This window comes from Oryx dammah, unplaced genomic scaffold (assembly GCF_014754425.2).
Source record: "Oryx dammah isolate SB20612 unplaced genomic scaffold, SCBI_Odam_1.1 HiC_scaffold_11056, whole genome shotgun sequence".
Lineage (NCBI taxonomy): Eukaryota > Metazoa > Chordata > Mammalia > Artiodactyla > Bovidae > Oryx > Oryx dammah.
The window spans coordinates 705-117,232 of NW_024080450.1; the positions used below are offsets into that span (position 1 = coordinate 705).

The 116,528-nt window shown below is 37.3% G+C and overlaps 1 protein-coding gene across 2 annotated transcripts; it reads left to right on the forward strand.

Annotated features, from left to right (window-relative positions):
- The first annotated feature begins 5,589 nt into the window (after positions 1-5,589).
- Positions 5,590-66,419, forward strand: LOC120860295 (G kinase-anchoring protein 1-like). 2 transcript variants are annotated; one of them, XM_040236069.1, is made up of 9 exons: positions 5,590-5,692; positions 9,468-9,591; positions 12,455-12,477; positions 43,671-43,823; positions 56,335-56,436; positions 60,149-60,212; positions 63,142-63,212; positions 63,716-63,793; positions 66,098-66,419. In XM_040236069.1, the coding sequence occupies exons 1-9, from the start codon at positions 5,627-5,629 to the stop codon at positions 66,143-66,145; spliced, it is 729 nt and encodes a 242-aa protein (XP_040092003.1). In that variant the 5' UTR covers positions 5,590-5,626; the 3' UTR covers positions 66,146-66,419. The 2 variants fall into 2 exon arrangements, with proteins under 2 accessions (XP_040092003.1, XP_040092004.1); XM_040236070.1 differs by lacking the exon at positions 43,671-43,823.
- Positions 66,420-116,528: the final 50,109 nt, after the last annotated feature.

Here is a 116,528-nt window from a genome sequence, read left to right on the forward strand (position 1 = left end):
TCCTTTTTAGCTGCTTATATGATACCACTTTTGTCTTGACACATAACAGATTTATATTCTGTATACACTGTATTAGAATCCTGTTCATTTTTTAAATTAATGCTGTTTTTATAAGTTGTATTATTTACTACTTTCATTGCTACTTTTAATCCTTCCATGAATCAGTGAACTATTTTTATTACTTTGATATATAATTAAAGCACTCGACTTAGTAAATGTAAACAGCACTCAGAAGATATGAAGGTGTGTTAGCTGACTTGAATGGAACATGATCGTTAGTATGAACACATAGTTTTTGCAGAATATTGACAACTTTTAAAATCATAACGTTCAATAAGATTATTTGAAGTTTTCTGGGAAATCTGCTTTCTACACTTTGAAAATCATTGAGTTAGAGGAGCAGAGGGCACTACTGCTACTGTGGCTAAACACTTGGTTGCAAGTATTAAATGTTCTCAGAATTATGTCCTGTGTTCTGCAGTAACCCTGTTCCCATGATGCCTATGAGAATTGGAAATTAACTCTTCATTTGGGATTTGTTTTGCTTGGATTTAAAGTGGGTAAAATATTTATGGTACTTTGATTTGCAAATTTTTAAAAATGTAGTCCTAAAATATTTACTGTCCTCATTTTTCATCAGTTTTTCATACTCTTTAACTGATCATAAACCCTTGAGCCTATAGGTTTTTAAATACAAAAAAAAAAATGTTTTACTACTGGATAGGGATAGGAGGCATGAAGGAAGCCAAGAGGAAGGGAGTCTGAAGTACTCCATCTTGGACACATGTAAGTATCTTCTCCAATCCTGTGGGCATTTTAGGGTCATTTCCTCTTTTTCTTCCTTTCATCCTCTTCCCATGGGTACAAAGAAAATGATGAGCAGCTCTCAACTTGCAAACTTACATATAAGGTACTTTTTAAGAATCATGGTTTTATTTGCATTTTCTTATCCAGTATCTGTCTTTCAGGCCCAAACTTTTTTCCCCTCTCAGTTCTACCTCTACATGTACTGATAATTAATTACATTGAAAACTACATTTTTAGCAGTCTTACGATTAATTCTCTGATTTAGACAGCTTGGAATTTGGAATCATGTTTTCTTTCTTTTTCCTGATATTGTAGCTTTGTGCTACCTTTCTTCCTGTTATCAATCCTTGTTCTAAAACTTGGTCACTCTTTGCTGAGAAATGGTGTTCTTTGTTTCCTGCATTGCTATGGTCAGGTCCAGGTTTCCGAATGCTGGGACTGCAGTAGTTTAGCCAGACCCGTTGATTCTAAGTTCTCATTCTCCTAATATTCCAGTTTATTTCTTTAAAATCACTTCTATCAGTGTTCCTCTTTCATCTATCCTGAATCCCTAGTTTTTAGGGAGTGTCTGGAACCCAATTTTACCTACCTAAGCAATCTTATTTTCTACTGTTCTCCAGCATAGAGAAGAGGAATTCTAATTTACGGTGTGCAACTCTTGTGCAAGGTAGGCACTGTACTAGGTACTTTATGTATATTATAGCTTTAAATTTTTTAAAATACTCTGCAAGGTAGGTATTTCAGTTTTCTTTTTATGTCTAAATAAACTTGAGATTCCTGAGAAGGCAATGTCAGCCCTCTCCAGTACTCTTGCTTGGAAAATCCCATGGATGGAGGAGCCTGGTAGGCTGCAGTCCATGGGGTCGCTAGGAGTCCGACACAACTGAGCGACTTCACTTTCACTTTTCACTTTCATGCGTTGGAGAAGGAAATGGCCACCCATTCCAGTGTTCTTGCCTGGAGAGTCCCAGGAACGAGGGAGCCTGGTGGGCTGCCATTTATGGGGTCGCACAGAGTCAGACACGACTGAAGTGACTTAGCAGCAGCAGCGGCAGCAGCAGCAAACTTGAAATTGACAGAAGAACGTAACTTGCCCCATGTCACAACTAGCATGGGTAGAAGAGAAATTTAAATCATCCACCTATGTGATCTCTCAAAGCCTGTGTTTTTTCACATTCCTCTTGTATTTCATAGAATTCATCTTTTATCATGTATCCCATGATGTGTCTGTTCTTAATATCATACTTTTGTTCACATGACTCTTTCCTCCTAAAATACTTTCATTCCTTTTCTACCTGTCCAAATGATATCTATCCTTTAAGGACCAACTTAGTAGTTTCTCTTGTGTATGCTTCTTTGTTCTTGTTTACCTTTTTTCCTTCAACTTTTGTAGAACTTTTAATATCTTATTCTGTTCTCTGTTTGTCATATGTGTAAGTTTTCTGTTCCCAACTGGGGTAGAAATGCTTTGAGGGCAAAAGCCAGATTTATGTTTCTTTAAGGCCTACAGGCAAAGCATATAGAAGGTTCTCTATGAATCCTTATAAACTGATTGATCATATAGTGACATTTTATAAGTGTTTTGTAGTTTTCATAAAGCTAAGCTGAAATTTAAATCATTTTATCCTAATTGTATTTCCTTGTATACTAGTTTTTGTTAATAATTAAAAGGTAAATGTAAGCTCTAAACTGTTATATTTAGAATCAAATGTTGGGGAGAGCCATATTTTTTACTTTTAAAAGTTCCATTTCATTCATTTTTATCATGCTCTTAGAATCAGCTACCTATATACTTAAGTTATATGAGATAATATGAAAAAGAATAATGACGTCTTGCAAGACTCCCACCTTCATCACCTCTTCTCTTGCCCAGGGATTTATTTTTGGAATATTAGTCAGAATATGTGACATATTGGAAATAATCTTAAATGCCTTTTCTGTAAATTTTAAATGTCATTAATACAGATTAATAGCATGGTGGTAAATTGAAACAACTTTGCTCAGAATAAATTTAAGTAGTTTTGTTACTTTTTCTATGGAGTTACTTTTGCTATGCTCTAATTATATTGAAATATTTTGTACTCTGTTTGCTTTGTGTTTTGGTGGAAAGATTGATATAAATTTCCTTTTTTTGTGTGATACTAACATGAATCCATGTCATTAACATGGAAGTAAGATTGCTAGGAGAAAAATCAACAACTTGAGATATGCAGATGATACCGCTCTAATGGCAGAAAGTGAAGAGGAACTAAATAGCCTCTTGATGAAGGTGAAAGAGGAGAGTGAAAAATCTGGCTTGAAACTCAACATTCAAAAAACTAAGATCATAGCATCCAGTCCCATCACTTCATGACAAATAGAAGGGGGAAAAATGGAAACGGTGACAGGTTTTATTTTCTTGAGGTCCAAAATCACTGCTGATGGTGACTGCAGCCATGAAATGAAATGATACTTGCTCCTTGGAAGAAAAGCTATGACAAACCTAGACAGCATATTAAAAAGCAGAGACATCACTTTGCCGACAAAGGTCTGCATAATCAAAGCTATGGTTTTTCCAGTAGTCACGTAAGGGTGTGAGAGTTGGATCACAAAGAAGGCTGAGTGCCTAAGATTTGATGCTTTCGAACTGTAGTGCTGTAGAAGACTCTTTTGAGAATCCCTTGGACAGCACAGAGTTCAAACCGGTCCATCTTAAAGGTAATCAACCTTGAATATTCACTGAAGGACTGATACTGAAGCTGATGAAACTCCAATAATTTGGCCACTGATGTGAAGAGCCAACTGCATTGGAAAAGACCCTGATGCTGGGAAAGACTGAAGGCAGAAGAGGGCAACAGAATGAAATAGTTGGATGGCATCACCGACTCAATGAATATGAGTTTGAACAAACTCTGGGAAATGGTGAAGAACAGGGAAGCCTGGCATCCTGCAGTTCATGGGGTCACAATGAGTTGGACATGGCTTAGTGACTGGACAACTACAGCAACAATATGAATCCAATTTCTTTTTACCTTTTAACTGTATATTCCTTAAATACACATTTATATAGTAAAGTATAAAAAGTTAACCTTTAAGAAAGATTACTTTTTCCTGATCATTATTCATTTGGATTGAAGTAATTGAAGTAATTCAGTTCTTTCAGTTATTCCTTAGAAAAGTATGTACAGTTCACTTGGGAATTAACGAGAATTTCTGTATGCCCTTATTTATTATTTTAATTCTAATTGTATTTTCTCTGAGTTAGATCAAGTTTTTGTGATAAACCTAGTTTTCCCTCTCTTTTTGTTGTCTTAGTATAGGGTTGGATGAGATACTTTTAAAGGGATAACATTGATTAGAAATAAATGATTTATCAGGTCCTGATGTCCAGTGTTAAATTTTTCTAATTTTCAAAGTATCCCTTTGAAACAGATTACTCCTTTTAGGAACTGATTTCTGTTTTAGTTCAGTTTTTTAAAATTGTTAAGCAGCAGAAACAATTCTGAGTAACTTTGGCAAAAAATAATTTGGTAAGTGATACTAATTAACAGATTTGAATTAAAAACTAAACAATGAGACCTTGGGAAAGAGGAAAACTAAGAAATTCTGGGGAGCTCTTAGGCATGAACTAGTAGAGCTAGTATACTCACTTTTAGAGGCTATAATCCGCTGATTGAACCCTACTTACTTTGTGTTTGTTCTCAAAATTTAATTCCCAAGAGAACAAGAAATAGCTTCGTCCTTTGCTCCCATCCTGTTGGTGGTTGCAATGGCAGCTGGGGTGTTTGTGGGTATGCTAGCGAGTGGTATAAAGAATCAGGTGGTGACTGTCTTGCCAGAATCCTAGGACACTGGATTGAAGTGTTATTCAAAGGAATGAAGGAAGGTATTGTGGACAGATTAGAAGCAGTGCCCACTGAAGTTCTGTTTTTATTATATGGTATGAATAAGTTGACACATACATGTAAACAAATCCAGGATAGTTTACTGTTGTCCTATTGTAGCTATCCTATATTGAGCTGCATACCTTACTTCCAAAGGTAGACAAGCCAAAGTCTCATTGAGCTACGGTACCAGTTCTGTTGGGCAGTTAGGAAAAGTAAGTCTTGAAGAATAATTTGATTGGAGGTGGCAGGAGCTGGATTGTTAGAGGTTAAGGTGAGACTGAGTGGTGAGAGAGAGGAACCAAAAGATACAGATCACAAAGAGTCATTTTACTATAGTAGTATTAGATGACTTTAAAGGTAGACCAGTCATACAAAAGGAATAAAAAGAAAACAGTAAAAAGATGCACTGGAAATTTTCTGTAACATCAGGCATATGCCAAAACAATTGGTCACCTTATTTAAGGTTCTGTACCTGCACATTAGTCTGTCTTAAGGATATGGTATGTTTTATAATGCTTATTGAGTTTTTAGTATTCTTATTTGTTTTTAGTAACATTATATTTTCTGTCTCCAAAACTAGATACCATCTCTGACATCTGTTATAGTGTCAATTTCTTTGTAGGATTTTTTTTTTATTAGAGTAAAAAGATTGAGTTACACAACAGATAATTGGCAGTGAGGAAGTAAAAATATCAAAATTGTAAGTTTTTGCTTTGGTATCATCTATAAAACATGCAGTTCTCTACTTTGGTATGGATAGATAACTTTAGAGAACCCAGCTGTTTTTTATGGAGTTCTCTACTTTGGTATGGATAGATAACTTTGAAGAACCCAACTGTTTTTTAAAGTATTTGTTTTCTTATTCTGTATATATTATCATCATTATTTCACTGGTGTCAAATAATGCTATATCTGTTTATTGTGAAACTTTTTACTTTTAGCTGACATCTGAAATGTTTGAAGCAGATCTTGAGAAGGCATTGTTGCTGAGTAAATTAGAATATGAAGAACACAAAAAGGTATTTACACATTTATTGATTTAGATATTTTACGTCGTCAAAAGTTTGAACCAGCCTTCCTGAATTTTGCATAAAAGTTCTCCTTTAAAGTCTGTTGTAAAAATCCATCCTTGTATCAAAGTATTAACAAAGTTTTTATGAGATTCTCCTCAAGTTTTGAGATATACCACAAACATGTGGTGTCTGGTGATTTGGAATGTTTAGTTAAGAAATTTCTCCACCCACAATGAAAGGGAGAGAGGAAATGAATAGCAGATGATTTATTTTAACTTATTTTAAATGAACATAGAAAATAGTTAAGATTTAAAAATTTGAGTAGCTCTGTATACAGGGGCATCCATTAAAAGACCCTCTACTGAAGGTACACTGTAGTTAAAGTAAGTGAGAGGATGTTTCTGATAATCTGACCTTGTGAATTTAGCATTTATCACTAAGCTTTAATATTGGGCTATGTGTTGAAATGCATTATATAGCTTGTAACTGTAGGGATATTTAAGCAAAAAGTAGCATTTGTTTCTATTTTCTGTATTTAAATTGAGCATTTATATTATCTCCATATTGTGTAACATTTTAGTCTTTTGCATACGTTGGTAATTTTTTTTTGGTCTGTAAAATTTATTCAACTTGTGGTTACTTAGTGGTTGATCATAAATGGCCTTTGGGCTTAAGGGCCTTTAGACTATATCACTGTACACTAACTCCTTCACTCAACATGAAGGGTGTTAGAGGAGTGAACATTTACAGTAGATGATTTTGCTATTTATTTGTAGCTCAAGGGAAGAGGATGAAAGTTGCCATTAGACTGGACTTGCTACACTGTATATGTTAGTTTCATTTTTCATGTCCCTATTTGTATTATCTGGAATAATCAAGAATAACTGTAATCCTTACTGTTATTTGTTCATTTAGACACAAACCTGGCAAATACAAAAGTGGATTCAGCTAGCTTTACTATGATTTAATCATTTAAATGAACTTTCAGATTACACTGGAAAAATCCTCCTGACTTGCTTGGTTCGAAGATAAAATTTATCAAGTAGAATATTATCTTACAGTGATGATTTGTTGTTAAATATATATCTACACTCTAAAGCTAAAAGGATTAGCCATACCTTTAGAGGAGGAATAGAGTAGATGGTATTGGTAAAATATGCTCCCAGCCAGTTTTTTTGAGGCAGTCATAGGCCTGGTGCCTAAAAGCTCATGTTTTATCAGACTATAATGATTCTCAGAGAATGGTCAGACTCCTTTTCTATGTGATGGCTGCTGCTGCTGCTCCTTAGTTGCTTCAGTTGTGTCCAGCTCTGTGCTGCCCTATGGACTACAGCCTGTGGACAGGCTTCTCTGTCCATGCGATTCTCTAGGGAAAAAATACTGGAGTGGGTTGCCATACCTTCCTCCAGGGGATCTTCCTGACCCAGGGATCAAACCCAGGTCCCCTGCATTGCTGGCACAGTCTTTACTGCTGAGCCACGAGGGAAGCCCCATGCAATGGCTACTGCTGCTGCTGCTGCTCAGTCGCTTCAGTCGTGTCCGACTCTGTGCGATCCCATAGACGGCAGCCCACCTAGTTTGATGTAATTACACTGATGTAGATATTAAGTCAGTATTCCAATAAAATAACTATGATTATTTTAGCCTAAAGGTTTTCATAATAGCTAAAGTGTGGGATGGCATTTTTGATCCTGTCATTCACTCTCCAAATATTTTTTTGAATAGTCAAAAATTGCTAGGCATGCAGTACAAAAATAGAGACATGGTCCAAGCTATTGAATTTAGTAGAAGGAGTGAAGTGAGAGACATACATATAATTGTAGTGTATAGTATTGAGAGATTTTATGTTTTCATTGCAGTGGGAATTCAGTAAGATAGAACTTTCTGTGCTTTTGATGGGGGTGGATTTTAGGAAAGGATTCTTTTTTGTTTGATAAATCTGAAGTGTTACAGTATGTAAATATAAGATGTATAGTGTGTTAGTTTGATATATTTGTATATTGTAGTATGATTGCCAGTGAAGTGATATTTATCATATGATAGTGTTGCAATATATAGTATTACTGATTTTTATTCATTATACTGTGCATTGGATCTCTGTGGTTTATTTATTACTCATTATAAGTTTGTATACTTAAACACCATTGGTCTCATCTTACCATCCCCTGGTAACTACTTTTACTCTTTTTTAATAGGTTTGACTTTATTTTTTTTAAAAAGATTCCTCATATAAGTGATATCATTCAGTACTTCTCTTTCTCTAACTTATTTCACTGAGCATAATGTTATTAAGGTCTATCCATATTGTGACAGGATATCTTAGGATGGCAGGATATCTTAGGAAAAGGTTCTTAAAGAGGAGTCTTGAAGTATTAAAAGTTCATCAGTAGGCAAGAGAAAGGCATTCTCAAGGAAGTAGAGGTGAGTATATATCTTGTATGTATACATGTGAAAGAGTAGCATTTTGAAAAACTGTAATTTAGTACCTAGAGTTGCTGGAGATACTGCCTCCAGAATAGAGTATAAACATTGTGTGCAGACGTAGGAGATTGTCTTTTATACATTTGTTGGGAGAGAGCTGTTGAATATTTTTAACTTTTAGATTTCAGGTTTTCATTTTAGAAACTCATGCTATAACAGTGTAGAAGATGAGTGGTGGGGCTAAAACTAGAGAGTATTGTAATGTCAAGTTAAAGAAGGCAAGGGAAATACAAAGTATGAAGTCCACGGGGTTGCAACGAGTCAGACACGACTGAGTGACTGAACTGAACTGAACTTCCCTGCTGGGGATGAATAAAAGAGGATAGATTTAAGAGCTCTTTAGGAGATAAACTCAACAAGACCTAGTAACTAATGTGCACATAAAATATAAAGGAAGAATAGGCAAGGATCACTGAGGTTTCTAGCCTAGACAGTGTAATGATGGTGACATTAAATAAAGTACTCACTAGGAGTTCAACATGCTTAGTTTGCAGATGTTTATTGAACATTCCATGTGAGTTGTCTGTACATACACAAGTCATCAGAATTTTAAATTTTGAGTTTGAAGAACAACAGGTATAAAGGATATGAAGATAGATTAAGCATGGAATAATGGTGAACAGCAGCTGCATTTTAAAGAACATAGTTGGGAAAAGAGAAACCAGTGAAGGAGAAATAAGCATAGTCAGAAGTATATTGAGGAAACCAAGAGATGCTTAAAAAAAAAAGTCTTTGGATTTGGCTTTGAAAAAGAAAACTGAAAGTGTGAGTTGGTCAGTTGTGTCTGACTCTGCCACCCCATGGACTGTAGCCTCTGTCCATAGAATTCTCCAGGCAAGAATACTGGAGTGGATTGCCATTCCCTTCTCCAGGGAATCTTCCCAACCCAGAGATCGAACCTGAGTCTCCCGCATTGCAGGCAGATTCTTTACCATCTGAGCCACCCGGAGGCTGACTTTAATTTTAGTGTCAGAGACTAGCAGAAGCCAGATTTCAGTTTGTTTGAGAAAGGAAATTGACCCTAGATTATTGTGTTAACTTTGGTCCTGCAATGAAGAAGAGGATGAGCAACTCAAGAGTTATAGATCAAGGTATAGCTTTTAATTTTTATTTTATTGTTTAATAGGCAAAAGATTAAGTATATCCATAAACAGGTAACTTTTTATACAGTTTGGCTAGTCTCTGTTTTGATTTTTTATTTGCCTCTTTAAAAATATAACTTTAATAAACATATTGCATATTGGTGAATTGATTTTACTGGTGTAAACCAAGCTTAATTATTGTTGGTAATTTTTTTTAGGAATATGAAAATGCTGAAAATGCATCAACTCAGTCAAAGATTATGAATAAAAAAGACAAAAGAAAGACTCATCAGGGAAAAGACAAACCTCTCACAATATCACTAAAAGAGTTTCAATCTGAAGGTAATATATGTACAAAATCTATTAAGCCAGAGAAACTATTCTGAGTCTTTGTATACTTAAGTTTAAGTACCTTTCTAATTTTTAAATTAAGATTGTTTCATTAATATGTTACTTAGAATGTAAAACATGTAAACCTGCTTGGAAATAAACTATTTGGGGGTTAAAGTGATTTAAAGACAGTCATTAAAACCTCATAAAATTTCAGTAAGAATTTATCTTTCTGTATTTCTGAATTTGCCCCTTTTCTAAAATTCACTGAAAATAAAAATTGATATTTGTAGTTTTGAGTCATCTTGAAACATATTATTGTCCTTACACATAAAGTAATTTGACTGACACTAGACTAGAAATAGGAGGCTTCCCAGGAGGTGCAGTGGAAAAGAATCTGCCTGCCAGTGCAGGAGACATAGAAGACATGGGTTCGATCCCTGGGTTGGAAAGATCCCCTGGAGAAGGAAATGGTAACCCACTCCTGTAATCTTGCCTAGAGAATCACATGGTCAGAAGAGCCTGGTAAAATACAGTCCATGGGGTTGCAAAACAGTTAGACACGACTTAACAACTAAATAACAACAAGCCATGCTTACACCAATCAAAACAGTTGCTGAACAGATAAACAGCAAGGTCCAACTGTATTGCAGGGAATTATATTCAAAGGAAAATAAGAGTAGTTGCTGACCAAATGAACAGCTGTTTGTTTATTGATCTTGAAGTCAGTTTGACTCTTATGAATTTAAACTTAATACACTGGTCATCCCTTGGACTATAGCCCACCAGGCTCCTCTGTCCATGGAATTCTGCAGGCAGGGAATACTGGAGTGGGTTGCTCTTCCCTTCTCCAGTGGATCTTCCCAACCTGGAGATCGAACCCAGATCTCCTGCATTAGAGGCAGATTCTTTACCATCTAAGCCACCAGGGAAACCGTCAGTGAGGATTAGTAAGACCATAACAGTAATATATATTAAAAAAAAAACTTCACTGTTTTTAGAAACAAGCCTGTCTGTGAGTTCAGTTCAGTCGCTCGGTTGTGTCCAACTCTTTGCGACCACATGAACTGCAGCACGCCAGGCCTCCCTGTGCATCACCAACTCCTGAGTACACCCAAACCCATGTCCATCAAGTCGGTGATGCCATCCAGCCATCTGATCCTTTGTCATCCCCTCCTCCTCCTGCACTCAATCTTTCCCAGCATCAGGGTCTTTTCAAATGAGTCAGCTCTTCGCATCAGGTGGCCAAAGTATTAGAGTTTCAGCTTCATCAGTCCCTCCAGTGAACACCCAGGAGTGATATCCTTTAGGTTGGACTGGTTGGATTTCCTTGTAGTCTGTGAAGTTAGGAATAAATTTAGAGGATTTCGTTGTTTACATTTAAGGATGAGGAAAGTTTTTCCTGTAGCTGACTTTTCCAATTAAGTCACTTTGTTTTGGGGTTAAAAGAACAGATACATGTTAAATTTCCAATTTTAGTAAGAATGATTTTATGTAAGAGTTATGTCATTATAAACTAGGCAAAGATATGAAAAGAATGTTTTTAAAAACTTTATTTATCATATGTTTAAATACTATGTAAATTTATTAGATGAGTTAAGAATGACATTAGTATGATATTGTTAAAGGCTGGCTGCATAACTATTTCAAAACATGATAAACACTATCATGGTTCTTCCCTGGGTTTCTGGCTTCACGTTGAATACTAAGTAGAACATGCAAGAAGAATGACTGAGTAGCCTATCAGGATTTGGTAGTTTGACCTGAAACACGATTTTGACATTTACTGGGTTTATGGACTCTATTCTGATCGGTGGATGCTTTAGAGAACTGGACCCAGCTTTTAGATTTGCAAATAGATTTTTCATAAGAAACTATGCTGTTAAATTATTTTTAGTCTTTGAGAATGGAAAGTTTCTACTGTGCCTGAGAAGCATTGTTAAATATTAGATACCTTGATCATCTCCAATTTAAATAAGAACACTTGCTACCTATTAGTTTCAACCTTTTGTCTATGTGGATTCCCTGTGTCTTCCTTGTAATCATTTCCCAGAAATACCATGTTGTTACTAAGTCAACGGTTTGTTTAATTCTGATATAGTTGTGTCAACATAAATATACATTAATTTTTAGGATTTTTTTCACAGTATTATTACTATAATATGTGTTTTAAATTTTTATTTTATTTTTTATTTTTTTGGTTTAAAAATTTTAAAAAAACCTAGCTAATAGTTTTACAGGACACAAATTACTGTTCTACCTTTTATCCCACAAAGGCAGTGGTCTGTACAATCTTTACCCTGTGATTTGATTTTAGACATGTTTACCTCTCTTCAAGTGCCCCCCCCCAAAAAATAGTTATGTGAAACAACAAATCTAAAATATATGAAATTCAAATGTTTAGAATTTAATAATACCCCTTGGTATGGGAGGCATTTAGTGGGATATGAATCCTTAAGCTGAGCAAATTAGTAATTATATGGTAAATTTTAACATCTTATCCCTAGAAAAGTAAATCTGATGTGAGTCCCAGACAACCCCCAAATGACTTCTGTAACTCTTATTGTTGTTGTTCAATCGCTAAGTTATATCGAACTCTTTTGCGACTCCATGGACTGTAGCCCACCAGGCTTCTCTGTCCATGGAATTTCCCAGGCAAGAATATTGGAGTGAGTTGCCATCTCCTTCTCAAGGGGATCTTCTTGATTCAGGGATGTAGGTGGATTCTTTACTGCTGAGCCACCAGGGAAGCCTGGTGTAACTCTTATAATTTTGAAATTCTTTTCAATAACTTAAATATTTTGTACATATTGAAATATTTTATATGTTAATGTCCTTCAGTGAAGTCTCACTTTTTTTGTTTGTTTGTTTACAGATCACATTAGTAAAAAGACTGAGGTAAGTATTATTGTAACCATCTTTAACATTTGTTGGTTTTAAGAGTAGTACTTTAGTGTTTATAAGTTTTTTTTGAGATATAGCCATTTAAAGGATAGCCCACGTTTGTCATGAATAATTAAACTCAATCCTTTGTCTTGCAATTAAAATGATATAAAGTACAGTACAGTAGAATAAAAGTACTATTTGCATGAAATACAGTATCATTTGACTTTAGCATCCTAGTTGTGTGTCTAAAGGTTACCACATGTAAGTTTAAAATTTTAGGGAAAAGTGGTTAATACTTGAAAACGTTATTAAAAAAAAATCCTGAAACCATGACTCAGAATATTTTGGAGTTATAGAAATTGTGAGGTAAGCTGTGATTTTATTGTTTATACCTATGGATAAGATTAACCTCGTCATATATTTCTCTTATCATTTGCCATTAGAGGGTAGTGCAACCTACACATACTTTTCTAGTGTTATTGGTTACTTTTTTCTGTTAAGACTAATACAGTCTCTATAAACCTTTTAGCATTGGCAGGTACTTCTATAAAATACCTTCTAATATTGAGGAAGGTACTAATAAAATGTTAAGAGTTCTTTGGCTTCTTTAGGTAATAATCTAAGGTTTCATTATTTTTGTGTCATGTATGTTTTCTTGTTAGTAATTCTGTTAATTGATTTTTTTAATAGTCAGATGTTCCTTGATTTCACTGTAGAATACATACATAGTTTTGATTATTTTTGTTGTTTCAGATGTTTTCTTGACAGGTCAGGGAAATGAAATCCTTTCTAAGAAAACCACATCTATATAACTCTGTAACTATATTAGTAATATAATCCTCAGCTGTGTACTCAAACACAAAACTCATTTATTGTTAAAACAGATGATTGAAATTCTTTTAAAGTTATTTACAAGCCACTGTCACTGTTTTTAGATTAAAATTAAATGACTGCAAATATAGACTGAATATTATATATTAGAAGATCCTCTGAAGAAGGGAATGGCTACCCACTCCAGAATTCTTGCTTGGAGAATTCCATGAACAGTGGGCTACAGTCCATGGGATCGCAAAGGGTCGGACACGACTGAGTGACTAACACACACACACACACATTAATTATGTGTTTGAAAGTGGAAGATGTGTGTACTTTTGGAGTGATTTTATTTTTTTTTTAATCCATTGATTTATTGGGAGGGTAGTTTTATGCAAATGATAAAACAGATACATGTATTCTTCAGATAGTACTGGCAACTGTTAGTGGAGGGAAAGATAATTTTCATGAGCTATTTATGCTTGCTTTTTTTCTTCACTGACATGAAAGGAAAAAACAAAGCAGACTGACAGGATCTATTTAATATATTTAACCCAAGTTGCATTTAAACAAACATGAGACATAACATATGTTTTGTGTTTCATTATAGTTCTAGGCCTGTATTTATCTATTTTGAAATAATTTGATATGTAATAAAATTCACTGTGAGTAATCTTGATGATTAAGATGTTATAAATATTTGTAAATGCAGTCTAATTATAATTTATTTCCTACATAAATATTTTAAGAAATTGGTCACAAAAATATGTATCACATTATTCTATGATATGTATTGAAAATATACCAAAGTTATGTTCTGCTACTGTTGAATGTATTACTGATTTTCTGGGGATTTGGATACTTAAACTGAAGGAATTGAAGAAAATAGGGAAATTGAAGAAATTAGGGAAATTCTTAAATTGAAGAAAGTAGGGAAAACCACTAGAACATTCAGGTATGACCCAAATCAAATCCATTATGATTATACAGTGAAAGTGACAAATAGATTCAAGAGATTAGATTTCATAGAGTGCCTGAAGAACTATGGATGGAGGTTGGTGACATTGAACAGGAGGCAGTGAGCAAGACCATTCCTAAGAAAAAGAAATGCAAAAAGGCAAAATGTTGTCTGACGAGGCCTTTCAAATAGCTGAGAAAAGAAGAGAAGCTAAAGGCAAAGGAGAAAAGGAAAGATATTCCCATTTGAATGTACAGTTCCAAAGAAGAGCAAGGAGAGATAAGAAAGCCTTCCTCGGTGATCAATGCAAAGAAATAGAGGACAGCAATAGAATGGGAAAGACTAGAGATCTCTGCAAGAAAATTACAGATACCAAGGGAACATTTCATGCAATGATGGGCACAATAAAGGACAGAAATGGCATGGACCTAACAGAAACAAGATATTAAGAAGAGGTAGCAAGAATACATAGAAGAACTATACAAAAAAGATCTTCATGACCCAGATAACCACGATGGTGTAATCACTCACCTAGAGCCAGACATTCTGGAATGCAAAGTCAAGTGGGCCTTAGGAAGCATCACCATGAACAAAGCTAGTGGAGGTGATGGAATTCCGGCTGAACTATCTCAAATCCTAAAAGATGATGCTGTGAAAGTGCTGCATTCAATATGCCAGCAAATTTGGGAAACTCAGCAGAGGCCACAGGACCACAGGAAAAGGTCAGTGTTCATTCCAGTCCCAAAGAAAGGCAGTGCCAAAGAATGTTCAAACTACTGCACAATTGCCCTCATCTCACACGCTAGTAAAGTAATGCTCAAAATTCTCCAAGCCAGGCTTCAACAGTATGTGAACCAAGAACTTCCAGATGTTCAAGCTGGATTTAGAAAAAGCAGAGGAACCAGAGATCAAATTGCCAACATCCATTGGATCATAGAAAATGCAGGAGTATTACAGGAAAACATCTGCTTTTGCTTAACTCTCTCCACTTCCCTTGAGTGTGGGATGTATTTAATAACTTGCTTCCGAAGGTAGACTGTAGAAAGGGAGGGAAAGTAACTACACTGGAGAAACCTGGCAAACATAGCCTTGCCAGGTGATAAATGTTAATATTAGTGTTAAATCATGTTGGTAGTATGTATCCTTGATGTGATGAGAACGGCCTAATCCTCTGTGGTTTTTTCCCCTAAAACACATGTCTAGTTTTGAGAAAAACATCAAACAAATGCATATCCAGGACCATTCTACATAATAACTACCATTCTACATAATTACATTGTAACATTGTACATACTGTACATGTAATACATACATTGTACCTGTATGACTTGAAAATATAAAGGTCATCAAAAACGAAGTCTGAGAAAATGTCATGGCTCAGAGAAGGCTACGGAGACAGGATAACTAAATGTAATATATCCTGGATGGGATCTTGGAACAGAAAAAGAACATTAGAGAAAACTAGTTCTAGGAAAATCCAGATAAAGTGTGAAGTCTAATTATAGTAATACGCCAGTAATGGTTCCTTAGTTGTAACAAGTGTACCACAATTATGTAAGAAGTTATCAACAAGGGACACTGGGTGAGAGATATGTATGGAAATTCTCTATTATCTGAAACTTTACTGTAAATCTAAGACTTTTCCACATTTAAAAGTTTATTTTAAAAATTGATCAGTGGTTTCAAGTGTTGTGAGCCATTATAAAGTTAGGGTTAAGGCTAGTAGCTATTAATAATTATTTCCTTGATTCATTATTTCTTTAGAGCTGTTATTTAACTTTTAACTTCAGGAATACCTGCATATAATAATAATTGAATGGTAGAATTTATAAAATCAGTGGTATCTCAACTATTGTCATTCTCTTACTACATATTAAAATCCTCCTCATGTTTCAAGATTGACTCCGTGTCAAGCTGTACAAGTGTATGTGCTATACTTTCTCATACTACCTTGCCTCCCATGTATTCTTTCCTTCCATCTTTCTCAGTGGTGTCTTGTCCATGAATAGTTGTTAGTTCTTATAAGAGTGTGAAATCAGGAACAACGTATGTCACCATCTTGGTGATGTCACACGCCTCCATTTTTCTTTATTTGGCTAACTATGCTTTAGAACTTGGCCAAAGAGTCACTTTTTTTCCTGGAAAAGTTACCTCATCGTGGTCTTATTTAGATGCCCAAACATCCTGTGTATGCTTGATAGCACTCAACATCCTGTTTTATCACTGTTTTGCTTCTTGAATAAATTTGATTTTTTTGAAATCTGGGACCATATCTTACTGCTTTAATTTCTCTGGTAGTCCTAACTCTTTTCATAGTGTGTATGTGTGTTTGTGCACATGTGCGCATGCATGCACTAACTCCTTTCACACTGTGTGTGTTTTCACACGCACACATGCACTAACTTCTTTCATATGGTGTGTGTGTTCACATGCGTGCATGCACTAATTCCTTTCATACTGTGTGTGTGCGCATGCACTCCTTTCATTGTGTGTGTGTGTGCATGCACGTGTGCACTAACTCCTTTCATACTGTGTGTATGTGTGTCTGCTTGCCTGCACGTGCATATGCTCAGTTGTGTCTTGACTCTTTGTGACCCCATGGACGCATGAATGTTATTTGATGAATGAATGTTCTGCCTTCTTACTAAAACTTTCTCTAGCCTTTTTGGACTGCTTCTCCTTGTATTTTTATCACACTGTAACAGAGAAACATGTTTTAATTGCTCTGCCAGTTCAAGCACATTGTTAGGGTCTTCATGGAGCTCAATATTAAGAAGAATTCTGAGACTGCATCCTTGCTCAGCAAGAAAAAGTGCCACTATCAGTTAATTATGTTTGCCATTAATAAAAGAGGGAGAAGTGGCTTCATGCTTTATAGTTATTTTTCATCTCTGACATGTTCAGAACAGTGCTTAGTTACTACATTTATTATTATATTGTGTGATAGTTTTTATCTTTCTCAGTAAATTGTGAGTTCCAGAAGAGTAGCTAATATGTGGCGTAGTGCTAATTGCATAGTAAAGGTTTAACAAATAATTATTTCAAGTCAGATTCAAAACTTGAGTCTGTCAGGGTCTATTCTAGGGGAGAGAAGATAGGCTTATCCCATATATAATGAAATTTTTAATATTATGCTTAAAGAAAGAACACCATTATTTAGATTTCTTCTTGGAATAAATTTGGAGCACTCAAGTGCGGAAAAGAGAAATAACATACAGATGGAGCATTTTGAGGTTTGCATGTTACTGTATATTAAGGTATCTTAAAACTTTACAGCTAGGAGGTTGTTCTTCTAAAATGTGGCTTAGAGCCCTTAGAAATATGAATCAAATTGTCAACAAGTGCATTTGTATTTCTCAGTTTATAAATGATACATTCTTTAGATAGAAAACAGGTACTCAGTGGGAAACTAGATTTGTTTTTAATTGAAGTATAATTTTCACACAGTAAAATGCACCAGTCTTAAGTATGCAGCTTTGACACATATGTAAAGTTATATGACCTACATTTCTATCAACATAAAGAACATTTTCATTACATCAAAAAATTCCCTTCTGTACCGTCCCTGTTATTCCTCGTGCCCTATCCTGCTTCCTACAGGCAGCCACTTTTGTGGTTTTTACTGTCATAGATTAGTCTTGACTCTTTATTTAAAATAGAGCATACGGTATGTTATTCTGGGGTCTCAGCAGAATGTTTGAGGATTCATCCATGTTGTTGTGTATTACTAGTTCTTCTTTCCATTGTTAAATTATGTTCTGTGGTGTAAACATGACACAGTGAGCTTATTCATTCCCCTGTTGGTGAACATTTGGTTTGTTTCCGTTTTTTGACAGTTATGAATGAGGCTGCTATGATATTTTAAAGAACAGCTTTATCAAGGTTTAATTTACAGGTACTATAAACATCCATTTTAAATGTACCTTTTTTTTTTTTTAAGTGTACTGTTCAGGTAATTTAATGTGACTATTTACAGAGTCCTACAGTCATTACCATGATCTAATTTTGGTAAACTACTGAAGAGTTTTCCAAAGTGGCTGTGCCATTTTATACTTGTGGAAGTATAGGTAGAAATTTGTGAAATAAGGAAAGTTATTGTTGCATTCCCTGCAGGAAGGCTAAGAAAAGGTTTTTTTTAATGATGCTAACTAACTTTAGTACTTGGACTCTGTTTAGTTCAATTCAGTCACTCAGTGTGTCCGACTCTTCTCGACCGCATGGACATTAGAACACCAGGCTTCCGTGTTCATCACCAACTCCTGGAGCTTACGCAAACTCAAGTCTGTCATTCAAGTCTGTGATGCCATCCAACCATTACATCCTCTGTCGTCCACTTCTCCTCCGTCCAGCAATCTTTCCCAGCATTAGGGGCTTTTCCAGTGAGTCAGTTCTTCTTGTCAGATGGCAAAAGTGTTGGAGTTTCAGTGTCAGCATCAGTCCTTCCAGTGAATATCAGGACTGATTCCCTTTAGCATGGGCTGGTTGGATCTCTTTGCTGTCCAAGAGACTCTCAAGAGTCTTCTTCCAACACCACAGTTCAAAAGCATCAATTCTTCAGTGCTCAGTTTTCTTTATGGTCCAACTCTCATATGACTACTGGAAAAACCATAGTTTTGACTAGATAGACTTTTGTTGGCAAAGTAATGTCTCTGTTTTTTAATATGCTGTCTAGGTTGGTCATAGCCTTTCTTCCAAGGAGCAGGCATCTTTTAATTTCCTGGCTGCAGTCACCATCTGCAGTGATTTTGGAGCCCCCAAAAATAAAATCTGTCACTGTTTCCACTGTTTCCCCATCTATTTGCCATGAAGTGATGGGACCAGATGCCATGATCTTCGTTTTCTGAATGTTGAGTTTTAAGCCAACTTTTTCACTCTCCTCTTTGACTTTCATCAAGGGGCTCTTTAGTTCTTCTTCACTTTCTGCCATAAGGGTGGTGTCATCTGCATATCTGAGGTTCTTGATATTCCTCCCGGCAATCTTGATTTCAGCTTGTGCTTCTTCCAGCCCAGCGTTTCTCATGATGTACTCTGCATAGAAGTTAAATAAGCAGGGTGACCATATACAGCCTTGACATACTCCTTTCCTATTTGGAACCAGTCTGTTGTTCCATGTCCAGTTCTAACTGTTGCTTCCTGACCTACATACAGATTTCTCAGGAGGACGGTCAGGTTGTCTCATGTTCCCATCTCTTTCAGAATTTTCCACAGTTTGTTATGATCCACACAGTCAAAGGCTTTGGTGTAATCAATAAAGCAGAAGTAGGTGTTTTTCTGGAACTCTCTTGCTTTTTCAGTGATCCATCAGATGTTGGCAATTTGATCCCTGGTTCCTCTGCCTTTTCTAAATCCAGCTTGAACATCTGGAATTGGTTCACATACCGTTGAAGCCTGGCTTGGAGAATTTTGAGCATTACTTTGCTAGTGTGTGAGATGAGGGCAATTGTGCAGTAGTTTGAACGTCCTTTGTCATTGCCTTTCTTTGGGATTGGAATGAACACTGACCTTTTCCAATCCCGTAGCCACTGCTGAGTTTCCCAAATTTGCTGGCATATTGAATGCAGCACTTTCACAGCATCATCGTTTAGGATTTGAAAAAGCTCAGGTGGATTTCCATCACCTCCACTAGCTTTGTTCATTGTGATGCTTCTTCCTAAGGCCCACTTGATTTTGCATTCCAGAATGTCTGGCTCTAGGTGAGTGATTACACCATTGTGGTTATCTGGGTCATGAAGATCTTTTTTGTATAGTTCTGTGTATTCTTGCGACCTCTTCTTAATATCTTCTGTTTCTGTTAGGTCCATGCCATTTCTGTCCTTTATTGTGCCCATCATTGCATGAAATGTTCCCTTGGTATCTGTAATTTTCTTGAAGAGATCTCTAGTCTTTCCCATTCTATTGTTGTCCTCTGTTTCTTTGCATTGATCACTGAGGAAGGCTTTCTTATCTCTCCTTGCTCTTCTTTGGAACTGTACATTCAAATGGGAATATCTTTCCTTTTCTTCTTGCCTTTAACTTCTTTTCTCAGCTATTTGAAAGGCCTCGTCAGACAACATTTTGCCTTTTTGCATTTCTTTTTCTTAGGGATGGTCTTGCTCACTGCCTCTTGTATTACTGCCTCTTGATCACTGCCATTAGTACAATGCACTCTTGAACTAAACTTTAAATGAAGAAACATTTTCAATTTTTATTTGTATTCCTCTATGCCAACAACATCAGGAAGTGTAATTAAAAGCAAAATGCTTTTTAAAATAATAAGTTGTAATAATTCTTATAAATCTAATAAATGATGTATAATACCCATATTGGGAAAATTATAGGAGACACTGTGTTCATGGATTGGCTTACTTACTATAAAGGGGTCACTTTTCCTCAAATTAATGTATAAAATCAATGTAATCTCAAAATCACAGCTTAGTTAAACTAAAAATGAAATCACTTCTAAAATTAATGTGCAAGTGCAAAGACCCAAAAATAGCCAAAATGCTCTTGAGGAAGAAAAAGGCAGATTTGAAAAATCAGATATTCAAGATTTTTTTAAAAACTAATACAGTAAGGATTTGACATAGTAAAGTAAGTAAGTAAAGTCACTCTGTCGTGTCTGACTCTTTGTGACCCCATGGACTGTAGCCTACCAGACTCTGAGGAGCCTCCTAGTCCATGGAATTTTCCAGGCAAGAGTACTGGAGTGGGTTGCCATTTCCTTCTCCAGGGGATCTTCCCAACCCAGGGATCAAACCCAGGTCTCTTGCACTGCAGGCAGACTCTTTACCATCTGAGCCACCAAGGAAGCCTGGATTTGGCATAGTGATAGACAAGTAGACCTTTAGAACAAAATGGCCCATAAACAGAACAGCCATGTATGTGCCTTGATTGTAGCAAAGTGATGTGAATATTACTGGAAAAAGGATTTACTTTTTAGAATAAGTGGGGGTTTGGAGACCAACCGAATATATGGGGGAAAATAGATGGGATTATTACTTCACATCAGTTCAGTTCAGTTGCTCAGTCCCGTTGGACTTTTTGCAACCCCATGGACTGTAGCACGCCAGGCTTCCCTGTCCATCATCAATGCTCAGAGTATACTCAAACTCATGTCCATTGAGTTGGTGATGCCATCCAACCATCTCATCCTCTGTCGTCCCCTTCTCCGCCTGCCTTCAGTCTTTCCCAGCATCAGGCTCTTTTCAAATGAGTCAGTTTTTCGCATTAGGTGGCCAAAGTATTGGAGTTTCAGCTTCAGCATCAGTCCTTCCAATGAATATTCAGGACTGATTTCCTTTAGGATAGACTGATTGGATCTCCTTGCAGTCCAAGGGACTCTCAAGGCTTCTCCAACACCACAATTCAAAAGCATCAATTCTTCAGCGTTCAGCTTTCTTTATAGTCCAGTTCTCACATCCATACATGAGTACTTGAAAAACCATAGCTCTTTTGGCTTAAAACTCAGCATTACTTCACATCATACACAAAAATTCATCCACAGTGGATCAGAGGCCTAAAAGTCAAAGGCAATGTTCCAAATAATTCAGGTGCAAATGCAGGAATATGTTCATTATTTTAGGGTAAGGAAAACACAAAACCTACTAACTGTAAACGTGTACATTGAATCAAGGACTTTTTCCCATTGAAGTATATTAGAAAAATGAAATAATGGTCTTCAGAGTAGGAAAATATATTTTCCAAAGAACTCAATTGAAGAATGGATGGAAAAACAAGTACTCATGAAAGAGCATATTTACGTGTGCTTAAAACATACAAAAAGATGTCCAGCCTCTTTCCTAATCAGGGACATACAAATTAAAACCACAGTGAGAATAGTATTTACCTTCTGTGTTGGCAGAAATCAGAATCTGATGATTTGAAGTGTTGCTGAGGATGTAGACTATGAACGTGTGTGCTAAGTCATTTCAGTCATGTCTGACTCTGCCACCATATGGACTGGAACCCTCCAGGCTCTTCTGTCCATGGGATTTTCTAAGCAAGAATACTGGAGTGGGTAGCCATGTCCTCCTCCAGAGGATCTTTGTGACCTAGGAATTGAACCCGTGTCTCTTGGCAGGCAGGTTCTTTACCACTGGTGCCACTTGGGAAGCCCCCAAGAATAAGGAATAGTACACTGCCTATGAAGAGGTAATTTGTTACAAACAGTTTGGTCCGACATAGTATTGGAAATCCTGATCAGGATTTAATTAGTCAAGAAGAAATAAAAGGCATCCAAATTGGAAAGGAATTAGTAAAACTATCACTGTTTACAGATTACTCTATTTGCATTTGACCCTTGACTAGTGCAGGGGTCAGGGGTGCCAACCCTCCATATAGTCAAAAATCCATGTGTAATTTATAGTTGGCTATCTGTATAGCCAGTTCCTCTGTATTAGAGGTTCCTCTGTGTTTGAAGTTTTGCATTCACAGATTCAGCCAACCATAGCTAGTGCAGTACTATAGTATCTACTATTAAAAAAATCTGTATATAAGTGGACCCACGTGGTTCAGACTCTTGATTGTTCAAAGGTCAGTTCTAACATAGAAAACTATAAAGACTTACCAAAAAACTATTATTATAACTAATAAGTGAACTTTGCAGGGTACAAAACTAGTATACAGAAATCTCTCTCATTTCTGTGTACTAATAGTGAACTATCAGAAAGAACAATTAGGAAAACAGTCCCATTTGCAATTGTATCAGAAAAATAAAATACCTAGAAATAAATTTAACCAAGGAGGTGAACACTGAAAACTGGTGTACACTGAAAACTACAGGAATATCCTAGGAGATATTTCAGATACCCTAGGTTCAGTTCTAGACCACCACAATAAAGCAAATACAGCAGTAGAATGAGTCACACAAATTTTTAGTTTCCCAGTGCATATGTTATGTTTACAATATACTGTAGTCTATTAAGTGTACAATAGCATTACATCCTTTAAATTGTTCATATAGTAGTAAAAATACTTAATTGATAGAAAATGCTAATATGACAACATAGGATTGCTGTAAATCTTCAGTTTGTAAAAATACTCAGTAACTGTGAAGCACAGTAAAGCAGAGCATAATAAATCAGGGTATACCTGTATTCTCATCCACTGGTCCATTTATTCCTGTGCTAATACTGCAGTGTGGTCATCACATCATAATGTCTTATATATGAAAGAGTGAGGGGCAGTTGTTAGTCATATTAAGAAAATCAAATTGGATCTCTACCTTCCATCATACATTAAAATCTATTCCACATAGATTAAATAGTTATATATGAAAGAAATTATACCACCCTTAGAACTATAAAATACAGGAGAATATATTTCTCACGAGGGATAGGGAAAAACTTATCAAAAACACTATAAAATGAAAGGTTGATAAATTGGATGCTGCTCAAAACAAGTAACCTGTTTTCCACAGAAATACTAAACTGAATTTTAAAAGACAAGGTACAAATTGAGAGAAGCTATTTTCAATACATAGAACTGATAGACAATTAGTGTCCACATACATAAAAAAGTATCACATGGTTAAAAAAAGAGATTGTCTTATTTTTTTACTGGCTCATAGGATAATAAGTTTTAAAAATAGATAAGAGACATCAAACATTTTACAAAACAGGGAAATATTAATAGCAAAAAACATGAAAAAATGTCCAACCTTGCCTCTGTTGGGAGAAATGCAAATGATGACCACACTGAGAACTTTCTTTCCCCACTCAATACATAGGCAAAAATTATGAAGTTTGGAAATACCAAGATTCAGAGGTTATAAGTCAAAGGAGTTATGGATTGGTTTACATTGGTGGAAATGTAAATTAGTACAAATATTTTGCATAAGTTTGTTGTTCTTGGAAATACATTATAACCCAGGAGTCAATAAACTTCTGTAAAGGAATAGGCAGCAGATATTTTAGGGACATATCAAAATCTCTTTCACAAGTACTGAACTGTGCCACTATAATATAAAAACAGCCATAGGCAATACATAAATGAGCATGGATGTGTTCCAATAAAATTTTATTTACAGAAAACTGCAATAGGCCCCTTTTGGGCTATAGTTTGCTGATCCCTGATAAGACCTGTCAGATGTATATGCCTAGAGAAACTTCCCCATGTATCCTGTAAACTGTGTGCTTAAATGTTTATAAATGTGTAACAGCCCAGCCAAAAATGGAAAAATCTAAGTGTAAATCTTCAGTGGAATGGGTAAATTTTAATTATAATCACACAATGGTTTATGCAGTAGTGAAAATTAGTGTATAAATCCAGGCAACAAAATAGATGAATCCAAAAGAGAATGTTAAATGAAAAAATCTTAGAACCACATCAAAGTGATACCAATTTTTTAAAACGTAAAATCAAGCAAAACTGAATACTCTTGCCAAAAATGTTTAAGCTACATATAGATCAGGTCTTAAGGTCTTTCGGGCTTCCCTGATAGCTCAGTTGGTAAAGAATCCGCCTGCAATGCTGGAGACCCTGATTTGATTCCTGTGTTGGGAAGATCCGCTGGAGAAGGACTTTCATGGAAGGACAATCCATGGACTGTATAGTTTATGGGGTCGCAAAGAGTCGGACATGACTGAGCAGCTTTCACTAAGGTCTGACTTCCATTTTAAGGGATAAATAGGGATTAGAAGCACAAGTTAAATTATACCTAATGGAATCAATGAGGCAAATCTAGAAGATGGACACTTTGTAGGACAGTTGGCCTGGTCTCTTCAGCAAAGTGTTATGGAGAAGGAAAAGTGGAGTGTGGGGAGGGGATGTTCTGGATTAAAGGAGGTGTGAGAAATGATCAGTAAAAGACAGTTTTGTACAATTGAAGAAATTTAAATATGAGTAGGTATTATAATGTTTTATTAGGTGTGATGATGTTATAGTTAAATTATAAATTTTTTTTTTTGTAGCTTACTCCATGTGAAGTTTGAGATGAAATGTCATGTTAATACTATAAAATAGCTAAGTGAAAAAGGGGATGGGATAAATTGTTAAGAAATTATAATGATTGTTAAAGTAGTTGTAGAGTATACAGGTGAAATTTTTCATAATAAAAAGTAAAACAAGCAAAATGAAAATATATTGTTTTCTGATGCATCTATAAAATAGTAAAAGATGAAAATGATAAACACTAAATTTGTTACTCTTGTGGAGGGCACATAATATAGTTTTTAAGTAAATTAGTGGAATCATGGGTGTCCTTTTTAAAAAAAGCTTTATTCAGTTATAATTTACATAGTGTAACATTCACCTATTGTAAGGATATAATCCGATAATTTATAATAAATTTAAAGAACTATGCAACCATAACCATAGTTTAAGACATTTCTGTCATCCCCCAAAGTTCCCTTATATCCATTTATAGTCAATCTCAACTCCATCTTCAGCCCCTGGCAAATTCTGATCTGCTTTGTGTTCCTAGAGATTTGCATTTTCTGGTAATCGAATGTGAATGGCTTCCCAGGTGGTGCTAGTTAAATAATCTGCCAGCCAATGCAGGAGACACAAGAGATGTGGGTTTGATGCCTGGGTTGGAAGATCCCCTGGAGAAGGAAGTGGCAGCCCATTCCAGTATTCTTGCCTGGGAAATCCCATGGACAGAGGAGCCTGCTACAGTCCCTGGGGTTGCAAAAAGAGTCAGACACAACTGAGTGCATGCATGCGTGTGCGCACCACACACGCACACACACACGCACACACACACACACAATGTGAATGGACTCATGTATTCTTTTACATTCGACTTCTTTCACTTAGCATAATGTTTATTTTGTTTGTTTGCTAGGCTGTGCCACATGGGATCTTAATTCCCCAATTAGGGATTCATCTCACATCCTCTGTATTGGAAACCTAAAGTCTTAAAACACTGAACTGCCAGGGAAGTCCCTAGCATAATGTTTTTGAGGTTTTTCTATGTTGTTCAGTTCAGTCGCTCCGTCGTGTCTGACTCTTTGCGACCCCATGAATCGCAGCACGCCAGGCCTCCCTGTCCATCACCATCTCCTGGAGTTCACTCAGACTCACATCCATCGAGTCCGTGATGCCATCCAGCCATCACATCCTCGGTCATCCCCTTCTCCTCCTGCCCCCAATCCCTCCTAGCATCAGAGTCTTTTCCAATGAGTCAACTCTTCGCATGAGGTGGCCAAAGTACCGGAGCTTCAGCTTTAGCATCATTATTTCCAAAGAAATCCCAGGGTTGATCTCCTTCAGAATAGACTGGTTGGATCTCCTTGCAGTCCAAGGGACTCTCAAGAGTCTTCTCCAACACCATAGTTCAAAAGCATCAATTCTTCAGCACTCAGCCTTCTTCACAGTCCAACTCTCACATCCATACATGACCACAGGAAAAACCATAGCCTTGACTGTCAATCTAATCACACTAGGACCACAGCCTTGTCTAACTCAATGAAACCAAGCCATGCCTGCGGGGCAACCCAAGATGGGCAGGTCATGGTGGAGAGGTCTGACAGAATGTGGTCCACTGGAGAAGGGAATGGCAAGCCACTTCAGTATTCTTGCCTTGAGAACCGCATGAACGGTATTTCTATGTTGTAGCATGTGTCAATAATTCATCTTACTTTATTGTTGAGTAGCATTCCATTGCATACATGTTGTTTATTCCCTAGTTGATGGACATTTGCTACCAACATCTGATGCATGTCTTTGTGTGGAGGTGTTTTCATTTCTCTTAGGTGGATACTTAGGAGTGAAATTGCTGGGTTGTATGGAAATTTGTGTTTGACTTTTATTTAAGTGTCTTGTCAAGCTGTTTTCCAAAGTGACTGTACTGTTTATCATTCCCACCAGCACCATAAGAGGGTCCCAGTTTCTCCACATCCCTGCCAACACTTGATATTGTCTCTTGTTTTGATTATAGCCAGTGACTATATGAGTGGCTGTATAATTTTAGCTTGCATTTCCCTAATGACTAGTGATTTTGAATATCTTTTTATTTACTCATCGGCTATTCTTGCATCTTATTTGAGGAAATATTTATTCATATCTTCTGCCCATTTTAAAGTGTGTTGTCTTATTATTGTTTCACGCCCAAGGTAAAAGAAACCCAAGTAAGATGGTAGGTGTTGCAAGAGGGCATCAGAGGGCAGACACACTGAAACCATACTCACAGAAAACTAGTCAATCTAATCACACTAGGACCACAGCCTTGTCTAACTCAATGAAACCAAGCCATGCCTGCGGGGCAACCCAAGACAGGCGGGTCATGGTGGAGAGGTCTGACAGAAGGTGGTCCACTGGAGAAGGGAATGGCAAACCACTTCAGTATTCTTGCCTTGAGAACCCCATGAACAGTATGAAAAGGCAATAGATTGGATACTGAAAGAGGAACTCCCCAGGTCAGTAGGTGCCCAATATGCTACTGAAGATCAGTGGAGAAATAACTCCAGAAAGAATGAAGGGATGGAGCCAAAGCAAAAACAATACCCAGCTGTGGATGTGACTGGTTATAGAAGCAAGGTTCAGTGCTGTAAAAAGGAACCTGGAATGTCAGGTCCATGAATCAAGGCAAATTGAAAGTGGTCAAACAAGAGATGGCAAGGGTGAATGTCGACATTCTAGGAATCAGTGAACTAAAATGGACTGGAATGGGTGAATTTAACTCAGATGACCATTATATCTACTACTGCGGGCAGGAATCCCTCAGAAGAAATGGAGTAGCCATCATTGTCAACAAAAGAATCCAAAATGCAGTACTTGGATACAATCTCAAAAACGACAGAATGATCTCTGTTTGTCTCCAAGGCAAACCATTCAATATCACAGTAATCCAAGTCTATGCCCCAACCAGTAATGCTAAAGAAGCTGAAGTTGAACGGTTCTGTGAAGATCTCCAAGACCTTTTACAACTAACACCCAAAAAAGATGTCCTTTTCATTATAGGGGACTGGAATGCAAAAGTAGGAAGTCAAGAAACACCTGGAGTAACAGGCAAATTTGGCCTTGGAATGCAGAATGAAGCAGGGCAAAGACTAATAGAGTTTTGCCAAGAAAATGCACTGGTCATAGCAAACACCCTCTTCTAACAACACAAGAGAAGACTCTACACATGGACATCACCAGATGGTCAACACCAAAATCAGATTGATTATATTCTTTGCAACCAAAGATGGAGAAGCTCTATACAGTCAACAAAAACAAGACCAGGAGCTGACTGTGACTCAGATCATGAACTCCTTTTTGCCAAATTCAGACTTAAATTGAAGAAAGTAGGGAAAACTTCTAGACCATTCAGGTATGACCCAAATCAAATCCCTTATGATTATACAGTGGAAGTGAGAAATAGGATTTAAGGGCTTAGATCTGATAGATAGAGTGCCTGATGAACTATGGAATGAGGTTCGTGACATTGTACAGGAGACAGGGATCAAGACCATCCCCATGGAAAAGAAATGCAAAAAAGCAAAATGGCTGTCTGGAGAGGCCTTACAAATAGCTGTGAAAAGAAGAGAGGCGAAAAGCAAAGGAGAAAAGGAAAGATATAAACATCTGAATGCAGAGTTCCAAAGAATAGCAAGAAGAGATAAGAAAGCCTTCCTCAGTGATCAATGCAAAGAAATAGAGGAAAAGAACAGAATGGGAAAGACTAGAGATCTCTTCAAGAAAATGAGAGATACCAACGGAACATTTCATGCAAAGATGGGCTCAATCAAGGACAGAAATGGTATGGACCTAACAGAAACAGAAGATATTAAGAAGAGGTGGCAAGAATACACAGAAGAACTATACAAAAAAGATCTTCACGACCCAGATAATCATGATGATGTGATCACTAATCTAGAGCCAGACATCTTGGAATGTGAAGTCAAGTGGGCCTTAGAAAGCATCACTACGAACAAAGCTAGTGGAGGTGATGGAATTCCAGTTGAGCCCTTTCAAATCCTGAAAGATGGTGCTGTGAAAGTGCTGCATTCAGTATGCCAGCAAATGTGGAAAACTCAGCAGTGGCCACAGGACTGGAAAAGGTCAGTTTTCATTCCAATTCCAAAGAAAGGAAATGCAAAAGAATGCTCAAGCTACTGCACAATTGTACTCATCTCACATGCTAGTAAAGTAATGCTCAAAACTCTCCAAGCCAGGCTTCAACAATACGTGAACAGTGAACTCCCTGATGTTCAAGCTGGTTTTAGAAAAGGCAGAGGAACCAGAGATCAAATTGCCAACATCCACTGGATCATCGAAAAAGCAAGAGAGTTCCAAAAAAAACATCTATTTCTGCTTTATTAACTATGCCAAAGCCTTTGACTGTGTGGATCACAAGAAACTGTGGAAAATTCTGAAAGAGATGGGAATACCAGACCACCTGACCTGCCTCTTGAGAAATCTGTGTGCAGGTCAGGAAGCAACAGTTAGAACTGGATATGGAACAACAGACTGGTTTCAAATAGGAAAAGGAGTACGTCAAGCCTGTATATTGTCACCCTGCTTGTTTAACTTCTATGCAGAGTACATCATGAGAAACACTGGGCTGGAAGAAGCACAAGCTGGAATCAAGATTGCTGGGAGAAATCTCAATAATCTCAGATATGCAGATGACACCACCCTTATGGCAGAAAGTGAAGAGCTAAAAAGCCTCTTGATGAAAGTGAAAGAGGAGAGTGAAAAAGTTGGCTTAAAGCTCAACATTCAGAAAACGAAGATCATGGCATCCGGTCCTATCACTTCATGGGAAATAGATGGGGAAACAGTGGAAACAGTGTCAGACTTTATTTTTTTGGGCTCCAAAATCACTGCAGATGGTGATTGGGGGCAGGAGGAGAAGGGGACGACAGGATGAGATGGCTGGATGGCATCACTGACTCAATGGACGTGAGTCTGAGTGAACTCTGGGAGTTGGTGATGGACAGGGAGGCCTGGCATGCTGCGATTCATGGGGTCGCAAAGAGTCGGACACGACTGAGTGACTGAACTGAAAGTTCCTTTAGATATTCTTGTTACAGAACCTTTATTAAATATATGACTTGCAAATGTTCTCTTCTAGACCATGACTTGCCTTCTAATGTTCTTAACGTTCTTTTGAAAACAATATTGCAGTCTATTGATTTTTTCTTTTATAAGTCATGCTTTTGGTGTTCATTTAATAACTCTTTACCTAAGCCAAGGCCACAATGATTTTATTTTATGTTTTTAATTATTCCTTGAAAGTCTATGATCCATTTATTTCATTTTAGTAAAATACACATAAAATTTACCGTTTTAGCCATTTTAAAGTATACAGTTTTTGATATTATGTTCATGTTGTTGTGTGCCCATCACCACCATTCGTCCCCACAGCTCTATTCATCTTACAAAACTGAAAATCTGTACCTATTAAATAATAACTCCTCATTTTCCCTCTCCAACACTGGCAGCTACCATTCTACTTTCTGACTTTGATTACTCTGTGTAGCCGATAGAAGTGGAATCATACATAAATATTTGTCTTATTGTGACTGACTTATTTCACTTACTGTAATATCCTCAAGTTTTCATCTGCGTTATAGCGTATTGCAGAATTTCCTTTGTTTTTAAGGTTAATGGTCCAGTTTATTTATATACCACATTTTGTTTATTCATTTGGTGCCGGTTACTTGGGTTGCTTCCATCTTTTAGCTATTGGCAATAATGCTGCTGTAAACATGGCTGATGTTCACATTTGTTCATTTGTTTATTGTACAAATACCTCTTTGATACTCTGCTCTCAGTTCCTTTGGAAATATGCCCTGAAGTAGAATTTCTGGATCATATGTAATTCTTTTTAATTTTTTGAGGTACTTACTGCTTTTATACAACAGCGATACCACCAACAGTGTGCAAGGGTTCCAGTTTCTCCACTTCATTGCAAACACTTGTCTTATTTTTTTCTGGCAGTACCCATCCTAATGGGTCTGAGGTAGTATCTCATTGTAATTTTTATTTGCCTTTCCCTAATGAAGTGATGTTGAGGATCTTTTCATGTGCTTATTGGCCATTCATTTATCTTCCTTGGGAAACTGTCTGTTGTAGTCATTTGTCCATTTTTAAAATTTAGTTGTTTGGTTGTTGTCACTGAGTTTTAGAAGTTCTCTGGATATTCTGGATATTAATCACTTATCAGATACATGATTGGAAGACATTTTCCCCCATTCTGTGGGTTGACTTGTATTCTTGTATTCAAGCAGTATACAGGATACTGCTGAATCCTGTTGCCTGGTATTTTGTTGAGGATTTTTGCTTGATGTTTCATAAGGGATATTAGTTTGTAGTTTTCTTTTCATGTAGTGTCTTTATCTAACTTCAATATCAAGGTTATGCTGGCCTCATAAAATGATTTAGGAAGTATTATCTTCTCTTCAGATTTTTGGGAAAATTTTGAGAAGGATTGATTTAGTTCTTGTTTTTCTTTTTCTTTTTTAATTGGTAGAAAATTGCCTTACAATGTTGCGTTGGTTTCTGCTGTACAACAGTGTGAATCAGTTATTATTTTTTATATGTATATATTATCCCCTTTCTCTTGATCCCCTACCTCTCCCCCCATCCCACTGCTGAGTTAGTTCTTTAAATGGTAGAATCACCAGTGACACCATCTTGTCCAGGGCTTTTCTTTGCTGGGAGATTTTTGATTACTGATTCAGGCTCTTTGCTGTAATAGTTACAGGTCTGTTCCAATTTCCATTGTTTGTGATTTAGTCTTGAAAGGTTTTGTGTGTCTAGGAATTTTTCCACTTCATCTAGGTTATCCTGTTTATTTCACATATATGTGTTCATAATACTCTCTTATAATCATTTCTGTGTAATGAGTAGTAATGTCCCCATTTTTATTTCTGATTTTAGTAATTTGAGTCTTCTCTCTTTTCTTTCTAAGCCCATCTAGCTGAAGATTTGTCAATTTTAAAAATTTTTTTGAAGAACCAACTCTTGGTTTCATTAATTTTTTTTCCTCTCTATTTTTCTTTTCTCTACTTTGTGCTAATCTTCATAGTTTTCCTCTGTTGACGAAAAAAGATGCACAGTGTGGGCGCTGTGAGTTAAGTTTTCTTCCAGGGAAAATGACTGTAGTCTGGGAGACAGCACCTCAGATAGCTCTGAGAAACTGCTTCAGAGAGGAAGTGAAGGAAGGTCAACATATAAGATTGTGGTGAAGAGGGCGTTCAATGCAATCAGGTACTTATTTTACAAAAGATTTTCTGCTAGTCACAAGGAGCTGATGTCATCTTGAAGGAATTTAGTGCTTTTCTAGATATGAGGAGATGCAAGGATTGGGATCATGAAATCAGTTCCTGAAAATATCTGTCTAAAACCCTGCTCCACCAGTTTCCCTGGAGCACAGAGTGCCTCACTCTCCACCCTGAATTCCTCTCAGGGCATGTCAGAGGTCAACAGCTACAGCAGCACAGGGTTCAAACTCTGCAGAGGCAGATGGCAAGTGCCCTTGGCAAGTGCCAATTTGTAGTTGACAAGGGCCCATCATGGTTATAAATTTGACCATATTGGGAGCTGTGAGGGAAGCCCCAAGAAGCTTAGTGTCCTTAAAATTCAGTTAAATTTTACATTAACGTAACATAACAGCAAAAAACTATTCAGGAAATGAGTCTTAGTAGATATAGACCTCCATTAACAAAGTCTTCCCTGATAGCTCTTTTGGTAAAGAATCATCTGCCTACAATGCAGGAGACCCCAGTTCAATTCCTGGGGCAGGAAGATGCCCTGAAGAAGGGATAGGCTACACACTCCAGTATTGTTGGGCTTCCCTAGTGGCTTAGCTGGTAAAGAATCTGTCTGTAGTGTGGGAGACCTGGGATCAATCCCTGGGTTGGGAAGATCCCCTGTAGAAGGGAAAGGCTACCCACTCCAGTGTTTTGGCCTGGACAATTCCATGGGCTGTTTAGGCCATGGGTCGCAAAGAGTTGGACTCGACTGAGCGACTTTCACTTTTCTATTAACAAACCAGCATTTAATATTCATTGAAACATCTTTTCTTCCCAAAATTACCCTTATTTTTACCAAATGTAACCAAATTAAGACTAGATTTTCTCAGAATAATTCTGGTTACGATAAACTTGGCCTGACAATCTATATAACCATAATTGATCTTAGACTTTTTAGCTATGCTGAAACTTTTATGAAGAGTTTTGGACTGAACTTCTCAGGGCCAGGAGAGTCATGCAAAAAGCTTATCACAGATTTCACCTAACAGATCTATGTGAATTCCTCCCTTATTAAGGTCTCTAAAATTTGAGATTTCTGTTATCTGTTAGAGATAGCCTTCCTAAATTATCTAATAAAGCTACTGGAAACTTGAGAGTTTCCACTCTTTGGAGGGATCAGATAGTAAATGTTTCAGCTTTGCTTACAAAAGTATAATTTATCAAATTACTGTAAATAATTAGTCATTAGTTTGAGGGGAAAGGTTTTCTTACACCTGGAAAACAGGCTTAAACCAGTAGTTTTTCAGATAGAAACCATGTAAGTTATAAGCATATTCACCAGTTCTTTCAGTCCTTTTGTTAATCTTGGTAAAGCCATCAGGCTTCTCATTAGAATCCTTTCATTTCTTACCTAGTTCAGCATTATGGTCTGAAAATAAGAAACTTGTATTTATCCAAAAGTCCTTTCTATAAATTTTCTTGAAGAGGAAGCATTTTTGCAAAAGCATCAGAATAAAACCATAACTGTCTATAACAGTAAAAGACTTAAAAAGGCACTTTTAAAATCTGATTACAGTGCAATTAACAAAGGAACTTGGTTATGGCTGTGACAACACTTTGGATAACTGATAACATTTATCAGAATTTTAGGCACTCCATTTAATTTCTGGGATATCTATATTAGTAACATTTACCATACTGTATAACCTAAGGAGATTTATTACTTATTCAACAATACCTCCCATGAATTCAACATACCAAATGAACCTTATTAGTTCAATCTCTCTCTCTAGGATGTTTGAGAAGCCTCCTAAAGCATCCCAAAGTTAGCTAGTGGTCAAAAGTGCTTCATTAGAATTTGATTTAGGACGTTTTGTCAATAAATATCAAAGGGATTTAGGACACTCAGAAAGGTCCATAAGTCACTGTGAAACAGTAGTTACTTGGCCAAAGTAACAATTAAATACTGCAAGGGCAAATGTAGAACAGATTGTTTAAGAGGAAAAGAAACTTGAAAATCCGTTATCAAAGGCAATTTAACATCTTCAGAAAACTTGTCTCTTTTTTAACAGAAAAGCCAAATTTAAGTTTTATACCAGCTTACTTTTAAAGTTCATTTACTCAGCTAAATTTACCACCTAATTTATTTTAGCACAGTTTTAACTTTCAAGTTGTTGAATATCTGGAGAGACCCTAAAATATAATCATTTCTGAAAGTTCACCTAAAGCTTTTTATCTCATTTGTATTTTGTTTCCTTAAAACTTTTTCCACGTTGAGTTAGTTTTCTTGTCAACAAATTTGTAACAGATAAAATAAGGTCTTATTTGACCTCTAGTAAACCTAGGTTCAGGGCTTCCCCTGGTGGCTCAAATGGTAAAGAACCTGCCTGCAATGCAGGAGACCCAGGTTTGACCCCTGGCTTGGGAAGATCCCCTAGAGAAGGGAATGGCAAGCCACTCCATTATTCTTGCCTGGAGAATTCCATGCACAGAGGAGCTTGGTGGGCTACAGTCCATGGAGTCACAAAGAGTCTGACATGACTGAACAGCTATCTCACACACAAACCTAGGTACAACAGGAATATTATACTTAACATTGATAAGCCTAGACATATCTATATAAATCAAACCAACAAGCTTAAGCCACCTTCAATAATTACAGATATCAATTCAGTACTGAATATTTCCCAGATCATGGATCCTAAAATTTATCTTGGGCCAGTTTTTATATATTTAGATTTAATTTGTAAGCTCTTACTTTCAAATCATGGAGAAGGCAATGGCAACCCACTCCAGTACACTTGCCTGGAAAATAACTATGGATGGAGGAGCCTGGTAGGCTGCAGTCCATGGGGTTGCTAGGAGTCGGACACGACTGAGCAACTTCGCTTTCACTTTTCACTTTCATGCCTTGGAGAAGGAAATGGCAACCCACTCCAGTGTTCTTGCCTGGAGAATCCCAGGGACGGAGGAGCCTGGTGGGCTGCCTTCTTTGGGGTTGCACAGAGTCGGACACTACTGAAGCGACTTAGCAGCAGCAGCAGCAGCAGTAGCATCCAGTCTATCAGAGAAGACAATGGCACCCCACTCCAGTACTCTTGCCTGGAAAATCCCATGGACAGAGAAGCCTGGTAGGCTGCAGTCCATGGGGTCACTAAGAGTCGAACATGATTGAGCGACTTCACTTTCACTTACTTTCAAATCAACTAAAATAATTCATTTACAAGTTAACTTTTACACAGAGATCGAACCAGAAATCTCAGTTTTTTTCCACTTGAGTTCAAAAGGCTTTTTCCCCACTCCCCACTTTTTTTTTTTCCTGAGGGCCTGGCCACAGGAGACTGTGTCCCCACTCAGTTGTTTGGCATGAAGCATCTCAACACTGTAGCCTGCAGGCCAGGTCTTGGAGCTAGTGAGCCCAGATGTCAGCTGCCACATCAGCAGTATTCACATCACTGAATTTTCCCCAGTATGTCTGTCACCAGTGTGTGTCCCCAGGGTGAACCGCAACCACCCCTCACCTTTGCAGGAAACTCTCTGAGATGAGCAGATAGATATAGTTCAGGTTTCTATCAAATTACTGCTTTTTCCCTTGGCCTTGGTGTGTGTGAGGTTTTGTGTTCAGCCTTTAAGAGTGAGATCTCTATTTCCCCTAGTCCTGTGGGGCTCCTGTAGTTAAGTAAGCCCCACTAACCTTCAAAGCCAAATGCTCTGGGAGCTCATCTGCACCTGTGGGTTAAGGGGCCTGACTCGGGGCTCAGAACTCTTATTCCTCTGGGAGAACCTCTGAAATATAATTACTCTCCAATTTGTGGGTCACACACCTGGGGAGTTTGGGATTTGACTATATCACAAGTCCACCCCTTCAACTCATCTCATTGTTTTTTTTCTTTTATGTCTTTAGTTGTAGAAAATCTTTTCTGATAGGTTCTAGTTTTCTTCATAGTTTTTTTTTTTGTTTGTTTTTGTTTTTTTTAAACATACTAGTCTCTTAAATCATGTAGAAAACAAAAAGTATAGTCACGTGTCATTGTTACAATAATACTGGCTTTTATAATTACCCATTTATTATAATGTTTGTTTCCCCATGTGGCTTTGAGTTACTGTCTAATGTTCTTTATACCTTCCCAGCACTATCTTGAGCACTTCTGGCAGGTCTAGTGGTCACTAACTCCTTTGGATTTTGTTTTTCTGGGAATGTCTTGATTTTAGATTCTTGGTTGAAAGTTTTTTTTAATCTTCAGTATTTTTAATATTTCAGCCCATCATCTTCTGGCCTTCAAGTTTCTGCTCATGATTTTATTGAGGATCCTTGTATATGATGACTTGCTTCCTCTTGCTGCTTTTATGATTTTTCTCTTTGTCATTGTCTTTTGAAAATTTATTATAATGTGGCTTGCTGTAAGTCTTTCTTGAATCCATCTTACTTGGAGTTCTTTAAGCTTCTTGGATGTTTATAGTCATATCTTTCATCAGATTTGGGAAGTTTTTAGTTACTATTTCCTCATATAGTCTGGCACTTCCTCTTTCTTTTCTCCTCCTAAGACTCCTACAGTGTGTCTGTTGTCCTGCTTGATGGTGTCCCACAGGTCCCTTAGGCTCTGTTTGCATTTCTTTAATCTTTTTCTTTCTGTTTCTCAGCCTAGATAATTTCTGTTTTCCTATCTTTAAGTTTATTGATTCCTCCTTCTGCATGCATATCTCTGCCTTTCAGTCTCTCTAATGAATGTATTGTTTCAGCTATTGTACTTTTTAGCTCCAGAATTTCTTTTTGGTATCTTTTGGATTTTTTAATCTCTATTTATATTTCCATTTTGTTCACACATTGTTTTAAAGTCTTTGTTGAATATAACTGCCGTAAATAAGTCTTTTCCAGGAACAGTTTCTATTGATTTTTTTTTCCTTTCAATGGCTTGTACATTCCTGTTTCTTTTATGCCTTGTGATTTTTTTGTGGAATATGAATCTAGTACTGAGTCTAACATTTGAGTGTAGTAATGTGGTAACTCTGGAAATCAGATTCTCCACCTTCCGGGGATTGGTGGTGGTTGTTTTTTTTGTTGTTGTTGTTATCAGCTGTGTGTTTCACAGAACAACATAACATGTAAGCTTAGTGTCTTAGGTATTTAATGAGCCTTTCCTTAGGTATTTGTAGTCACTTTCTAATTTTCCCCTTATAGGCAATTGTTTTTTAGTGGCCTGTTTTTTAATGTCTGGTTCTCAAAAATGGAAAAGCAAAAAATGAAGTGGGTGTGGGGAGAGGACTAGCCTTTTAAATCCACTGGAAGTCACTTCAGCTGGAGGGGGAAGGTCTTACAACAATGAGGGGGAAGTACAGCAACAATGACTGCCTATCTGTCTGTCTCTTGGTCTGCATCTCTGTGATGAGAAACAATAATTAGTGACCAGAGTACAGATCCCCATTATTTGGAGGAGAAGTTCCTTTCTGCCCACCCTGGCTCCCATAAGTTGTGTTCAAACTACTCCAGGAATATGCACACATCACTAAGAGTGGTGGATGGGTAGTTGCTATTGTACTGAGATATAAAATTGACCAAACTTTACTGCGGTATACCACCCAAGTGTTCCCCTGAAATTTGCAAGCCTTCAACAGACTTCAGAGTTCCAAAATAGTTGTTTCAAAATCAGACAGATTCTGCCAGTGCAATTATTGTCTGTGTGAGGACTCAGGTTTCTGGTGCTTCCTACTCTGCCATCTTCACAGAATCTTCTCCATGATCTAATTTTGAGTTAATTTTTATGTGTAATGTGAACAGTTCACATTCAGTTTTTGCGTGTCTGTATCCAGTTTTCCCAGAACCATTTGTTTAAAACAATTTTATTTCTTTAATGAAGTACCTTGACGTTTTCATGAAAAATTAACCATAAATGTGAAGGTTTATGTCCTATCTCTCAATTTTGTTCCAATGATCTATACAGCTATACTTGCACAAATACCATACTGTCTTTTTAATTATATTCTTGACACATAATAGGTGCTCAAAATTTTAGTTAAATTGAAATTGACTCTACCAGGAAAATGTTGCAGGGAAGAGAACACTTACTCTGCTGCAGTGGGTGAATCACTGGAGTTACCTGGTAGCATTGAGGGCAGCTACCTGAGGCTCCTCGTGGGCTGTGCGGCAATGGTAAGTGTGGATGACAGAAGACATATGTATATATACATATGGATATAGATACAGGGATCTGTTATATGTGTATATACATATTAAAGGTTCTGATGTCCCTTTACATTTTTAATTCCATCTAAAACTTCTTTTAACCAAAAGAATTAAATTTCAGCTGATTCCTCAAGAGAAAGAGAAGGACCCCAAAGGGAGGAAATTACTTTACCTTATGTATATCACAAACAAACCAAAATATAACACTCTCATTTTATTCTAAATCCTTGTGTCATATCACTCTGAAACTATTCTAAACATTTAGTGGAAATTACCAGTGTTTATGCTTTTAACCTTAATTTCTGGATTCCAGCCTATACGTAAGTCTTTGTTGGGGAGGGGTAACTTTGACAATATGACTTTTAAATTTGCATATTCTGAGGTAAATCACGCAGTTTCTACTCAAAAATAACTTTTTAAGAGGTTTTGAACTTAAGGCCAGTTATTCTCTTATTTTTTCTGTTTCTCATACATACATAACTTAGTTATTTTTTGTGGCCAGAATAGATGTTTTCTTATTTTGTGTTTGCCAGTCTTTTTCTCTTCTGACTTACTGTTAGTGTTTAATAATTGGGGGCTTATAAAATTAAATGAAAAGTTCTAATTTTGATTATTTGGACAGAAAATTGATATTGAATTGGCTAGACTTATTAAAGAATATGTGTTCTTACACTTGCTGCATCTTTGTCTTTTTTCTTTTGAGGTGTGCATGTTGTGAAAGGTGGGGTGGTATGTGGTTTATTTATTTTTGTTTCATTTCTCTAGTTTCCTATCAAGGCGTCTTTTGAGAACTTCTGTCCTTAGGCTGAAAAGAAAGTTTATGCCTCACTAAAAAAAAAAAAAATCGAGGACAAAATTTGGGATAGGCATGCTGGTAATGGTTCACTTCAGTTCAGTTCAGTTATTCAGTCGTGTCTGACTCTGCAACCCCATGAATCGCAGCACACCAGGCTTCCCTATGCATCACCAACTCCCGGAGTTCACCCAAACTCATGTGCATCAAGTCGGTGATGCAGTCCAGCCATCTCATCCTCTGTTGTCTCCTTCTCCTCCTGCCCCCAATCCCTCCCAGCATCAGGGTCTTTTCCAATGAGTCAACTCTTCGCATGAGGTGGCCAAAGTATTGGAGTTTCAGCTTCAGCATCAGTCCTTCCAAAGAAATCACAGGGTTGATCTCCTTCAGAATGGACTGATTGGATCTCCTTACAGTCCAAGGGACTTGCAAGAGTCTTCTCCAACGCCACAGTTCAAAAGCATCAATTCTTCAGTACTCAGCTTTCTTCACAGTCCAACTCTTACATCCATGCATGACCACTGGAAAAACCATAGCCTTGACTAGATGGACCTTTGTTGGCAAGGTAATATCTCTGCTTTTCAATATGCTATCTAGATTGGTCCTAAGTTTCCTTCCAAGGAGTAAGCGTCTTTTAATTTCATGGCTGCAGTCACCATCTGCAGTAATTTTGGAGCCCAAAAAAATAAAGTCTGACACTGTTTCCACTGTTTGTCCATCTATCTCCCATGAAGTGATGGGACCAGATGCCATGATCTTAGTTTTCTGAATGTTGAGTTTTCAGTCAACTTTTTCACTCTCCAGTTTCACTTTCATCAAGAGGCTTTTTAGTTCCTCTTCACTTTCTTCCATAAGGGTGGTGTCATCTGCATATCTGAGGTTATTGAGATTTCTCCCGGCAGTCTTGATTCCAGCTTGTGCTTCTTCCAGCCCAGCGTTTCTCATGATGTACTCTGCATAGAAGTTAAGTAAGCAGGGTGACAATATACAGGCTTGACGTACTCCTTTTCCTATTTGGAACCAGTCTGTTGTTCCATGTCCAATTCTACCTGTTGCTTCCTGACCAGCATACAGGTTGCTCAAGAGGCAGGTCAGGTGGTCTGGTATTCCCATCTCTTTCAGAATTTTCCACAGTTGATTGTGATCCACACAGTCAAAGGCTTTGGCCTAGTCAATAAAGCAGAAATAGATGTTTTTCTGGAACTCTCTTGCTTTTTCGATGATCCAGTGGATGTTGGCAGTTTGATCTCTGGTTCCTCTGCCTTTTCTAAAACCAGCCTGAACATCAGGAAGTTCACGGTTCATGTATTGCTGAAGCCTGGCTTGGAGAATTTTGAGCATTACTTTACTAGTGTGTGAGATGAGTGCAATTGTGTGGTAGTTTGAGCATTCTTTGGCATTGCCTTTCTTTGAGATTGGAATGACAACTGACCTTTTCCAGTCCTGTGGCCACTGCTGAGTTTTCCAAATTTGCTGGCATACTGAGTGCAGCACTTTGACAGCATCATCTTTCAGGATTTGAAATAGCTCAACTGGAATTCCATCACCTCCACTAGCTTTGTTCGTAGTGGTGCTTTCTAAGGCCCTCTTGACTTCACGTTCCAGGATGTCTGGCTCTAGGTGAGTGATCACACCATTGTGATTATCTGGGTCGTGAAGATCTTTTTTGTACAGTTCTTCTGTGTATTCTTGCCACCTCTTCTTAATCAGTAGCCATCAAAAAATAGACGACAAAAAGACTGGAGCTGCTGTCTTTAAAGTAGTGAAATCCAGAGGCTGATTAGTTACCATCATTATGCTATACCTGACTTTCCCAATGGCTCAGCAGTAAAGAATCTGCCTGCAGTGTGGGAGAGGCAGTTCGATTCTTGGGTCAGGAAGATCCCCTGGAGTAGGAAATGGCAACTCACTCCAGTATTCTTGCCTGAAAATCCCATGGACAGAGGAGCCTGGCATGCTAAAGTCCTTGGGGTCACAAAAAAGTTAGACACAACTTAGCAACTAAACAACAACAACAAAGGCAAGAATACTGGAGTGAGCTGCCATTTCCTTCTCCAGGGCGTCTTCCCAACCCAGGGATCAAACCTGGGTCTCCTGCATTGCAGACAGACGCTTTACCATCTGAGCCACTAGGGAAGCCCGCATGGACGCTCAACAGTGTTTTAAGCATTGTTGTATTCATTGCTTTAAAATGAAACGTTATCAGAATACACTGGAAGTATTTTATGAAGCAGATTTAGAGTTCTATCTATACCACTTAGCAGGAGAATCACTAATGGGTAAGTTAAACTTCTTGTGACCATTATTATTTTCTGGGGAAATTATTCTTGCTCTATCAGTTTCTTAATGATGTTAATGAGATTCAAATAAAGGGATGTTTCTGTAAGTGTTTTGAAATATGAAGTGCTTTACAAGCATTTTAAATATCATTTGTATATATTAAACACTGATACATAAGTTTTTTTTCTTTCAAACTCTTTCTAAAAGATAATGTAAAAGGAAGAGGATGAACAGTCATTGAACTGTTGGATTATTTGCTCACAAATATAATTGAAATGGGTAAAATAGGGAATATTAAAGCTCAAGAATGTGGGACATAGGGAAAACCTGTGAGAGAAAGGAGCATTTTCTTCAGTCTGTCTTATGACAGGAAAGGAAATGATACTTTTCTTAGAGAACATATAAAATCTGTAATTTTGCATAGTTGAGTAGATTATGATAAAATCATCTCTTTATCATTCATGTGTAAAATATATATAAAAATTGTTTTCAAATATACTGTAAAACTTTGAGTAATACAAGGCTAGAATAGTTAAGGCAATGTGGTATGGCACAAGGGTAGACATGTAGGTTGACAGAGTAAAGTTGAGTCTAGAAAGAAGCTTTAATATTTATGTTGAATTAATTTTGAACAAGAATGTCAAGACAAGTTCAAAGGGAAATAATAATCTTCTTAACAAATAATGCTAGGTAGCCACATGCAAAAGAATGAATTTGGACCCCTTCTTCATATCATACAAAAAAAATACCCCAGAAACTTAAAAGTAAGAGCTAAAATTATAAAGCTCTTAGAAGAAAATGTAGAAGTAAATCTTGGTGACCCTGAGTTAGTCAGTGATTTCTTGGATAAACTGGATTTTGTCAAAAGTAAAACTTCTGTGATACCAAGGATACTTTTCACATCAAGAATGTGAAAAGACAAGCCACAGAATGGGAGAAAGTATGTGCAAGTCATGTTGTTTTTAGAATATATAAAGTACTCCTGCAACTCAGAATAAAAAATAACCCAATTAAAACTTGGGCAAAATATCTAAGTAAACAATGATATACCAATGTCCAGTAAGCACATGAAAAGATACTTAGCACGATTAGCCATCAGAGAAATACAATTCAGAACCACAATGAATCTCATTCACACACACTTCACTCACTGGAGTATTTATAATTTAAAGAGATGCATAATAACAAATGTTGGTGAGAATGTGGTGAAATTAGAACCCTCATTCACTAGTACACTGATAGGCTGTAAAATAGTACAGTCACTTTGGAAAACTATTTGGCAGTTTTTCAAATGGTTACACAGACCATATGTCCCAGAAAATCTACTTACAGATATATACCTGGATATATAAGAGATCTGAAAACATGTCCACACAAAAACCTGCATGAATGTTTATAGCAGCAATATTCACGGTACCCAAAAGAAGGAACAATTCAAATGTCCATCAACTGATGAATGGAGAAATAAAATATGGTGTATCCATTAATGGGATATTATTTGGCAGTAGGAATGACGTGCTGATAGATGCTATAATATGGATGAACCTTGAAAACATTTTGCTAAGTGAAAGAAGTCAGTCACAAAAGACCTTATACTATATGATTCCATTTATATCAGATATCCAGAATAGCCAAATCTATACAGACAGAAAGTAGATCAGTGTTGCCTAGAGAACAACTGAGGGGTCAGGAATTAGGAGAGAATGGGAGATGATGCTAGTAAGTTGTGGGTTTCTTTTTGGGCTGATGAAACTTTTTGAATGGGTTATGGCTGTACAACTCTGAGTATATTAAAAAATAATTGTGCTAATTAATTAAATGGATAAATTGTATGGTACATGTATAAAAATAATTTTAAAATAAAGCAATTACCCAACTCAAAAAATGTAAAGAAAAGGACATTTGCATATGTGTTTCTGCTGATTATCACCTGAAGATAGAGAAGAATCAGATGGTTGATTTGTCTCTTAATTATAATTTTTCTTTCATTTTCCATGCTTCTAGTGGCCAACTAGGTTTATTCAATGCGTGCACTTTTGTGTTGATTGATAGTGAATCTTAATTCATTTTTGACAGGAATTGGGTTCTTCTCAGACTTTGTCCCATGATGGAGGATTCTTCAATAGACTGGAAGATGATGTTCATAAAATTCTTACTAGAGAAAAAAGAAGAGAACAGCTTACAGAATATAAAGGAACAGATAATTACACAGCTCATGAACACAACCAGGCATGTAAAATAGAAAATTCTCTTAAAATCACAGTGAAATTATTTTTCATTTTTTAAAAATGTAAACAGTAGAATTCAGTTATGATTGTATAAAACTATAGTTTTAGAGTATTATCTTAGTCATTATTACACATAGATATTTATATTAAAAAGTGTGAGGTACTTCATTAATTGGTTAATATTTATTGAGCATGTGCTATAGTGCTCAGTATTGTTAGGCATCTGTATCGGGGAGTGGGAATATCAAGATGGTTAAGACCATCCTTGACTTGGACACTCAGGGTAGTTAGGGATAGGAGGAAGTAGACTGTAAAGAGAATATCACTCAGCATGATAAAGGATTTAAGAGGGAGAGGAACAATTAAAAAAAAATTTTTTTAATAGAAAAGGTAATAGACCACTCCTTGGGTAATTGGGAAAGGTATATAAAGAAGTGACATTTGCAGTGGAGTTGAATGCAAATAACTGTATAAACTGAGAAATAGAGAAAAACCTAAGGGAGCTGCAAGAGCAATGGCCCAGAGCAATGAAAAGCCTTTAGACTGAATATTCAGGAAACTGAAAAATTATGCATCTAAGAAGTAAAGACTTAAGTGAGTGTGGGATAACATGATTAGAGAAATAAATTGGAATTAAGTTATAAATGTCTTTTGATATGAAAATAAGAAGTTAGAATTTTGTCCTGCAAACCAGGGATTACAAACTATAGTTGGTCTGCAGTCTGATTTTGTAAGGCTCACAAGCTAAGACTGGTACTCACGTTTTAAGATACTGTTTGGAAAAATACAGAAAAAAAAAAAACAAAACAAAAGATATTATCATATAGAGACCTCTGAGTTTGCATTTATTTTTCCCACCATAAACCACCAGTCTTCTATTTTACTTCCTCTTAAACTATGAATCTGTTTTTTACCTTCTTTTGCCCTCTAGTCTATCAGTAACTATCTTCTCAGCCTGGAGCTTGTAATAAGTAATTTCAGTCATGTCCCCATGAACGCTTTCCCTTACTTCCTTGATTTTCTGGCATTCCCTTCACGTCAGTATGCAGCATTTGCTTTCACAGTCCTGTCTGCCTTCTCTATTACAATTTAATTTCTGTCTAACCAGGTATTCCTAGACAATACTCTTTCCCGTTTATATTCTTTTCTGAAAATCAGTGCTGTGTAACTTTTGCCATATCCTCATTTCTACTTAATGGTGGTTTGATTCATTTTTTTCTGACTTCATTCCTTCCAGTGGCTATTTCACATTGAAAAGCCCATTTTCCATCCTTTTACTGTCTTCAGTGGATGTTAGTTTTTTGTTTCCTCTGATAAATTTAGTCATTCAACAAATTAAATAGTTAAACTGTGTTGTTATATAGGACACACAGACGGAGCCAGACTCTTAAGAATTTTTTATTCCAATACAGCAATAATATCGCTTTATAAAAACACTGTATCACATGAAACTTTATTTTCAGCTTAGTATGGGACATCCTTGCCTGCCCTCAGGTACTTGTGAGCTTTGTCCTTTCTAGCACTGAATTAAATTTGGTGTTTTCCTGAGTTGCCTTGACTGTCAAATTTTGTGTACAATGCAAGCAGCCATGTTAACATTTATAGGTAGTGTATTTGTTTCCTCTTTTTACGTTGATTTTGATTTTTCCCTTTGTGGTTTATATCTTATTCTTTAAGCCATCTCAGATCATTGTAAGAATGATATTAATATACTCAAGCAAGTAATTAGGTGTTTCACATCTTTTGTAGAGCAAAATTGGGTACACATAAGTTAAATTATTAATTAATGTTAATGATATTTTAAAGTCAAAGTGACAGTCAGTGTAGTAGAAAGAGAATATAGTCTCTGAAATCAAAGAAGCCTAATAACACAAAATACAGCACTGCAGCTTGTCAGCTCTGTTATGTTGGAATGAAATTACCTGCCTTTCATGGACTATTGTTATGAAAGTTAGCAATCATGGTATAAAATATTAGAGCATTTGTACACAACATGTGCTTAATAAAGATCATTGTTTTTGTACAAGGTAGGAAAAGTGGAAAGTCAAAAAAAGGTAATTCATAGGAATAGAGATGAGAGATGGCTTTCTTAGGAGAAAATAATTTTTGAATTGGAATTTAAAGGACAGTAGAATTTGAACATGCGGAGGTGAGGGAGGAGAAGCTGGAATGCCATGAATAAAAGGATTGAGGCAGTCAAGTATAAACCAGTTTAAGACAAGATTCATTGAGTGTAGTATAAGTTTGGCACAGTGGGTTTGGAAGGATTATGGAGGACTTAAAAGCCTGATTTATGATTTAGTCAGGAGATAAAAAAGAATTTTTTAAAGTTTTTGAGCAGAAGACAAAATTCTACATGGTAATATTAATTTCACTGCAGTGCCTAGGAATAACTGAAGGAAGGTGAAGACTAGTGATGGGAATCAGACAATAGGCAGTATGGTGAGGATGTAGAAGAGCAAGAACAGATTACTAGTAGTACTGTCACTTGGTGTAGCCATTTTGGAGAACAATGTGGCATTAACTTTCACAGTTGAAGATGATGGGTGGACTGTGTGTTCTAGAAATTCTGCCTTAGATTAAACCCTGGAGACATCTTCAAGAAGAATGATTCAAGCTCAGTTGTTTGTGACAACAAAGTCAGTAGAAGAAATGAATGAGTTATAGCAATACATAACAACATGAATGAATATCAAAAACATAATCTTTAATGAAATAAGCAAGTCACCAAATAGTAATAGTTTGATACAGTTTATATAAATTTCAAAAAATAGAAAGTTTAACTGATTGCTCAGGGATACATCTGTATGTTGTAAAAGACTATTAATAATGAAGAGAGTGACACAAATTCATAACAGAGGATAGTCTTAGCAATGGGGGAAAAGAATACAATTGGGGAGAGAAATGTGGGGGATGCCAAAATATTGGTAATGTTTACATAATCTGCATATTAGTTTATTTTTCTTTTTACTTGTCATGTCAATTTACATATTCTTTGGCACATGTAAAATTTTTCATAAGTAAAAAAGCTGAGTATTTTGTCATGTCATTGAGTGTAGTGGGGGGAAAAGGAATATTTGAGGCCATTTAAAAATACTCTTTTTTTATCTACCTCCTTCCTCTCCTCCTCACACTCCTTTTTCAGGGAAACCCTTTTTGCAAACATTAAAATCATTTTAAACTGTGTATTAGTGTACCAGAAATTTTTAAAGGTGAAAAATACATCCACGCTAATTCAATCAGTCTTTAACATTTGGTTTCATTTTTGTATAGTACTTTTCCAGTACTATACATTTTGTATAGTACTTTTAAAACACTACATGCATAGGTATTTTTAAAATAACTAACAATAAGGAATATAGTTTTTGTGGCCCCTTTTCTAAACTGTAGTTATATTCTGTCAAGTCAACATTCTGTAATTGTTCATTACTATTTTTTTTAACTATTTTCTGTAAGTTTTTTTTTTAAGGTTTATTGTTTTATTTATTTTGGCTCTGCTGGGTCTTTGTTACTGCACACATGGGCTTTCTCTAGTTGCAATGAGCAGGGGTTACTGTTTGTAACCCTATGGTGCGCAGGCTTCTCATTGTGGTGGCTTTTCTTCTGCAGGGCACAGGCTTTAGGTACTTGGGCTTAGTAGTTGTACCAAGGACCTAGGGCACAGGCTCAGTAGTTATGGCACACTGGTTTAGTTGTTCCAAGGCATTTGAGATCTTCCCAGACCAGGGATCAAACCCATGTCATCTGCATTGGCAGGCAGATTCTTAATCACTGGACCACCAGAGAAGCCCTACTACCCTATTACTGAACATCTAGGTTGTTTAGAATTGGTCACCTGGTATTCATTGAATATATTCATTTATTTACTTTTTTGATGAATTTGTCCTTGGAATAAATATATTCTTAAAAATAGTAGTTGCATCAAAGCATGTAAACACCTGTATTGCTCTTGATATGTATCAACATTGTCTTCTGGCAGCAGGATATGAAGTTACTAACTTCGCCACAGCTTCGTTGTATGTGTTTGTGTGTGCGTGTGTATGCATGCTGACTCACTTCAGTCGTGTCCAACTTTGTGACCCCATGGACTCTGTAGCCCATCAGGCTCCTCTGTCCATGGGATTCTCCAGGCAAAAATACTGAAGTGGGTAGCCAATCCCTTCTCCAGGGGATCTCCCTGACCCAGGGATCGAACCCAGGTCTCCTACATTGCAGGTGGGCTCTTTACCGTCTGAGCCACCAGGGAAGCCCACAGCTTCACTGGCATTCCCTCTAATGGTCTTTAGTGCTCTGTTTTATTAACTGCCTTTGTAGCGTATTTCACTCTGTTGTTCCATAAATACCTTAGGCTCACTATGCTGAAACTTGAGGTCATCATTTACTTCCCAAACCAAGCATTCAACTTGACTTCATCATTTCTGTTTGGGGTTTTGTCATTTTATCCAGATATTCTGACTGTGAATCTCCGTTTTCACTTTTCTGTTTCTCAAAGTTTGGGAATTTTTAATCTCTGAAATAGTTCTCAGATATATCTTCTCTTCCACTTTACATTTCTCTTATTTAGAATCTCATTATCTCTTACTGGTATTATTTCAGTAACCTAATAAGACTTCCTGCCTCCTGCCTTCTAATTCTAGGTAATTTATCTTATACACTGTTAATAGATGACTTTTTAAAGAGTAAGACTTCCATCCTGCCACACCATGTACTTAAGCTTCAGTGGCTGTTGAATCATTCACTAAAGCCCTCAAGCTTTTCAAATGAAGAGTCCCAATCCATTTAACCAATCCCAAAATAAATTTAGTAGGTTGCTACTAGCACTCTCAAAAAAAAGTCATCAGCATATATGACATCTTTTCATATTTTATGACATTTGTTCCAGTGTACATATGTTTATATATATAAATACAAATATATATACATACACTGACATGTTTATGTATTGAGTCATGATGTAAAACATTCCTTAACGTGGGTCTCGTCAAATAAGTTTGAAAACATTGTTCTACAGTGTAGCTTCAGCCTAAATAACTTTAGTCATACTCTTTCCAGTTTTTTCTTCTAGCCAGATCAGAGCACTCCTGTCACAATGCTGAATCGTTCCCAGCTTTGCTCAAGGTTCATTTCACATGTCATCTACCCTGATGTTTTTTCTCATTTCCCTGTTCCAGCCCCAAACACAGAAAACCTGGATATGATCTTTCCTTTTTTCTCTATATCCTGTAGCATTTTGGTTTTCTTATGGCACATTTCACACAGCACATTTTTATTTGTTGTTTGTAGACTACAGATCCCTTGTGGACATAGATTTATATACCTTTTTATTTTCATTTTAGTATAGTCCATTTAGAAGATAATTTTAAACTTTATTTAATGAAATATAACACTTCATAAAAAATGAGTGTACCTTATAACAGTAAGATTTTCTGTTTTAAAAAGTGCCATTTGTTGTAAAAATTCTAGAAATAACTAAGTGAATAGCTTAGTTAGAAATAGCTAAGTGAAGAACTTATAATGCAAAAATAAATATTTGAGGGCTTAATATATATTTGCTAGATATTAAGTACTTAAATTTATTATTTCATCTAATTCTCACAGTTAAATAAGCAGGGTGACAATATACAGGCTTGATGTACTCCTTTCCCTATTTGGAACCAGTTGGTTGTTCAATGACCAATTCTAACTGTTGCTTCTGGACCTCCATACAGATTTCTTAAGAGGCAGGTCAGGTAGTCTGGTATTCCGATCTCTTTGAAAAACTTCCACAGTTACATTGTGATCCACACAGTCAAAGGTTTTGGCATATTCAATAAAGCAGAAGTAGATGTTTTTCTGGAGCTCTCTTCTTTCTTGATTATCCAGTGGATGTTGCCAATTTGATCTCTGGTTCCTCTGCCTTTTCTAAATCCAGCTTTAACATCTGGAAGTTCACAGTTCACATACTATTGAAACCTGGCATGGAGAATTTTGAGCATTACTTTGCTCGCATGTTAGATGAGTGCAATTGTACAGTAGTTTGAACATTCTTTGGCATTGCCTTTCTTTTGGATTAGAATGAACACTGACCTTTTCCAGTCCTGTGGCCACTGCTGAGTTTTCCAAATTTGCTGGCATATTGAGTGCAGCACTTTCACAGCATCATCTTTTAGGATTTGAAATAGCTCAACTGGAATTCCATCACCTATACTGGCTTTGTTCATAGTGATGCTTCCCAAGGCCCATTTGACTTCACATTCCAGGATGTCTGGCTCTAGGTGAGTGATCACACCATCATGGTTATCTGGGTCATGAAGATCATTTTTGTATAGTTCTTCTGTGTGTTCTTACCACCTCTTCTTAATATCTTCTGTTTCTGTTAGGTCCATACCATTTTTGTCTTTTATTGAGCCCATCGTTGCATGAAATGTTCCCTTGGTAGTTCTAATTTTCTTGAAGAGATCTCTAGTCTTTCCCATTCTATTGTTTTCCTCTATTTCTTTGCACTGATCACTGAGGAAGGCTTTCTTATCTCTCCTTGCTATTCTTTGGAACTCTGCATTCAAATGGGTATACCTTTCCTTTTCTCCTTTACCTTTCACTTCTCTTCTTTTTTCAGCTATTTGTAAGGCCTCCTCCAACAGCCATTTTGCTTTTTTGCATTTTTTTTCTTGGGGATGGTCTTGATCCCTGTCTCCTGTACAGTGTCACGAACCTCCGTCCGTAGTTCATCAGGCACTCTGGCTATCAGATCTAGACCCTTAAATCTATTTCTCACTTCCACTGTATAATCATAAGGGACTTGATTTAGGTCATACCTGAGTGGTCTAGTGGTTTTCCCTATTTTCTTCAATTTCTGTCTGAATTTGGCAATAAGGAGTTTCTGGTCTGAGCTACAGTCAGCTCCCATTCTTGTTTTTGCTGACTGTATAGAGCTTCTCCATCTTTGGCTGCAAAGAATATAATCACTCTGATTTTGGTGTTGGCCAGCTGGTGATGTCCATGTGTAGAGTCTTCTCTTATGTTGTTGGAAGAGGGGGTTTGTTATGACCAGTGCGTTCTCTTGGCAAAACTCTTATTAGCCTTTGCCCTGCTTCATTCTGTACTCCAAGGCCAAATTTGCTGGTAACTTCAGGTGTTTCTTGACTTCGTGCTTTTGCATGCCAGTCCCCTATAATGAAAAGGGCATCTTTTTGGGGGTGTTAGTTCGAAAAGGTCTTGTAGGTCTTCATAGAACCATTCAACTTCAGCTTCTTCAGCGTTACTGGTTGGGGCATAGACTTGGATTACCATGATATTGAATGGTTTGCCTTGGAAACGAACAGAGATCATTCTGTCATTTTTGAGATTGCATCCCAGTACTGCATTTCGGACTCTTGTTGACTATGATGGCTACTCCATTTCTTCTAAGGGGTTCTTGCCAACAGTGGTAGATATAATGGTCATCTGCATTAAATTCACCCATTCCAGTCCATTTTAAGTTGCTTATTCCTAAAGTGTCGACTTTCACTCTTGCCATCTCCTGTTTGACCACTTCCAATTTGCCTTGATTCATGGACCTAACATTCCAGATTCCTCTGATATTGCTCTTTACAGCATCAGACCTTGCTTCTATCACCAGTCACACCCACAACTGGGTGTTGCTTTTGCTTTGGCTCCATCCCTTCATTCTTTCTGGAGTTATTTCTCCACTGATCTCCAGTAGCATATTGGGCACCTATCAACCTGGGGAGTTCATCTTTCAGTGTCCTATCTTTTTGCCTTTTCATACTGTTCATGGGGTTCTCAAGGCAAGAATACTGAAGTGGTTTGCCATTCCCTTCTCCAGTAGACCACATTTTCTCAGAACTCTCCACCATGATCTGTCTGTCTTGGGTGGCCCTACACAGCATGCCTCATAGTTTCATTGAATTAGATAAGGCTGTGGTCCATGTGATTAGATTGATTAGTTTTCTGTGATTGTGGTTTCACTGTGTCTGCCCTCTGATGCCGTCTCTCACCACCTACTGTCTTACTGGGGTTTCTCTTACCTTGGACGTGGGGTATCTCCTCACAGCCGCAGCTACTGACCTTGGACGTAGGGTATCTCCTCTTGTCTGCTCGCCTGGTAGATTTATTCCTAAGTATTTTATTCTTTTCATTGCAGTGGTAAATGGAATTGTTTCCTTAATTTCTCTGTTTTCTCATTATTATTGTATAGGAATATGAGGGATTTCTGTGTGTTAATTTTATATTCTGCAACTTTACTATATGCATTGATTAGGTCTAGTAATTTTCTGGTGGTGACTTTAGGGTCTTCTACATAAAGGATCATGCCATTTGCAAACAGTGAGAGTTTTACTACTTCTTTCCAATCTGGATTCCTTTTATTTCTTTTTCTTCTCTGATTGCTGTGGCTAAAAGTTCCAAAACTATGTTGAATAGTAGTGGTGAGAGTGGGCACCCTTGTCTTGTTCCTGACTTGAGGGGAAATGCTTTCAATTTTTCACCATTGAGGATAATGTTTGCTGTGAGTTTGTCATATATAGCTTTTATTATGTTGAGGTATGTTCCTTCTGTTCTTGCTTTTTGGAGAGTTTTTATCATAAATGGATGTTGAATTTTGTCAAAGGCTTTGTCTGTATCTATTGAGATAATCATATGGCTTTTATTTTTCAATTTGTTAATGTGGTATAGTACATTCATTTATTTGTGGATATTGAAGAATCCTTGCATCCCTGGGATAAAGCCCACTTGGTCATGGTATATGATCTTTTTAATATGTTGTTGGATTCTGATTGCTAGAATTTTGTTAAGGATTTTTGCATCTATGTTCATCAGTGATATTGGCCTGTAGTTTTCTTTTTTTCGTGGCATCTTTGTCTGGTTTTGGTATTAGGGTGATGGTGGCCTCATAGAATGAGTTTGGCAGTTTACCTTCCTCTGCAATTTTTGGAAGAGTTTGAGTAGGATAGGTGTTAGCGCTTCTTTAAATTTTTGGTAGAATTCACTTGTGAAGCAGAAGGGCTTTCTTATTCAAAGATTATAGCTATTCATATTATATAGAAACTGAAAGTGAAGTCGCTCAGTCATGTCCGACTCTTTGCAACCCCATGGACTGTAGCCTACCAGGCTTCTCTGTCCGTGGGATTTTCCAGGCAAGAATACTGGAGTGGGCTGCCATTTCCTTCTCCAGGAGATCTTCCCGACCCAGGGATTGAACCCTAGTCTCCTGCATTGTAGGCAGACGCTTTGCCGTCTGAGCCACTAGGGAAGTCCCATATTGTATAGATTTCATGTTAATACTTCAGTGGTTTCATTTTTTTAATTAAAATAGTATTTTATATTATTCAATGATTATATACTTAGTATAAAACAATTTTGATGAATGGAAATTTTTAAACAGTAAAATGAAATCTTCCATAGTCTCACATTCTAAGAGAGTGTTAAAAGTGGTGTTGTATATCCTTCTAGGATTTTTTCTTTGCATGTAGTATTATAATTTGGGGGTCATGGGGCCATATTTTATGATTCTGTATTATCATATTTGGGCTTCCCTGGTGGCTCAGCCTTTGACTGTGTTGATCACAATAAACTGTGGAAAATTCTGAAAGAGATGGGAATACCAGACCACCTGACCTGTCTCTTGAGAAACCTGTATGCAAGTCAGGAAGCAACAGTTAGAATTGGACATGGAACAACAGACTGGTTCCAAATAGGAAAAGGAGTACGTCAAGGCTGTGTATTGTCAACCTGCTTATTTAACTTCTATGCAGAGTACATCATAAGAAACGCTGGGCTGGATGAAGCATCAGCCAGAGTCCAGATTGCCAGGAGAAATATCAATAACCTCAGATATGTAGATGACACCACCGTTATGACAAAGTGAAGAAGAACTAAAGGGCCTCTTGATGAAAATGAAAGAGGAGAGTGAAAGAGTTGGCTTAAAGGTCAACATTCAGAAAACTAAGATCATGGCATCTGATCCCATCACATCATGGCAAACAGATGGGGAAACAGTGGCTGATTTTATTTTTCTGGGCTCCAAAATCACCGCAGATGGTGATTGCAGCCATGAAATTACAAGAGGCTTACTCCTTGTAAGGAAAGTTATGACCAACCTAGACAGCATATTGAAAAGCAGAGACATTACTTTGCCAACAAAAGTCCATCTAGTCAAGGCTATGGTTTTTGCAGTGGTCATGTATGGATGTGAGAGTTGGACTGTAAAGAAAACTGAGCGCCAAAGAATTGATGCTTTTGAACTGTGGTGTTGGAGAAGACTCTTGAGAGTCCCTTGGACTGCAAGGAGATCCAACCAGTCCATCCTAAAGGAAACCAGTCCTGGGTGTTCATTGGAAGGACTGATGTTGAAGCTGAAACGCCAATACTTCGGTCACCTCATGCGAAGAGCTGACTCATTTGAGAAGACCCTGATGCTCGGAGGGATTGGGGGCAGGAGGAGAAGGGGACGACAAAAAATGAGATGGTTGGATGGCATCACCGACTCAACGGACATGGGTTTGGGTGAACTCTGGGAGTTGGTGATGGATAGGGAGGCCTGGTGTGCCGCGGTTCATGGGATCACAAAGAGTCAGACACGACTGAGCGACTGGACTGAACTGGTGGCCCAGTGGTAAAGAATCCACCTGTAATGCAGATAACATGGGTTCAATCCCTGAGTCAGGAAGATCCCTTGGAGAAGAAAGTAACAACACAAACCAGTATTCTTGCCTGGGAAATCCATGGACAGAGGTGCCTGGTGGGTACAGTTCATGGGTTCACAAAAGAGTAGGACACAACTTCACAACTAAATAACAAAACATCATAATATTTGGTGATTTCCATCCTTATTGTTGGGCATTAAATTGATTTCCACTTTTTTGTGGTAATCTTCTATGGACACTCATAGATACTCCCCCCTCACTTATCTATTTAGATGAATTCCTAGAAGTAGATTCCTGGGCCTCGCTTATCTATTTAGATAAATTCCTATTAATGAGTTTCCTGGGCCATTAAATAGTATGTATATTGCTAATTTTGATCCACATTTTTTTTTTTTCCAAAATCATATTATACTGTCATGTTTTTCTCTAGGCTTCAACCATGCTTGCCTCTTTACTAGCCTTCAAACGCTCTAGCTCTTTTCTGCCTCAGGGCCTTTATATTAATACATGCTCTTCTTTCTACCTGGAAGGCTCTTACCTCCCTCCACTTTTTACTTAGGCAGTTCCAACCCAGTCACTCAAGGTTCATCTTTAAAGTGTCAGGACCTCAGAGAAAGCTTCTCTGATCCACTAGGGAATAACCCACATTATTCCCTTTATAGCAGTGTGTTTCTTTTCTTCATTGCTTAATTTCTAATTTCAGGATTTCATAATGTAATATCTGCCTTCTCCACTAGACAAATCCCATGAGGGCACGAATCTTTTCAGTTCGGTTCACTGTTGTATACCCAGCACCTAGCAGCTAGGTGCTCAATGAGCATTTTGTTTTATTTATTTTTAAATTGAAGGATAATTGCTTTACAGAATCAGTGAGTATTTTTGGAATAAAATTATGTTGCCATGTTACTCATTAGATAAAGAGAACCAATATATATTCTTATGAAATATGACTTTTGGTTGTTTTTTTTTGCATTTAAATTAAGATGGCAGGGATTTAACTTGATTTTTCCCAGTTAGCCATTTGTCCCATATCCTACCATTATTCTGTAATTCAGTCTTTTCTGACTTTAAAGTGTTATAGTTGGTTATAATAAATTCTCAAACCTCTTTCTGGACTTCCTTTTCGGGTACATTGCTTTGTCAACCTAGGTACCATGACATGCTATTTTAATCATTTTTGCTGTATAGTATATAATTACTTGATAGGCAGATTCTACTGCATTAACTTTTGTTTCTATCCTGTATTCTCTCAGATAAAATTTTGACTATCTTGCTAAGTTCCAAAGAAGAAAACTCTATTGTAATTTTATTGAATGTATAAAGTAATATTTAGTATTGCCATCAACAAACATTCTTTGTTCTATCCTTTTCAATATTTTACCATTCATTGATCCTGAAAATTACTAAATTTTATTCTTAGGATTTTTTTTTTTAATTGCTGTCAGGATAAAATGTTTTTTCTTACTATATCGTATATGTGTTAATTGATGATATAGTAAAAAAAACTAATTTGGGGTTTTGTATTATTATTTGTTTTGTACTTTTCTCATAAGTTTTCAGTTCTTTTAGGTTTTTAAGATAAACTAATAACAACTTGTCACAAACCACTTTTAGTATGTTTATTCCAGGATGGAAATATTTCAAAGCTCTCATATTGTTCTAGATTACATTTGTAGTTTGAGATTAGGCATAAATATCTTATTTGCTTGTACTGTCCACAGTTACAGTTTTAAAATTGAGTACAAGTGGAAATGTAGTTAACAGTTTAGGTTGCTTTAGAAAATGAATTAAAATTGTGATTTTTTTTCCTGTTAAACCTTTCGTAAAGGATATTGTAAATCAGACTTGACAAAACTGTCTTAGTTCTAAAATGTTGTTTTCCCTGTTTAGGAAGTAGTTCTAAAAGATGGAAGAATTGAAAGATTAAAGTTGGAACTTGAAAGAAAAGATGCTGAAATCCAGAAGCTGAAAAATGTGATTGCTCAGTGGGAGGTTTGTATATATTTAGTGTTGTAAGCTAAAAAATTCTATAAATTTGTACATTTTCTGTTTTTATTATATGCAAATATGTTTAATATTTGATAGAAATACTATCTGCTATTTAGGTTTTTAGCTCATTGATTATATATAATCTGAATGATAATATATTTTTATCATAGTAAAATAGGTATAACATTAAAATTGCCATTTTGACCATTTTTAAGCATATAATTCAGTGGCAGCAAGTGTTGTATAACCATCACCACTATCTGTTTCCAGAACATTTTCATCATCCCAAACAGAAACTCTGTACCCATTGAACTCCCTATTTTTCCTTGTACTGCAGTCCTTGACCTCTAATCTCTGTGCATTTGCCTGTTCTAGGTACTTCATATAAGTGGAATCATGATATTTGTCCTTTTGTGGTCTGTCTGTCTTCACTTGCCATAATGTTTTCAACATGTATATCCATGTTATACTATATATCAGAACTTCATTCGTTTTTCTGGCTGAATAATACTTCACTGTGTGTTTATACCACTCTTTTTTATTCATCTGTTGATGGACACTCATATTGTTTCCACCTTTTGGCTATTGTGAATAATATAGCCATGAACATTGATACTAAGTATCTGAGTCCTTGCTTTCCTTTCTTTTGGTATATAGAATTGTTGAATCATATGGTAATTCTGTGTTTAACTTTAAAAAAATTTTTAAATGTTTTTAATTGGATTATAATTGCTTTACAATGTTGTGTTAGTTTCTGCTGTGCAACAGTGTGAATCAGCTATATGTATACATACATACCCTCCCTCTTAAGCATGCCTCCATCCCACCCTTCTTGGTCATCACAGAGCACTACGCTGTGCTCCCTACGCTAAGTAACAGCTTCCCACTAGCTATCTGTTTTACACAAGATAGTGTATATAATGTCAGTGCTACTCTCTCAATTCATGTGGTAATTCTGTTTAACTTTTTAAGGAACCATCAGACTTTTCCGTAGCAGTTGCACCATGTTACTTTTCCCCCAGCAATGCATAAGGTTACCAGTTTCTTCATACCCTCACCAACACATATTATTTATACAGTTTATTTTAACCACAGAACTAGTACTCTTCTCCTTTCTCAGGCTTTAAAAAAAAATCTCTTATTCATCTCAAGTAGAATTCTTTTTTTGAACTAATATTTCTTCACTCAACAATTATTTGTTGAATGCCTATAATATACCAGGTGCTTTTCTGGGCCTTGTATGAAGAAAAAAATGTCAGGTTCCAGCTCTGACGGTTCTTACATTTCCCTTCCTTTTATACTCGTGCCTTTAAGAATCATTCCTGTTAAAAACCCTCCTGAACTTCACCCACTTCTCCCTTTTCTTGTCATTTATATTTTATTTTGCTTTTGTTGAGCACTTACCAGGAGTTAGACACAGTGAGTGCAAATGAATTAGTAAGAAGTTCATAGTCTAATGGAGAAGATAAATCATGTAAATAAATTTGAAGTACAATGCAGAATTTGTGACAGATTTGACAGAGTGTTCTAGAAACAGGAATGAATCTGTTGCTGCTATTGAAAATTGCTAAGGATTTCACCCAAAAAAGAGATTGTTTTCCCACACTGAACATTGCATAAAAGGAACAGAATGGGAGGAAATGCATTGTTGCTGATATTTAGAGAAATGGGAAGTTGTAGGAGAGATTAGAGATGTTAGTTGAGGTAAGAATATGAAGGTATTTGCATTTGAGACAAGGAGAGGGCAGTAAAGGTTTTAGAAGGAAAGTGACCTAAGAGTTGTTTTGTGGAAGGTAATGCACATAGCTGAGGCCTGGAATAAAGACAAATCTGGTAACATAATTAACAGGTATTGAGTGTTAAGAGGAAGAACACATTTTTAACTGGTTTGGGAAATGGGAACTAACAGATTGTGTTTAGACATGTTGAGTTTGAAATGGCTGTGGATGTGGGCATAGATGTTCAGGATGTTGAACATCTGTGTTGGACACTGTGGAGTCACAACATATGTGTATTTACTTTGTGTTCTCTTTCATGAAGTTAAAAGTGCTAATGAGGACATTATATTCCATATGTTCTTTGTTATAAATTGCATAGTACTAGGATTTTATACTTTTAGGTTTTCACAGATATTAATACATTTCCTGTTCAGGATTATATTTGCAAAACTATGTTATTTTTATGAGCAATATAAAGAATTTTCATGGATTATTTTGATCATTTACAGTCTTTCCTTTATGAACTGGCTTTAGACCTTGAAGAGTAACTAAAGATATGCCTCCCTATATACACTGATCTGAACCTTGGACAAAGGCTTGAGCTTAAGAAACAGTTTGATAATATATTAACATTGATTGAAGCCCTGAGAGTGAGAATTTCATAATGGATACAGTACTATATTCCCAGTAGATATATTTCTGTATTCATAATGAGTATAGTTGTAATTGACTGTATGTTTTCCCCTTCATATTTTTGTCTCCCTCCTTGTCTCCCTCCTTCATTTCTTAGCTTCTCAAAAGTCCAAAAGTCCTACTACCTTTGATGTTCACTATGCTTGCTTCTTCCATTCAGTGTGCTGTCTGCAGTATCGCTGACTTACATTATTGCTTTATCCTCACCAATTTACTGGACATAATATTTAGTAAAAGTCATCTGCTGGACTTAATTTAAAATACATCAGATTTGTTTTATAAGGAAGATTTTTTAATCTGGTAACTTCTGTACATATCTGTGTACATGTTGAGAGAAGAAATGAGAAGTTTCTTATATTAATCTATATTGTTTGACCTCCTCTATTTCTATAATTATTAAATATATTGTTTTCTCTAATGTATTAATTTATTAAATATTTATAAATAGTTCAGTTTGTGCTATATGTTGAATAAAGGTACTATAGGGGGAAAATTCTCTGGAATCTTGATGTTAATGTGGGAATACAATTCCTAAATTGTTTATAATGTATAACTGTGTCATTTGTGTAGTTTGAAAAGAAATTAAGCCATTTTTTAAAAGTTGAAAATAACTGAAAGATATTTCAGTAGATTACTCATTTCAGCCCAAAATTATTTTAACAGTATTTAGTTAATGAAATAACAAAAGATTAGTAAAGCCTTAATTGATCAAATATAGAACTGTACTGTACAGTAACCACTACATGTGTTATAAAATTAATATGCTACATGAATTTTAAATAAAAATAAAATTTTTAATTTGTATAAGTAAAGGTTAAATCAATTAAAAATTTAATAAAACTGAAAACAATTAAAAGTAATTTTCTCAGTAACACTGGCTACGTTTCTAGTAGTTAGTAGTCACATATTGAACAGTGGCAGTTATAGAAAAGAACAGAGAGTTCTAGTATAGTACTGTATAGAACTGTGCATCATTTTTCTTTTTGTTTTCATGTAATTATTTTGAATTGTATAAGGATTTTATTCAAGGAAGAAAAATGACTCTTCAGAAAAATTTAGTTTTATTCTCTTTTCTCCACTTTTATCCTACTCTATTTATTCAGTCACCTATAATATTGATATATATATTATTATACTGGGGATTTAAATAATATTTTTAAATACATTTTCCTTCATCTTGGTTCTTTCAGAAGTAATTTATGTCTTTGAGCAAGTCTAGAATTCATAGCTCCATAAATTGGTAATAAGGCATTTATCACATGATATACTTTTTAAAAAATTAAATCTTTTTATTTGATTATTAGGCAAAGTATAAAGAAGTAAAGGCAAGAAATGCACAGTTATTGAAAATGCTTCAGGAAGGTGAAAGTAAGTGATTTCTGTTTTTAGAATTAATCTTAAAAATATTTGAAGATAACTTTCCAAGATATATGATTTATTAACTCAACAAAATAAAAAGGTTTCCCAAAGTGGTACAAACTGGATTATTCTTGATAATTTTATGATTACAAGTCTCTCTTACAGCACCTTAGTATTATACAAGTTTACAACTATTGAGGTAAGAAACTCTTGAAATTTCAGTTCTTATAAATTATTGGACTACATTTAGAGGGAAAACAGGAATAACATTTTCTTAAGATTCTATTTCTTAATAGAGGAGAAGGCCTATCATCATTTCAGCTTCTCCTTCTCCCCTGTCTCCCTGCCCCAACTCTTCATATTTTAGTGGCCACTCTAAACTTTTGCCTATAGATCACGAGTAGGAAGCCAAGGAACTCAATCAAAAATGACTAGAGATAATAACATTAGTAAAGTTGATGTTATATGAAACTCCCCAAATCAGCTGCATTTCTGAATATGTATACCAAATAGCATTGATCTTGAAAGCTCTGTGAAAAATTTACATTAAGAATAAGTGTGTATTAAATTTGTAAAAGAAAATGATGAACCATATAAGACATAAAGACATGAATAGATGAGAAAATGTTTTATATAGATGAAATTAAGTATAACAATTTCCCTTGTTTACAAATGTTAATGAAATCCCAAATATAGCTCCTGTGAGTACTGTATAGCACTTAAGAAATTAAGAGTTTATGAAGCACACCTTAAAAGATAAGTAAACAAGATACCTAAAATTGTTTCAGATATGAAGATATTGGGAGTGGAATTGTCCAACCAAAATTTAAACTATATTAAATAGCAGTTATTAAAACAATATGAGTAAAAACCAGAAATCCTGTCCAATTGAATAGAATAGATAGTCTTAAAGTAGAGTCAAACATTTTTTAAAATTTTACTATTTTTATAATGTAACTTAACTGTTACACAGCTTAACTATGATAAAATAGAAGTTAAATAATAATGGGAAATGACATTATTTGAACAGTTAGATATCAACATCCTGAGATGAATTTAGATTTATGCATATCACTGAGCTCCATGTGGATCATTTAATGAATAACGGTATGAAAAAAAAATAATGTTTACAAGATACATTTCTAATTGAAGAAATTAAGGATATCATTGAATACTGGATGTATGATTTTTAAATATGTAAAAATAAAGTAATATTCCTTAGGGAAACAATTGTGAAAAGTGAGAAAGTTAACTGATAAAAACTTACTCTCAAAAATAGACTAAAATGGCTACCATAAGTAATATCGGTGTCCATACTCCATACTATAAGTTGTCCAAGTAGAATAATTTTATATAGAACTATTACATGAAAAATACAGTACGTTAGAGTATAGACATTAGCATTTATAATATAAATGTAAATATAGTCAGTTCTATTATAATAACAATATGTGTTCCTAAAAATCACTAACCTTTACAAAATCATACAGTTAAAGACCACAGAATTTATACAAAAAATGGAATTAGCATACAACATTTAAAGGTTTCATCAATGACACATGAAAAAAATTGGGAACTTAATTAAAAAGGTAACAGTTTTATTCATGTTAAAATGGTTAAACACATAAATACTATAATAAATATGGCACTTTACTTTGAAGACAACCTGAAGTTTACTGTAGAAGTTGGTTTCAGAAGGGTTGCAGCTTGTGTTTGTTATTATTAAGTGATGGAATGATGGAAAGTAGTGTGGTTCTTGACATAGTGAACTGAAATAGCTGATAATTAATTTCAGGTGTGTGCATGGCTGCAGTTTTCTGTGTTCATGAAATTGTGCTTAAAACAAGTATACAGTTCATGTTATGTTCAAGTTGTTCTCTGTATCAGTCTCTTTGAAACACAAAAAAGCATTACAGAAAAACTAGTTAAAATATGACATAATTGTTAAAAATCACTTATTTCTCAATGAGTGTGCTTAATTCTGAGGATGAAGGAGTAGAAGGTATAATTTGTAAAAGTTCCCAGTTTGAGTCTTGAGAGACTGTGATTTGTTTCTTGATACAGCATCTCACCTTAGTGCATATCAAACTGGGAAAAATTTGAATGACAGTGTTACATTGGAAGAGCTGTGGTGATAGAGATTTCTTGCTTTCTTAAAGAGGGAAAAACCTTTAGACAAGTGCATAGTTCTGAAACTAAAGATGTTACATGATTAACTGTGCTCATATGAGCTACATTTATTTGATAGTTCTTTAATGGTATGAATTGAGCTTCCCAGGTGGCTCAGAGGTTAAAGCGTCTGCCTGCAATGCGGGAGACTCAGGTTCAATCCCTGGGTTAGGAAGATCCCCTGGAGAAGGAAATGGCAACCCACTCCAGTATTCTTGCCTGGAGAATCCCGTGGATGGAGGAGCCTGGTAGGCTACAGTTCACGGGGTTGCAGAGTCAGACACGACTGAGCGACTTCACTCACTTCACATTAATAGTATGAAAAGTCAGATGAAAATAATTTTTGTGGGCCTTAGAGTATGCACAATTGACAATTTTAACAACAACCAAAAAACACAGTATGTTTTTCAAATCTTTGACTAGTCTAGGTATTTAAAGTTTTTTTTCCCTATGTGAAATGTTTTATTTACTCTGTCCTTATCCTTTTTAGTATAGATGGAAAAAATTAATCTTTTATCATAGCTGTACAATTAATATTTTACCACCACAGAAAATGTAAATTTTCCAATGAAAACTGTTGTGGTGATGATAATGATCAGAATTTACCAGTGGAAATAAAGAGGTATATATAGGTTCAGGAATACAGTCATTAAGTATGAGGACAATTTAATCTTTGCCTGACTGTACTGCTGTCTTGGTTCACCAAAAGTATTATTAAAGTATCTGAGTGATTGAAAAGATTATACTGCTGTTTTTCCTTTTTTGTCAGTGAAAGATAAAGCAGAAATACTTCTTCAAGTTGATGAATCACAAAGTATCAAGAATGAGCTAACAGTACAGGTAAGGAAAACTATTTATTCTTTTGTCCTGAATTAGGAAACTTGACTAAACAAAAAGACAGCCCTTCAGTACTGCAAAAAAAATGTTTTAAACTATACTTCATTATCACTGTGCTGTGCTGTAGCAAATGAATGAAGATTCTGTTTACTGTGCTAAGAGAGGTATATATGTCCTAAAGAATAGGGGAAGATAAGGTTCTATTTTAGTTGATGTGGACTATGAATATAGAGACAGAAAGGGCAGATAGAATTTACCATGTTCATGTACTTGATTTTCTCCCCTTCTCATCCTTATCCTGTGATCTTGTCTTAGAACAGTGAACTTGTCCTGCCTATCTTTATAATATACAATTGAGCAAAATGCCTAATTGAAATTGTATGTGGGGAGAGAGGTTCTCTTCTGATGCTCCTTAATCTAGTAGTCAAAAATCATCATTGCGAATAAGTGTTAAGAAATAGAGTATTGATCAAAAAAGTCTCTTTTAATTGAATATTTGGTTATAGGTAACTTCACTTCATGCTGCATTAGAACAAGAAAGATCTAAAGTGAAAGTGTTACAAGCAGAATTAGCCAAATATCAGGTATGCTTTTATAAGTGTTTTCATCACAAATAATACATTTAGAAAAGATACATACATGTGAGGATAAATGTACTGTTTTATTCTTAGGCCACAGTTTACTCACCAAATTTGTTATTGGTTATGTAGTTTACATATTAGAAAATGTTAATTCTAGATATTGGTATATACAGCAGTAACTAAAGTAATTCAGCATGGTCTTTGGTGCTACATAGATGATGTGGTGTACGTGCCAGTGCATCCTATTGAGGGAAGGTATATAATAATGTTCATCCCATTACATTGTAAGTTTGATCATGTGGGTACAGCAATATCTTTTAGATATCTTATGATAAAGATATCTTCCCCCTTTGTAATCAATAAATAATATGTGATATTATAGTTTGAGATTGTGTGAGTATTCTTTTCTTTTTACTCAGTGGTTTTAGCACCCATTGATGATATTTGTAACAGTTATTATTTTGGTAGTTACAAAAGAGTGATTTTTCTAATTCTGTCATTTCTTCTGCATTTACAAGCTGGCATTGAGTATTTTTTTCTGGATGAAGCCATAAATAATGTTATGGCTTTCTTTCAGTATATGTGTACATGTGTGAATAAATACAAACACATATATATTTGTGTATACATATGTATGTGTGTCTATGTCATGATATAAAATGAGTTAATTAGTGTGGAGTCATAGTCAAAAAAGTTTGGAAGCCACTACTGGTGGACTAGAGAACATAAAAGTTGGTTAGCTCCAGCTTTTGACATCTCATCAGTCCAGGAAGGAAGATTCCCTTTGTCTGGGAAGCTCTGAAAAGGATTGTTGAATTATTATTATTTTTTAAAAAACTCTTGTTTAGAAGTGAAGTAAGAGTTTTAAGCTGTATAACATTGGTTAATATGTATAGTGAGTATCTACCTTGTAGAAAGTTTTTTAGTAACTTTATTTTTTATTTCCCTGCTGTCACGAAATAAATCTTGTTTTTAATACCTGTCATTATACATCTCAAGTTTTACATAACCTTTTCAGATTTTTTCCTCTGGATAAATCTTTTCAAAACTTTTATTTGTTCAGGAGTGAATAATAGCATTATTTGATTTTTTTTTTTTTAAGGAAGGTTGGTATAGATATGTTTTTGAAATCTGAGAGGGAAGTTATAGGCAGAAAAAGGATGGAACAAAGAGAAGCTGCCAACATTATTAAATGGGTCTGGGTTCCTTGTGCCCCTCATATAACCACCACTCTGAGAAATGTACTTTCACAGGCAAGTCATTCCCAAATTTGGCTGATCATCAGAATCTCTTGGGAACTTTTTGAATTACAGATTGTTCAGCCCACTCCTAATTATCATAAATAAATAGGTTGGGACAAAGTCTGGGCATCAGAATTTTAAAAATATTACTACTTAGGTGATTCACTAGGTACTTTTGCCATAGTTTATAAAAATGAAAAATTATTAAATTATTATAAATACCTTATACCATTAGTGTTAGTCACTCAGTCCTGTCTGATTCTTTGTGAGCCCATGGACTGTAGCCTGCCAGGCTCCTCTGTCCATGGAATTCTCCAGGCAAGAATACTAGAGTGGGTAGCTATTCCCTTCTCTAGGGGGTCTTCCCAACCCAGGGATCAAACCCAGATCTCCCACATTCAGGCAGATTCTTTACCGACTGAGCCACCAGGGAAGCCCCCATCAAACCATTATTTATGGTTAAAATGGAGGGTAGAATAGTTATGGATGATTAAATTTTCTTTTTTGTACCTTTGTGCTTTTCATATTTTTAAAATAAGTATTTGCTTTTTGAATCAGAGTAAGGCAGAAAATGTTACATTAAAAGTAATTAATGAAAGATTACTTTCTGTCTTTTAAGCTAGAACAAAATCAGATTTCTAATGCTGTTTTATATGAACAGAACTATACAACACTTGAATTTGAAATTGAATTACCCAAAGGGATAAGGATGCAATTCCCCAAATTTGCTGATCATATGGAGCAAGTTATTTTAGCATTGATCAAAATTTTTATTTTTTAAAAAGATCTGGGACAGTGCAGATGAACTCTAAAAAATAAGACACTGGTAATCATAGTAAATCCAGACTAATTCAAATAGATAGCTGTTTTCTACAGCCTACTTTAACCATTGATAAAAGCCATGTAAAAATAATTTAGTTGTATGTTAATTCAAATTTGCAACAAACTCAAAAAGAAGTTCCTTCCTTTTCATAGTCAAAAATGCCTTTGATCTCATTTATTCTTAAAAGGAAAATTCCCTCCAAAATGTTACTTTCTAAATAATTTACCCTATTTCTTTTTGCAGGGTGGCAGAAAAGGGAAAAGAAACTCTGAATCCGACCAGTGTAGGTGATTCCATTAGCCTTTGAGGTCAACACAAAAGGAAAACTTTCAGGGTTTTGCAAAAATGTATATATTTAATGCTGTGCAACTGCTGAACTATGCAGTTTTTGTTGAAGAAATTTCAAATGATTAGCTCACTAACAGTCTATAATTTTATGTCCTTTTGGCTTAAAGTGAAAAGAATAAAAATAGAATTCCAGGAGAACTCACTGATTATTGTATACTATTCATACTTCTTATCACTTTAGTTTTTCATCAGTCAATAAAATTAACTTACTCTTCCATTAATATGTTTGGTTTTTTAAATTTCAGAAACAATGTGAAAGTGTGGTTTTTGTTCATAGCACAATCAGTTACTTGGATTTAAGCTCACTGAATATTTACTTGTCCATCCTGAACCTTATAGGACATACAGTATATTGCCAAATGGCCTATGTTCAGGCAAAACAGAAGACATATTAGAGTGTGATTTCACGTTGTTTGGAAATTGAGAAAACTTGCATGAGATGGTTTTTGGAGGGTAGATACCTTTTCTGTAAATTTTTTGAGAAGCATCCCAGGCAGAAGCAGCAAAATCTGGGCAGAAATATTAGTAAAGAATAGTCTGACTTGAGGACCAAAATGTGACACACCGAGAATAGGAAGAGTGTTGACTAGGGGGGAGTGAAGATAGACTTTTCATTGGTATAATTAATTAGTAGTTTATGGGATTGAATTTTTTTTAGTGTAGTCAGTGAAATACAAATATGATTCATTAAAATACAGAGAGTTTTTTTGTTTTATAACAAAGATAAACACGTAAATACTGGTACTGGCCTCCAAAACCAGCATTATAAGAAAGACTCCTTTCATGACAGTCTTCAGGAAAAATACTTTATGTCATCATTACTTACATGTCTGGCTTCTTCCATCAGGTTACATGAAAGTGCAAAGAACTGTGACTTACTATTCTCAATGTTTAGGTCTCTATGTGGCACAAAGTAGGTGTTAAATAATTATTTGTTTAATTAATTGATAAAGTAGTAAAGATTTTAAAGATAATTTCCCTCTAATTTACCTTTGATTAAGAGTAGGTACCATCAGAACCTAATTAATTAATTATATTTGGTAATCCATGATACCGTACTTTTCTACCCAGTGATGAACAAAATCAAATTTCTCATGTTGACTTGTATAAACAAGCTATTCAATAGAACTTGAATAGTTTCAATTATAATTGAATTACCAGCACCCATCATATTATCATCTGCTTTTGATTATCTACCTGTACACTATCCGTTTGGTACATTATCTAACATCTAGCACAGTGCTTGGCACATATTTCAATAAACATGCCATTTTCTACTAGTGTGAATATCAGGCTTCACCGGTGGCTCAACAGTAAAGAATCCGCCTGCAACACAAGAGATGCGGGTTCAGTCCCTGGGTTAGGAAGATGCCCTGGAGAAAGAAATGGCAACCCACTCCAGTATTCTTACCTGGAAGATTCCATGGTCAGAGGAGCCTGGCTACCATCCATGCATTTGCAAAGAGTCGGACATGACTTGGTGACTAAATGAGGACAACTAGTATGTATATAGTTTAAAATCACCTAGGCACATAGAAAATTTCATTGATTATTCTCTTTTGCCTTGAATATTCTCAGGAGTACTGCATTCATGACTTTTTTTTTTTCCCCTGAATTTTTTTTCCTTGATTTATGTATCCACTCCTATGGATAATCTATTACTTCCAGGCCAGTGTCTAAACAGAGAAAGCTTTCTCTATTAAGAGATAGAAAAGACAGTCAGTGATCGGTTTTTGAATTCTTCTGTTTGATTTCTTAGGCATTCTCTGTTATTAAATACCATTCCTCAGATTCTTTTCTGTTTCCTGAATGTTCAGTGAAATTATTGATAGCTTATTATGTGCTAGGCACTGTGCTAAGTACTAGAGATGTAAATATGTCCACAATGAATTGGAAGAAAATAGAAATATAGAGAAATATTCATAAAATAGTCCAGTAAATAATGATATATTCAAATTGCTATTGGGGTACAGAAGAAAATACATGTTATTATTTTAAATATTTTAGATATCTTCTATGGGATTTTTTACATTTTCTATAGTATGTTAGTAATAGCCAACACTCATGAACTACAGCTATGTTCAAGTCCCTATATAGCTGTATGGCCTTGGCTCATACTAAATATGCATGAAATTGCAGCATGAAATTTGGCATCAAATGAGAACAGCTAGTGAAAGTATTGGGTAAAAAACTGTGTAAGATGTCATTTTAACCTTCAAATTATTTTCCGTCTAGTTTGAATAAAAGCATAGCACATAAGTAAAATCAAGATAGAATACAGTAGATTCCATAACAATTATATGGAAGTAAGAGAGTATATTTGTTCAGTGTATTTTATACTCTTATTAAAACAATAATGTTTTAATTGGTTAATAGGTAGCTTTTCCAAAGAGTTTTAAAGGGCAGAGGTTGTTTGATGAGAAAGGAAAATTTAAAAAGTCGGGTAAAGGAAAAGCAATGTATGTGTTCAGGGGATAGAAAGATAGCAAGGCATGTGTTGAGCAAATTGAGTGTCTTTATTTTCCCTGGAGCATAGGAAAGTAATGAGATAGCCAGAAAGGTTATTTGGGGATAGCTACCCTTCATCTGAAATTTTAGATTAAGAAATCTATGCATAATTTGGTAGGCATGTGGAAACCATTAAAAGTTTATATACAGAGAAGTGATGTAATCAGAGTTGTCCTTTAAGAAGATTGAAAAGGCAGTGATGTAATAGGAATTATTGAAGAATAAATTTGGAAATATCAAGGAAGTTTTTATAATAGTAGAAACAGGAGGTAAAGAGGTGGCGGTGGGATTCAGAAAATGAGATAAAGAAACATTCTCAGGGTGGAATCAAACAAACTGGGGTAGAGGAAAAGAACAAGGGCATCAAGAGATGAAAACAAGATCTCAAGCCTAAACGAGAGTAAGTGTGAGAGTGCCATTAGTAGGGTACACTGATGGAGGAATTGACTTTTGATTTTTTAAGCTGGGTTTGCCTACAGAGTATCTAAAAGTAGAGTCCAAGAAGTTGGAAATACAGATCTGGTCCTTTGAAGGAAGGCTGGAGTTACAGATTTGGGATCCATCTACAATTAAGTTGTATAAATAGTTGATATACCCAAAGGAAAAAGGTTTTGAAGAGAAATATTGCTGAGAGCAGACTGAAAATGGTAGGAAACACGTGAGAAAGGTGGGAGATGTGGTAATGAATGTTGCATAGAGGTCTCAAGTTATGTCTGAGAATAACTATTCAATTTAACAACTAAAGAATATGACCTTCAGAATCGCTTTTTCAATGGCACAGAGCAAGGCATTGAGGAAAAAACTCTTAACACTTTTTTGGCAGTTACAAGACAGAGGCTCCAAGGTGCTTTGAAGGGACTACAGAATTGAGTGAGGGTTGGTCAGTTTAAATTTAAGACTTTTGCGACAATATGTTCATGAACCAAAATGAGCCAGTTAAGAAAAGAATGAGACTAGGGAAATGGTTGGAGAAGGCAATGGCAACCCAGTCCAGTACTCTTGCCTGGAAAATCCCATGGTTGGAAGAGACTGGTAGGCTGCAGTCCATGGGGTTGTGAAGAGTCGGACTTGACTGAGTGACTTCACTTTCACTTTTCACTTTCATGCCTTGGAGAAGGAAATGGCAACCCACTCCAGTGTTCTTGCCTGGAGAATCTCAGGGATGGGGGAGCCTGGTGGGCTGCTGTCTATGGAGTCTCACAGAGTCAGACACAACTGAAGCGACTTAGCAGCCACAGCGGCAGCAGCAGGGGAATGGTGGGCTTGCTTCAGAGCTCATCAATTAAGTATTTACTTTGTTGTTGTTGTTTAGTCACTGAGTCTTGTCTGACTCTTTTGCATCTCCATACCCGGTAACCTGCCAGGCTCCTCTATCTATGAGATTTCCCAGGAAAGAATACTGGGGTGGGTTGCCATCTTCTTCTCCAGGGGATCTTCCTAACCCAAGGATACAACCCATGTCTCCTGCACTGCAGGTGGATTCTTTACCGCTGAGCACCAGAGAAGCCCTAAAATCACCTGGGAGATTTATAAAAGAAAAAGTACCAATACCTGTGCCTCATCCAATACTAATTCATCCGAATTGGTGAAAAGTGGGGCCCAGAAATAAATATTTCTTACACTTCCAAGTGGATTAGTTGGATGCTAATTGTGTAGCATCCAACTTGGATACCAACTACCACTTGAACAGAGAAACTCAATACATATGTCAAACAAATGCATTTTGGTTGTTTTGAGTGGGACATTTTATAAGGTACACAGCAGTTTGTCTTAAGACTTAACATTCTGCCAAAATTTTTGCAGAATTTCTATCAGTTATGGAGATCATTAAATTTATCACATGTGATAGTGTTTGGAGATCATTAAATTTATCACAAGTGATAGTGTATACTTCTGTACTATTTTACAATAAACATGTATTATTTTTATAACTTTTAATAAAAGATAAAAACATTCAATAATTAACATTTTATAAGATAAATTTGCATTGCAGGCAGATTCTTTATCACTAAGCCACTTGGGAAGCTCTAGGTATATAATTTGCCCTTGTGTAATCTGGTTTCCTTATCAACAGTTTGATTCATAGTTTAATTCTAAATTAAGCTGGTTTCTATTAATGGAGTTATTGCCTTTTCCATATAACAGTTTAAGAATGTTTAAGCAGAACTCAAGGGCTTAAAAAAGAAATGTAAAATGGTTTTATAATCAGACATTAGTAAACTTCAATGAAGAAATAATTCCTGAAGCAACAGACAGAAAGTGAATGATCCTCCAAAGTCTGTAAATTACTGAGGGATGGTCCTGGGGTAAATTTTTAAGTGGATTTAAAATGTTATTTACTTAAAGTTAACACTCACTTCTAGTATGGTTGTTATGAAGTAGATATCCATATGTACTACTAGCAACCTTGTACTTAGATTTCTGCCTTTTGGAAAAGCACTATAGTAATACGTTTCAGGAGCCAGAAAAATGTTTATACCCACTGATTCCCAATATTGGATAATTTATCCTAAGAAAACAGTTTGAGAGAAGAATAAACTTTAAAACATTTATACAGGTGTAACAGTAAGTATAACAGGGAACCATGGAGTAACCCTGATGTAGTTTCAGTGCCTAATATAAATACCCAGCTCAAATGATAACACAGCAATGGGATTACTGTGTAGCCTTTTAAAAAGGTATAACTGTAAAAACATTGAATATCTTGAACAAAGTTTAAGTACAAAGACAAAAATCTGTACACTATTTATAGCTAATGTGAAAAAATATATATGTATATGGATAAATTAGAAAGTAGTAATTCCCAAATAAAACTGCTTGTGTTGGGATGGGGGAATATGGAAAAGTATGGATGGGTTTTCCCCCTAAATTTTATCTAACATACCATTTTTTTTGTAATTAAAAAAAGGAAAAAATACTGCTGCTTGGATTTGTGTTAAGTAATTTCCTGTTATGGAAGTAGGTTATAGTAACTTGTTTATTTTTTTGACATGTTCAACTGAATTGTGTTAATATACAACATCTCCTGGACATGGAGGTTTTGTTTTTTAATCTAGGACTCTTGACTATAATAGAACTGAACCAGGGAAGGCGGCTTTGTGAATCAAAATAACTGTGAGGCTGCAAGAAAACTTGTAAAATTGTAGTCATTTTAATGATTTTTCCTTGCTTGATGATTTCCTTTTGATGATTTTCCTAGCTTGATGTTTCCCTTGTTATACTTCTCATTCAAAAAATTTCAGAACTTTAAAAGTTTTATTAATGACATCTATTCAAAAATTAGTTTTTCAATATGTGTATTACAAACTAAAATGTGAATTATTTTATTGTATAAATTTTGGTATGCTCCCTACTCTGAACTGGTTAAGGAAGATGTAATTTTCTTCTTGATACCTCACTGTACATAATATGTAGTGATTATACCATTTTATATAAAATTTTTATAACTTTATTGAGATACAATTAGCATACAACTGCACATGATATATGGAATAAATAAACATATCTGATTTTAGTACTTTGAAATTTATGCACCAATATATCATCTAACTAGTACATGTTATGTGTGGGCTCAAAAGGAATATGTATTATGCAGTTGTTGGGTGCAGTATTCTACAATGTACAGTTAGATTGAGTTTCTTCAAATCTGCTATATCCTTAATTATTCTCTGTGCTTTTTCCTATCTGTTTTTGAGACACATATGTTCAAATCTGACAGTGATTGTGGATTTGTCTTTTTTAAAATGTTTGTCACTTCTACTTTTGAGGTACATACAAATTTAAAATTGCTTTCTATTCTTGGTGATTTTATTTTTACAAAGTGACTGTCACTAATATGTTTCTTTGCCTTAAAAGTATTTCATCCAGTATTATATCCACATTCGTTTTTAAATAGATGCTTTCTAAATAGCACAGTACGCTGTTTTTAAAAATCCGAGTCTGACAAACTATTTTGGATTATTTTTCTCATTTTCTTTGAGTGACTAACTTCCTGACCTCTTCCTTTGTTCGCTCTTCAGTGCTTTTAAGAAGTCCGTCAACCTTTTAGCTTTTCAAACAGAAAAATTTGTCTAAATAAGCTGGTTTATCATATCCCTGGAAAAGGAAAAATAAGAATTCTATTTTTTCTATTTCCTTAATGGACTTATAATTACCATTTATAGTACAAAAAGTTGATTTCAGATACAGAGTTGACATTTTTAAAAATTTCTTTTTCCAATTTGTTAGTAAATTTTGTTCTTTAAAAAAATTTTTTTTAATTGGTGAAAAATTTCTTTCCAATTTTGTGTTGGTTTCTGCTGTACAGTGCGGCTTCCCCGATTGCTCAGTATCTGCCTGCTAATGTAGGAGTGTGAAGTGTGAAAGTTGCTCAGTTGTGTCTGACTCTTTGCCCACTCCATGAACTCCATGGAATACTCCAGGCCAGAATACTGGAGTGGATAGCCTTTCCCTTCTCCAGGGGATCTTCCCAACCCAGGGATTGAACCCAGGTCTCCCTCATTGCTTTTGAACTGTGGTGTTGGAGAAAACTCTTGAGAGTACCTTGGACTGCAAGGAGATCCAGCCAGTCCATCCTAAAGCAGATCAGTCCTGGGTGTTCATTGGAAGGACTGATGTTGAAGCTGAAACTCCAGTACTTTGGCCACCTGATGTGAAGAGCTGACTCATTGGAAAAGACCCTGGTGCTGGGAAAGATTGAGGGCAGGAGGAGAAGGGGATGACAGAGGATGAGATGCTTGGATGACATCACTGACTCAATGGACATGGGTTTGGGTAGACTCCGGCAGTTGGTGATGGACAGGGAGGCCTGGCGTGCTGCAATTCTTGGGGTCACAAAGAGTCAGACACGACTGAGCGACTGAGCTGAACTGAACTTCCCCATTGCAGGCGGATTCTTTACCAGCTGAGCTGCAAGGGAAGCACGAGAATACTGGAGTGGGTAGGCTATCCCTTCTCCAGGGGATCTTTCCAACTCAGGAATCAAACCAGGGTCTCTTGCACTGCAGGCGGATTCTTTACCAGCTGAGCTATTAAGGAAGCGTGGGTTCAATCCCCGGGTGAGGAAGATCCCCTGGAGAAGGAAATGGCAACCCACTCCAGTCTTCTTGCCTGGAATATCCCATGGACAGATGGTCCATGTGGTTGCAAGGAATCAGACAGCGCTGAGCATGCACACTGCTCTACAACACTAATCAGTCATAATTATATATATCCCTTCCCTCCTGAGCCACCTCCACTCTCCCCATCCCATCCCTCTAGGTCATCACAGAGCACCAGGCAACTTCTCAGTAGCTATTTTACACATGATGGTGTATATATGTCATGGCTACTTTCTCAGTTTGTCCCATCCTCAGCTTCCCTACTGTGTTCACCAGTGCATTCTCTGCTAGGTTCATCAGTAACCATTTTTCTTGACTCCATATATATGGCTTAATATACAATATTTGTTTTCTCTTTCTGACTTCACTGTTTAAGAGGCTCTAGGTTCATCTGCCTCACTACCACTGACTCAAATTCATTCCTTTTTATGGCTGAGTAATATTCCATTATATAAATGTACCACAACTTCTTTATCCATTCATTTGTTGATGGCATCTAGGTTGCTTCCATGTCCTGGCTATTGTAAATATTGCTTCAGTGAACTTTGGGGTACATGTGTCTTTCAGAATTGTGGTTTTTCTCAGTGTATGTGCTGAGTAGTGGGATTGCTGGGTCATATGGTAGAGTTATTCCTAGTTTTTAAAGGAATTTCCATACTGTTTTCATAATGGCTATATCAGTTTACGTTCCCACTAACAGTGCAAGAGGTTTCCCTTTTCTCTACATCCTCTCCAGCATTTATTATTTGTATATTTTTTGATGATGGCCATTCTGATTGGTGTGATGTCATGCCTCACTGTAGGTTTGATTTGCGTTTCTCTAAGGACTGATGCTAAAGCTGAAACTTCAGTACTTTGGCCACCTCATGCAAAGAGTTGACTCATTGGAAGAGACTCTGATGCTGGGAGGGATTGGGGGCAGGAGGAGAAGGGGACGACAGAGGATGAGATGGCTGGATGGCATCACCGGCTCGATGGACATGAGTTTGCGTAAACTTTGGGAGTTGGTGATGGTCAGGGAGGCCTGGCGTGCTGTGATGTGATGCATGGGGTCACAAAGAGTCGACTGAGCGACTGAGCTGAACTGAATAATGAGCAATGTTAAGCATCTCTTCATGTGTTTATTGACCACCTGTATGTGAGTTGACATTTTTAAATAACTCATTTAAGGGCCTGTCATTAAAGCAGGTATTGCTGGAGAAAAAAATAGCCAGCAAATAGAGTTGAGGTTACTCTTCTTTAACAGTGTGGTTCATTTTGAGCCAGTGATTCTAATGTTACCAAATCCAACGTTGTCTAGTTGCCTGATACTGAGACATCTTTGGTTTCTATGAAGAACTGTGCTACTCATACTGTTTAACATCTAGACTTACGTAAGAGAAAAGGGATTTTTGTTAATATTGTTTGGTCAGAATAGCAGGGTTTTTTCCTGCTTATTTCTAAATGTTATAGTATCAGCCTTTTATACCTATATGATATCAAACAATATTACCATGGGATATTATGGTGAATCAATTCTCCAGTGACTTGAAAACTTCAGCCAGTCATGTTCACTATTAGGCTAAAAAGCAAAACAAAAACAGACTTAGGGGAAGAGTGTGTGTGTGTATGTGTGTGTAATCATCACACACAAATATTCTTAACAGCCTCTTGCTCTAATTTGCCCATGAAGTCTGTGCTCTTTTATCAAGAAGTTGCATCTACAGTCTCCCAAGTCGAAAGAGAAGTAAAAATTTTAAATGAGACCTAATCAAACAAGCTTTTGCACAGCAAATAATAATAATAAGCAAATGAAAAGATAACCTATGAACTGGGAGAAAATATTTGTGAATGATGCAGCCAACAAGAGATTAATTTCAAAAACATTCAGACAGCTCATATCAGTTTAGTCGCTCAGTTGTATCCAACACTTTGCGACACCATGGACTGTAGCACTCCAGGCTTACCTGTCAATCACCAACTCACAAAGCTTAATCAAACTCATGTCCACTGAGTCAGTGATGCCATCCAACCAACTCATCCTCTATCATCCCCTTCTCCCACCTTCAATCTTTCCCAGAATCAGGTTCTTTTCCAATGAGTCATTTCTTTGCATCAGGTGGCCAAAGTATTGGAGTTTCAGCTTCAGCATCAGTCCTTCCAATGAATATTCAGGACTGATTTCCTTTAAGATGGACTGGTTGGATCTCCCTGCAGTCCAAGGGACTCTTTCAAGAGTCTCCTCAAACACCACAGTTCAAAAGCATCAATTCCTCTGTGCTCAGCTTTCTTTATAGTCCAACTCTCACACCTATACATGACTACTGGAAAAACCATAGCTTTAACTAGATGGACCTTTGTTGGCAAAGTAATGTTTCTGCTTTTTAATATGCTATCTAGGTTGGTCATAACTTTTCTCCCAAGGAGCAAGTGTCTTTTAATTTCATGACTTCAGTCACTATCTGCAGTGATTTTGGAGCCCTCCAAAATAAAGTTTGTCACTGTTTCCATTGTTTCCCCATCTATTTGCCATGAAGTGATGGGACCAGATGCCATGATCTTTGTTTTCTGAATGTTGAGCTTTAAGCCAACTTTTTCACTCTCCTCTTTACTTTCATCAAGAGGCTCTTTAGTTCCTCTTCGCTTTCTGCCCTAAGGGTGGTGTCATCTGCATATCTGATGTTATTGATATTTCTCCTTGCAATCTTGATTCCAGCTTGTGCTTCATCCGGTCTAGTGTTTCTCATGATGTATTCTGAATATGTTAAATAGGAGGGTGACAATATACAGCCTTGACATACTCCTTTCCCAATCTGGAACTAGTCTGTTGCTCCATGTCCAGTTCTAACTGTTGCTTCTTGACCTGTGTACAGATTTCTCAGGAGGCAGGTCAGGTGGTCTGGTATTCCCATCTCTTTCAGAATTTTCCACAGTTCATTGTGATCCACACAGTCAAAGGCTTTGGCATAGTCAATAAAGTGGAGTACATGTTTTTCTGAAACTCTCTTGCTTTTTTGATGATCCAACAGATGTTGGCAGTTTGATTGCTGGTTCCTCTGCTTTTTCTAAATCCAGCTTGAACATCTGGAAGCTCACAGTTCATGTACTTTTGAAGCCTGGCTTGGAGAATTTTGATCATTACTAGAGTGTGAGATGAGTGCAATTGTGCGGTAGTTTGAGCACTCTTTGGCATTGCCTTTCTTTGGGATTGAAATGAACACTGACCTTTTCCAGTCCCGTAACCACTGCTGAGTTTTCCAAATTTACTGGCATATTGAGTGCAGCACTTTCACAACATCATATCTTAGGATTTGAAATAGCTTAACTGGAATTCCACCTCCACTAGCTTTGTTCGTAGTGATGCTTTGTAAGGCCCACTTGACCTCACATTCCAGGATGTGTGGCTCTAGGTGAGTGATCACATCATTGTGGTTATCTGGGTCATGAAGATCTTTTTTGTATAGTTATGTGTATTCTTGCCACCTCTCCTTAATATCTCCTGCGTCTGTTAGGTCCATATCATCTCTGTCCTTTATCGAGCCCATCTTTGCATGAAATGTTCCCTTGGTATCTCTGATTTTCTTGAAGAGATCTCTTTCCCATTCTGTTGTTTTCCTCTATTTCTTTGCGTTGATCACTGAGGAAGGCTTTCTTATCTCTCCTTGCTCTTCTTTGGAAGTCTCTGTTCAAATGGGTATATCTTTCCTTTTCTCCTTTACCTTTTGCATCTTTTCTTTTAAAGATATTTGTAAGGCCTCCTCAAACAGCCATTTTTCCTTTTTGCATTTCTTTTTCTTGGGGATTGTCTTGATGGATGGTCTCCTGTACAGTGTCACAAACTTCCATCCATAGTTCTTCGGGCACACTATCAGATCTAATCCTTTTAATCTATTTGTCACTTCCGCTATATAATCATAAAGGATTTGATTTAGGTCACATCCGAATGGTCTAGTGGTTTTCCCTACTTTCCTCAATTTAAGTCTGAATTTGGCAATAAGGAGTTCATGATCTGGGCCACAGTCAGCTCCCAGTCTTGTTTTTGCTGACTGTATAGAGCTTCTCCATCTTTGGCTGCAAAGAATATAATCACTCTGATTTTGGTATTGACCATCTGCTGATGTCCATATGTAGAGTCTTCTCTTGTGTTGTTGGAAGAGAGTGTTTGCTACGACCAGCACATTCTCTTGGCAAAACTCTTAGCCTTTGACCTGCTTTGTTTTGTATTATAAGGCCAAATTTGCCTGTAACTCCAGGTATCTCTTGACTTCCTACTTTTGCATTCCAGGCCCCTATAATGAAAAGGACATACAGCTCAAACAAAAATGGTCAGAAGACCTAAATACATTTTCCCAAAGAAGACATACAGATGGCCACCAGGCACATGAACAGATGTTCAACATCATTAATTATTAGAGAATTGAAAATCAAAACTACAGTGAGGTATCACTTCACACCAGTGAGAAAGGGCCATCATAAAAAGTCTAAAAATAATAAATACTGGAGAAGGTATGGAGAAAAGGGAACCCTCTTACACTGTTGGTGGGAATGTAAATTGGTGTAGCCACTATGGAGAACAGTATGGAGATTTCTCAAGAAAACTAAAAATAGAGCTACTATATAGACCAACAATCTCAATCTTAGAGACATACTCAGAAAAGGTGAAAACTCTAACGTGAAAAGGAACATGCACCCTGATATTCATAGCAGCACTATTTATAATAGTCAAGACATGGAAGCAACTTTGTCACTCAACACATGAATGGATAAAGATACGTGGTGTACACACACACACACAATATGAACTACTACTCTGCCATAAAAGAATGAAGTAATGCTATTTATAGCAACATGGATGGACCTGCTATTGTTCAGTCTCTCAGTCAAGTCTTAGTCTTTGTGGCCCTATGGACTACAGTATGTCAGGCTTCCCTGTCCTTCACTATCTCCTGGAGTTTACTCAAATTCTTAGAGTCAATGATGCTATCCAACCATCTCATCCTCTGTCACCCTCTTCTCCTCCTGCCCTCAATCTTTCCCAGCATCAGGGTCTTTTCCAGTGGGTCAGCCCTTTGCATCAGGTGGCCAACATATTAAGAGTTTAAGCTTCAGCATCAGTCATTCCAATGAACATTGATTTCCTTTAGGATTGACTCGTTTGATCTTGCTATCCAAGGGACTCTCATGAGTCTTTTCCAGCACCACAGTTCAAAAAGAAACAATATTCCAATACTTAAAACTGCTTTAGCCCTACTTTCCATTTCGGCATCAACTGCTGACTTATGAAGAATCAATGAATGTCTTGAAATTGCAGTAACATTAAGGCTGTAGTACTTTTTAAACCACTTTTTAACCTGTGTTATATGGAAAAAACATTTCCCTAATTTAGGATGATGTTAAATTGCAAGGTTCTTAAATTCAGATAGTTAATATCTGGGTTTTTGTTGTTTAGAATTTTTTGAATTGTTGATTCTTTGGACTAGCTGACCTTTCACTTTATTTCTACATGAATGACATTCATGACAGTTTTATAAATGAAACATTGAAAAAGAGGGGTACTTCTACATAGGGCAAGAAAATGATTTATGGCATAATATGATTTTTATCTTTCAAATGCTGGTACAAGCCCATTTTTCTGCTGTAGTACTTACTGTGATATAAGTTTAGTATAAATAAGCTGCACTCTACCACAAACGTCTTATCTTACTTGAAGCCTGGATATCCCAATAACACAAATAAACCTTGACATCTTGTTGAATAGCAGACATTTCGTCTTACACATTCCATGGATCTCAGAATTTGGAGGTGAATTTCTTATTCTTTGCTGCCCAAGCAATTTTTTTGCTAACCTTTGTAAGCCAAAGCTCTTTTGAAGCTTATACCATAAGTATAATTTTTCCAAAAATTAAAAAAATTAAAACTCACTTATCTAAGAGCTCAACAAACCTCAAGCCTAAGAAAATGAAGGAAATGACACCAGGCACATCATACTCAATGACTCTAATCTAGTGAGAGAAAACTTTATAAGCAGCCAGAAAAAAACAAAAAAAAAATTGCTTACAGAGAAACTAAGATGAGGTTGAAAGCAGATGTCTCATTATAAACAAAAGAGGTAAGAAGACAGTAGAGCTACATCTTACCTGAAAGAAAAAAATGAATTGTCAATCTACAATTCTATACTTAGCAAAAATTCCTTTTAAAACTGAAGAAAAAAGACATTTTAGAGAGAAAAAGGGTGAAACAATTCATCACTAGAAGACATACTACAAGAAATGCTGAAGGAAGTTCTTTTATGCAGAAAGAAAATTATAGCCAATAGAATTATGGATATATATATAAAGGCATTAAAAGCATAGATAGGGTAATAAACTCCATGGGTAAATATATGATTTTTTTCTTTTGAATATTCAGTTGCTCAGTCGTGTCCAACTCTGCAACCCAATGAATCGCAGCACACCAGGCCTCCCTGTCCATCACCATCTCCCAGAGTTCACTCAGACTCACGTCCATCGAGTCAGTGATGCCATCCAGACATCTCATCCTCTGTCGTCCCCTTCTCCTCCTGCCCCCAATCCGTCCAAGCATCAGAGTCTTTTCCAATGAGTCAGTTCTTCGCATGAGGAGGCCAAAGTACTGCAGCTTCAGCTTTAGCATCATTCCTTCCAAACAAATCCCAGGGCTGATCTTCAGAATGGATTGGTTGGATCTCCTTGCAGTCCAAGGGACTCTCAGGAGTCTTCTCCAACACCACAGTTCAAAAGCATCAATTCTTCAGCGCTCAGCTTTCTTCACAGTCCAACTCACATCCATCCATGACCACAGGAAAAACCATTGCCTTGACTAGATGGACCTTTGTTGGCAAAGTAATGTCTCTGCTTTTCAGTATGCTGTCTAGATTGGTCATAACTTTTCTTCCAAGGAGTAAGTGTCTTTTAATTTCATGGCTGCAGTCACCATCTGCAGTGATTTTGGAGCCCAAAAAAATAAAGTCTGACACTGTTTCCACTGTTTCCCCATCTATTTCCCATGAAGTGATGGGACCAGATGCCATGATCTTCGTTTTCTGAATGTTGGGCTTTAAGCCAACTTTTTCACTCTCCTCTTTCACTTTCATCAAGAGGCTTTTTAGTTCCTCTTCACTTTCTGCCATAAGGGTGGTGTCATCTGCATATCTGAGGTTATTGAGATTTCTCCCGGCAGTCTTGATTCCAGCTTGTGCTTCTTCCAGCCCAGCGTTTCTCATGATGTACTCTGCATAGAAGTTAAATAAGCAGGGTGACAATATACAGCCTTGACGTACTCCTTTTCCTATTTGGAACCAGTCTGTTCCATGTCCAGTTCTAACTGTTGCTTCCTGACCTGCATACAGATTTCTCAAGAGGCAGGTCAGGTGGTCTGGTATTCCCATCTCTTTCAGAATTTTCCACAGTTTATTGTGATCCACACAGTCAAAGGCTTTGGCATAGTCAATAAAGCAGAAATAGATGTTTTTCTGGAACTCTCTAGCTTTTTCAATTATCCAGCAGATGTTTGCAATTTGATCTCTGGTTCCTCTGCCTTTTCTAAAACCAGATTGAACATCTGGTTCACATATTGCTGAAGCCTGGCTTGGAGAATTTTGAGCATTACTTTACTAGCGTGTGAGATGAGTGCAATTGTGCGGTAGTTTGAGCATTCTTTGGCATTGCCTTTCTTTGGGATTGGAATGAAAACTGACCTTTTCCAGTCCTGTGGCCACTGCTGAGTTTTCCAAATTTGCTGGCATATTGAATGCAGCACTTTCACAGCATCATCTTTCAGGATTTGAAATAGCTCAACTGGAATTCCATCACCTCCACTAGCTTTGTTTGTAGTGATGCTTTCTAAGGCCCACTTGACTTCACATTCCAGGATGTCTGGCTCTAGATGAGTGATCACACCATCGTGGTTATCTTGGTCGTGATGATCTTTTTTGTATAGTTCTTCTGTGTATTCTTGCCACCTCTTCTTATTATCTTCTGTTTCTGTTAGGTCCGTACCATTTCTGTTCTTTATCGAGCCCATCTTTGCATGACATGTTCCCTTGGTATCTCTAATTTTCTTGAAAAGATCTCTAGTCTTTCCCATTCTGTTGTTTTCCTCTGATTCTTTTCATTGATCACTGAGGAAGGCTTTCTTATCTCTCCTTGCTATTCTTTGGAACTCTGCATTCAGATGTTATATCTTTCCTTTTCTCCTTTGCTTTTTGCCTCTCTTCTTTTCACAGCTATTTGTAAGGCCTCCTCAGACAGCCATTTTGCTTTTTTTTGCATTTCTTTTCCATGGAGATGGTCTTGATCCCTGTCTCCTGTACAATGTCACGAACCTCATTCCATAGTTCATCAGGCACTCTGTCTATCAGATCTAGGCCCTTAAATCTATTTCTCACTTCCACTGTATAATCATAAGGGATTTGATTTAGGTCATACCTGAATGGTCTAGTGGCTTTCCCTACTTTCTTCAATTTAAGTCTGAATTTGGAAATAAGGAGTCATGATCTGAGCCACAGTCAGCTCCTCGTCTTGTTTTTGTTGACTGTATAGAGCTCCTCCATCTTTGGCTGCAAAGAATATAATCAATCTGATTTTGGTGTTGTCCAGCTGGTGATGTCCATGTGTAGAGTCTTCTCTTGTGTTGTTGGAAGAGAGTGTTTGCTATGACCAGTGCATTTTCTTGACAAAACTCTGTTAGTCTTTGCCCTGCTTCATTCCGTATTCCAATGCCAAATTTGCCTGTTACTCCAGGTGTTTCTTGACTTCCTACTTTTGCATTCCAGTCCCCTGTAATGAAAAGGACATCTTTTTTTGCATGTTAGTTCTAAAAGGTCTTGTAGGTCTTCATAGAACCGTTCAACTTCAGCTTCTTCAGCGTTACTGGTTGAGGCATAGACTTGGATTACTGTGATATTGAATGGTTTGCCTTGGAAACGAACAGAGATCATTCTGTCATTTTTGAGATTGCATCCAAGGACTGCATTTTGGACTCTTGTTGACCATGATGGCTACTCCATTTCTTCTGTGTGGTCCACTGGAGAAGGGAATGACAAACCACTTCAGTATTCTTGCCTTGAGAACCCCATGAACAGTATGAAAAGGCAAAATGATAGGATACTGAAAGAGGAACTCCCCAGGTCAGTAGGTGCCCAATATGCTACTGGAGATCAGTGGAGAAATAACTCTCAAAAGAAAGAAGGGATGGAGCCAAAGCAAAAACAATACCCAATTGTGGATGTGACTGGTGATAGAAGCAAGGTCCGATGCTGTAAAGAGCAATATTGCATAGGAATCTGGAATGTCAGGTCCATGAATCAAGGCAAATTGGAAGTGGTCAAATAAGAGATGGCAAGAGTGAACGTCGACATTCTAGGAATTAGCCAACTAAAATGGACTGGAATGGGTGAATTTAACTCAGATGACCATTATATCTTTTTAATATAAATCTCTATAAATGACATTTCTTTGGTAAGTAATTTGTGGAACTTATTAAAAAGTATGACAACAAAAGTTAGCAATGGATAAATGCAAATACACTTTTATAAGTTTCTTATACTTTATATGAACTTATATGAAATCATTTGAAGATAAACTGTGATAAATACTATAACCCCAAAGCAACTAATAAAATAACAAGACAAGATGTGGTTAATACAATCAACACAAGAGATAAAATCCTAAAAATATTCAGTTTATCCAAAATAAAGCAAAAAAAGGAAACAAAGAACAGATGGGACAAATTTTTAAAAAAAAATAGAAAAAGATGGCAGATTTAAACCTACCAATATAGGCAATTACATGCAAATGACCTAAATACCACAATGAAAAGAAGGATCATATTTAATTCTTTAAAAAGGCAAAATCCAGCTACTTGCTTCCTGTAAGAAATGTACTTTAAAGATACAAAGAGAAATTGTACTACTTCGTACTAGCAGTGAACAAATGGAAATTGAAATTAAACGATACAAACTCCATGGGGATTTTGACTCTACCTTTTATTATCTGCTTAGTGGCCTTTTAGTACAGTAACCTTTCTTATTGAAACACTTTCTACTTATCAGAGATCAACAGAGAAAACAGAAACCATTCTAGGATTTCAAATAGAAAGAAATACAGGAATTGGGTACTTAGAAAATCATTGGAATGAACAAAGAGTGGACTTCATTCAGAGGTTAAAGCGTCTGCCTGCAATGTGGGAGACCTGGGTTCGATCCCTGGGTCGGGAAGATCCCCTGGAGAAGGAAATGGCAACCCACTCCAGTATTCTTGCCTGGAGAATCCCATGGACGGAGGAGCCTGGTAGGCTACAGTCCTTGGGGTCGCAAACAGTTGGACACGACTGAGCGACTTCACTTCAGGGAGCTAGTGGTATACCTTCGGTTCTGAAAGCTACTACCCCAGGTCTCTGCAGGAAATCCCTACCAAAGTTATATCTGTTTCATAGCCCAAAAGTGAATCATACACTAACAAACACAACCTGTGCTTTTCAAGGAAAACATAGCCTGTGCTTTTCAAGCCTCCATGCAAGCCTTTTGAGTCTCACAATGGAGGAACCTAAATTATACCCAGAACCCTTGTAGAAAGGGCCTCTTGAATACATGATCTCTAGTTTCCATCTTCTGAGTAACATATTTGAACATAGAAGGGCTTGAGAATAGATGCTGATCACAAACTGACTATGCTATAGCAGGTTGACTTGTGTCCTTCCTAAAGATATTTTCAAGTCCCAACCCCAATGCTTGTGAATGTGGCCTTATTTGGAGTAAGGATCTTTGCAGATGTAATCAAATTAAGATGACTCATACTAGATTAGAATGGGCCCTAAATCCAATGACTGATACCTTTTTGAGAGAAAACAGAGGGAAATGAACATATAGGGAAGAAGGCCACATGGCAGTAGAGACAAGAGATTGGATGATGCCAGGAATAAGCCAGGGAACACCAAGGATTGCCAGGAGAAAACCAGAAGCTGGAAGAGGCAAAGAAGGACTCTTCCCAAGAGCCTCCATAGAAGCATGTCTCCGCCAACACTTTGATTTCAGACTTCTAGCGTCCAGAACTGTGAGAGAATATATGTATGTTACTTTAAGCCACCAGTTTGTAGCAACTTGTTATGACAGCCTTAGGAAATTAATACATCAGCTTCTACATCATCAAACTCCTAATTTTCTTCCTACTTTACTTGCTACTCCTATGGTCTCCTTTGTAGGATCTTCCTTTCTGACCTGTAAATATTGTAGTGCTCCATGACTTAGTTCTGGCTGTCTGCCTCTCTCACTCTACATTATCACCCTAGGTGAGTTCATCCACTGTTGTTGTTTAGTCATTAAATTGTGTCCAACTCTTGTGACCCCATGGATTGTAGCCTGCCAAGCTCCTCTGTCCGTGGGATTCTCCAGGCAAGAATACTGGAATGGGTTGCCATTTCCTTCTCCAGGAGATCTTCCTGACCCAGGGATTGAACCTGTGTCTCCTGCATTGGCAGGTGGTTCTTTACCAGAGTCACCTGGGAAGCCCCAGTTAATCCATTCAGTTCAGTTCAGTCGCTCAGTCGTGTCTGACTCTGTGACCCCATGAATTGCAGCACACCAGGCCTCCCGTTACCATGCTTTAAATACTAGCAATATGTTGATAATCTTGCAAATTTATATTTTCCAAACCTGATTTCCCCTGATTACATATCCACTGCTTTATCCTCACTTGGATATTTAAGAGACATCTCAAACTCATTTTATTCCCTCCCCTCCCAACTTTTCCTCTCTCAATAAATGATACTAATATCCCCGTGTAGCTGCTTAAGTCAAAAATCTATCATCATTGATCTTTTCCCTCTCTGTCATTCCATCCCTTAGGAAGTCCTCTCAAGTTTTCCTCCAAATATATCTCAGATATGCTTGTAATCTCCAGCTCCATTGCCAACATCCTGTTCCAAGTCATTGTTATCTCTATGTTGGACTAGTGCTATCCTTCTAATTGGTCTTCTTGCTTTTGCTTATGTACCCACACTATTCATTTACATACAACCAGGGCAAATTTTAAAAATATATAAATCAGGCCATGTCACTCTGCATAAAGTCATTCATTGACTGTGCATTGCCTGGAAAATAAAATTCAAACCTACCTCTGTGGCATATAAGATCCTGTATGCATGGGCTGCCCTCTGTCCACTTCTCCCATCTTCTTGGACTATAATGCTCCAGCTACACTGGCTTTTTTCTTTTTCTTTTTTGATGCCTGAACACACTAAGCTCTTCCGTACTTCAGGCAGGCCTTTGCACTTTACCATGGACTGAAAGTTTGTGTCTCTCCCATCCTGCCAGCTTTATATTTTTAAACTGGATCCCCAGTGTGATGGTATTTGGGGGTGGGACCTTTGGGTAGTGATTAGGTCATTCAATCCCTCGTGAATAGGATTAGTGCCCTTAAAAGAGTCACAAGAGAGTTTGCTTCCCCTCTGTGCTGCCATGTAAGACACAGTGAGAAGGCCGTCTTTGAACCAGAAAGTCTTCACCAGATGCTGAATCTACCAGCACATTAATCTTGGACTTCTTAGTCAAATTTCTGTTAAGTCACCCAATCTATGATATTTTTCTCATAACAGCCCAAATAGACTAAGACACACTTGATACTTTCTCTGCTTACAATACTCTTTCCTCAATTCTTAATAGATAACTCCTTCTCATACTTCAGGTCTCAGTTCAAATGTCATCTCCTTCGAGGGGGCTTTTCTTCACTATTCTGTTTTAAGTAACTTATTAGTTACTCCCTACTACATCTTAACACTAAAGAAATTTTGGCACTTATTTAAAATTATCTTATTTTTTCAGGTTCTTAATTATGTTACTAGAATGTAAGTTCTATGAGAGCTAAGATCATGTCTTTTGGTAATGCTGTATCCACAGTACTTTGCATGTGGCATGTTGTGGATTCTTGATGGAAATATCTTAATAAATGATGAATGAATCTAGCAAATCTTTAGGTCATGAAAAGTTCTAGATTCTCACAGTGAGAAATGAGTAAACTTAGAGGCTAATTTAAAATCTTTGTCATTTAAAAAAAGAAACCATCATAGCCAAGTGTTCATAGTCTAGCATCCAGTGGAACCAGAGAATATTAAAGGGTGAATAAATCTTAAGAATATATGCAATCTACTCAATTTACAGCTGAGGAAATTGAGACCCAAAGTTACAGCATGTGTATTGATATAAATATCTGGAATATTCCCCCTTTGGAGGACCTCTTTCTGTGCAAACAAATGCCCCTTTTAACAAAGACTATCTTTCCCTTTGGGCTTACCGGGTAACTCAATGACAAAGAACCTGCCTGCCAATGCAGGAGATGTGGGTTCCATCCCTGGGTCAGGAAGATCCCCTGGAGAAAGGAATGGCAACCCACTCCAGGATGCTTGCCTGGAAGTATCCCATGGACAGAGGAACATGGTAGGCTACAGTCTATGGGGTTGCAGAAGAGTTGGACATGACTTATTGACCAAACAATTTGTTGCTTTGCTCACTATGTTAGCCCCCCAAATGCTGTATGTTTTAATAATTTAATAAGCAAGAAAATGCTAAATGCTTAAATTAAAAGTGGTTTGAATTCAGGAAAACATGCTGTCTTAGGTACATAAAAGTTTGAGTGGCCAACTACACAGACACAGTCAAGCCCATAAATATAGTGGTTCTCACTATGAGTTCTTAATACAGTACATCCAGTTAGCCTGAAACAGAGGAGTCTATGGCCCTCTTCTGGGCAACCTGAATTAACAAAGTCACATAGTTTGGTACATATTAAATATGCTCTAACTCAGTGATTAAACTGTCCCTCTCTGACTTCCTCAGATGCTCCTTCCTTACCACTAGGTTGATGGAATATTATCTTTCCTCCAGCATATCCCATCATCAGAGTGTACTGTATCTGCCTAGAGTGGTGAGAGGTTTCCTTCCCTTTACCCTGGGCTAGAGACCTTCATCTTGACTCCCCATTGAGAAGACAGAATACAAGTTTGTTGCTTATGGATAAGTTTATATTCTCTATGAAATGATTCACTAGAAGAATGAAAAGGATCTGCTCTCACCCGTGGAACCACAATATTATTAGTTTTTAATTAGAATAAACTGTGACTTACAGAAGATCTTTCAGTGACCAAATAATGGAGCTAGGTACTAAAATTCTGAATGTAGTTCCATTCCATTATATCTTTCTCAAACTGGTTTGCAGATCAGCTGCATTAGACTTAATCGGTGGTACTTGTAAAATGTGTCATTTTGATCTTTACTCCAACCATGATGAACCAACACTTCCAGGTCTGGGTATCTGAAAATTTGAGAAACTTCCTTGAGAAATGTTTATGCATGTTAAAATGTGATAATCACTACACTACTACTGTTTTTTATGATATCTACATTAAAATAATCTTTTCCATTGGCAGTTTTCAAAGTACTTCTCAAGTATCATGAAGTTCACAAAACTTCAATTTCCCCTGTAAAATTCACCTTGATTTCTTTATCTTTAAATTAAAAGTTTTATTAATGTTTTCAGTTCTAAAGTTAAATGTTGCTCTTCCCAGAACTCTTGAAACTACAGAATGCACATTTAGTATTCAAACAGTGACTGTCGAGGTTTACTTATATTAAATGATTGGAATTACCATTATCACATGATTGAAAGTCACGTCAAAGTTTAAAGAATAAACTATTTACAGAACTACCAGCTGTCTACAGATGTATCAGCTTCATATAACACTTCTTTGGATGAAGTAAACTACTGTCACAAATAGTACCATTTGTTGTAACACCTCTGAAGTAATGAACTTCATGTAGAACCTATTTCAAAGGAGTCTCATTTGAGCTAGAATTGCTGTCAATGGGGCACTGTGAATAAGATGAACTCCAACTGAAGAACAACATTCCTAATATACAAAGGAGAAGAAAGATTTTAAATTACATAAAGGAAATATTTCAAAAATAAGTTATCACAAATACTGTCTTGTAATAACTGCCCTTTTTTTTTTTTTTTTTTTTGCTTTCAGAAATTGACCTATTGTACCTTGTGGGAAAAAAGTGTCAAGTAGCTCTAGTCTGACTTCTTAAAAGTGATATTTACCACATAAAAATAAAGCACTTTACTAATGTCACCAAGATTATCTGAGAGAACATTGGGTACTGAATTTCCAGCAGTCACGGGAACTCAAAACAGAAGTGTGGTTGATCTAGATCAAAAGAGCAAAATGAAATTCAAGTGCAGGAGTATTTGTACTAATTTTCAAGCAAATGTAACCTCCTACAGCAAGGAGAACAAAGCTGGATATAATCTGTCAGTTCTTTTAAATGTCCTACAAACCTGTCAGTTTATTTAATGATAAATATATATTAGATCATGCAATTTTTTTCTTCTCACTTCTAAGTAACAGTTGGAATTCAAAACTCATGTGAACTAATCAGCATTAACAACATCCAACATCCAATAAAAAAATCACTAGTCATGCTTAGGAAGCAGCAAAATGTTACCCATAATTAAGTGGAAAATCAGTCAACAGAAGCAGATTCAGAATTGCAGAGTTAATGACAACAAGGATGTTAAAACAGCTATGATAAATAAGATAAAAGAGAAACATCTTAATAGTAGTTGCAGGGTAAAAGAAATTACTTAACAGCTGAATAAAGTTAAGAATTTACACAGACTTCTTGTCAGAAATATACAAGCCAGAAGACAATAGCATTATATCTTTGAAATGTGAAAGGAGAAAAGAAACTGTCAATCCAGAATTTTACAACCAATGAAATATCATTCAAAGATAGTTGAGATACATGAACAAAAGCTCAGATAATTCATCACCAATAGGTGTGCACTATAAAGTAATGTGAATGAAATCCCCTCTGCAGAAAGAAAATACTACCAGATAGAAACCTAGAGCTACACAAAGGAATGATGAGCAGCACCAAAATGGAAATATTGGGTAAATTAAAAAATATTTTTCTTCATGTTCTGATTTTTTAAAAAAGATAACTAAGTATAAATCTAATAAAGATTGTAGGGCTTATTATATATATAATATAGAACAACATTGCCTTGCACAAAGGACAAGAGAGGGGAATGAAGTAAACACTCCCAAGATTCCTACATCCTGTATGAAGTGGCATATTATTTGAAGTTAGACCGTGATAAATTAAAATTCAGGGTTTCTTAATCTTGGCACTACTTACTTTGGAGACTGGATAGTCATTTCTTGTTGGGGGAGGGGGGCACTATCCCAGGCATGGTAGGAGTTTCAGCAGCATCCTTGGTCTCTAATTATTAGCTGCTAATAGCGGCCCTACCCCCATCCACACCCCAATTGTAACAACCAAAAATGTCTTTGGACATTGCCCAAATGTCCCCTGAGGGGCAAAATCACCCCTGAGGTTGAAAAAACAATGCCTTATTGCAACCACAAAAAGGGGAAAATTATATATATATGAACCAGGGTGGAGATCAAATAGATACTAAAAAATACTCCAGAAGAAGGCAGGAAAATAGAATAAATGAAACAAACAGAAAACAATATAAAATGGAAGATTTAAAACCTAAACCAACCAACCAAAAAAAAAAAAAAGCCAAACCTCTAAACACATTGATAAGTGCATTAAATGCAAATATTAAACAAATACTCCAAATGACAGGCAGAGATTGTCAGACTAGATTGAAAAAAGCAATAGCAATAGCATGTTTAAAAAAACATTCTAGCTACAAGAACTCTCACTTTAAAGACACAGATAAACTAAAAGAACACAGTAAGATATAATATGTAAACAATCATCCTAATAAAGCTTAAACACCTAATAGCAACATATATGATCCAGTCATATGCATTCCATCTACTCCTTGGTAGAAAAATATGCCAACACAAAGATATGTACATGAGTTCATAGCAGCTTTTTTCCGCATAGCCACAGGCTGGAAGCTACAATACATAAAAGTCTATCAAGAGTTGAATGGAATCACAAATTGGAGTATATCCATATGATGGAATACTGAAAGAAACCACTAATAGGCACAATACAGAAGAACTATAAAATAATTTTCCTGAATAAAACAAACCAGACACAAAAGAATACATACTGATTCAATTTATATGAAACTCTAGAAAAGATTAATCTTATAATGACAATCAAGACATCAGTATTTTCCTGGGGCCATGGTTGGAGGTATGGATTGACTGGAAAATGAGAAAAGGAAATTTTCAGACTGCTAGAATGCTTTGTATCTTGATTGTGATAGTGGTAACATAGATGAATACATTATTAAGGTTCATGGAATTGTGCACTTAAAATAGAGTGTGCTTTATAAGTGTGTAATTATCTCCAAACAATGGACTTTAAAAATTCTTGCCACACATTTTGTTTAGTCACTAAGTCATGTCCAACCCTTTGTGATGCCATAGACTGCAGCATGCCAGGTTCTCCATCCTCCATTACTGGAGTTTGCTTAAATTCGTGTCCATTGAGTCAATGATGCTATCTATCTGTCTCATCCTCTGCTGCCCCCTTCTTTTGCCTTCACTCTTTCCCAGCATCAGGGTCTTTTCCAATGAGTTGGCTCTTCGCATCAGGTGGCAAAATTATTGGAGCTTCAGCTTCAGCATCAATCCTTCCAATGAATACTCACTGTTGATTTCCTTTAGGATTGACTGGTTTGACCTCCTTGATTCCAAGGGACTCTCAAGAGTCTTCTCCAGCATCACAATTTGAAAGTATCAGTTCTTCAGCACCCAGCCTTCTTTATGGTCCAACTCTCACATCTGTACATGACTACTGGAAAAACCATAGGTAGCTTTGACTACATGGACCTTTGTGAGCAAACTGATGTCTCCGCTTTTTTGACATGTTGTCTAGGTTTATCATACCTTTCCTTCCAAGGAGCAAGCATCTTTCAATTTCATGGCTACAATCACCATCCACAGTGATTTTGGAGCCCAAGAAAATACAATCTGTTACTGCTTCCACTTTTTCTCCTTCTATTTGCCATGAAGTGATGGGCTGGATGCCATGATCTTAGTTTTTTTTTTTTTTTTCATGTTGAATTTCAAGCCATCTTTTTTACTCTTCTTTTTGACCCTCATCAGGAGGCTCTTTAGTTCCTCTTCATTTTCTGCCCTTAGAGTGGTATCAGCTGCATATCTGAGGTTGTTGATATTTCTCTTGGAAATCTTGATTCTAGCTTGTGACTCATCTAGCCCAGCATTTTGCATGATGTACTTACTCTGCAAAGAAAAATAAGCAGGGTGACAATACACAACCTTGCCATACTCCTTTCCCAATTTAGAACCAATCAGTTGTTTCATGTCCAGTTCTAATTGTTGCTTCTTGACCCACATACAAGTTTCTCAGGAGACAGGTAGGGTGGTCTGGTATTCTTTCTCTTTAAGAATTTTCCAGTTTGTTGCGAGCCACTTAGTCAAAGGCTTTAGTGTAGTCGATGAAGCAGAAGTAGACGTTTTTCTGGAACTGCCTTTCTTTCTCCATCATCCAATCAATGTTGGCAATTTGATCTCTGGTTCCTCTGCCTTTTCTAATCACAGATTGTGCATCTGGTTCATGTACTGCTGAACCCTAGGATTTTGAGTATAATCCTGCTAGCATGTGAAATGAGTGCAATTGTATGGTAGTTTAAACATTCTTTGGCATTGCCCTTCCGTACATATTCCATATTAAAAAAAGATCAAGTCAAGCAAAGAAAACAACTAAAAGTTATCTTTAGTCAAACATAAAACAATTAGTATTTTATTCTTATATATCCCATTAAATAATTAATATTTAAAAGATAGTGTATAAGATAACATAAAAACTTTAAAAATATCATTTAAGGTAATATAGCACTAATCCCAAAACAAGTGTGCAATACTACTGTTAACGAGAAAAGTATAAAAGTTTACTGAGAGACAGTAATGATCTAAATAGACAGATAAGCAATGTTCCTGGAGTAGGAGGTCTAATGTTTTAAATATTTTAATTCTCTCCAAATGGGTTTATAGATTTAAAGCAACCTCAAATATCCTCAACAGAATATTTACTTTGTTCTGTGGTACTTGACCAGCTGAAGGAAAGGGCCAGGAAAAGCCAAGACACTCTTGAAGGTGAAAAGTTATTTTGGAAGATTTGTTCTTCCAGCTACCAAGAACTCTTACAACATTACATTAACTATAACTATGACACTGCCTCAGAAGTAGACAAGTAAAGTGATAGAATGAAAAGTTTATTTAGAAGACGCTTGTATCAGTATTTGGTTTAGAAGAGTGGCATTATGGCTCATTTGGGGAAGGACTATCTTTTCAATATGTTGTCCAGGTACAACTGTACAAAAAATGTTTACCTCATACCATGCAAAGAAATTAATTACAGACAAACTGAAGAGCTACTTGTGAATAGCAAACCCTAAAGCTTTTAGGAAATAACGGTCATGAGTTGCATAGTGGCCCTCCAAAAGATATATTCATCTGAAACCCCACAATGTAAATTTACTTTGAAAAAGTCTTTGTAGATGTTTCTAAAATAAAGCTCTTGAGATGAGATTATCCTGGATTAGGTGGGTCTGAAATCCAATGATGAGTATCTTCATAACAGAAGAAACAAACAAGACATGCAGGAGAAACAGAGAAGGCCATGTGACTAGAGGCGAGACTGGAGTCAGGCAACGATAGCCCGGGAAGGCCCAGAGCTGCTGGCAGTCAGCAGAACTCTCAGCAGGAGAGGCAGAGCCTCCAGAAGGAAGTGACACTCCTGATACCTCAGTTTCAGACTGCTGGCCCCAAGAATGGTAGCGAAAAACATTTCTGTTGTTTTAAGCCATGAGGTCTGTGGTGATTTGTTGTGGCAGCTCTAGGAACTAATAACATAATATCTTCCTGAAAAAGCACTAACTATAAAGGAAAAGATTAACTATCTTAAATTAAAACTAAAAGAAACTCTTTTCATGAACATATTCTATGAAAGAATAAAAAGGCAAACAACAGAATGGGGAAAGCTATTTGAATATATAGCTGACAAAAGAACAAAGTTGAAAAATGGGCAAAAAACTTGAACAGACACTTTACAGAGGAGGAAATCCAAATGGCTGGTAAACATAAATAAAGATGATCAGCTTTATTAATAAAGGAAATAAAAATTGAAACCAAAACAAAACACCATTACACACCCAGTAGACTGTTAAAATCAGACAGAAACTCCCATATCAGGCTCTTTACAAAAAGAGAAATCCAAATGGCCAATAAAAATATGAAAATGGGTTCAGTCTCATTTAAATTCAAACCACAATGAGAAACTATTTATCCCTGTAACCAAAATGGCAAAAATTTAAAGGTCTAATATGACCAAAAGTTGGTAAAATTTTGAGTTAATCAAAATTCTCTTACAGAACTGATGGGACATAAATTGTTACAACCATTTTGGACAACATTTTAGCATTATCTTGCAAAGCTTTGACATTTGGATATTTCTCTTTGTCCTGGTACCCTCAAACTGTTTAATAAAGCCCCCTAAAAGTTTATTGCTCTTGTATTAAGCAGAGAGTGAGAAGTATCATTTATTCAGCCTTTCCACTAGATGGAAAACAGTAGCTTTTCTAAGGTGAGATGTAGATACTGGTGAGATGCAGCACCCTTCAGTAAGCAAGTGTTTAATAAGAAGGCACCTGTGATGAGCACCAAGAAAACCCAGACTGTGCACTTTGTCTGTGCTGACCATTTACCTGATGATAATCGTTTCAGTGTTCATTGCCTTAGTCTCTCCTTTCTAAGTCTTAGATTCTAAGTCTTAAAAATAAAGTGGTAAAACAGATGTAATAGTCCAACTGTAAACAAAAAGAATACCTTTTAGTTTTCAGCAAAGCCTATATTCTCTTCCTTTTTACTGCAATTATAACCCATTTCTTTTCTTGTGCAGTTAGTACACTGGATCCAATAGATTCAGTTTCTACCTTGAAGAGAAGCTACTCCTTTTGAAATACTAGTTTTTTCCCCCATAGCCAGCAGCCTACAAGGGCTCCCCTTGTAGCTCAAATGGTAAGGAATCCACCTACAATGCAGGAGACCTGGGTTCGATCCCTGGGTTGGGAAGATTCCCTGGAGGAGGGCATGGCAACCCACTACAGTATTCCTGCCTGGAGAATCCCCATGGACAGAGGAGCCTGGCGGGCGGGCTACAGTTCATGGATCGCAAAGAGTTGGATACGACTGAGCAACTAAGCACAGCACAGTGCAGCAGCCTACAAAGCATGCTTTCCCTCCTCCATCTCTCTCTCTCTCCTTCTATACCCCCTCTCCCTCCATTCCCCTTTTCCCTCTCTTTCTCCCTCTCTCCCTTTACCTTTCTTTCCCCTTCCTCTCCCTCTCTCTAATGCTTTCTCCCTCCTTGTACTAGCTTGTATAGGAGATTTTAAAGTTATAGCAATCTAGGCCATCATTTTAAAAAATCTGCAAATAACAAATGCTGGACAGTGTGTGGAGAAAAGGGAACCCTCCTACATTGTTGGTGGGAAAGTTAATTGGTGCAGCCACTATGGAAAACAGTATGGAGTCTCCTCAAAAAATAAAAATAGAGTTGCCATATTGCCGGGGTCCAGCCCTGGTGGATCCAGGGAATTCAAAGGGGAGACGGAGTAGGCGAGGAAAAACTTACCTATTTAGAAATATAAAGAGAGATTAGGAAAGAATAGTGTAGTAGGAAATTTTAGTGGAGAAAAGAGGCTGAATAACTTGCTTTACACGGAAAGCTAATAAAACCTCGAGACAAGAGGTTTGCACCATCTACATAGGCCACCGGCGCCCACTTGAATAGCGGAGGGTGCCCCGCCTTGGGCTCCCTCTCGCTTGGGTCTTAGAAGCCAGGGCAAGTAAGTAGACATGGTGAGCCTCCACGCTCCAGATGGGAATTCAGCCTGAAAAGGAGAGTGAGGGAGAGGGAGAAAGGGAGAGAGAGAGAGTCGACACAGGGGGAGCCAGATTTCCAAGAAACCAGTTCAAGAAGCTGGTCTGAGAAATTGGTCCATCCTTTATTGTTCAGGAAAGCTTTTTATACTTTTGGTTGTACATAGAGATTGATGGATAATACAAAGTTATGCAGCATCAGCCGCCCTGACTCTTATCAAGACCAGGCTTTCTCTCTGCATACCTAGCTGTATACACAAGTCTTAGGTGATTTACATCATCTTCTGGCCAGGAGGCCAATTAACATTTTATGGCCCTTTTCTGATAAGGGTCTGTCAACCAGAAAACTTATTTGCCCTTAAAAGTGTTGTTCTTCCCAAAGTCTGATGCCACTCTCAGAAAGCACTAATTAAGGTCACATTCTTACATAGCAAGGACACAACGATTTATAACAAAGAAGGAGTACAGTGATTTATAACAAAGAGAAAATTAATTAACTCAAAAGTCTAGTGTTGCTAACATCAAAAACTACTATATTCCTTTTTCTATTGGAGAAGGAAATGGCAACCCACTCCAGTGTTCTTGCCTGGAGAACGCCAGGGACGGGGGAGCCTGGTGGGCTGCCGTCTATGGGGTTGCACAGAGTCGGACACGACTGAAGCGACACAGCAGCAGCAGCAGCAGCAGCATATCCCAATTACATTGATTTAATATCCTCCAGGTGCCTAAAAGATAAAGAATATGGAGGCCTGGCAGCAGTCATTGACTCAAGAATGAAACCCATCACCAATATAATTTTTAGCTCTTTAGAAAAGGCTCTCTATCTTTAAGATGCTTTAAGCTTCGTACCTCTAGCAGTTGGGGGGCTGTAAACAATCACAAGTGTAGTTAAACCTGTCAGGCAAGTTAGAGAGCCATCAAAGGGGTTTGAGCTGAAACATTCTTTTCATATGCAGGAGACTAATTGGAGCTCTAAGTTATCTTTTTCCAGAGAAAGGTGGTCAGGGATAGCCCCCTGTTATGTCAGAAGAGTGGAAAGCACAGTACAATAAAGCAGGCAGACTCTGGTTTTGGGGTGTAGATGCTCGAGAAAATTCAGCGAGGCTCCCTTAAGGCCCGACTTGCCTTTGCCTGTTGGACCCCTTAACCTCATGACCTTTGCCATGGGCGGGACTCCTCGTGCTGGCTCCCAGCACCATATGATCCAGCAATCCCATTCCTGGGCATATATCTGGACAAAACTATAATTTGAAAAGATACATGTACACTTATATAGTAGCACTATTCACAACAGCCAAGACATGGAAAAAAACTAAATGTCCATCAATAAATGAATGGATAAAAAAGATGTGGTATATATATATATATATATATATACACACACAATGGAATACATATACATTGTACATAACTGTATATGAATTGTATAACTGTATACAATTGTATATGAATACATTGTATATAAAGTGATATATATATATATATATATATATATACACACACACAATAGGATAAAATAATGCCATTTGCAGCAACATAGATGGACCTAGAAATTATCATATCAAGTGAAGTAAGTCAAAAAGAGAAAGACAAATATCACATGACTCACTTACATGTGGAATCTAAAATATAACACAAATGAGCTTAGGTACAAAACCAAAATAGACTCACAGAGAACAGAGTTGTGGTTACCAGTGGAAGGGTAGGAGACAAGGCCTGGGAGTTTGGGATGAACAGAGGCAAACTGTCATCTACATGATGGACAAACAACACGGTCCTACTGCATAGCACAGGGAACTGTACTCAGTGTCCTGTGATAACCACAATGGAAAAGAATGTGACAAAGAATGTATTACATATGTATCACTGAATCACTTTGATGTATAGCAGAAATTAATACAACATTGTAAATCAGCTATACTTCAATAAAATAAAAATTTAAAATAAACATAGCTTTCCTCAAAAGCAGCCAGGTATGACATATTTTATAGACTCTAAACTCCTACAAAAATAGGTCTAGATGCAATCTACCTCTCCTAAGTTTTCATTTAATTATCAAATTCAGCTTGTATGTACAATAAAAATCTAATTACGTTGTTTCTTTAGATATATTTTTACACTGTCTTTCTTTTTTTTTAATTCACAAAAACTTCCAGATACTAGGAATAGATACTACACAGACACTAGGGCACAACTCAGCCTTTTTGGAAGTTGAAAAACAATACTTGTACTGAAAATTCTTAGCTGTTTTTTCCTCCACTGAATTTTAAAGTGAGAAGTATATTACTTTGGCTGGTTACCTAGCCCAGCCAAAGCAGGAATCCTTCTGTAACATCTGTGATACCAGGTTTTCTCTTGCCCTCTGCATGAACATTCACAAGTCAATTTTAGTCAGCTCTGCTGCTGCTGCTGCTGCTGCTAAGTTGCTTCAGTCGTGTCCGACTGTGCGACCCCATAGACGGCAGCTCACCAGGCTCCCCTGTCCCTGGGATTCTCCAGGCAAGAACATTGGGGTGGGTTGCCATTTCCTTCTCCAATGCATGAGAGTGAAAAGTGAAAGGGAAGTTGCTCAGTCGTGTCTGACTCCTAGCGACCCCATGGACTGCAGCCCACAAGGCTCCTCCGTCCATGGGATTTGCCAGGCAAGAGTACTGGAGTGGGCTGCCATTGCCTTCTCTGTTTGGTCAACTCTAAGCACCTTTAATTATTAAAGGCTCTTCCTTTAGGATGTACTGAATCCGCCTCCTTTTCATTTCTCCTTACTGGTCACAGACCACATGACTGCTTAACATCTATTTGAAAACAACTACCGTGCTCACACTGAAACTTTTTTCTCACCCAAGTAGAACTTTCCTAGGGTTTTCAAGGTTTTTATACATGTATCTATTATATATTTTTAAACTCTCCTCACTTGTCATTGCAGAAATTTTTAATGATTCTGTCATTCATTATATTGCTAGTCTCCTAAGTATTATCTTCTGTACCTTTGCTAAAGATGACTCTTATCTCCCATGATGACAAAAATGTTGAACAGAATAGGACCAAGTACAAAGTCCTGTGGACTTCCCAGGTGGCTCAGTGGTAAAGAATCCGCCTCCAGTGCAGTAGACAAAAGAGATACAGGTTCAATCCCTGGGTCGGGAAGATCCCCTGGAGTAGAAAATGGCAACTCACTCCAATATTCTTGCCTGGAAAATTCCACAGACAGAGGAGCCTGTGGACTACAGTCCATGGAATTGCAGAGTCAGACATGACTGAGAATATGAGCCACAGTCCTGTGGCATGCTGCGAGAAACGTTCTTTCAGGTGGACACTTTTTTTAAGGCATTTTTTTGGTATAAATATTAGACAAGCTTTGAACCCACCTAACTTTTCTATTTTCCAGCACACATTTCCCCATTTTATTTACAGAGATGTTGTTTAAGTTTCTTGTCAAAATATCTTGCTGAAATTAGGGTTATTATGCCTGATTATCAGCCCAGTAATGCTATCAAAACCTATCAATAAAGTTACTCTGGCACAATCTTCTCACCAAACTCATTTTGTCTTCTAGTGCATGCACGCTCAGTTGTTTTAGTCATGTCCGACTCTTTGTGACCTTATGTAGCCCACCAGGCTCCTCTGTCCATGGGATTCTCCAGGCAAGAATACTGGAGTGGGTTGCCGTCCCCTTCTCTAGGGGCTCTTCCCGACCCAGGGATCAAACCTATGTCTCCTGTGTCTCCTGCATTGCAGGTGGATTCTTTACCACTGAGCCATCTGCACACAATTTAATTTGGTCTAATTTTAATGGTTAAACAATTTTGGAGGGAAAAGTTACAACCTAATATATAATCTATACATACAAAAAAATTTCTTTGCCCATGATCATTTGAGATAGTCCAGAATACTTTCTCTGTTTTGTTAAAACAAGAACAGTCTCTTATATAACCACAATACAACCATCAAAATAACGAAATCAACACTGCTATATTACTACCATTCAATTCTTAGCCCCCATTCAGGTTTCTGAAACTGACCAAACAATATCCTCTATAGAAAAAGCACTCAGCTCACAACCATAGGTTGCATTTTGTTGGCCTGTCTTCTTGCTCGTCTCCTGTGTGGAACAGTTTCATAGCTCTGCTTGATTTTGATAACTTTGGCATTTTTTGATTATTACAGACCAGTTATTTAATAAAATATCTCTCAGTTTGGGTTTACATATTTCCTCATGATTGGATTTAAATTATGCATTTTAGACTGGAAAATCACAGAAGTGGGGCCGTGTTCCTCTCAATGTATCCTATCAAGTGATGCCTGATACAGGTTTGTCTCATTTCTGAAGACATTTCCTTTGATTGCTGAATTGAGATGGTCTTCTAGATTTACCCAGTATAAAGTTACTCTTCTCCCCTCTGTAATTAATAATTTATGTTTGTTGGGGGGAGGTACTTTAAGTTATGTAAATGAACTGATCTTTATCAAAATTTCAATTTATTCATTCACTTATGTCTTATGGACTTGTGCTTTCCTAAGAGGCACTAGTGGTGAGGAACCTACCTGCCAATGCAAGAGACATAAGAGACACAGTTTTGATCCCTGGGTTGGGAAAATTCCCTGGAGCAGGAAATGGCAACCAACTCCATTATTCTTGCCTGGAGAATCCCATGGACAGAGAGCCTGGTGGGCTACAGTCCACAGGGTTGCAAAGAGTCAGGCACAATGGAAGCGACTTAGCATGCATGCATTCTATTCAGTGAGTTGTAATCATTATTTTGTTCTCAAATTGTCCCCAACTTAGTTATAGGGAGCCTCTTCAAGCTGACTTTTGTGTACTTTGAGTGTGCATCTGTTTGTGTACTTTGAGTGTGCATCTGTTTGTGTACTTTTGACACATCCCATCATTCTTAGCAGTATTTTTTGTTTGCTCTCTGGGACAAAAAAAAGTACTTTTCCTACTACAGCCCTCTGAGTCAGGTATTTTACAGGGAACTGGAAGGTGATTCAGTACCTTTTGTAAGGAGGGAAAAACTCAAGATCTGTGTGCTTGATGTGCTGTCTTCCTGAAAGAGTCCTAACGTTATTAGGTGAGTAGAGAGTAAGGAGAAGAGGCTAGGTGGGAGGTTAGGACTCTTTCAGGAAGACAGAGAGGAAGGAGACTACTTTGTTTTAAAGGATTTAAAAACATCTCTCTAAGTTAATGAGATATTTCAGAGGTACAAAAAATCAGAGAAAGATGCAACAAACATTTGTGTATCAATGTGCTTAAAGAATAAGACAATATGGATAAAAGGAAGCATCTCCCCCATGTTCTTCCCCAATGTCATTCCTTTCCCTACAGCCCTGGGCTAATTACTACCCTGACGCTTCTGCTGTTGTTTCTACACACACTTTTACACTTCAACCTTGTTGTGCATGTTTAAAACTTGATATAAATGATAAACTATAGATCATGATGTGCAACTTGCAGTTTTAGGTCAATGTTTTTATTACACAGCAGGTAAAATGAGAAAGCCAGAGACATATGTATCAATTCAATGTTTTTAAGATTAAATTTGTATTTTCCATATAAACTAATGAGGTTTTAGCATTTCCATTTGAGTCAAATGTCCGTTCTTTTTAGGTATCTGTTTCTTATCCATATACAGGCATTTTTTGTATTTTCTGGATACTACTTCTTTCTTGCTTATAATTTTCCCATATATATTTTTTAGCAGATAACTCATCTTTTCATTTTGTTTTGAAGTTTTTGATGCACATAAATTTTTTATCTTAATATAATTAACTATGTCAGTGTTTTATGATTTGTGCTTTTTTGTGTTTTTAAGAAATCCTTTCTTAGCTGTTAAAAGCTATGAAGTTTTGCTTTCCACATTTGAGTCACCAATTCCATACAACTCCCTCCCTACCCAACTCTAGCTATGATACCATCTGCTGACATGCATATTAATACAGTCATACTTTTCAGGGATTACACCTTGGTTATCCATAATTGAAACTGAGTCTTTAATCTTCTAAAAAAGCTAAAACTTTATCTTGTAAAGCATTTCCCCTTAACTTTGTTGAAGAATATTAGGAAGGTCTTAATATAACTCATACAGCCTATATACGTTATGTACTATATATTATAACATATAAGGTCTTTTATACTAATCAGTTAATATAACTAATTAAAATAGTCATACAATACATGGTCCTTCAGAGACACAGAAGCAATCAGTGTGTATGTGTATATGTGTATATATATACTATATCTAGAGAATCAGCTCATGCAATTAAAGAGGCTAAGAAGTTCCACAGTCCATCATCTGCAGGTGGGAATCCAGAAAGTCATCACTGGAGTTCTGAGAACTGTAGGGCCAGTGGTGTAAGTCCTAGTTGAGAGCAGTCTATCTGACTGTTTGAGCTGATGTCTCAGTTTGAACAATCAGGCAGAGAGAGAGAATTCAACCCTCCTCTGCCCTTTCATTCTAATCAAACCCTCAAAGGATTGGATGATGCCCACTCACACTGGGGAAGACTGTCTACTTTAGTGAGCCTGCTAATTCAAACTCTAATCTCACCCAGGCACATCCTCATAGATACACCCAGAAATGATGTTTGATCTGGGCACCATGTATCCTCGTCAAGTTGACACAGAAATTTAACCATCACATCCTACAATTAGCAGTTTTATAAGCCTTGGTACTTAAGTGGTTTTATTTTTCTGTAACTGTAAATTCTCCTGACTTGGAGAACAGAGAGTCAGAAAGAAAGAAATGAAAAATGTTGCCATCTCCTAACTGAATTCATGCCGATTTATGAGAATCTTATTCTTTAAAGAATCCTGGACCAATTCTGGCCTGTGGCTCAGTTTTCTACCTATTTTTCTATAGCCCAAGAATTAATAACTGTTTTTACATTTTTAAAGGTTAAAAATCAAAAGGGGATATATTTCATGACCTATAAAATCACATAAAATTTAAATTTCAACATCTATAAATGAAGTTGTATTGTAACACTTGATTTATTATTGTCTATGGCTACTAAGTGGTTTAACAGCAGTGCAGTTGCAATAGAGATTGCATGGCACGCAAACTTTATAATCTTTACCACCTGGTCTTTTATAGAAAAAGTTTTTTGACCTCTGTCTGACAGTCGCTTCTCAGATATGTCTTTAAGGATGGATAGGACTAGAATAAAAATAGTCTCAAGAACTTTCTAATGCTACAGAGTGTCAGGCAAATATAAATTGTTATAAGACTATGTTGGAAGACAATTCTCCATTGGTCTCCTGAATTTCTGCCTGTTAGGTGAGAAGAGGCACTGACCACTTTTACTGAAGACCATCTCTTCAGTGATGCTTATATAGTGGACAACAGCCTTGGAAGATATAGTGTCTGGCTCCTTCTGGAGCAAAGGACATGTGTGTTTACAGTTCTGGAACATAGGGTTCCCCTCCAGAGAAAGGTGGTTTACTGCCTGTTACAAGAGATTTGGGTTCTCCAAGCTCAGAGAATCCTCTTGTGTAACACAACCTGTAGCAAGTACAGAAGATACTGGTCCTCCTTGCCTTGCCCTGTGGGGACTGCTCTGGGGAAATGGTACATGACAATGCTGATATTCTGCCTACTGCTTTGATGCAAGTAATAAAGTCCTTTTTCTATGACCTTGGAGCCTTGTGTCTTCTGTCCACATCCACACAACTGTGGCAGCCTAACTCGTTAGCTTGCAAGTAGGGCAAGTAAAAGTTGATACTAGATCAGCCTCAGGCTTATCCCATTGTAACAACTAGTACTCAGTTTTACACTCTTTCAGACAACAGTGACAGAGAGGTGCACTACATTGAATACAACAGGGAAATTTGCAACTGCTATGGCAGTTCAGTTCAGTTCAGTCGCTCAGTCGTGTCCAACTCTTTGCGACCCCATGAATCACAGCACGCCAGGCCTCCCTGTCCATCACCAACTCCCGGAGTTCACTCAGACTCACGTCCATTGAATCAGTGATGCCATCCAGCCATCTCGTCCTCTGTCGTCCCCTTCTCCTCCTGCCCCCAATCCCTCCCAGCATCAGAGTCTTTTCCAATGAGTCAACTCTGCATGAGGTGGCCAAAGTACTGGAATTTCAGCTTTAGCATCATTCCTTCCAAAGAAATCCCAGGGCTGATCTCCTTCAGAATGGATTGGTTGGATCTCCTTGCAGAATCCAAGCTAATTTTTAGAACTCTGACTGGTTGGCTGGGGAGTGGGCATACAATGCTTGTTAAGAACGGCAACAGTTACACTATTCTTCACCTCCACCCTTCCTTCAAGACTATCATGCTAATCTTAGATCCAACCAGAGATGACAGTAAAAGGTCTCACAGGTTTTTCTTTTTAAAACACATCCAAACTGCTATAGGAAGACTTGGTCCCCTCAGATTTTCCTGAAGCAGACTCATTCCTGTGGGAAGCTACAAACAAACCCTTTAGGTTAAGGCTCTTACTGCCGCAGATTCGGTTTACAATGCTGGTGAAGTAACCCACTGAAGATTGAGAAACAGACCCAAGGAAATACAGATAACTTCTTGCAATCATCTCTGACATCATGGAAACGCCCACTAGCATTTATATTGAATTTAAGAGATCTTATTTCGATAATGGGCAATAGATGGCTCAGATTAAGGTGGACTCCTCCAGAAAGGTTGTCAACTGAAGGACACAAACTCTGGGCAAAGCTGGGAAACATGACTGTGGCTGCCAGAGAGCCTAAGACTGCAACAGTGTGGGCAAATGTTGGCGCTGCTACCTAGTGCCGGGTTTCCAGTGGACTGAAACATTGACATTTTGTTTGGTTACCAGACCAAACAAAGCTGAGGTCAGATACTGCACTGCTTGAAACAAAGTCAGTGCACCTTGTTTTCCACACAGTTACTCTCTCCTTCCTTGTCTCGTGCTCCCTCCCTCCTCTTCACAACAATCACAGCCACTTTAAGGGAAGGATGGTTGGGGGAAGGGCCAAGGTTTCCGTGTCAACAAAGGGCACCAGAGCTCTATGCTGGTATGCTGGGGAACTTTGGGGAGGGGATGAAGTCAAACTTGTGTGGCTCTGCTGGATACAGGGGTCCTAGTCTCCATTCTACCAGTCCCATAGGGGAACTGGCTCCTGGATTCAGCTAATGATGTTCAACCAGGGCTCACCAAGGGAAGAGCTGACATGACCTTGTGGGTTGGGCTCTCCAAGCCAATTCAATGTATAGTTGCTGCTACTTTTATTATCTAAATGTACAGTAGGAATCAATGTGTTACATACTTGTGTCTTGTCATCCTCTATGTACCAGAAAAGATTCTTCTGATTGGGAAGAGCTGCAAGTAGAGAAGCATTAGCACTCTTGAGGCTCCATCATTTCAGCTACAAGCCTATGGGACTGATGATTTTGCCCACTGGATACCCTGACAAGGCGAGGCAACTTCCATCTATAGGTGCCCCTTGGGGTTTTGACTCATAGCTTCCTAACAGGGCTGCCACATACACCCCTTTGAAAGAGCAGCTATTATCTTGCTACTGAGCTCTTGTTGAAGCCAGAAGCCTGACTGATAAAGGCCTGTCCACTCAGCCTAATACTTCCATCTTGGGGTGGGTTGACTTGGGCTGAAGGACACCAAGGAGAAGGGTTCAATAAGTCTTGCTCATCAATGGAAATGGTATGTTCAAGCATACCACTGTTTGGGCACCAGTGGCATTTTGGCTTTATATGAGAAAGCAGTCGCTATATCCCAGGAGCAAAGTTATTCTTTGTCTTCTCCTTCCTCAGGCTTTTCTGCTCTAAACAAAACCACTGGTTCAAAGGGACCCTCAATTCAATTTCCTCTAAATGCCTGGGTCTGATTCACTCGCTGATGGTCTGACTACCCTGAGACCTGACAGGGGATCGTGGAGCTGTTCAACCCCAGTGTTAATATGTACAACCAAAAGTGCACAAGGTCACTTCACTCAGTGGGCAGAATTCAAGGCTACTCTCTTATCTCTTACCAACAGTCCTCTTGATGAACCTTGTTATTTGTACTGACTCTTGGGCTGTTGCCAACAGCCTAGCTCTTTGGTCTGTACTTCGAAAACTACAGATTGGCAGATTAAATACACTCTTCTTTGGGGATGTGAACTGTGGAAACCAACCACAGCTGCTGACCCAACCACTGGGGTCTCTCATGTAGATATCTATGCTAGGGGCCGTCCTGATGCGATTGACTGGAGCCAAGCTGCTGACAGCATTGCACTGCCTTTACTGCCACTGTTGCTGCCTGTGTTCATCACTGTACGGGACATGATCCGCACCCATCATCATAAACTGGGCAAAGTAGAAGAGTCTATGTTTCTGATGCAAAGGCTACCACTGCATGTCAGACTTGGACTGCTGACAAAAGGTGACGCGTTCATTTCACAGGGAGTAAGGATACACTGCGTGAGTGTGGTCCCCACCCACTCCTGGCAATTTGATTACATTGGACTTTTGACCCTGTCTCAGGGCTGTTGGTAATGGCTCACTGCGCCTGACACCTTTTCAGCATTATTGGTCTAGTCCAATCAACTGACTCTAACCACACCACTGTGGCCCCTGAAAACTAATCTGTGTCATGTTTTTGGCTTTCTGGACCATGTACAGTCTGACAAAGGTACACTTTTTATTGCAAAAGTCACTCAATAATGGGCTACTGGCTAAGGTACTTAGAGCACTTTCCATGCTGTTATCCACAGACCTCTGGTATTGTTGAGCGTTGGAATGGTCACCTCAAAAATCAACTCAAATAGACCTCTTCTTCTATATCCCTCACCTAGTTCACATGCTTTAATACTAGGTATTTTGGTCACTGAATGGTCTCCAGAAAGGAAGCATCTCCTTTTGCCACTTCCTCGGTAATGATAAGGATAAAGGGGATAGGAGTTTATAAACCAACTTTGAAAATTCAGAAGTCTACTGTGGGCAGGACACGTCTTTCTTTCCCCTACTGACAACTACTGGCTGGCCGGGTTGGTTCTGAGTTGGTACACTCTCTTGGTGGCAGCCCAGCCAAATGGAGCCTATGGGATTTGAATTCAAATCTAGTTCAGCTCCTTGAATTCTCTTATTGGATGGATATGGTCCTAGATTATAAGGATGATGATTACATAGTGGAATACTTGCTCCCTGAGTCCCCTAACGTGTTCCCTAAGGGCCAAAATGGGAGACATAATGAGTGCCTGTATGTTTTAGAAAAATGTTCCTGTCTTTTGCACCTACTCTTCTGAAACAGGAGGGAAGGGGGCAGGGCACAACCTTTGAAAGAATGACATAGTCCGAGGACACAACATAAATCAAGAATCAAATGGCTCCAAGATGGCAGACAACTCAACTTTGACTAGACCTTGATCTTCAATCAGCAAGCTAAATGACACACCCAGAGGCACTATGACAGTTCCAAGGCACCATCAAAAGACCAAAAAGAGTGGTGGCTCAATTTCTGGAAATCTCCACCTCTTCTCCAAAACAGTTGGAACAATCCTCCCACTCATAAGCCTATGAGATTACCCAGCCCATAAAAACTAACCATGCCACATTTGAAGCTGCACTTGCCCTCTGCAATGGCTCACACTGTCTGTGGAGTATGTTTCTCTCTGAATAAAACCACTTCTTACCTGTCATTTTGTCTCTCACTGAATTCTTCCTGCATTATCATCAAGAACCTTCATTAGGTCCTGAAACCAGGTCTGTGATTTCAGTTGAAAGACCAGGGATTTTGGCTGGGTTCGAGTCCTAGCCACATGAGTTCAAGTCCCAAGCAGGGTTTTGGCTGCGTTCAGGTCCTGGCTACGTGGGTTCAAGTCCCAAGCAGAGATTTGAATGGGTTCCAGTCCCCATCTGAGATAAATTGTTTCCCTTCCAGATAAGAAGTCTTGGTGTGAGTAGGTAGTGACTGGGGAAAAGTGAAGTTACCATTTCTGGAATGGGATACACTGATTTTTTTTGGTGGGGGAGGAAAACAATCCTAGCACTAGGAGAAGAAACATCTTGGACCTTGAGAAGCACAGGAAAAGATGGGGCATTCATGATCTTCTGTCTTTTAGTGAGATCCCTGGGTCTTTACTCATGAAGAAAAACATGGCTGAGGCTCTCCTGAACTAGCAAACACTAAATTTAACTCACTCCTAGGTCTGCCATACCTCACAAGATAACTCTGATCACAACTGCCATTCTCCTTAATTTAATAAGAAGCCAATTGAAAGTGACAGGGAATGGCTGGGTCTCTGCACCTCCCATGTAAAACGTGTCAATACCTCTGGATATCTTTCCCACTCCCATTCTATTAGCCCTTACTAGTCACCGGCAGGTGGCATAGATAAACAGAATAGTTTGGACTGCTGACCTATAGGCATCCCTTCATTAACAAGGACTAGATTCAATTATTCGAACTGAACTAGGAACCCTGAGGCCTTCCAACCAGCTGCCAATCATATTTAAGGGGTTTCAATAATTATCAACAACATTTTATTTCCAGGTACACCATGTGCACTCCCAGGACTGTATGTACTTCTTTTGTGGAAGTTAGGCATTAGCTTGCCTTCTCTTGAAATCACAGCGGCTTGCACCTTAAGGAAGGTCATAAGAGACCTTTAAGAAACACTGTCTGTAGATCACACAGCCCTCAGATTACTGGGAGAACTATCTAGACTGCAGCTGCCCTTGATAATTTGCAGGGGTTTCTCAGTGGGCTTACGCTTGTTTGCTATCTGTATGCAACCTGTGGGCAGTTAATTCTTACAATCAGAACCACTGAATTAGAAGAGGTAGTATAAAATTCTGTCCAGACTTTAGCTGAAGATTGATGACAATCACATCAGCCTGGAAGGCATTCAAGCCAGCCTCAGCTCACTGCTCAGGGTTGTTATGATCAGTAATAATTGCCCTGGATTTCTTTCTTGCAGTCCATGGCAAAATATGTGCAACTGCTAAGACATCCTGCTGTAACTAGAGTAATACCTTGGGCTAAGGGGAAAGTCAATACAGAAGCAATATCTAGGAAGCAGCCAAAGTAGATTCTGATCTTAATTCCAAGAACCTATCTGTCACCTTACATGCCACAGGGACTCGGTAGATGTGATTAAGGATCCTACTATCTGGGAGAAGACAAGAGGAGACTCTACACATGGACATCACCAGATGGTCAACACCAAAATCAGATTGATTTATTCTTTGCAGCCAAAGATGGAGAAGCTCTATACCGTCAACAAAAACAAGACGAGGAGCTGACTGTGGCTCAGATCATGAACTCCTTATTACCAAATTCAGACTTAAATTGAAGAAAATAGGGAAAACCGCTAGACCATTCAGGTATGACCTAAATCAAATCCCTTATGATTATACAGTGGAAGTGAGAAATAGATTTAAGGGTCTAGATCGGATAGATAGAGTGCCTGATGAACTATGGAATGAGGTTCGTGACATTGTACAGGAGACAGGGATCAAGACCATCTCCATGGAAAAGAAATGCAAAAAAAGCAAAATGGCTGTCTGAGGAGGCCTTACAAATAGCTGTGAAAAGAAGAGAGGCAAAAAGCAAAGGAGAAAAGGAAAGATATAAGCATCTGAATGCAGAGTTCCAAAGAATAGCAAGAAGAGATAAGAAAGCCTTCTTCAGCTATCAATGCAAAGAAATAGAGGAAAACAACAGAATGGGAAAGACTAGAGATCTCTTCAAGAAAATGAGAGATACCAAGGGAACATTTCATGCAAAGATGGGCTCGATCAAGGACAGAAATGGTATGGACCTAACAGAAGCAGAAGATATTAAGAAGAGGTGGCAAGAATACACGGAAGAACTGTACAAAAAAGATCTTCACGACCCAGATAATCATGATGATGTGATCACTCATCTAGAGCCAGACATCCTGGAATGTGAAGTCAAGTGGGCCTTAGAAAGCATCACTACAAACAAAGCTAGTGGAGGTGATGGAATTCCAGTTGAGCTGTTTCAAATCCTGAAAGATGGTGCTGTGAAAGTGCTGCACTCAGTATGCCAGCAAGTTTGGAAAACTCAGCAGTGGCCACAGGACTGGAAAAGGTCAGTTTTCATTCCAATCCCAAAGAAAGGCAATGCCAAAGAATGCTCAAACTACCGCACAATTGCACTCATCTCACATGCTAGTAAAGTAATGCTCAAAATTCTCCAAGCCAGGCTTCAACAATACATGAACCGTGAACTTCCTGATGTTCAAGCTGGTTTTAGAAAAGGCAGAGGAACCAGAGATCAAATTGCCAACATCCGCTGGATCATGGAAAAAGCAAGAGAGTTCCAGAAAAAACATCTATTTCTGCTTTATTGACTATGCCAAAGCCTTTGACTGTGTGGATCACAATAAACTGTGGAAAATTCTTAAAGAGATGGGAATACCAAACCACCTAACCTGCCTCTTGAGAAATCTGTGTGCAGGTCAGGAAGCAACAGGTAGAACTGGACATGGAACAACAGACTGGTGCCAAATAGGAAAAGGAGTATGTCAAGGCTGTATATTGTCACCCTTCTTATTTAACTTCTATGCAGTGTACCTCATGAGAAACACTGGACTGGAATAAACACAAGCTGGAATCAAGATTGCCAGGAGAAATATCAATAACCTCAGATATGCAGATGACACCACCCTTATGGCAGAAAGTGAAGAGGAGCTAAAAAGCCTCTTGATGAAAGTGAAAGAGGAGAATGAAAAAGTTGGCTTAAAGCTCAACATTCAGAAAACGAAGATCATGGCATCTGGTCCCATCACTTCATGGGAAATAGATGGGGAAACAGTGGAAACAGTGTCAGACTTTATTTTGGGGGGCTCCAAAATCACTGCAGATGGTGACTGCAGCCATGAAATTAAAAGAGGCTTACTCCTTGGAAGAAAAGTTATGACCAACCTAGATAGCATATTCAAAAGCAGAGACATTACTTTGCTGACTAAGGTCCATCTAGTCAAGGCTATGGTTTTTCCTGTGGTCATGTATGGATGTGAGAGTTGGACTGTGAAGAAGGCTGAGCGCCAAAGAATTGATGCGTTTGAACTGTGGTGTTGGAGAAGACTCTTGAGAGTCCCTTGGACTGCAAGGAGATCCAACCAGTCCATTCTGAAGGAGATCAACCCTGCGATTTCTTTGGAAGGAATGATGCTAAAGCTGAAGCTCCAGTACTTTGGCCACATCATGCGAAGAGTTGACTCATTGGAAAAGACTCTGATGCTGGGAGAGATTGGGGGCAGGAGGAGAAGGGGACGACGGAGGATGAGATGGCTTGATGGCATCACAGACTTGATGGACGTGAGTCTGAGTGAACTCCGGGAGATGGTGATGGACAGGGAGGCCTGGCATGCTGCGATTCATGGGGTCACAAAGAGTCAGACACGACTGAGCGACTGAACTGAACTAACTGAACTGACTGACTATCTGGGAGGGACCAACATCATCTTTATAAAATCTTTATAAGGGAAAGAGGGAGGCAGAAAAGTCACAGGAAATTGATAATGGAAGCAGATGGTCAAGTGATTTGGCCACAAGCCAGGAATGTGGGCAGTCTGTTGTTGTTCAGTTGCTAAGTTGTATCCAAATCTTTGTGATCCCATGGACTATAGCATGCCAGGCTCCGACCTCCACTATCTCAGGGGCCGTCTTTAAAACCTGGGAAAAGCAAGAAATGAATTCTCCCCTAGAGTCTCCAGAGGAACATAGCCTTTCACGCTTAGCCCTTTAAGATCCATTTTGGACTTCTGACCTCCAGAGTTGCAAGATAAATCTGTGTTAAGCAAAATCTGCGCTGCTTTAAGCAACTAAAGTATGGTTGTTATGGCAGCAATAGGAAATTTATACAATGTCTTTGTTCTATTTTTTCAAGGATATTTGTATAGTGGTTTTTGAAAACATAGTATCTCCTTCCAGAGCAAAGGGCTACAAGTTTACTGCACATTTAAAAGATCTGGGCTCCCTACACTTGACATTACTCTTAAAATGCAACCCACTGCATGTACAGGTGCAAGAAAATGCTAATACACTGGCCACTGCTACCTCTGGAACGAAGTCTTAAGAGTCATGTGTCTTCTCCCAGTATTCCATGAAGCTCTTAGCTTGTACGTAGGGGAAAATCTCAAACCTTTCACGATTCTCATTAGATTATAGAACTCAGATAAGCTATCATATTATCATCTACCTTTCAAGTCATTTGAGAACCAAAGTTTTAAGAATTATTTGGATGAAACGAAAGGACTAGATGACTTAATTTTTCTTTAACAGGTCTCAGCTTCCTTTGTAAAATACATCAATAAATTGCCTTTTTGTGTGTGTGTGTGACTTTGCTGTGCTTCTCTGGGATCTTAGTTCCCTAACCAGGGATTGAAACGTGGCCCTTGGCAGTGAAAGCATACAGTCCTAATCACGGACTGCCAGGGAAATCCCTTTAAATTGCCTTTTTGTGTGTTACAAAGTTTCCCAGCAGCCGGAAACAATTTTTCCTCCCAGAAGCATTATTATTCTCTGAGATTCTTAGATGACTTGCTTTATAGATTTTGTACCCTTTAACTTCCTTCTCTCTGCCTTCAGAGAACACCTAAAACTTCCCCATGGCTCATTTGGTTAGTTTATACAAGATGGCAGACTCTTCACATAAGCTAACCTCTTCTAAGGTCAGGAAAAACATTCCAAATATTATGTGTTCTGAATAAATTTCTCCTCTGAAAAGAAATCATAAGGCTTGGAGTTTTACACAGCATAAAACCAAGCTTGAATCTAATTATAAAAATATTTATCTTTGCATCTGTATGTTTCCAGGAGAACCAGTCTTACCACTTATGTAAGATATTCAGTGCTTGCCCTAGGGACTGTATCTCACATTATCTGTAGTAACCTGTTCATAGGAGAGGTCAAAAGAGTATAGCCTATGAATATTTTTAGGCATTCTCTTAAGGCCTGAATAAATTCAGACTCCTGTTAATAGATGAGCAGATGAAATGTAATAACAGATTAAAAGCAAGTTTATAATGGAATCCTGGCAATACTTACCTATATTGGAGAAAACCCACAGTAAGGTTCATCATGAGTAATATAATCAATTCAGAATTAAATAAACTTGGTAGTAAAATATGATTCTTTGATAACTGATAACACTTGCTATTCCAATTTGTGATAGAGAAAGAGGAAAAATGTAGGTGGTAGGTATGACCCATCAGCTCTCTGTATAGCTTGTTTCCCAAGGGACATTTGGCAATTTTGAGAAACAGTTGTGATTGTCGTAATAGTGGTGGGGTGATAGTACTACCTGCATCTACTAAGTAGAGGTCAGCTTCTCTGGTGGTTCAGATGGTAAAGAATCCGCCTGCAATGCAGCAGACTTGGGTTCAAGCCCTGGGTTGGGAAGTTCCTCTGGAGAAGGAAATAAGAACCCACTCCAGTGTTCTTGCCTAGGAAATCCCAGGGACAGAGGAAACTGGCAGGCTACAGTCTATGGGGTCACAAGAGTTGGACACGACTTAGCTACTAAACCACCACCAGTATTTCTACTGGTTGTTCTTTGTACTGCCTGCATCTACTGAGCAGAGGTCAGGGATGTTGCTAAAAATTCTATAATGCACAGCACCTCCCCATTGCTTTAAACCAAGAATGCTGTGGTCTCAAATGTCAGTAGCATCAAGATTGAGAACCCCTGCTGTATAGGAATGACAAAAAATGGTGAGACTGATGATGGAATAGTTCTGTACCTTGGCATCTAGTTATGGTTACATGAATTTATACACAGGATAAAATTGGACAGATACACATGCACAAATCAATGAAGATTTAAAAATATGATAAAAACTGAATAAGCCTTATAGCCCAGTTAACATGTCAATTTCCTAGTTCAATATTGTGCAGCAAAAATTTAAGATGTCACCATAGAGGAAAATTAGGTGATGGGTACACAGGACTCTTTGGAGTACTGTTTTTGCTGCGTCCATGTGAGTCTATAATTATTTCAAAATAAAAAGTAAAAAAAAAAAAAGATGAGACTGTAACAAAATAAGAACCACAGGTGTTTTCTTCAGAGAGGCTTGCTATATAACTCCTTCTCTCATGCCACTGGTGGCTGGCACAGCTGTGGGAACCAACTGAGCAGCTTGTATTCAAAGTATATAGTGGCTGTAGATCTATTTGTAAATCCTAACCAGTGGTCTAGAGTTTTAGTTGACAAATTAATAAACAACCCTCCTCACCATAAACACTTCTCCAGGATTAAGGTTCAGAAACTTATTGAACATTTCACCGTTTTCCCTTTGCTTTGGAAGTAGCCCTAGAGATACTAATGGACTGTTCCTAGGCTGTGGACCACAGTTTAAGATCAGTGTCCTAGCAGAGTTTCTATTTCTCACCACTGCCTCTTTCTCATGAAGTTGCCCCTTTCAACACACTTAACCAAATCACATCCATTCCTTTACATGTGACTCAAATTCCTTCACTTCACTTTAAAATCCTTCTCTGATTTTCCTTCCTTCCCCTGCACCAAGCAGGAGGTGAAATAACATTTCCTTCCTCTGAAACTATTGCAAAGCAAATAAGGTTCAAGTTAAGTACTGTACATATGTATCGATATCTATCACTGTGACATAAACCTTGCAGGAGACAAAGGAGAATAAAATATGATTTACTGATTTAAATGAATTTCTTCTCTAGTGGTAAAAGGGACAGTTCAATAATTGATTAACTTTAGCAGAAAATGCTATCATGCCAAGAAATTAGCTTAGGCATTGTGTGGTACATATGACAATCAAGACTTGACCCTGTTTTCAAGGACCTTGTCTAATAAAACAAATGTGCACACAACTAAGTATAACACAAGGCAAAATGGGTAAGTGACACCAGAAAGGTAATAAAGTCATATGGGAATATACAGTATTTAGAGAATATGTCTGATCAAAAAAACATTATCAGGGAAAAACTGTTAGAGAAAGTCTCATTTCAGGTAAGTCTTGAAGGATGGGTAAAACAATTAAGTCAAAATGAGAGATAAGAATTTCAATTTGCAGGGAAAATTTTGTGTTGAAGCCTAGAGGCAGGAAAGTGCAAACAAGCTTGGAATGCTTAGTGGACTCACTTGATTTAGGGTTAAGATAGGAATGAGATATTATTTTGAAACTCTGTGGAGAGCTAATAGTGACAATTATCTGGGTATCATAATCAAAGCTTAGTTCTACAGGGATAACATATGGCACCAATAATAAATAGTTTTGAGGATGGTGACTTCAACCTGGAAGCAAGGGAATCTGGAGGAGGTTACTGTTGCAATCTAGGCCAGAATTAATGAGAGTGTGAACTAGACTGGTAACAGGAGAAATAGCTTTAGATAATAGAAGGTATGTTACAAGTGATGAATTGTCAGGTGACGTGTACAAATAATTATGGTGGAAGTCAGAGAAAAAAATGATTCTGCTTGGGTGTTTTCTATTAGGGAAGCAGCAGTAATAATGGGCACGTGGGGAAGTGTATTGACTTGAAGGAGTGATCCTAGGTGAGAAAAATACAATGTACAAGTATTTCTAGAGATGAGAATAAACTTGTTTGACTGCAGCAGATCATTTCTATGAGTAATGGGAGTGAAGCTTGAGAGACTAGGAGTTAAGTTGTGGAAGGCCTTGTACCTAGTTAAGAAGCTTGGGCTTCATTTTTGAGACAATGGAAGCATGATCAATGCCTGTTATTTATACCACTTTTGGACATATGTACCATCTTGTGTTACTATGTAAGTTCCTGGACACAGGATTAAAGTTTGCTCAATAAATTCTTGTTAACTGATTGAATCCATTGACTCCTTTTGTCAAGGAAGAATTCTTCTACCATGTGAATAATAACCTCTTATTATAGTTGAATTTTGAATACTGAGACTTAAAAAACGGGATCTATCCACTTACAGATGGCTCATATTCACTTATGAAAACTTAATGATAAAATGTCAGGAATTTTGTAAGCAAGGACCTCAAGTTGGTAGCTTGAGATTGGCCATTTTGCAAGTATTTACATCAAGGGGATTGGGAAATGCTAAAAAAAATATCAAAGCTTATTTTCTGAAGAGTTGGTTTTTAACACATATCAGCATGGCACTGCTTATCTCCCCCTCCTTCCATTTTTTACCCCACATCCAACTTGCTTCTAAGTTTTTTGAGGGCAGAGACTGAATCTTATTCCTCTGTATCTTCAACATTAATGTACTCAGTGTTTATAATGAATGAAGTATGCTCTTGTAATTTTTTTCTAGACTATTAATAAACAAAAGATATTAAACAGAAAATGCCTCAAATAGACATTTAGACCTCCTGGGGCAAATTGGGTTTTTTTGTAAGTAGTTTTACCAGGACACAATCAGGCTTAGTCTTGTATGTATTGTCTATGGTTGCTTCGTCATATGAGGGCAGAGCTGAGTATTTGAGACAGAGAATGCATGGCTCACAAAGTCCAACATACCTAGGATCTAGTCTCTGAAAGTTTGCTAATCCCTGATCTAAACCCATGCCTCAAAGGTTTCTTACAGGGTAGGGCTGTTTCTAAAAAGGTCCATAATGAATTACTATACTGTATATGTTTACAGATAAATTATATTACTTCATAAATCGTGCATAGACATCCAAACTTTTTAGAAATTAATGTAAGACACAGATAATCACAGAGCAATTTCGTAAGTGCAGAGTTAAACGGTTTCCAACGGTGGAACTTTCTACCTTGACGAGTAATGATTACTTCACATCTAAACATATGTAAACAGCCATTCTTTAGCAGAAAGCTCTAATTTCTTCATGTTGTTGAAAAATGCTGCCAGAAACTTCGTTGATATGAAATGACGTCGCTATAGCAATTTACACGTTCAGAA

What these genes read in the sequence shown, in the direction of transcription:
- LOC120860295 (XM_040236069.1), top strand. Translation starts at nt 5,627, where the DNA reads ATGTTTGAAGCAGATCTTGAGAAGGCATTGTTGCTGAGTAAATTAGAA. An exon ending in ATGTGATTGCTCAGTGGGAG is followed by an intron (nt 56,437 to 60,148) that starts GTTTGTATATAT and finishes TTTGATTATTAG; the next exon opens with GCAAAGTATAAAGAAGTAAA. An exon ending in AATGCTTCAGGAAGGTGAAA is followed by an intron (nt 60,213 to 63,141) that starts GTAAGTGATTTC and finishes CTTTTTTGTCAG; the next exon opens with TGAAAGATAAAGCAGAAATA.